This window comes from Opisthocomus hoazin, chromosome 13, assembly GCF_030867145.1.
Source record: "Opisthocomus hoazin isolate bOpiHoa1 chromosome 13, bOpiHoa1.hap1, whole genome shotgun sequence".
Taxonomy (NCBI): Eukaryota; Metazoa; Chordata; class Aves; order Opisthocomiformes; family Opisthocomidae; genus Opisthocomus; species Opisthocomus hoazin.
The window spans coordinates 14,142,107-14,267,716 of NC_134426.1; the positions used below are offsets into that span (position 1 = coordinate 14,142,107).

General features: G+C 45.2%; 9 protein-coding genes and 2 pseudogenes across 10 annotated transcripts in view; all 11 read left to right on the forward strand.

Moving 5' to 3' along the window:
* SLC2A11 (solute carrier family 2 member 11) overlaps positions 1-1,974 on the forward strand; it is a 9,231-nt gene extending 7,257 nt beyond the window's left edge. The window contains 5 exon segments of the mRNA XM_009933217.2: positions 119-189; positions 1,158-1,290; positions 1,771-1,830; positions 1,833-1,937; positions 1,939-1,974. Of these exon segments, the coding sequence (XP_009931519.2) occupies positions 119-189; positions 1,158-1,290; positions 1,771-1,830; positions 1,833-1,937; positions 1,939-1,974 (405 nt within the window).
* Positions 1,975-6,532: 4,558 nt separating this feature from the next.
* LOC104328239 (solute carrier family 2, facilitated glucose transporter member 11-like) lies at positions 6,533-15,518 on the forward strand (annotated as a pseudogene).
* Positions 15,519-21,231: 5,713 nt separating this feature from the next.
* LOC104328224 (solute carrier family 2, facilitated glucose transporter member 11-like) lies at positions 21,232-30,612 on the forward strand. The gene is made up of 12 exons (XM_009933215.2): positions 21,232-21,312; positions 22,256-22,354; positions 23,101-23,261; positions 24,155-24,279; positions 24,622-24,751; positions 25,364-25,512; positions 25,886-26,073; positions 27,122-27,232; positions 27,795-27,896; positions 28,802-28,877; positions 29,876-30,003; positions 30,337-30,612. Exons 1-12 carry the CDS (start codon positions 21,289-21,291, stop codon positions 30,541-30,543), a joined length of 1,500 nt encoding a protein of 499 aa, XP_009931517.1. The 5' UTR covers positions 21,232-21,288; the 3' UTR covers positions 30,544-30,612.
* A 13,186-nt stretch (positions 30,613-43,798) lies between these two features.
* On the forward strand, positions 43,799-54,232 carry LOC104328223 (solute carrier family 2, facilitated glucose transporter member 11-like). Its single transcript, XM_009933214.2, has 12 exons — positions 43,799-43,822; positions 45,349-45,447; positions 46,002-46,162; positions 46,712-46,836; positions 48,151-48,280; positions 48,424-48,572; positions 49,174-49,361; positions 50,416-50,526; positions 50,604-50,705; positions 52,565-52,640; positions 53,569-53,696; positions 54,026-54,232. The coding sequence occupies exons 1-12, from the start codon at positions 43,799-43,801 to the stop codon at positions 54,230-54,232; spliced, it is 1,500 nt and encodes a 499-aa protein (XP_009931516.2).
* A 3,934-nt stretch (positions 54,233-58,166) lies between these two features.
* Positions 58,167-66,794, forward strand: LOC104328222 (solute carrier family 2, facilitated glucose transporter member 11). Its single transcript, XM_009933213.2, has 12 exons — positions 58,167-58,190; positions 60,125-60,223; positions 60,665-60,825; positions 62,383-62,507; positions 62,764-62,893; positions 63,473-63,621; positions 64,148-64,335; positions 64,483-64,593; positions 65,097-65,198; positions 65,361-65,436; positions 66,123-66,250; positions 66,588-66,794. The coding sequence occupies exons 1-12, from the start codon at positions 58,167-58,169 to the stop codon at positions 66,792-66,794; spliced, it is 1,500 nt and encodes a 499-aa protein (XP_009931515.2).
* A 2,545-nt stretch (positions 66,795-69,339) lies between these two features.
* On the forward strand, positions 69,340-80,225 carry LOC142363019 (macrophage migration inhibitory factor-like; annotated as a pseudogene).
* Positions 80,226-83,426: 3,201 nt separating this feature from the next.
* Positions 83,427-85,894, forward strand: LOC104328220 (macrophage migration inhibitory factor). The gene is made up of 3 exons (XM_075434674.1): positions 83,427-83,652; positions 84,627-84,799; positions 85,629-85,894. The coding sequence occupies exons 1-3, from the start codon at positions 83,545-83,547 to the stop codon at positions 85,693-85,695; spliced, it is 348 nt and encodes a 115-aa protein (XP_075290789.1). The 5' UTR covers positions 83,427-83,544; the 3' UTR covers positions 85,696-85,894.
* A 737-nt stretch (positions 85,895-86,631) lies between these two features.
* Positions 86,632-97,002, forward strand: DDX51 (DEAD-box helicase 51). The gene is made up of 16 exons (XM_075434860.1): positions 86,632-86,693; positions 86,782-87,176; positions 87,584-87,825; positions 87,952-88,102; positions 89,594-89,739; positions 90,078-90,149; positions 90,332-90,438; positions 90,959-91,067; positions 91,640-91,785; positions 92,463-92,661; positions 93,275-93,390; positions 93,481-93,597; positions 94,540-94,641; positions 95,154-95,217; positions 95,434-95,568; positions 96,417-97,002. The coding sequence occupies exons 1-16, from the start codon at positions 86,671-86,673 to the stop codon at positions 96,441-96,443; spliced, it is 2,151 nt and encodes a 716-aa protein (XP_075290975.1). The 5' UTR covers positions 86,632-86,670; the 3' UTR covers positions 96,444-97,002.
* A 786-nt stretch (positions 97,003-97,788) lies between these two features.
* Positions 97,789-103,555, forward strand: LOC104328237 (glutathione S-transferase theta-1). Of its 2 annotated transcripts, none has more exons than XM_075434586.1 (5): positions 97,789-97,964; positions 101,097-101,184; positions 101,862-102,012; positions 102,586-102,762; positions 103,311-103,555. In XM_075434586.1, the coding sequence occupies exons 1-5, from the start codon at positions 97,853-97,855 to the stop codon at positions 103,515-103,517; spliced, it is 735 nt and encodes a 244-aa protein (XP_075290701.1). In that variant the 5' UTR covers positions 97,789-97,852; the 3' UTR covers positions 103,518-103,555. The 2 variants fall into 2 exon arrangements, with proteins under 2 accessions (XP_075290701.1, XP_009931531.1); XM_009933229.2 differs by lacking the exon at positions 97,789-97,964 and adding an exon at positions 98,229-98,363.
* Positions 103,556-108,586: 5,031 nt separating this feature from the next.
* On the forward strand, positions 108,587-119,485 carry LOC104328236 (glutathione S-transferase theta-1). Its single transcript, XM_075434497.1, has 6 exons — positions 108,587-108,755; positions 108,875-108,931; positions 112,679-112,766; positions 113,882-114,032; positions 116,971-117,147; positions 118,185-119,485. The coding sequence occupies exons 1-6, from the start codon at positions 108,644-108,646 to the stop codon at positions 118,383-118,385; spliced, it is 786 nt and encodes a 261-aa protein (XP_075290612.1). The 5' UTR covers positions 108,587-108,643; the 3' UTR covers positions 118,386-119,485.
* A 3,259-nt stretch (positions 119,486-122,744) lies between these two features.
* The window catches only part of LOC142363036 (D-dopachrome decarboxylase), a 3,191-nt gene continuing 325 nt past the window's right edge, over positions 122,745-125,610 (forward strand). Inside the window, exons 1-3 of the mRNA XM_075434882.1 lie at positions 122,745-122,919; positions 123,006-123,181; positions 124,498-125,610. The exon at positions 124,498-125,610 is cut by the window's right edge and continues 325 nt beyond it. Of these exons, the coding sequence (XP_075290997.1) occupies positions 122,812-122,919; positions 123,006-123,181; positions 124,498-124,570 (357 nt within the window). The 5' untranslated portion in view covers positions 122,745-122,811 and the 3' untranslated portion in view covers positions 124,571-125,610. The remainder of the gene's footprint in view (positions 122,920-123,005; positions 123,182-124,497) is intronic.

Sequence of the window (125,610 nt, forward strand, 5' to 3'; positions counted from 1 at the left end):
ACTTAGTTATTTAAGTAGAATGGAGCTGGGCCTTACTTTTTATAGGGCTGGGATGTTTAGTGGTGGCAAATAAGTGTAAGCTCCGTCACTTGTTTTCCATTGGTCTCTGTGGCTGTAGACTCAGATTAGCTGGATGCCTTATCTCAGCATGGCCTGCATTTTCGCCTACATTCTGAGCTTTGGAATCGGACCAGCTCAGTTCCCTCAGTGCTTTCACTGAAACTTTTGGGTACTGCAGCGGCTTGGTGATGTGTTCAAGCAGCTTATGGAACCTCTCAGACCTTCTTTAGCCACAGCACATTCAAAGGAATGAGGCAATTTCTGCCAGCAGTTTTCAGCTCTTTCATGGAGGCTTGCATGCCCGTGGTAAGTCAGTGCTGTGCAGGGACAGTCCGTGCCATTCTCTGTGTTGTTTCTCCTTACAGCCATCTTGTGGTGGCACTTGGAGGTGATTTTTGTCTTAAGAGTACAACAAAGTTTTGATTTGCACCCAATCCTTTAGGACTGTAGACCAGCATTTCTAATGCTTCACTTCAACACTAGAGATTGACAGCTATGTCATCTGATTATTTGCTTGCACATAGCTGGAAGCACAATTTCCACATCTACTTGTTAGCCTGCTAACATGCATTTTCTTGGCAGAATCCATTAGCTTCTGTGCTTGGAGGGGCAGTACATAGGCTGTGTGTGTGCAGATGTTTGCGCAGTGCGTAAGTAGATTCAAGGCTCTGTTCGTTTACGTGAGTTTGAAGAAAGGCAGGTAAGAAAAGAATCAAGCTGCCAGTGTCACATGCTACATGAGTTGGCAGAAATTTCTTGTCCTAGTCCCTACAGTGCCATAGGGTTGAATTAATTATAAACCATTCTCCCAGTTGGGTCCTGTTAAGAATAATGTGGATTACAAAACCTTTGCTGGGAGCCATTCTAACATGAGACAGTTTGAATAATTAACAAGTCCTTAATATTTAACCTAAAACTTCCCCATTGCAGTTAATCCCTATTACTACTTCTTCTGGCATTGTTGACTAGTGAGAATAATTTACTGAATAATAATTTACTGTTCTCATATACTTCATGTTGGGTTTACTAGTTAACATGTGTTCTCTTGTTTTTAATATAATGTCAACAGTATTACAAATTTTCTTGCCGTTTCTTTTTCCAGCTGGTGTAACAGGAATTCTGCACACACAGGTTTTTGATCAAATGTCCCGGCCAGCTACTTACATGATTTGTGGCTCTGTGCTCTGGTTCAACCTATTTCTTGTTGGAACAGCCTTTCCATTCATTGTGGTAGGTTCACAAGGCAAAACACTCACCCGCATCTTTGTAGTATTTTATGCAAGAAAGAGGCTCTGATAGTGACCATGAAAAGAGACAGGGCCTGGAATATTGCAAGCTGCAGGCACACAACAAGATAGCACTACCATGAGTAGGACCTTTATGAATAAGGTTGTCATAACTCCTCTAAACCAAACTTCCTCCATGTTGCCTACGGTAATTTCTGATGTGAGGCTGGAACGAAACTAATCTGGGACATGGATGACTGATATTCCTCCTCTGTCCTCAGCTGAGAACAGCTGGGACTAAAGATGTGATGTAATTCCCCTTAGCCAGACTCTGGCATCATTCCCTAAGGCGATTCCTGAAGCGAAAGCGAGCAGAACGTCACAGTATTCAGTCCTGTCTTATTTTCTGCTGTGGATCCCCGTTCTATACAATTATATATAGAGAGAAAGACAGAAAAATACATTTTGAGATACTCCTCCTCAGAAAAGTCTAGCACATTTCTGCTATGTCCCATTGCTTGTGGTCTGTGTCTGCACTGCACTGCACGCTACATTGTTTTCATTCCTCCGGAGACAAAAGGAAAGTCCTTCCTGGAAATCTCAGAGTTCAAGGAAAGGAACTTCAAAGCTCAGACCCATGTGTGTTTTTTAAAAAGGTCCTGAAGAGATCTAATCCACCATGCTGTAGCAGAAGAAAGGAGCATGGTATCTGGGTGAAATTCAGCAGTGGCTATGTTGTTTTGCAGGGACACAAAGAGAGAAGTAGGGATAGGGACAATATATTACTCTTCGGTTCTTAAGTTCACCTGGAAAGATATACTTGAACTGATAAGTCCCAACAAAAGTTTAATGATCTGTTTTCCATTTTTAGTGCTAATACATACATATTTTAGAATCCATATTAGAGAGTGACAGAATGATGCTGTTTGTCCAGGCAAGGCTGTCAGCACACTCCCATCTGGGTAGCCAAAACTGTTGTCCCAAAAGTGGGTTCATTTACCTGGTGTGAGATACACCAATATAGATACAGAGCAGAGGTATTTTCTTTATTGCATATTTGTGCAGAAATAGGTGCTAGGTGATAATTCTACAAAGCTGGCACACTGCTTAGCAGAATCACAAGGACTGTATACTCTTACAAAACCAAATAAATCACTCATAACATTCTGGTTGGTTCATTGCGTTACACGCTTTTCTTAAAGGTATACTTCTTCCTTACTTAACTACGCATACTCGCAAGCTTTGGGGGTGCAGTCTTTTTGGTTCTGAATGGGGTCAGTGGTCGTGATTTCCCCCTGCTGCCTTTACCTTTTTGCTAGTTACCCTCGATCTTTGTTAACTTCATACTTCTTCAGCAGTCATCCAGCTTTTGGCACCTTCTGGGCTGGATGTTCCCCTTTTATCAATCTGTTAACTCCTCTTCAAGGGCATAATTGTTAGTAAGGCATGCATTATTTATACAAAGTAGTGAGGCCTAAAATTAAACAATGTCACTAAGACCTAAGCATTTCTGCCCTATATCATTAACACTTAAGCATTATTGTGCCCTAAATATTTCTGCCCAATGTCAATGCCTTATTCTCTTATCATCAAACACCACCATGCAATGCTTTAGCAAATTTCTTCTGAATTTCTTCTATATTTCTCTTCCACCCAAACCGTAACTTCCATCTTAAAAGCCTTTCTTTCCTTGCCCCTGAATCTGGTCTCTCTAATACAGAAATTAGGACAATTAAGTTCTGTTTTCAGACACCAGATGAAATTGTCAGTATCTTGTCTTCTGTTATTAAGTGATTTCAAATAAACCCCTACTTGTTGAGCAATAGTGAGCAGTTAATTATTTTCAGCTATGAAAACATGTGACAGATGGATTAGGAAGAAAGCTTCTAGTACTTGCTAAGTGGTTTATTATGCAACTGACTTTTGGGCATTGTTTTGCAGACTATTTGTTCTGGACTTGTTTTCTTCATGGCTTGTTTGTTGTCTTCCAGTCTTATGTTGTAAAGCACAAGTAATTCTCTAGTCCAGTTTGTACTGCTCTCGCAGGCACTGCTGGTGCATCTCATAGGGTTTTACACCTGTGCCCTGCTAAGATTAGAGTGTACTCAGGAGCTCTTATGGCAGCAGCTTATTTTGGATGTGGGCATTTAGATCACAGCAGAAGATTCTGTGCAGCATGTTCTTCTTGTCTCCATAGAGCGTGTTTTAAAAGACCCAGATGTGATACTGATTCTTTTTGGCTAGCCTGGTACAGGACAGGGCAACACTCCTCATTTAATCTTGCATTTCACAGGTATTGGGTTAATTGGTGAAGTTTCTTCTCAAAATTATAATCAAGCAATCTCTTTTCTTTTGGCTTTGTTTGCGTGAAAGTCACAGCACTGCTGATGACTGCAGCAAGGAATAACACGTACATTTCAAAACAAGTAGTAAAAGTTTCTTTCAGTACATTTTTAGTAAAAGTTTCTTTCAGTACATTTTTAATCTACATCTAAAATAATACAGCATTTTTGAACTACAAGATTGTAAATATTTCTGGAGTGTGTTAGTGTCATGCTAGGCATGAGTGGAACAGCAGATCTGTTTCTCAGAAGAGGAGTCTGCAAGAACTATCTTTCACTACCTAGGGTTTATAACATAGGAAAAGTAAAACTAAACTTTTGTTCACTTGTGGTTGCTGCTATTTTAAAAGTAATTCCTATACAGACATGGGCAAAAGCAAGTATCTCTGCTCTTGGACAACACTGAGATTTTGAAATATGCAGGATTTTGATACAAGACAATCAAGAACAGGACTCCATGGAGCTGGGAACTGCAGAGATACTTCTCATTTCTATAGTTTGGAGAGAGCAGCGAGGGGCAGATGAAAAGAGTAAAACACAGAGTCAAAGCAAAAAGTGCTGGTGCCATGATGATGGTATCAAAATATTCTGTCATTCCTTTGGTGAGGATCAGAGAAAGGACAGGAGACAGAAGTGAAGCAAAGAAGACAAGGCAATAGAGGAGATGCAGGCTAGGAAGCAGGGGACGGACTGAAAAGACTGCCTGGATGGAGGGAGGGGCCTGGCACACACTGCTGGGACGTGCAGGTACAAGAATCGGTTAAAACCTGCTGAAGTCCTCCAGTGTCCAGAGGTCCTCACCTTGGCCAACTTTGTGGCTACTCCCATGACTCAGTATTGTTGTGCCTTTCCTCAGAGCCCTGGAAGGATGGAGGTTGTCTGCATCTGACAGTATGAAACAGTCCTGCTCAGAAATGATGCACATTTACTTGACTTCCTGAGTTTCAGAGCCAGTCCTGCGAGTGCATTTGTCAGAAAACACTAATTCCAACTTCCAGCATTTTTTCTGACTGCGGCCTGAAATGAGGTGTCTTTAGACTGATTAAGCAAAGACAAACAGTGGTTACATTTTAATTGGTTTAATTGGTTACATTTTAATTGAAGAATTTAACAAATTGGTTAATTGTTACTGAACTAAAACACCTTCAACTGAAAAACTATATAACACTTGTTCGGGTCAATTTTCTTATCATGTGAGGTGTTAGTCACAAATACATCATGATCCTCAGAGACTCATAGTTCATATCATCATTTCCAAATCAAATCATTGTGCACTGTTAGATTGATTAATAACCGCCAACACCAGAGAAAAATTGTTAGTGATCCTGTCCTCAAGAAATAGTCCTCTAGACAAGCCATCTCTCACTTCCAACTCAGCTCAGTCCCCATCTGTCCAGTGGGGATTCTTTCAGACACCAAAGACACGAAGCATCCTAGGCCAGAGAACTGCCAAATGCAGCCACTCACCAGGAGAAGGAAAAGCTGTTTGAACAATTTGTAAAAGCCTTTTAACAGAACCATCTTGGAGACTGCTAGATAAAGAGGCCCTTTGAGAATTATGGATTAAAGTAAAGAAGTAATTTATTTATTTTACAGTCAGGAATTAAAACTGACATTCAACTTTCCTAGCATTTACCATAAATTATAGGGACACAGACTTGTCAGGCAATAGCCATTACTCTAAAAGTGTCAACTGACCCCCATAATTCAAGAGCTGAATGCACAGGCTTAGCCAGGCTTGGTCAAGTCAGGCTTCAGCAGGCTTTGCTATGTATAGGCTCAAAGTAGCAGTCAGGGACTTATCCTTTAAATGTGGTAAATGATTACCCAACCTATGACTTGGGGAGTCCAAGCCAGTCCAGTCTAGTCGGTGTCAGTTCCTGGACTTTGGCTTCCATCAATGCCTTTTTTATTTACATTTACTTATCTGCTGCAGCTCTTACTGTCTGTCAGTTGCTGCTGGAGTTTCTCTTCACTAGTGACCTGGCATGAATGCACAGCTTGCCAAAATTATCCACAGTTTTATCAGTAACCAACACAATAATGGCAAACCAAGTAGCAATAACTTCATGGCAAAGCAAAGCGATTGTAAACACTGAGAAAGATGGAAATGACATGTTGAAATATTATCACAGGCTCCTCTTTCTCTATATATAGAGTGACTTTTTCCAAAGTAACCAAAGAAAGCATCAGGAAAGACCTAGCCTGCAAGCTGAGATGACTGCCTTTGCATGCAAGTTGGTACATGTTTCTCTTTTTTTCCCCAAACAGAATTTTTGCACTACATATTTTTTTTTCCTTTCTGCTATTCTAAAAGGCCTGTTGCATAAATTAAGTACAGAAAGAAAAATAAATTTGAATTAGATATGGTTAAAACAGTAGTATGAGGCCGTATCTGAGAGCTATGAAAAATCTTGCAAGGAATTACTTCTAAAAAGAAAAGAAAATGGGATTTAAGAGCACATTTATATTTAATGTCTGATACATAATAGAGGAAGACAAAACAAAGGAGTTCAGAGCAGAGCAACAAAAAAAAAGCTGCATGATTTAATAGCTGGAGAAGGGCTGGAAGACTGAAAAAGTCCTCCACAATAAAGGAGCTATAAATAAAAAAGTATCTGAAAGATGTAAACACCAAAGTATAGTAAACAATCTTTTCCAGTCAAGGAACAGATACTGAGAAAATATAAAGACGTTCTTAAAAAGCAATTTAAGGATTAATATTAAGTTAAAAAAAGATCTTCCTGAATTTAAAGTCTATTAGACTGGAAAAGTGAACCCAAAGATGCAACAGAAAAATCAAGCAATGGTGTTCTAGTACAGAACGGAGATGAGAATAAGAAATTTGCTGCAGGTGCGATATACAATTTGCACTTAGCATAGGGCTTACTGATTTTCTTGCCGATGGGGACTTTCATGCAGGTCTCCATTATCAGTTCTTCTGCTGAGGTAAGCATGGACAGCTCAAAAAATTAAGCTACAAGCATGGATTTCAATGTTCTCATGCATTCCTGCCTCTATTTGCAACTGCTAACTTTTTCGCTTCTGCCTTCAAAACTAGACTTGTGGTTTCTTGGTTCTATGAGTAGCTCCTGTTGCTCCTGTGTTTCACTGGATTTTAATTTGTCTGGTGTGACAGAACTGGAAAAGGGGAGGATGAGTGATATCTATAAAGCCAGCCATTTTTCCCTTACTGAGTTGGATTGCTCACAGGACATTCTCCTCTTTGCAGTGCTCAGGGAGTCCTTTGAACCATGTCCTTTGCCACGCACACTAGGTCTAAGTGACTGTCTGTAAGGTGAGATATGACAGGGAAGGACTGTAGCACTAGAGCCAAGGTCAGGACTGACACCTGCAGCTGGAAAAGGAAAATTAGGGGAGATGTTTTTCATCCTGAATGGTGCCAAGGACATTGAGCTCATACTATCACCACATTGGAAACCCTCATCAAGAATGAGGGTGCCATGGAGTTTATGAACAGTAGGCCAGAGAGACCCCACCATAGGCCACATCAAGGGACAAATCCTGATCTCACTGAAGCCTGTTGAAGTCAAACATGGATTTTACCCAAGTCATGAGACAGGATGCAGCAGGTGAACAAGAGAGACAGACAGACAGCTGGGAATGGAGGTGAAGATCGTGTAGCAAAACAATCAGGGATTTAGCACATAAACAAAAGACCAATGTGCCACCCTTTGAGTGCCACTCACTTTTGATTTTTAATATCAATATATTTATTCATTGATTTATTCATTGCATCTTCCTGATAAAACATTAGCACCAGGGACATTAGTGGCAAAATTCTCTTTGATTTCACTGGATCTAAGTTTTTAACCAAGCTGTCAATAGACATGTATCAAAAAGAGCAGTAAGCAGGTAAGAGAAGTTAAAAAGAAGTGCAATTATGCAAAATTATGTTGACTGAGTCCATTGGTTTCTGTTTTTCTTTCAAAGTACGTAAAAAATTTCATCTGTGAGACCTGGATGAAGAGATAATTACTTTGATTACTCTTTACCCAGTGAAGAGATGATTACTTTGATGTGGTCCTTTGTTGTGTTGATTTACAGCATCGGTGGGCTTCTGTGGTCTTTATCTGCTGGATATTTGTCTGTTAGATTTGGAAGGCAGGAATAATGATGACATTAGACTTTCTGTTTACACCCACAAATGCAAAAATAAGTGATTGAGAAACACTGCTTGTAAAGTGGCACTGTGAGCAGCCCAGAGCTGCTTCAGATGAAGGATCAGTTCAGTGAAGAAACAGAAAGGCAAAATCTGCCAATGATCACAAAATCATACCCTCTCTCTTATAAATTCCAAAGCAAATCCATTCCAGAGAAATCACGAGGAGCGCATGCATTTTAAAGTGAATTTTACAAACAACCAGTCTCAAAGCTTGTTCTTCAGTGTAGATATTGACTCCATAAAGGCATCAAAAGCTTCAACTAGCTTATCAGTCCATGACAAAGTTTTCCCATTCCCATTTGCCATTTACTTCTCTGCAGCTGATTTCAGAAGCCAGCACAGAGTGTTTATGGTGCAATTCATCACACTTCTGTCAGGCTGTGGGTGACACATGGGCAATGTTTATACTCACATTAATTTAAATGAATTCCAGGAAGAAGGCTACGCTGTTTGTCAATATCCCTGCTCTGCTGAGTGCAACACTGTGGGACTCAGCTGGCTGTGTCGATCCTTTGAGATGATCATCTCTGGCAGATTATTTTCTGGAGTATGTGGAGGTAAACTAGCATTCCTACCTATGGTATTAAATAGTTGGGAGAGCAGTGACTGAGTGTCACAAGGATTTACCAGCTTGAATATATGGATCACAGATTTTTATTAAACTCTGCAGAGGGCCTGATTGCTGAGTGCATTTTTGTCTAAATTAGAAAACACAAGCATAATTAAATTAACCATGTATGACATCTCCATTTCTCATTCTTTTATCTTTACATCCAATCTGTATAAAAAGTACTGCCAACTTGTGAAAAAGCCAAACTATGCAATATTTCAGGGGAGCATTGCTGACCTCTGTTGTTTCTGTTGCTGCTCATTGTGGCTGATGCTGCCTTCCATATTACAGACAAGGGAATGGTTTTCATGCTGGAGAATTCTAATTTCTAGATGCTTCAGAAGGTTGCATTCTGCCAGTGTTTTCGATCCCTGAGCAGTTTGATAAAGATAGTACTAACAAGCAAAAAAAGTTGAAAGGATAAATATTAATTAATTCACTGAATAAATGGAATATATAGCATTTGTTAACTTGTTGGCTTCAAGCACAAAATAAGGCATATAGCATCCTCAGTAGACACTGAGATGTATAATCTGAGATTAACGGAAGCAACTTCAATCCTGTATATGTGGCTGTAGGAAACATTGTAAGAGAAGGCCAGCCTGATGATTTCCCAGGGGAACATAGCTGCTTAGTGAAATATTTAGCAACGAAGCAAGGCCACAGTACTGGGAATACGCTTCATGTCAGGCAGACACATACCCAGCATGGTTAAAGAAGTATCTCAGAGCCTAACCCTATATGCTTTGCCCGTAACTGTGCTCTCCAAAACACCAGACCCATGGAAGTTTGAATTGCCTGTCATTGCAGGTTCAGCTCTGAATATCCATCTCGTGTATACTGGAGAATCTGCCCAACGGAAGCTCTGCAGGCGGATTGCTAGAACAGCTTCTACTGCCATTGCTGTTGGAAGGTTTGTAGGATTTGCTCTGGGTTTCAGGTAAGGGGGTCTGAGACCTATTTAATTTATTCTGTTATTAAAATATATGCATATGTCAATGCAAGCCTGCTGATACACAAATCAGCAACTATTTTTAGACATGTTTTCAGGGTACTCTAGGCAGCTAGGCTGAATTAGCTCAGACCAAATTCTAGACTTAAGTGAATGGGAAACAGAAATCATACAAAATATTTAATCCTGAAAAACAAAGTTGCTTCCTAGCAAAGACAGATCAAAATACGGGTAATAAAAACCTTTAACAGATTTCAATGGGGTTGAAAGAAATCTGTCTTTTGTAAGAACTGATTTTGTAAGAGCACACAAATCGGCACAACCCACTCATCAAACACACATGCAAAACCAGAAACCTATGGTGGATTCATTCCCCGCTGCACAGGCTCCTTCTGCCTGTCTTGTGCCAAGGATTGTCCATCCTGTTCCCAGGCCTGTGTCGTTCTGGCCGCAGTAGTCTCAAAGCTGCAGGAAACCCAGCAGCTGCTATTTGGGACAGTTAGCACCAGGCTGATAAGCTGTGTATCCTGTCTTAATTGTAACTTGAGGGGCTTTGGATCAGAAGTAGAGGGATCAGCCACCGCAGGTTCTTTTGTCTGTGCTTGTGCCCTTGTGCAGTGCGGGACACTGTTCATGCCCACGAGCGCTCAGCTGCTGCAGGAGGGTGCAGTCGCCTTGCTGCGCTCACCACAGAGCAACAGGTGGCAACGTTGTGTAGTTTCTGTGCAACAGAGGACGGCGTGCTGCTGTCCCTTCTGCCTTCCACTGAGAATTTAATTTCTCTGGGATGAGAAGTTCTGGAGACTCCTGGGTGAGAGCTGCCAGGACAGGTGTAGCAGGGCTGAGGGACCACCCTGTGTCTGCCTATGCTCTCATGGCCAGTGCACACGGTTGCTCAGCTTCTCTCGCTCTGCTGGAGTTGTTTAAGACAAGTTCTCGGTGTAGATGCCTATTCTCATGGCAGCCAACGCACTTCCAGCCATCTGTTCAGCTTCTCACCCTTTGCTTCTTCCCAGACTCTCCCCACTACCTGCTCATTGACAAAAAGGACAAGGAGGAATGCATCAAAGGTAAGGAAATGGGCCACAAAGTATTCATTTTAGCAAAAAGTGAAACTACACTAAAGCCCGACATGAGCCTGGAAGAGAGGTGCAGTTGGGAATAAGACTCTTGGTCTTCTGGCTCTGAAACTACCTTCAGCTTTAATGAAAGACAGCCTCTTCTGTTTTGATATTAGTGCTCTCTTTGCACTGATATTTCCCTTACCCTCTGCCAGGATCCTCTGAGTGACGTGGTCACACAGAGCTGGTATTTCTACCAGTACAGATTCTGCCCTGAACAATCAGAGTGTGGATACAGTACCTCTGGCTCTGTGTGAGAAAGGGGTGCTTTTTACTGTCACACCATATCTGTGAGCATTCCAGTTCTTCAATAACCCTAACAGCAACTACTGGCATAAACAGCCAGTGTGGATTTTTAACTCTCAAAAGAGAGAATTCTTTAGATGTAGACTTATTTTTTTAATGTAGGAGTAATTTTGCCTTGTCTGTGTTTTGGTGTGTGCACTAGAACTGCACCTTTAGCAGGAGGGTATTTGGGGAACAATTGGTAAGAGTTTAGGTGTGATTTACATTGAAACACTGTAAGCAGCTATTGGCCAAAGGTAAGGTTGTGATTAAGATTTATGGGTAAAAATAGATAGCAATGAACTGGATCTGTGTCTAATCTGAACCCAGATCTCTAGCAGGTTCACACAAGCAAGGAGCATGGAGCTCAAATAAAACGCTTTGCTAAGCAGGAAGTAATCCTCTGTGTTCATATCTGTGCTGGTTAGCTGGGACCGGAAGTCATCTTCTCTCTGTCTCTCCTTCCAGCTGTGAAGCAGCCTTGGGGAGATGGTGACCATATGGCCGAACAGATGACATGAAGGCAGAGCAAGAAGCCATCTGTGGGGAGAAGGCTAAGAGCATTTGTGATTTTTTGTGACAAAGCTGTCCATTGGCAGCTCATCACTCTCTTCCTTGTCTCCTCATGCATGCAGTTAATTGCTGTCAATGTGGCACATATGCTACTTTCCTCTGCTTTCTAGATTACATACTGTTTCCTGGCAAAAAGTAAAAGCTCTGCAACGAGTAGTAAAATGCTGACTGCAACAGTGGCTGTAAGTAAGGGATCTGTTGTTACTGTTTATTATCTTTTCCCATGGAAATTTGGAGAAGTTGAGAACTGTGTTTCAGCAAGTATCATCTGAAGGCTACGGATTACCCTGTTACGATAAGAGAATTGAAAAGGATAAAATAAAATCTCAAATGCAGAAGAAGTAAAGAACAACATAACCTCCTCTGGGTCTCTGAACTCCAGAATGCACTGCCCAAAATTATTCAGCCATTTCAGTACAAAGTGAGTCAGGTTTGTAACGTACACTGACAGTGCACTTCCATACTCTTTGGTTTTTTTTCTGAATCCTTTTACTTTGCACTTTCTCAGATTGTAGACAATTACAACATCCCAGTAATATATGTGACAGTTACTGATATATACTCTCTAATGTATCTTTTCTCTTGAAATATGTCTATTTATGTGTAGCAGATACACATAATAGTAGGTAGTAGATACACATGTAGTAGGTACTATCAGTAGATAGTATTGAGTATTGGAATAGTTATTGTATAAAACAACCTTATAGTTTAAGCATAAAAGTTTCAAAATCCAGATTAATTTTGCGAATTCAGAAAGACTTCAAGATTCATAAGACTCCTTTCTACCCCTCCTAGTGCAGCAGTAACTATATCACAAAGGACAGGTAGAAACTGAGCATATCAACAGTGGAATTTCTTATGCTTTAGGAGGGCTTACATCTGGAAAAGCAGTGATTATCAAAATCACTGCAAAGGCTTAAAGATGACAAAGAAAGATATTCTAAACTATTTGCTCAGTATATACTGTCCACATTTCTGTATGCTTCTCATCCAAAGTACATGAGACACTAAAACATGTGAAAGATGTCAGATAGAATTATAACAAGTAACACAAGGCAAAAGCAGTGCTAAAAGCAAGGAAAAAAGAAAAAGGCTGTTTTTGTCACTGAGTTCAAGACAGAGCTGCTAGTAAAATAGGCTGCCCAGGGAAGTGGTGGAGTCACCATCCCTGGAGGTGTTCAATGGCACTTCAGGGCATAGTTTAACAGGTGTGGTGGTGTTGGGTTGACACTTGCACTTGATGATCTTAGACGTCTTTTCCAACCTTAATGATTCAATGATTCTATGATTCTATGATTCTATAAGCTGTTCTGCACAAATAAGCCTTGTGAAAACATTGAGGATTAGTTACTGAAATCAAGAAGTTTTCCTCTTTTGTTAAGGCCTGATTAGGTATTCTCTGTCAAATAAGACAGAAGCTAGTGTAAACTAGACCACATGGGTATAGCCTTCACACATTTCTGTTCTTTGCAGGTTTACTTTTATGCATACAATGTCTTTATAAAGGCTGGAATCCCCCCCTGCTCAAACACACTATGACTCCCTGGGAGTTGGGATCACTGAGATCCTCATGACAGTTCTGTGTGTAAGTGTCTCTTCAGCTGAATTTCCTTCTGCTGTAATGCATGGTTCATTTCAGTCTTTAGAACTACTGTAAATGGAGCTTCGGGAATCAAACTTTTGCAACACATCAACTGTAGTACTTTGCACTAATCACACAAAATCATCTCCACACACTCTGCAAATATGGGAATTTATACTCAGTTTATGGGAGGACGGGAGAGTCTTTCCCTCAAACTCAGACCCAGCCTGAACCAGCCTTGGGAGCCCCAGTTCCCCCCTGTAGGAAGGGCAGATGACAGTCCCTGTGTCCACTTGTCAGTAGGACTCACAGCCGTGGGATTCATGGCAATCAACAGTGCAAGCATTTCCACTTTGCTGTCCTCCCTGGCTACCGTTTTCCTACAGAGTGCCACCTCAGGCCTGCTCTGCCCCAGCAATGCTCCCTGCAGCCCTGCACCTCCCCAGCCTCCCTCCCCTCTCTGCAGCTTCTGGTCCTGCTTAGTGGCCCCAGATGCCATTGCGCTCCCTCCTGGAGGAGGCGCCACAGGGATGTGTTGGACTCTTCAGGGATCCCCTGCCTGGCCGGTGAAGGCAGATACTGAAGCAGCTCACCAGTGTCTGCCTTTAAGGTGTGTCCTTTGGAGCTGACAGCATGTCCTCCTGGTTGCAGGGTTTCCTAACTGAGCATGCAGGGAGGAAGACACTGCTGTGGAAAAGCTACACTGTTATGGCCTTGGCTTTAGGGCTCCTCACAGTCACCCTTTCACTACGGATAAGACCCCACTTATGCATTAGAGCTGTGTCCCATCTTCATGTTTTATTGTATGGCAGATATAATTGCTATTTTCCTCCCCCCCAAGTCACTTTTTAGTGGGAGCAGAAGAGTATTTTGGGGGCTAACGATCATACTAACAGACGTCTGTTCCCAGCCATGTACATGCAGATTAAAGCCAATAACTTTATATAGCCATGATCCCTGCCAAGATTATATCCTTGTGAAGTTTCTGGAAGTAAACAAATGTGTGTTTGACATTCTTAGCAGTGAGGAATGTTTCTAATGGAGCTGAATAAATAAAATTTTGGTTTCTTATTTTATTTGCCTTTTCTTTCCTACCATAGGATTCCTCTTCATGGGTACCATACTGCTCTGCTGCACTCATCTTTATTTTCATCATGAGCTTTGGCACTGGGCCAGGTAGGTATTTTCCACTGGAATGGTTTCAAATAGTCATTCTTTCCTCACTGGAGCCTTTAGGAGAGGTCCCAGGCATAGCTGTTCTACAGTTAACGTGAATCCCTACTTCTGATTGAGCGCAGGGCTAGATGCTCCCAGTCCTAGACTTCTCCATACTGTGGTAGGAGCCAAAACTTCGTTTCATGGTGCATTCTTACATGCCTTCATCCTGAAGAGCCAAGATACTTCCAGGTCAGTTAAAACCATTAACTTCTATGGCAATATGAAGTGTGAATCTTGCAAAATTTCTAAACTTCCTTTTTTCTCCAAAACTTTTTTCAGCTGGAGTATTATGCCCATTGCCCACAGAAATATTTATTCAGTCATACAGACCAGCTGTCTAAGTTTTTAATGGTGCTACAAACTGGACCAAACTCTTCATCCTTGGACTTTTGTTCCCGTTCATTGTGGTAAGCAAAGCAGAGTGTTTTGTTTCGGTTCAGAGGAGGATGTTAGACTCTTCTTGAACCCAGAGCATACTTCTCCTTTTCAGCACATTATGGACAGAGCCCAAATGAATTGCAGTTCTGATGGCTTCTTTCTTTTTACCCAGGTACCTAGTGAAAGTGTAGCAAAACCACAAAATTCTGCTAACTCTACGCATGTTTATAGTGTGACACGAGCAAACATGGAAGGGGTGATGGAAGCACCAACGCTGTCAGATATCATTTGTATGTCATGAGGGGCTCCCTTCTTTTCCCCCCTTGTCCTGTACATGCACCTCCTTTGGGGTTAATGTGGAAAATGAGCAGTCCCAGAGATCTTACCCAGCACTAGTAAGTAGCAGGAAACGGAAGCCTTTGCGGTTTTGTACTGTGCAAGGAGGGACAGAGCTGACATGCTATGTACCTTCCCCAGTCTAGCACTGACTGAGAAGGACAGAGCAGAACGAAATAGTAATTGAAACTCAGCACTTCTTAATTGTCAAGGAATGATGTTCATGTCCGCTGAACATGCAACTTTCCTCCTGAAAACAGGAAAGGAGAATTACTTCATCTACCACTCGGTGCCATTTCCCAGATGGCAGCAAGCAGGATTTACATCAGCTGAGTCCCTGACCAAATGTTTTAGTGAATACAAAACAAGAAACTCCATATCATAAGAGAAAGAAATCCAGATCAATTTATATGAACAAATTTTGTCTCTTTCATTTCTATATAGGAAAGTCTTGGTAGTTTCTGTTTCATCATTTAGCTGACATACTGCCTGTCCATGGCTATCTTTGTCTTCCTGGTGATGCCAGAGACCGAAGGAAAGAACTATGCTGCACATGGAGGAGTTCAACTGCCTGAACTGCCATGGAAAGAAGAAGCAGACAGCCCTACAGCAGAGTAACTGCTCAGTGATGATTGTGACTAGACTTTAATAACACTCTCCACTTCATAATTTGCTCTTTGATTACTGTAATGCCCAGAAGCCTCGCTAAGCAAGAGTGGCTCCATTGCTCCACAAACTGGAAATATGTGTTTTAAAAATACTCACCTGCAGTGCAGGGTGCAGGACGAACTTGGTTCTCTCCAACTGCTGAAATATGAGCTAAATTAAATTATCTGCAGAAAAAAATTAAGCACAGTTTATAAAGAAATAAAGTATTTGTCAGTCCATGCATGTTAGCAGCAGAGTAAACTGAAAACACAGGATCTGCTATTTTTCTTACCAAAACCAGGACTCCACAGTTATTGAAAGAAGTGACTGTGGAAGGTTCAGATGTGCAGCATAATTCTGAAGATGAGAGAAAAAGAAGACAGAGTTTTCACATTGAAATTATCTGCTCCTATTAACAAGTCAGTGCTGCTGAGCTTTCCCAAAGAAGGAGCTTCAGTCTGAATGAAAAGAAGTGTTTATCTCTTTAATCTGGTAGAAGAAGAATACCTTGCCTATCAGTGCGCAGAACTGATAGGCGCTGTTTCCCCAGCTTACAATTAGACTTGTGTCCTGGGTTTGGCCAGGACAGCGTTAATTTTCACCAGAAGCAAGGAGGGGACACAGCCGGGCAGGCTGACCCAACATGGCCAAACAGAACAGGGTGTTCGATACCATGTGCCGCCATGCTGAGTTCCGGTGGGGGGAGCTGGGCGGGGGAAAGTGAGTTGCAGCTCGGGAGCACGCGGGGTGGGAGGCAGTGAGAGTTGCTTTGTGCTATTTGCTGTTTGTTTTGTGTATTCTCCCTATCAGTATTGTTGTTACTGTTTGCTTCATTTGTTGTTCTGTTAAACTGTCCTGATCCAGACCCACGAGTTTATTGCCTTTTTCTTTCCATTCTCTTTCCCACCACAGCGGGGGGAGGGGCAATAAAGTAACCATGTGGCCCTTTTGTTGCCGGCCATAGCCAAACTACAACATAGGCTGTGGTAGTCTGATGAAGTTCCCACTGACTAGAAAAGAGGAAACATAACCCCCATTTTTAAAAAGGGGAAAAAAGAAAGACCTGGGGAACTACAGGCCAGTCAGTCTCATCTCTGTGCCTGGCAAAATCATGAAGCAGATTCTCCTGGAAACTATACTAAGGCATATGGAAAATAAAGAGGTGACTGGTGATAGCCGGCATGGCTTCACTAAGGCCAAATTGTGCCTGACATATTTGGTGGCCTTCTACAGCGGGGTTACTGCATTGGTGGATAAGGGCAAAGCAACTGATGTCATCTACCTGGACTTGTGCAAAGCATTTGACACTGTGGCACACGACATCCTTGTCTCTAAATTGGAGAGACATGGATGTGACAGATGGACCACTCAGTGCATCTGGAATTGGCTGGATGGTCACACTCAAAGACTTGTGGTCAATGGCTCGGTGCCCAGTTGGAGACCAGTGATGAGTGGCATTCCTGAGGGGTCGGTATTGGGACTGACGCTGTTTAATATCTTTGTTGGCGACATGGACAGTAGGATTGAGTGCACTGTCAGCAAGTTTGCTGATGACACCAACCTGTGTGGTGCAGTCAACATGCTGGAGGGAAGGGATGCTGTCCAGAGGGACCTTGAGAAGGTCCTTCATAAAGTGAGGGAAGCGAGCCTCATGAAGTTCAACAAGGCCAAGTGCAAGGTCCTGCACATGGGTCGGGGCAATCCCAAGCACAAATACAGGCTGGGCGGAGAATGGATTGAGAGCAGCCCTGAGGAGAAGGACTTGGGGGTGATGATTGATGAGAAGCTCAACATGACCCAGCAATGTGCACTCGCAGCCCAGAAGGGCAACTGTATCCTGGGCTGCAGCAAAAGCAGTGTGGACAGCATGATGAGGGAGGTGATTCTGCCCCTCTACTCCGCTCTGGTGAGACCCCACCTGGAGTCCTGTGTCCAGCTCTGGAGTCCCCAGCACAGGAAAGACCTGGACCTGTTGGAGCAGGCAAAGAGGAGGGCCACAAAAATGATCAGAGGGCTTTTGTATGAGGAAAGGCTGAGAGACTAGGGGTTGTTCATGCTGCAGAAGAGAAGGCTGCGGGGAGACCTTATAGCAGCCTTCCAGTACCTGAAGGGGCCTACAAGAAAGCTGGAGAGAGACTTTTTATAAGGGCATGTAGTGATAGGACAAGGGGCAGTGGCTTTAAACTGAAAGAAGGTAGATTTAGTATATATATTAGAAAGAAATTCTTTACTGTGAGGGTGGTGAGGTGCTGGAGAACTTGTGGATGCACCCTTCCTGGAAGTATTCAAGGCCAGGTTGGATGGGGCTTTGAGCAACCTTGTCTAGTGAAAGGTGTCCCTGCCCATGGCAGGGGGGGTTGGAGCTACCTGATTTATAATGTACCTTCAAACCCAAACCATTCTATGATTCTATGATTTTCAACCTGGGGTTATTTCATGTCAAAGAGAAGGAACACTGGGTTTCAATGGGAAAGAATTCCCAAGAGTAACAGGTACCGATGAGACAAAAAGAGTCCCGGAGAACCCAATCTGTATGTCTGAGTGTTTGCTCCTCTCTCCAGGTCTCTGGATACTCCACATTCGCATTACAGAACATGGTAAAAAGGGCTTCACTTTTTGTATTCATTGCTATACGACGTGACACAGTCTTGCTTTTCTTCATGCTTTCCTGTTTACTGATAAGGAAATAAAAAAGCAGTGACTAAGATATCCTACTGATCGTGCCTGGATTTGATTTCATTGATTGAAGACTCAGGGACAGAGGAGAGCCTGTCTTCTGGGAGTGTGTTGTTGGAGTGAAGGAATATTATGTCTGTCTTGTTCTGGAAATGGCATCTTCAGTACTGACTGTTGCAGATGCTGCACAATGAAACTTGCAAAAGGACTTGAATATTCAAGCAACAGTTTCCTTCATAGCCCTAGGGCTCCTGCTGTGTTATCTTCACACTGTCCTCTAACAATATTTCTAGCAGTGCCAAGAGCTAATACCAAGAGCAGTGGACTCCTCAACACAGCCGTGCTTCCTATAACAATCATCATATTGCAAAAAAAAGAACTAGACAAAGTTTATAGTTTCAAGGCCAGAGGTCATGTATTGCAGAACACCACAGTAAGAACCAACATATATTCCTTCTTCTGATCAAAAATGTGGGAAAGAACGAAGAAGCATTTAAAGTATTTTGAAAAGAAAGCATTAGGTAAGACCTTTTTGATTTTAAAAGTCTTTATTTGGTCTAGTCTTTCTCAACCTTACTGATTCCCTGTAAGGAAGTTTAGTGTCTTACAAGACACTAAAATCTCATTTCCTTATACATGTCTTTCTACAGCATGGTCTTGTCCAGCCTGCCTGACTTCTTCCCTTCTTCCTTCCTACTAGTAAATACTGTCTTCAACAGGGAAAGCATGGTAGATCATTAACATGCCCATAAACTAGCATGGGTTTGGAATAAAGGTTAAAGAAGTACTTGTGAATTTGCAGTGTATCTATTTCATTTCCAGGATCACCAAGCGCAACATATGGCATCTTTGAAAACAAAATCCCTTCAAGCTAAGAGTATTGCATGGCAAAGTGTTTAAAAACCTCTCCAGAAAGACCCGGAGCCATCATGAGTGTCCTGCCTTCCAGCAACCAAGCTTCCCATCCTCAGCTCAAAGAACAAATCCTGCTTTCCCCTCTAGTCCATTCAGGCTCATCTGCTCCCGGCCCATGGCCCAGCTCTAAGGTACCTGAACCCTGCTTTAGCAAAATTATTTGCTGTTGGTCTGCAGAACCCCTTTGAGAGGGAAAAGAAAAATAAAAACAAGCTTGCAAGGGACAATACAGCATGAAAAGGTCTGGAAACAGAGCTATGACACTGAAATTTGATACAGGAAACAGAAGAAGTTAAAAGGAAAGTAAAGGTAAAATGAGAGAAACAGCAAAAGAGAGGGGTAATTATTTAAAAAGTAGCTCTTAGTGTGTCCTGACAGAAAGCAAGATGTAACACTGGGTTGTTCAATTATCTCATTAGACATTTCCACCACAGGAGCTGGGAAGAACAAAAGTTTACAAGAGTTCAAAGGATCTCGGTAAATGTGTGGGAGGAGCAAACCTAAAGACACCGTTAGGACTGACAAAGTCCCAGGGTGGCACATCACTGGGGCTTGGAAGGCTCACAGGGAAAGCATTATTGCACACTTGCTCCATTCTTATGCTTTTGCCTACAACTGCTATTTGCAGCTAACAGCTCTGGGATACTCTGCTGGACCCAGTTCTGATCTGATCCTAGAACATAAAGTTGGGTGCTGGTGGTAAGAGAAAACGGGGGACAGTTGGACAATCTGACTGCAGTCAGTCATCTCTGTGACAGCAAAACCTTTGGCTGAGGGGAGGGTAGTGCCCAGTGTTGAAGTGGCTGGAGATTGAGAGGGGGCATTTGTAAGAAGCAAGAGAAAACCTACATAAAGACAGGAATTTTTTTAGCAGTTATTGAAGAGGATGATGCTTTGGTGTTTCAGAAGAGGAAGTTAGAACATTTGAGAGGTATTTGCTGAGAGGGGAAGGAATGAAATGCACCACAACAGCTGATATGAAGATGAAAATTTCTGGGAGAATGAAAATGGAGTGGGTAGAAAGAAGAATTCAGCTTGAATTATTTCACTGTACTGATGTGCAACAAGACACTCAGGCAGAGGGTTTGGAGAGTGTTACTGGGACATGTAGCAGGATAAAGGTCAAGGAGTGACTCAGCAAGCTTGCTCTGTGCTGTAGGGCACGCAGCCCGGGGCACAGCATGGGGCTGAGTTGTCAGTTGCTGCAACGTGAAAAGCAAACTGTAGGAGGAATGGCAGTGCTTCCACTATGCTCCTGAGCAAAACTTCTGTTGCCTTCGGAACCGTAACTCCGCCTTCCCACCTCCTCTTTTGGCACTAACCGTAAACAGCTAAATCTTTATAGTATAGGGTGAACTATGCTGTATTTAATGTAGTACAAAATTTTATATTTAATAAATATAAGCCTGAAGGAAGCCAGAACTAACTTACACTCCTTGTAAATAGTCAAGTCTTTACTTCATTCAAAATGAAGTTTTTTAAGGTGAAAAATACCTCTTAAAATCAGCCCTCAAGCCAGAACAGAATGAGCATCCTGTTCTGGCACACATTAGGCCATCTCCGTTGTTACAGAGATGTAAGAGTGAGGCTTCTGAGTGGTTCTGGAAACAGTGGGACCTCTCTAAAGAACTAGATGTTAGCAAGGACGCAAGATGCCAATATTCAAGTACTTCGTGTCCTGCAACTGGGAAATTGTTCAAATCACTTCAAGCAACTGAAAATCTTATAGCATGCAAGAAAAGAGGTGTTACAGCTCAGCCACAAGATGAAGTGGCTTATCTCTGTAGTTGACTGGAGAGGAGGAAATCATACTCTGCCTAAGCCGCTTGTCAGAGAGGTGAAGAGGGACTCTTGGTAGATGAAGATGGTAGCACCATCTGAGCCCCCCACAACAGGAACATGCAGTTGTTTTAGGAGTGCAAGTAAGGGGGACTGCTCCCAATACAAGGAGGATAAACATTTACCAATGTTGTAATTAGCTTGGCATATCTGGATCTTAGAATAATTAAACCAGCAAGAAGAGTCCCTGGCCAGTGTTGGAGGACACAGCTCACTAAAAGCCACATAGTTAGAATTTAACTTCTGTGCTATGATCCCAACTTCTTACAATCTAAGCGTAGAAAACAGATCTCTGGCAGACTTGACAAGGGCTCTCGGAGCAGTCAGATTTTCAAGGGGAAATGGATGGTTTCCTCTCCGACCTGGTGAGTATCCAACTTCTTGTCTTTTAGCCCTAGTCACTAACAGCGGCATGATCTTTAAAGATTACAGCAAAGGCACTCAAACAGTCCTTCTTGTTACAAAAATGAGCAACAGAGCACATGCTGGGAACAACGATTCAGCAATAAGACTGACTACATGACGTCTCCAGAAAACATATTAGAAATACAACAGAGTGAGAGGGTCAAAAGAGGACCTGGGAAACAAGGAAGGAATAAGCATTTTGAGGAAGATAGAGAAAATAGTAGCAATGAAAAAGACAAAACAGAAAAAACCCTCCCACTCTACTGCCCTGTGCTCTCAAGAGTATTTGACCGTTCTCATCTGTTTAGAGTGTGACCTGATTAAATGCCTGAAAACATAAGTACTGGTGAAGAGTGCTCTAAAATCCAGTACACGTCATGGAAACACAGCATTTCAATTAGGAGTCATTTAAGTAGGGGCTCTAAAGGTGCAGTTTTCTATGGGGGTAATAAAAATGAAATGTAAAAAAAAAAAGTTTTAAGAGGACAGACTTGATAAATCTTTGGAAACTGGTGAATAATGTCTTTGAGGAGTCAAAGTTGAAAGAAAGAAAGGGTTCAAGAAAGCTGTAGCTTCTCACTAGTACAAAAGCAAACACAAACTATCTGAACAAGGCTTTTATGATTTTTTTTTTAAATTTCTGTGGCGAGCTAATAGAATAAGAGAGTGCATCTTTTCAGGCTTTTAATAACCAGGAGAGGAACATAAAGGAATGTGCAGATTTGCATTTCAATAATTTCCCAGCAATTTTGCTTGGTTATTGAAAAATTCAAAATGGATTTTTGCATTTTAAAGGCTTCTTAATTATAGAAGTATGAAGATACAAGATCCCATAAATTATCTCATGGTCTGAAAGCCGTGCTGGTATCAGGAACTTAAGATGTGTTTCATCATCTTTGACAGGTTCAATACCGGAAGCTATTGCTAATGATTATGGTACTAGGAATTGGTGGAACCCACCTATCTGGTTTTCAAATGTCTGTGATCAATTATACTTCTCCGGTAAGCAAAGCCTTCATAAAATCACATCTGTTAGTGCTCTTCATGGGACTAGGCCTTATACACTGAAGATGCTTTAAAAATCTTTAGGTGTTGCTACACGAGTTTATTCCCAGCTCTTTCCAGTCCCATAATGTCCACTGTCAGAGGAGTTTACATTACTGTTAGGAGCTGTGCTCCGAAGAGAACTTCCCACAGAGTATCAGAAAGGCTGAAAAAAATGGAAAAACAACACTATTCCTGCTGTCGTCTGTGGGTGAACGGAGGGACAGTGGAAGTTTCAGTGGCTCCATAAACTTCTTTTTCTTTTATAAAACCCCTCTAACACCTCTAAAATGAAAATGAACAACATGTGGAAACAACATATTGAAGCACCCTTCTTAAAGATTATGCCATGGAGAAAAAGGTTAAAAACAGCTAATTGAGTCTCAACCTTCAGTTCAGCCCTTTTCTCTTTCTGTCCTCTACTTGCACTCAAGAACATATGCACTTTGCAAGAATCAATAAAAGATCCCAATATTTTAGTGTAGTGAATCAGGATTCAACACGCAGAAGTGTGTAATTAATTTCTGAAATATTCTCTTACACTATTAGGCTGTACGAGAGGAAATACCAATCCTAATGTGCAAACAAGTCCCATAGCCATGCTTTTGGTAATGACTATTAAGCTAAATTGTAAGCTCTAAACACAATGAAGAACTGCTGTAATCAGTGCCTCAGTGAAATGAAAATCTCTTTCTTTGTCCCAGTACATTCAGAAGTTTATAAACGAAACCTGGCTGGAGCGATATGGTTCTGTGCTGCACCAGGAGACACTCACATTATTGTGGTCCTTCATCGTGTCTATGTACTGTGTGGGTGGAATGATAGGGTGTCTGTGTAGTGGGTACCTGACTGCAAAATATGGCAAGTAAGTATATTTCCCAACAGTTCACTAATCAGGGCTGCAACAAGGGAAGAAATTAAATATTACACACCTGTTATAATGGATGTCAGAATTCTCACTGCCCTGTTCTGGTGCAGAATTTACTCTACTTAGCATATATAACTACACCTAGGTACATTATAGAGACAAGAATATGCAACTATTTCTGATTCCCTTGTCAACGAAATTCCTGTATTTTTGCTGAAATTTTAGTAAAAAATAAATCTCTTAAATTTCTTTATTTGGGCAGTAATGCCCTAGGGAGCCAAACAACACTGCAGTAGTGCAGAAGGGGATAGATATTCTGTAGGCAAAGGATTTTTTAAAATTTTTTTCTTTTTTGAATTAATTGCAGCCTTTTAAAAAATCATGCTGGTTTATTGCTCTGTCAGAATAATCAGAGTGTCAGTAAAGATAAGCAGAAGTCTCTCAAGCCACATTCAGAACCCTCTCTTTGAGGGTGGCCATAAAGGAAAAAACCAGAACTCTCTAGCTTAATGTGGGCAATGAAGCAAGTCCTCAGTGAAGGTGGATTTGCGTTGTTCTGGGAACATGTGCAGTGTTTGAGATGGGAGCCTTGCCCACAGGAAAGAAGTGAAAAAGACCATTCCTTATCAGTATTTATCCTGCAGGAATTTCCTTCAGCCTCATGGTGTGCTCACATAGTGTTAGTGTGGAAAAGAGGAATCTAGCTTCTCCCTTTCCACTCCCCTTCAAAGACATCCTTCCTTTTCATATTCGGATAAGGTTGCCCTATAAGCAAAGGATTTAAACATGGCCATGGTTTGTTCTGTAAATCTAGAGGAGAAAAGGCACATGTTAGTCAAAGAGGAAGAAATACGACGTGGATCATATCCACATGTTGTTTGCTGTTGCAGGAAGAAATGTCTGCTGTTCAATGACGTGGTCCTAATAATAGCCACGCTGCATACTGGCTTCAGTAGAAGAGCCAGATCCTTTGAGATGATCCTGATTGGGCGCTTCCTTGAGGGCATCGGTGCTGGTAGGAGTCCCCACTACTCCATGTTAATGTGACTGCTTTTGGCTGGATACAGAAATCTTCCTGGTGGGTGTACCTGGGCATGCACAGTACAGGAACAGATTGGGAAAAGATAAGATGAGCTGTCCTTAGCCTTCAAGAGGTCTTGGTGGGACAGAGATCTGATGGGTTAAGCCAAATATTTTACTTAAAGTTACATTTTCAGCCTGCTTATTGTGGAGGATATATAGGAAACAATTCAGAAGAGAGAGGAGAGAGCTACCTTTGGCTGAAGGTGAAATGAACAGGGACCATCTCTCTTGCTTTCTACAGCTTTAGCTCTCTCTCCTATCTTTTTCACTTTAGGAATACATATGAATGCCCATATTCAGTATGCTGGAGAGATCTCACCTAAGAAGTTGCGTGGATTTGTAAATGTGACCTCCTCTGTGTTTCTTGCACTAGGAAAAGCTGTAGCAAGAATTCTTGGATTACGGTACTTGTGCTACTCCTTCTCATCCTATTTTCTGTTTATTTGTCTTCTGCATGGCAGGGAAGTATTGTCCTCCCAGTCCTAGAAATGGACATATAGTAAGGGTGGGGTTTTACTTTGCTTAACTACATCTGTCAAAAAGGATGCATCTACCCCATACCAGTCACTTTCCATGTCATTCACTGGGCAGAGAACGGCCATTCTCTTGAGAAAGGATGAATCCATTGCTGGAAGTACAGTCTCTCTGCTGAAGTTAATAAGACAAGCTTGTATGTAAACATACTTAGTAAACTTTTGAGATCTGAAGTCTCTGCTAATTTCTTGATAAACTCATGCAGAATTGCAGTATTTGTTCCAAGAGCTGTTGCGGCAATATTCTAACTCACTGATCTTTAGAAAATATTCCAATTATGAGAAAAATCTCAGTCTTGCAGTAGAACTGAAGTATTGGTCTGTTTCCCTTCTCCTGGCCTAAGGATATTCTATTTCAATTTATCTTCTCAAGGTCTCTGTGTATATTCTGTCTATTTAGCTAGTCTAGGATCTAGAAAATACCGTACTACCTATGGACTGTAATTGTACTGGACTATAAATACACTCTAACGTCTTTTATAGAGATCTTTTAGGAACTGAAGACATGTGGAATGTGCTGTTGTCATTCTCTGGGTTGGTGGCATTGATTCAACTGCTCTTTTTGCCATTCTTTCCTGAGTCGCCTCCCTATCTCTTGCTGCAAAAAGGAGACAAGGCTGGTTGCTTCAAAGGTAAAACAAAACTTTAGATCCTTACTTTGTTAAACCATAATTTTTGGGAAAGTGAGGCTGATAGAGGGAATCAGTTTTCTATTAGCCAGGTACAGATTTCTTGATAATTACATGACTAAAGTCCTCCAGACTAAGCGGACTCATCAGAAATATTTAAGACCTACCCCTAAATACTGCAGCAAGTTGAAAGCCATTTTCTAGGGAAGTCCCAGCATGTTCCAGTAAGTGATGTTCTAGTTCTTTGCTCAGTGACTGATGAATCAAACCAAGGAAACTAAACTGCAAATGTTTAATGTCTTTATAAGTTGAATAATACAGAACTCCAAGTGGATCAGATGATGGAAGAGCATACTTCATTCTGTCTCTTCTGCAGCCATGAAGCAACTCTGGGGAGAAGGGAATTATCAAACAGAATTTGATGACATGATGAAGGAAAAGGCAGTGACAAAAGGCACCAAAATCATGAACATCCTAGAGGTGCTGAAAGAACCATCCGTGTATCCACAGCTGAGTGCCATGCTCCTCCTTTTACTGAGTCTACAGCTCTGTGGCCTGAGTGCAGTTGAGTACACCCTATTTCCACTCTTAAGTCTACTATTAAGTAACTGAAGCACTACAACTCCAACATGTCATTTTCCTCTGGATCTACATTATTCCTCCTCACACAAAGCCCACTGCCTGTGAAGATCTGTGGTATCATTGCTAGTATTCTTCATACCTTTAAGTGAGCTTCTCGGGTGGAAATACGAGAGATCCAATTCTGCATAAGTTCCTGCAAGGGCACTGTTGCATTCTTTCTAAAGACTCTGTAGGAGAAAGGGTTATAAATACCCTAAGGGTTTCTACAGCCCAGAGACCAATTTATCTAGACTTCCAGCTCACTTTGTTTGACTTCTGCATTGGCAGATGGCCAGCTATTGCCACCCAATTTTCGTTCCATTTGATAAAAGAGATTTATCCATTAAGTAATTACCTTTCAGTTGTTTCAGCATAAAGGTAGTTCAGTCCAATACAGCCAAGCTAATAGTCATTCCTCTGGGCATCATTTTTACAACTTGCCTATGGGTCTTTCTCCATAAGCCTTGCTTAAGCATGTACGCTCTGCTGGAGCTAGTTCATTACAGTTGCCAGCGATATGGGCAGAGCAGGCACCTCTGTGCTCTGCTGACAGGGAAATGGTGCCCAGTCCATCAGGGACTTTGCAAATGAACAGCCTCTGCTTAGCAGGTGGAAAAGAGCAACAGAACCAACAGTTTGTATGACAGTGTATGATCTGCTAAGACTGAGATCTGCATTTCTTTTTCTCCACTCCTTGTCTTGTCCCTTTCCTTTTCCTCTTGGCCAAAACAACATCTTTTTCCCATGTCTTACAGGCAGTATGCTTTTTTTCAAGTCGCTTTCTACCCTATTGGACTTTCAAATATCTCTTCTTTATCTCTATTAACCTTTTGATTTTTCACGTCTCAAGGAGGTATGTCACATCCACTAAGCCCAAATACAGTACTGCTCCTTTTGCAGTGATGATATATCTAGTTGTAAGTGATGGTGGATGAGAACATATCACATCTGCTGACTATGCTTCATTTTGAAAATGTTTCTTGTTTCCCAGATCACCTTTTACACCTCAGAAATTTTTCAGACGGCCAACCTGCAGGAAAGCATAATCCCCTATGTATCTCTAGGAGTTGCGATCTCTGAGCTCATTTCCATCATCTTCTGTGTAAGTCAGACCTTTCTGGGGCTTTAAGAGTTAAAGTACATTTGATCTGAGTCTATTCTTCCTTAAAGAAAGTGAATCTTCTCCTCATGAACTAAAGAATTCTTCTGTGGTACTAGATAAATCTGTAAAGTTATTGTTACCATCCACTCCAAAGTTTGTCCCACCTTTTACGTTTTTCTTCCCATTTCTTATAAATATCCCTCTCTTCTTCATACAGACATAAATCGAGAGTCATTCAGGTGTAAATATGTATACTTATTTCCATATATTGTGTATATCTATGCATGTGAATGGAGTCATAACATTTTTCCATTGATTACGGTGTTGACGAATAAGTAGCTGCAATACTGGGCAGTGATGGTAATTCATAGCATTAGAGAGGCTAGCAGAAATTAAATAAAATAACAAAATAAATTAAATAAAATAAATAACTAAATTAAATAAAATTAAGTAATATAACAAACTTGGTACCAATAAGATTTGTGTAGCCTAAAGTAAAAAGAACTCAGGAAGAATGCTTGATTTGTTTCAGGTGATATGCTTTTTTTTTTCTGCTCTGCAGAGCTCCATTATTGATCGTTTTGGACGCCGAATACTACTGTGGGGTGGTTATTTGCTGATGGCACTGATACTGGTGTTGCTTGAAACAAGTCTTCTACTAAGCGTAAGCAAATGTCTCTGTGGGCACGGACCTGCATCAGAGTTCTTTGTGCAGGACGGCAGACAGTCAGCCTTAGCTTTCATGTCCAAAATGTTCTGAATACAAATTCATAGCAAGGCTCTTTTTGTACTGCCTTGTAGTTCATATTTTTTAATCAGACTGTCAAACAGCCAGTGAAAAACATTTTGTAAAATCATTGGCCTGGCATACCTTTCCTCCAGCTCTCTGCCTGCCTGACCTCTCCAGACCTCACCTGTGTCTTGCTCTGCTGTCCTTCGAATACCTAGATGAGCATCCTTGCTGTCACCTTTCCCATTTGCGATCTCATGCCTCCTGCAACAGAAGTGGTGTGTACTGACCCGTCCAACAACCACCAGTTTCCACCCTTGGTACAAGTGAACCAGCTACATAATGCAACTCTCTAGCTACTTCTAGTCAGGATGGTGGAAAATAGTGAGGAACCCAGTGTTGCATCTTCAGTAGTGCCAGTGTTTTGCACTGCATTGCAGTCTTGGCCTCAGCCCATAAACTTTCAGTTTCTTTCTGTTTCACAAATATCTTCTCATTCATAAGAGGTTTAAACATTTCTCTGAATTTGTCTAATTCAATTAGATAAGTACGTTAAATCAATAACAATTTTCCCCATGCTATAATTACCTTGGAATTTGTTACTTGTTTTTCAGACCGGGGTGCAATTCAGCTCACCCCTGTAGATATGACACTGCAGGGTACTTTTGCCTTTCCACTGTATTCAGTATAGAGAGATCAGTAGTTCTAGTGAGCATCTACTACAGAGCCCAGTGTAATGGGCTTTTTCATAAATATTGCTTCTGCTATATGTTTTGATCAGCTGTGCTACAGCTATAGAATTAAATTTCATTCTCTTGCCTCCTTTTGCCTTTGTCTAGGATCAGTTCCTCTGGATGCGTTATTGCAGTGTTATTCTCATCTTTTTATTCATTATTGCCTATGGAATAGGACCAGGTGAGTATGACAATAAAAGAAACAACAGGAAACCTTGGACCACATGGATAAGCACAGGCCATGAATGTATGGAAGTAGAACTAGACTGTGTAAATATATCTTTGAAAACCAACAGATAAGTTTGGACTGAAATTGGGGGAGTCCCAATTTTTGATGAATTAATTACCCAAGAAACAACTTCTTTAACAAATTATTTGATATGATACAGACCCTGATGAAACGGGACCCTGTTTCCTCTCATTGGATTACAGATTCAAGCCAAAAAAATACTTGTTAATCAATTCACTAATACTTGTTTAGTGAGTGTTGTTCATTGCATAAAGGCTCAACAGGTCCATCTCTGGTTTTGCCTAAGGGCAGAGGTAGCCTCTTCTAAAATATCAGTTTTCTCAATTCATCTGTGAAATACTACTCTACTAAAGAATGATACCTGTTAGGACGCGCAGTTTGTCTCTTACCATTGCTCTGTACTTTCTCATCCTCTCTTGATGACACTCTGAATCACCTATGTCAGCAATGCCAAAACCAAAATTACAGGTCTCTGTTAGGACCTCACTTGTCTAAGACCAATATTTACTCTGAAAGTTCCCTGACTAAACACTACTTTTAGTTATTACAGTCTCCAAATTCAAATGGCAGCCTTTATGATTGTAAGGGCTCTATGTGAGGACCATGAATGTCTTGAAAACGTGACAGAATTCCCACAGTACCAGAACCCAGGTATCTCCTACGGGCAATGCAGAGAAATAGGCCATTAGGGCCATTCATCTCTGTATTTTGTACATCTTAGGTGCAGAGAAACTGCAGGGGTATCTCTCTCTCTCCATGGACCATAAGAGAAGTCTGTAGAGGAATTCAGATAGAGACTGCTGTACTGCCCAAATTAGATTTGTAGCCTGACTTACTGGGGCTGTGTTTGACCCATGACATTAGTTCACTCACTTTGATGAATATGGTTAACTACAACAATGTTTCTACTTTTTATGGTTTTTCCTCAGCTGGTGCCGTTGCATCTGTCATGAATGAAATCTTCACCCTCTCAACAAGGTCCTCCGCTTTTGTAATTGGTGGAATTGTCATTTGGCTAGGCCTCACTTTCACCGGAATGATTTTCCCCTTTGCTGTTGTACGTAATTTGGTTCAAATCTTCTCTTTGACTCTATCAGTTTAAGCTGGTTTTCTAGGCTGGTCTGGACAGTGAGTAGGATTAAATGCTTTGCAGATGATCAAAGCTGTGAATTCCTTATTGCTACTGGCATATGGAGGCCATTTATGTAACACAATTCCCTAGACTTCAGACATCATCTGCTGCCTCAAGAATAGATTAAAAAGATAAATAAATATTCCTCCTGTAAAATAAACTTATTCCTCATTTCCAGGGACAAATCAACAATTTTCAAGAATTTATAGGGTCAAGTGTTGTCAGGGAAATCACTCATTGTATTCTTTTTACCTTCAGATGCTTCTTGGTCCTTTTTGCTTCCTCATCTTTATTGCTGTCCTGGTCATTTCAGCGGTTCTCATCTACCTGTTCCTCCCAGAAACTAAAGGGAAGTCAACCTCCGAAATCACAGAAGAATTCAGAACACACAAATTCAAGAAGAAACCTCATCAAACTGTGGAGAAAAAGGCTGCTGAAGAAAAGACATTCTGTACCAAGCTCTGATAGGCCACCATAAGCAACTTCCACTGACAAAAAACCCTGTCACAAAATCGAACTGAAAGCTAAACCTTAACATGGACTTTTCTCAATAAAATGTAATCCAAAAAGTAATCCACAAATAGCTTAATCCAAGCAGTCCTATTTTATATTTGTCTTTGCTTTTCATGGTGAGAGACAATAGCTTCTTCCTAGAACAGCTCTGTAGAAGGAAGACATTAGTAACTACAGACACTTCCCAGAACTGGCACATGGAAAACATTTTCAGACATAATACATCAATTTTCTCTCCTTTGCTATAATTCTAAAGAAACAGGATTTGTCTCTATGTTTGTTACTTTGTAGAGAAAGCAGAGTTCAGGATTAAGAGCAGGATGAAGAGAGGGTGAAAAATAACCACGGTTCTTGCAAAATATTTTCATGTCATGTCTTTATGATATCACACTGTAAAGTATCTAGTACTGAACATGAACACTGCACATGAACAAATGTCGGGTAGAACAACAAAGAGAACTCAATTTCATTCTATTTTCATGAGCTGACATCAAATATCTGTATGTCCCGATTGTCTCTATAATGACTGTCAGGCATCAGCCCCGATCCTTGGGCATTTGGTACAGAAGAACTCTCACCTGCATCCACTGGAGCAAAGCGACTGCACCCTCCAGCCATATCAGCAGTATCAAAATCTGGAGCAAGTTTTTGTAGTGTAAGCAGTGCTCTCACACTTATTCTGGGTAACTCACGGATGGCACAAAGGTTGACAAACATATACACAGTGCTGAGAGCTAGAGGACAAGAGCCCTGGAGTGAGACAGGGAGTAAGACACTTTGAGAGATTACTGAGAGAGCAGAAAATTTGAAAATTCAGCCCATTTTATAAATAATTAACTATTCAAGCAAAATAGCAGAAGCCATCACAGAAGAAGTCTGCTAGCAATGTACTGAGGACACGTGTCGCTCTACTAGTGCACATCAGGATACAATATTACACTTTCCCACTGCAGTGCTCTACAGCACATGTGTACTGCTGCTATTCAGGAGCTCTTAATCCTGCTGACCATGGAAGCATATAGTCAGTTCCCTACTAAAACTCTTTGATATTCGTACAGGATGATCAATTATTTTTCCATATACTGTCACAGTTACAAAAGGTACAGTATGCCTCCTGTTTAGCAGGACCAAAAAGTGCTGTCTTTCTGCAGTTTAACCACTTAAATTGATTATCATTGTGCGGAACCACCAAACCAATGCCTGACAGAGCTAAGCTCAAAAACAGCTAATGATCACAGATAGTTCCCACACAGAAGCTGCTAGCCTTGAAAGCTGTTGCTGGCCCTCATCTGCACTTGGCACTGCTTGCACACAGCCGCAAAGACTGGGCCTCCGCTCTTGCCTTACAAAATCAAAATTCAAACACAGGTGCTGGGTCACTCCTGGACGCCTGCTGAAGACCAGCTCCCAGAGTGAACACGTTTCCAGATAGATCCCACACAGAAGGTGCTAACCGTGAATGCTCTTACTGGCCCGCATCTGCACTCAGCACTGCTTTCACAGTTCAAAAAAAGACTGGGCCTCCGTTCTTGCCTTGCCACCTCAAAGTTCTAACATAGGATCTAGATCTCAACCTGACAATTGTTGAAGCACAGCTCTGAAAGTGCAAATGTCACAAGATAGCTGACACAGAAGGTGCTAGCATTGAAATACATGGCTGGCTCTAGTCAGTCTACCTTTCACACTGCGTTCACAGAGGCGCAAAGACTGGGCCTACACGCTTGCCTTGCCACCTCCAAGTTCAAACATAGCATCTGGGTCTCTCCTGGAGGACTGCTGAAGCCAAGCTCCCAAAGTGCAAACATATTGTGATAGCTAACACACAGAAGGTGCTAGCCTAGAATGGTCCTGCTGACCTTAATCTGCCCATGGTGCTGCATTCACAGACAGACAACGTCCGCTGAAACCCAGCTATGAAAGTGGAAACTTCTCCATATGGCTCCCACACAGAAGGTGATAACCTTGAAAGCTGTTGCTGGTCCTCATCTGTCCATGGTACTGCTGGCACAGAGAAAAAAAGTCTGGCATCCATGCTTGCCTTGCCACCTCTAAGGTCAAACAGGTGAGATGGGTCTCTCACCAACACTTCCAAAGCCCAGCTCCCAAAGTTTAAACGTATCCAGATAGTTCCCACACAGAAGGTGTTGACCTTGAAAGCTGTTGCTGGCCTTCATCTGGCCTTTGTACTGCTTCCACAGAGCCACAAAGACTGGGCCACCACGCCTGCGTTGCTACCTCAAATTTCAAGCACGGGACCTGGTTCTCTACTGGACGCCTGCAGAAGTCCAGATCCCAAAGTGCAAAAGTCTCCATATAGCTCCCACACAGAAGGTGCGAGCCTTGAAAGCTGTTGCTGGCCCTCATCTGCCGTTGCTACTGTTTGCACAGAGCCACAAAGGCTGGGCCTCCATGCTTGCCTTGCAACTTCAAAGGTCAATCATAAGGTATTGGTCTCTCGGAAAACCTACAAAGCCAAGCTCCTAAAGTGCAAACATCTCCACATAGATCCCATGCAGAAGGTGCTAGCCTTGAAAGCTGTTGCTGGCCCTCATCTGCCCTTCCTACTGCTTGCACAGAGCCACAAAGACTGGACCTCCACACTTCCCTTGCTACCTCCAACTTCTAACATTGGAGCTGTGTCTCTCCCACATTCCTGCCAAAGCCCAGCTCCCAAAGTGCAAATGTCTCCAGATAGCTTGCATACAGAAGGTGCTTGCCTTGAATGCTGTTGCTGGCCCTGGTCTGCCCTTCTTACTGCTTCCACAGAGCCACAAACAGTTGGCCTCTGAACTTGCCCTTAAACTTTCAACTTGAAACATAGATGCTGGGTGTCTCCCGGATGCCTGCTGAAGCCCAGCTCCCAAAGTGCAAATGTCTCCAGATAGCTCCCACACAGAAGGTGCAAGCCTTGAAAGCTGTTGCTGGCCCTCATCTGCCCTTGGTACTGCTTGCACCGAGCCGCAAAGACTGCGTCTCCATGCTTGCCTTGCCACCTCAAAGGTAAAACATATCTTATTGGTCTCTCAAAGGACCTGCAAAGCCCAGCTCCCAAAGAGTAATTGTCTCCAGATACCTCCCACACAGAAGATGCTAGCCTTGAAAGCTGTTGCTGGCCCTCATCTGTCCTTGATACTGCTTCCCCAGAGCCATGAAGACTGGGGCTCTGCGCTTTCCTTTACACGTCCAAGTTTAAACATAGGAGCTGGGTTGCTTCCAGAAGCCTGCCGAAGCCCAGTTCCCAAAGTGCAAACGTCTCCACATGGCTCCCACACAGAAGGTGCTAGCCTTGAATCATTTTGCTACACTCATCTGCCCTTGGCTCTCTTTCCAAAGACTCTGAATGACTGGGCCTCCATGCTTGCCTTGCCACCTGAAAGGTAAAACATATGTTATTGGTCTCTCGGATGACCTACGAGGCCATGATGCCAAAGTGCAATTGTCTCCAGATAGCTTGCACACAGAAGGTGCTAGCTGGAAAGCTGTTCCTGGCCCTAATCTGCCCTTGCTACTGCTTGCACAGAGCCATAAATACCAGGGCTCTGTGCTTCGCTTTACACCTCGATGTTCAGACAGAGGAGCTGGGTCTTTCCCAGACGCCTGCTGAAGCCCAGATCCCAAAGTGCAAATGTCTCCGGAACAGTCCCACGCAGAATGTTCTAGCCTTGAATTGTTTTACCACCCTCATCTGCCCTTGGCACTCTTTCCAAAGACTCAAAAGGACTGGGACTCCACACTTGTCTTGCCACCTCAGAGATCAAACATATGCATTGGTCTCTTGAATGACCTACGAAGCCCATCTCCCAAAGTCTAATTGTCTTGAGATAGCTCCGAAACATAATAAGCTAGCCTTGAAATCTGTTGCTGGCCTTCATCTGCCCTTGCTACTCCTTGCACAGAGACACAAAGACTGGGCCTCCGCGCTTGCCTTTCCACCTCAAAGGTCAAACGTATGGTATTGGTCTCTCAAATGACCTATGAAGCCCAGCTCTCAAAGAGTAATTCTCTTCAGATAGCTGCCACACAGAATGTGCTAGCCTTGAAAGCTGTTGCTGGCCTTCATGTGCCCTTGGAACTGCTTGCACAGAGCCACAGAGACTGGACCTCCACGCTTGCCTTGCCACCTCCAAGTATAAACATAGGAGCTGGGTCTCTCACGGACTCCTGCAGAAGCCTAGCTCCCAAAGTGCAAATATCTCCAGACATCTCCCACACAGAAAGTTCTAGCCTTTCGTAATCGATGGCCTTGCTGGACTTGTCAAATGCAAGACAAAAAACATGCTTGGACTCAGGCGCCAAGAGCCAAAGTGTTATCAAAGGGAGCAATTGACTTGTGCTTATCATCAGACAGAAGTAAGGGTGAGTAGCCCATTACTGTAAAGGAAGTGATCTCTGGGCCATGCTTCAGATAAAGAACAGATGGCCCCCGGCAGCACATACCAAGATGCCCGCTCCATAGCTGTGTCAAACTGCTGAGTCCCGCTTCTGACAACACGACATTCCATGCCAAGAGCCAATAGATACACAATAATTGACTTACGTCCCACCTAGCAAAAAGATTTGCAAACATATAATAATTGGTACTTGAAAACTTTCTTTGGGAGGAGGAGCCAAGCAAGAACCTTAACTGACGGTCAGGTCGACGGGCCTGAACCTCTCTTCCCCCCTGAAGAAGGGACGCCTTTTTGGTAAGAGTCGCTCCTCTGACTTTGTCAGATGTATCCCCGGGAACACATTGTTAACTAAAGCACTAAACCATTACCTTGAGCTCAACTTTTGTAGACAGTGCATTTATCAACGGCAATCCCGAATCTGTGATAGCTGTCACTTGAATAAACTACCTATTGTATCATTTTTGCTAAACTGTTTCGGTGAAAGTCCTTGGAAGGGCTCTGACAGGCAAGTTGAGTCTGATAAGTGGCTACACAACCCTTTACACATAAACCGCTGGCCAAGTCTGGGACTACGAGTAGATCCAGCCACACATGCAGTCTTCTCTGAGAGAGAGTTTAGAACGCAAGGGGGTCTGCTCTGAACCTCGTGACTCAACAGGAGGGCTCTCCTTTTGCCAGTTATCAGACTCCCTTACTCCTTTTAACACGACACCTTGAAAGCTCTTGCTGACCCTCATCTGCCTTTCGAACTGCTGGCACACAGCGAAACAACTGGGCCTCCACGCTTCCCTTGCTGTCTCAAAGATAAAACGTAGGATCTGGTTGTCTCATGGACGCCTTCCGAAGTCCAGCTCCTGAACTGCAAACAGCCCCAGGTAGTTACCACACAGAAGGTGCTAACCTTGAAAGCTGTTGCTGGCCCTCATATGCCCTTGCTACTGCTTGCACAGAGCCACAAAGGCTGGGCCTCTGTGCTTGCCTTGCCACGTCAAAGGACAAATATATGGTATTGTTTTCTTGGAGGACCTATGAAGCCCAGCCCCCAAAGCACAAACGTCTCCAGATAGCTCCCACAAAGAAGGTGCTAGCATTGAAAGCTATTGCTGGACCTCATCGGCCCTTGCTACTGCTTGCACAGAGCCAAAAATACTGGGGCTCTCTGTGTTTCTTTCCACATCCAAGAACAAACATTGGAGCTGCATGTTTCATGGACGTCTGCCGAAGCCCAGCTCCCAAATTGCAAATGTCTCCAGATAGCTCCCACACAGAAGGTGCTTGTCTTGAAAGCTATTGCTGGCCCTCTTCTGTCCTTGATACTGCTTACACAGAGCCACAAAGACTGTGCCACTGTGCTTGCCTTGCCACCTGAAGGGTAAAACATATGGTATTGGTCTTGTGGACCGCTCACGAAGACCAGCTCCCTAAAGTGCACGTGCCACATAGCTCCCACACTGAAGGTCCTACCCTTGGTAGCTATTTCTGGCCCTCATCTGTTCTTGGTACCGCTTGCACAGAGACACAAAGACTGGGGCCTCTGCGCTTGCATTGCTACTGCAAAGTTAAAATACAGGATCTGGGTCTCTCCTGGACGCCTGCCAAAAGGCAGCTTGCAAAGTGAAATGTCTCCAGATAGCTCCCACACAGAAGGTGCTAGCCTTGAAAGCTGTTGCTGGCCCTCATCTGCCCTTGCTACTGCCTTCCCATCTCCAAGACCACCTCCCAAAGTGCAAACTCTTGCCCAGCCCTGTCAGCTGGCTAGCTCCTGCTGACTAGTTGGCACTGCACCTCTTGCCTAAACCAGCTGTCCTGCGGTAGTGAACATGACTAGACAGTGTGCACACATGCATGTGTGGAGAGCTGTTAAAGAGCTGACACTAGGAGAAACCTCTGTGTTACGCAGAAATACCAGCACTTAGTCTGGAGCAGTGCTATGCAGTAACTTTTTGGACTGAGGCATTTCAAAATGAAAGTGATGATTCTTGGTATGTTACAATCCTTTGACAGAGTCCAGAAAGATGGTTTCATAACTTTGGCTCACTTTGTGTCTCCTCCAGGACACCCGTTCCCCTGTCAGTAAGCTGCAGCACGCGCTGGCCGAGTCTCAACAGATGGTTGCTGATCTGGAGCTTAGCACCCTCCATGCAAGCCCTCGCTGCAGTCCAAACAGCAGCAGCATTAATACAGTACGTATTGCTCTCCCGTGCCTAGGTGCAGGTGGCCGGGAAGAGTGACTGCGAACATCCGTTCCCTTGTGCTGGACTTGTGCTGCGACATGATCATCAATATCCTGCTCATACTTCCCTAAAGAGAAAAGGCCTGCATGCCTTAGCATGGAGTATTTGAATGTTTTGGTAGGATTCTTTATGGCTCCTTCAGGTCACGACAAGCTTTGACTTTTCCATGTGTCTAAACAGATGGAAGGAAGCAGTCATTTCGGAGCAAGCTGTAGGAGGTCTAGAAAAAAGGAAACGCAAGTATGACTTAGGTTCAGAACTGGTTTATTACGCTAGGCATGTTTGTGGAAAGGAGGAGAGTGGAGGAAATAGGTGATGTATAGAATAGTTTTGTGTATGAATTTAAATGAGACTCTCAAATAACTTTAGAGTTTTTGTGGGTTAGTTTTAGTTCCTTCGTTGCAGAGTCAGAGATCATACTCAATAACCTGTAGATAGCTGTCATGGCAATTTGTTTTATGAGTGTGAATGGTGATGGGGAGTTTCTGCCTGGAGTATGTGGGCAATAGGAATCATTGGGGAAGGGGGCACTTGCTTGTTTTCCTAAACATCCTTAAGAATTTCCACCTTGTCTGACAAGGAGATTGTACCACTCATTGCTAGAGTGTAAAGGTTGTAAGCCAGCATTTGCGTGAACTGAAAGGGTATTTTGTTCAGAAGTTCATCTGCGGGATTTCATTCAGCGAGAAAGACAGGAGCAGTGTAGCCTTTTGCAAAGACTGTCTTGTAGGAGGGATTCCTGAAAAGCTCTATGCAGAATGGTGGCTGCTTGTGGCTCTCGACCAGCCCCGTCAGCTGGTTGGCTCCTGCTGACTGGTTGGCACCGCAACGCTCGGCTAAACCGGCTGTCCTGTTGTAGCAAGCATGACTCGACTTTAGAACCTGATGCTGCGTTTTTGAGCTTGGAAGTTGGCTTCTCGTTCAGAACGGTCACTTTAATGGATGGAAGATAAAGCAGGCTGGTGTTTACTGGCGGGGTGGCTTCTGAACCACATCTGTAGAACTTTGGTCTACTTTCAGAGCGGTTCTGGGCAAAAACTTGTCAAGCATGTTTCAGTTCATCTATGCAGGCCAACTAATCTATGAGTAAAACCAGGCTTACCTGAGGCTGTTTTAAACTGCACTTTAGAACATTATCAAATAGAACCCTTAGAATTTAATCAGGAAGAATTTGTGCCTGTTGGATTCCATGTCCTGCTTGGAGGAGGGATGAGAAGAGGGAGTCAAGAAGAGTGTCCGTGCTGCTCGTCAGGTGGAACTGGCAGCTCTATCATTTTCATTGTCTGAGTTCTTTGATTTCCACGTAGTGTTTTTGCATCACAATACAGACAACAGAACTTGCCGAAGCTCTTCCCAGAACCTGCCAGAGCTCTTCCCAGAACCCAGTTATCTGCTGCAGAAGAAAAGGATGCTGGCTGGCTCCTGCTGACTGGTTGGCACTGCACCGCTCGACTAGTTGGCTTGCCTGAATTCATGCAGGATATTAAGACCCTTCTTCACCAGCAAGTTTAGTTGTAATGAATAGGGGAACATTTGTTATTCCAGTCCTCTTTTGTCCAGAGCCTCACAGCTCAGAATCCCATGTTGCCATTTGTGATGTTTAATTAAAGTTGTTTGTACATGAACTGGAAAAATAGTACCTCTGAATCCTTGAAATTGTAGCTGACACTCTTATTTCTGTTCACTAGGAGAAAAATCAAAGTCTCCACTGCTCAGTTTTGGAACTGTCTGCTATAACAGGCCAGCTGCAAGCGAGGGAACAGGAGCTGCTTGCTATGCTGAAGCTTGTTTGGGTTTCGGCTGCAGCCGGCAACAAAAGCACCACGCGGCCGCCCCTCCCCCCGCCGCGGTGCGGAGGAGAATGGAAAGAAACAGGCAGAAACTGGTGGGTCGGGATAAGGGCAGTTTAACTGAACAGCAAACAAAGGGAACAGGAACAACAACGATACAGAAAAGGGGAATACACAGAACAAACCGCACGACCCCACAGAGCCATTCTCCCAGACAGGACTGGCGCCGCACGCTCCTGAGCCGCGAGTGAGTTCCCGCCCCCCAGCTCCCCCCCCACCGAAACCCAGCGTGACGGCACATGGTATGGAATACCCAGCTCTGTTTGGCCAGCTGGGGTCAGCAGCCCCCCCCCCCGCGCCCTGGTGAAAATTAACCCTGTCCTGGCCAAAACCAGGACACTGCTGATTTGGGTTTGGATGGTTTTGCCCATCCATCTACCACTAGTTATTTGGAACACTGGCATTCCCCATCTATCTACGTAACAGAAAAAGAGAGAGCTTCACTGAGCTGGCAAAGTGTTATGTAAATGCGTCCTGTTATTTAAGAAAACAAGTTTTGAATTATGGACATTTATTCTGCAGTTACATTGGGAGCAAACTGGCTTGTGCATATTAACCTGCCCACAACAGCTCCTGTGCTCCCATGGTTCCAAAAAAACTAACGAGGTGCTACCTTCATCCAGGATGAAATCTTATGCTTCTTTTTGCCACCATGCCCTCTTCCCCCATCACCTCTGTGGCAGTGCTTCTATATAGCTCACAGCTTCCCTAACAATGTTGTGAAGAGAAATTTCTAATGCCCGAGTCGCCTGTTTGAAAACAAGAACAGCATGAAACCAAATGGAACACAAATACAACGTTTACCTTCTCCCGTGCTGTTCTTTTCCCAGTTTGCGCACATTTCACAATGTGGTGCAATTCCAAGTGGTAGTACTTCTGAACAGATGTTAAAGTCATGGAGTAGCTAACTAAAGAGACATATAGAAAAATACATGTTAGGATCAGTGTTCACTATTGGCACTGTACCAGCTCAATAGTGTATTCTGCTGTGGTAACTTCCACTTTCTTTTGTCAGTTCCTTCCTGCTGGTTTTACTCTTCACTTTCTCTTTTTCACATCTTGAAGTCCCAACCTTCCTGCACATAGAGAAGAGAGTATTTTCTGTTGTAATCTTGGTCAGTGTCACTTTGTCTTTGCTGATCGTTTTGCAGGAACCAGTGTCAGCAGAAGCACAGCTGGAACATTGCAGAGGGACTGTTCATCCCTGTCACACAGCACCATGTCAGGTTTAAAAGCACAAGCTTTGGATCCCTCTGTCCCTCTTTTATGAAGTCCAGCCATGCTTACTCTGATATAGCTCCAGTTCCTCCTGCAAGAAGTCAGTCCTTCATAGGTAGTCTTGCTGGACACCTTCACTATTTCATGACTGAAGGAAACTTTCCATCTCAAGCACTCATCTTCCCAGGCTGCAGAAATAAAATGTGCCAAACCTCAGGAAGCCTGTTCTCCCAAATGCGTACTATTGTTGCATCTCTTGCAGTTACTGATAAACCAGACATTATATGATTAACCCACCACTGTTAATGTTTGCATGTTGTTTTAACCCCATGCCAAGGCGTCTTTCTCATACTTTTGCAAGCAACATCTCAAATTATTTTGACTACTCACCCTGCCAATCTTTTACTCAAAAGGAGAGATAAAACAAGTAAGCTAGCCTTTTTCATTTTCGCTTTCTCATCTTTTTATTACTGTAGTGACTAAGACCTTCAAGAAGCTAGCAGTTAAGATGCCATCCACCCTTACTTATTTCAGTACAGGCCCATGCATCAGGGCTAAAATCACTGTCAAGAGGCTGAAGGTGGAATCCAACAGAACTGGATACCAGCAGTGGCAGCGCCATTGGTGTGTCAGAGTTATGCTTGCATGTCTTCAAACGAGGTTATATTCTGTAAATATTATGGTGTCAGTAGCTGTTGCTGTTATTGTTGTGAGGAGAGCTAATAAAACTGGCTAGAAGGTAGAGCGCAGCCTCTTCAAGTTACTGCCTGCTAGAGCCTTCTCGTTCCATATTTTTGACTCTTTTCTTGGGCCTTGCTTGGACATAGTGCGGCTATAATTGCAGTAGTAATAGTGAAAAGAGAAAAGAAAGAGCTTCATGTGAATTCCCTGATCTTCCTCAGGAAATTCACCCGTCATTACCACCTCTATTTTCGCTTCTGTAGGTCCAGCGCTAAAGGATGATGATACGTGTATCTCATGTTTTTCTGGACCACAGCTGACATGCATCAGATGATGACCAGGACTGAAACTACAATGATAGCAGTTTCTTTCTGTTAAAAGCACGTGAACAGCTTTTAAAAAGACACTTTCTATTTCTAACCCATTCTTGAAAGAGCTATTTTCTCATCAACCAGCAAAAAGGACAGATCACTGGTGGAAATATACCCGATTTGCTTGCTTACTGGTCCTAACATTAGAGGAGATATCACACATGCAATCCATAGTTTCCAATACAACTCTCCTTCCGTTGTATTTTCTAGGTCTATTTCTGCACTTTTGAGGTGCTGTACACAGTTGTGTTTGAAAAAGGCCCCTATTCTGTATGTATCACTAGGATTTGTCTCTGCATGTTCCTTCCTACTCTGCTGTGTGTAAGGTGCACTGTATCAGGCTGTTACTCAGGCTTTAGCTGTGCTTACAGTGAAATGAGTGCTTTTCTTGCCCTTCCAGACCTTCCCCATTGAGGAGTTTGGCAGGAAGACACTGCTGTGCAAGGGCTATGCTTTAATAGCCTTGGCACTGTCTGTCCTCATAGTCACCCTCTCCCTTCAGGTCAGAAGATATTTTTAACTATGTTATTCCCATTGCTGTTTCACACCTAAAGACTGGGGCGTTTCATGTCACAGCAACAAAACAAACTGTATGTAGACAGCTATAAAGTGAAACTTTGCCATTATTGTCGTCATTTTGTTAGCATGTTCAAGGTGCCATAAAAGGAGAAGCAAAAGAAAAAAAAAATATGTCTCCAGTTTATTTCCAGGAAAAGCTTGTCTCTTTCTGATTCCTTACGTTACTGCGTTACTCATCAGCTCAGGCATCTTCACCTACATCTTCCTTCCAGAGACAAAGGGGAACTTAGTTATGGAAATAACCAAAGAATTTGGCACTTTACATTTTAGGAAGAGTCCTCATTCCTTTACCGGTGATACTTCTCTTGAGGAATGTATCACCTACACTAGCTTATAGCTGGTCAGCAGAAGGACTGTATATTAAGCTCCTAAAGGACCTTGATGCTTGCAGACTGCAAAACAGGAGCAAATTATATTTGTTTTCTATTATTGGAAAAAATACAAATATTCCTTCATAGACACAAGTGGAATCTTCATGAATGAACGTCACTCTTACATCACCTTAAAAACCTGAAAGCAGTCAATAATCAATGTCATCATAAGATAAAATACATGTTATGCTAAACTTACAGACTTCACTTTGGAGCTATTTTGTAACGAAATGTCTTGTTAAGTCCCAGTCTCTGTGATTTTGCTATTCAGAATTTCATTCAGAGCTATGGATCGTAACAAACCCAAAGTCTCAAATCAACCTAGAAGAAACCACTGAATTCTTGTCAGTGTGAAATTAAACTGCAGATGGCTTCAGTCATCCACAAAAAGCAATATAGTCTAGATCAAGCTGGCTTAGAACCAAGCCCAGCTTTCAGCTCTTTAGATGAATTTATATGACACACCTCATGAAAATCAGTTTCATGTGCATGTCCATTTCACATCAAGAATTTCTTACAGCTCTTTGTAGAACAAATTAAAAGATCTCCTTTACTCTGTAATAATTCCTTAAACAAAAACCATGCACAACATTACAGTGTAACAGAGCTTTTTCTAGAATATAGGTGAAATTTTTAACAGAAATGGTGAATTCCATCAACTTGACAAAAATAAAGAGGTTAGCTCCTAGAGTAAAATCCTAAAATTCCTGATAAGGTGAAACAGTAGCATGCTATACAGTCATATGCACCTCAGAATCGCCAGAAATCCAAAAAATGTGAGAGAAATTTCACTGTGAGCTGGTGCAATTTGCTGCTCCTTGAGATCCTCAGTAATTATTTTCAAGGAGTGTAGAAATCCTTATGACATACCCCCTCATGCTTGATACAATTTGAGAAAAATTATGTAATAAAAAGGAAACATAAACATTTTGAAAAAATAGTCAATTTATTTTCTCAGTACAGTCTGATACATAAAGCCAGAACAGAAGATTTAGGCTTTGAAATTTGCCTTTTCTTTAATTTAGTAAACAGTGTTTACTATACCAATGAATCTGAAACAGAACACCACACATTTTACTTAATAATAAATAACAGTACCTAAACCTTGTATCAGCTTTTTTTACTTTGTGCAGATTACAGCAGATACACTTGTCGGTGTGTATCACAGAAGTATTTTACTGTTCCTGGAAAACTGTTTAGATTTTTTTGCCTGAACTGTTCTCCTTTCCCTTTCCAAAGCCCTCACTACCCCCCAGATGCAAACTTTCTATGCTTTGAAACTGTCCCCCTGTGGACTGGTCTTGATACAATTATTTCCTGAAATATTTAATCCAGCAGTGTTAACTTTGGCCAGTTGAAGTAAATAAAAGTTAGTGAAGATGAAATAGTAAAAATTTAACTGGTCCGTGAATCCAAATGCCCACTGCCATAGCAGCAGGCAGGAGACAGAGACACAGACACCTGTGATGACAAGGACACATCACACACTGGACAACAAGTCCCCAGCCAGAGATGACCGGCTTCCTATCAGACCTGGTAAGTACTTGGTGGGGTATTTACAGCTGTGATATTTTTGTATGTTACTAGTGTTTCAAAGAAAACAAAATCAGTATCTCGGTAAAAACAAGGTTCCTATTCACTAAAAGCATCTTGGAAGTGGTTCTGCCCACCATTTTGAGGTATTACAGATGTTTGCACTTCATGTGCTCTGCCATCTATCTTTGTCATATTTTTATCAATATGATAATGTTTCTTAAATGTTTCCATTATCTGTAAAGTATTTGCTTATCTTCAAACATAATTTGCTTTGCTTACCTGAGGAAAAAAGAGTTTTGTTAAATAATTCAGTGCAAGAGATGGCAGGCAGGGGTTTTTGAAGGGCAGGGAACAGGACTGGATGTTTGCAGCTGTGGCATCTGACAGGGAAGTTTGTGGGAGCCTGCAGCATTTATATCCTGGCTATGGCTGAGTCTTAAACCCAAAGATGCTGCCCTATAAACCAGTGAGGCACCTCCAGTTAGGACAAAACCTCTTTGAGAAAGAGCTGTCAGGTCCTGCTGGGCACACTTAAACTCTTGTCTAGGAAAGAGGAATATGGCGGGGCATCTCTGAAAGGCTGTCGGTTTCACGGTGTATTTGCTATGTCCTGCTGCAAAGGCTGCTGTAGAGTAAACCGAAGTACACTGCTGGTTGTGTATTTTCAAATCTGTAATCAACCAGAAGAAAAGTCAGAAAAGATGTCAAAGCGGGATGCCTGTTCTCAAAGCTCCCAAGACTAGGGTGACCATGCTGCTTGAGACAGTCAGGTGGGGCAAGAGTTCAGAACTAATGGTGGTAGTAAGAGCTAGAAACAACACTTTCCTCCTACAGCACAGCTTGAGCAGAACAGTTGCAGAAGGGAACTTCTGCCCCAGAACCTTTCCTTGCTGCTCCCTCCATCCAGGTAAAAAACTATGGATTTCCAAGGGCTGCCACACTGACAGGAATCTGAGTGGGAAAACATGCTACAAGCAACACCAGTCTGAAGGGGTCCCATTTCAGACTTCTTTTGCAGATTTTTATATGCGGTGGGTGATTTCAGGAAGCTTTGCCACAAAACTTGAGTTGAAGGATCACTGCCCACTATTCAAGGGCCTGAAGGGTAGCTAGCACAGCAGCTGCTCTCTCAGATAAGACAGGAAAGTTCAGAGGGCCTAGTCACTCCTGTAGGCACCAGTCTGAGCTGCAGGTAGCCTGGCCACTGTCCAGACAGCAGACAGGAAAGTAAGACCTCCCTCCCCAAAATCACTCTCACATGTTTTAGCCCTGGAGTGTCGAATGACTTTCAGCTTGCTGCTCTGTTGACTAATTATCAAGAAAGGGAGGTAAATGTAATGGTTTCCGTAGCTAGAGGCTGCTTTTCCTTGAGCTGGATGTAGGGAAATTACAGGTGGACGTACACTTCATAGTGGGACAAGCAGAGGGAACACACCTGTCTGCAAATCCCTTGAACAAATGAGACATTTCCAGAGAACAGCCAGATGTGGCTACAAGCTTAAGAAGATTTTGTTCTACCTCTGCAGGTGCAGTACCAGGGGCTTTTTCAAATGCTCGTTGTCCTGGGGATTGGTGGAACATTCCAAGTTGGCTTTCAAACTTCTACAATCACCTACATGTCTCAGGTAAGCAAAGAAGCACATGGCACACTGGTCAACAGTGGCACCAAGTTTACATTCCTGCTTGAGGATGCTCCTCCCTGACAGTCAGCAAGGGTTTAATCACAATATTCTCCTCTCACAATTCTTTCCCATTACTATGCTATCATGTAAAGCAGAACATGTCAAAGTGTTGAAAACAGAAGAAAAGAGACCTTCAAGTTGTTGTTTATAGAACTGTTTCTTAGAAGATGCACATTGACTGGGGCAGCGTCTGTCTCCCCTATAAACCTACAGCACATGTGCCTACTTCAGTGGTCTCATTTGACACTGTTCTTCACTACAGGTCTGTGCCTCAGTTCCTCAGGTTTCAAGGACAAAACAACATAGAATGAACTACTTTTAACAGCAAAGCAGACACACCATACTCTGTTACCCTATGTGGTAATGTACTGCTAATGTACACTTTTAGAGTCTTTATGAAATAGTGACTTTAGCTGAACTAACAAAATTATTTTCTAAATATAACAAACTACATGCACTGGAGTCACAGTTAATGAAAATTCTTTTTTCTCTCTCAGCATGTTAAGGCTTTCATTAATGAAACTTGGCTGGAGCGATACGGCTACCCCATTCAGCAGGATAACCTCTTGTTCCTATGGTCTATCACCGTGTCCATCTTTGGTATAGGAGGTCTCTTGGGTTCTTCAGGAAGTAGATATCTGACTATCAAGTATGGCAAGTATGTATGTTTAAAGACATTTTGTCAACTGAATCTTATCTTAAGGAAATGACAATTGAGGATTTAAATGTGAGACAGAATTTTAGGCTTAACCATGACTGTAATATGGCCAGCTTAGCAGTGGTGCCAACAGATTTTGCTGCTTCTTGCCCTTGTCCTATGGCACAGGCTAATCAACTGTGCTGCCAGCCTGTCATGCCAGACACAGCTACTCAGGTTGGGTTAGTCAGCATTGAAGATGCTCCTAAGTGCTACATCAATGTGTTTCATGATGGATTTTCAAGTGCAGAAAAGCTTTAAAACTTTTCTCTGCTACAAAACCCAGAAGTGTTCCCAAACTCCCAGTTCTAGCTGTGTGCCAAGGCACACTGTGAGTCCAGAGTATCCAGTGACAATAGTGTGGAAGGGCTTACTTTTTCCTGCACCACAAATGTATAATTCCACAAAACTAGCAAGACCATTTCACCCAAGACATCCTACATGCCATGAGCTTAAGTGCAGTTTCCCTTCTGATTTACAAAAATTCTTTTTGCTTTCTTGCACTTGCAGAAAGAAATGCCTCTTGTGCAACAATCTGCTCATGCTGGTGGCAGCATCTATCATGGGCTGCAGTAAAATAGCCAGGTCCTTTGAGATGATTCTAATTGGACGCTTCATGTGTGGAATAAGTGCAGGTAAGCAATTTCTCCCACAGATCAGCAGGCTCTCCCAAAATTTTACATCTTGATTCGTAGCAAATATAACCTTCCACTAAGAAAATAAAAAATTGAAGTCAGTGACCCCTTGTCAGAAGATCTGATAACAAATGAAATTCAGCTTTGCCAAGTGTATAAATATTCAGAGCTGTCAGGAACGTTTCGATACAATATGAAGCAAGGTTTTTTCTGATGGAAAAATATGTATACAATTATCTTAATTTTGGTTAACAGTACTGAAAATTCTATGGTATACGGTTTAAAGCTACTATTCTCATAAGGCTGCAGAGAACCAGGCTGTTCAAAGCCATAGCCTTCTATTTTTGACTTTGAACGTATTTCAGGAATGTTCTACAAGGGTATTCAGTCTGCTTTAAAGCAGTATGTCCTTGGGGTTAGTACAAAGAGATGGGCATAATCAAGCAATATCACTCCTGGCAGGTAGACCACATGCAGCGAAAACATCCTGTGCTGGTATCAGTATGCCTTGTATTTGTCTCCTACACAAAAAGTTGCTTTTCCATTCAGTTTGGATATTCACAGGGAAGCCTATTTTAACTTTTTTCATTAAAAATAATGTCTGTTTTTCAAATAACCAGGTTTTGTACATTGCTTCTCTAACATAAAGTTGTATTGAAGAACTACAGTTGTATTTTGAGAACCACTCACCCACAGGGGCCCTGCTATGGCCTAAAACCCGTATCATGCCTCATGCAAAGATCTAATTTTTGTTAAAGAGATTGCATATTTGCATTGCTTTGCCATCACATAAAGCCAAGAGAAGAACATATTGCTTTCAAAAGAGATAAAAGGGGCTGAGACCACCATATCAGGAAATAGCTCTTGTTCCCAGACTAATTTTCAGCATGTCTGAGGTCTTAAGTACTTCACATATAGCTGGAAACATCAAGTCTGCCTGAAATCATCAAAATTATTGCTGGACGGTGGAAAAGAAATACTTGTGTCTCCGTCTAAATCATGTACAAATCAACATTGAATATAGGACTGTATATTTCAATCTGATCTGGATCTACCTTACAGCTCTTCTATAGTATTATGTCAGAAAAGGTTGAGATTATTAAACTGCACTACACAAAGAGGACCAAATACTTTTGTAGAAAGGGCTAGAAAATCTAGTACTGAAAAATCTTGTATGTGAGTTGAGGTATGAGCAACAATTCTGTCCATGAGGCAGTTATATTCTGCAATGCTTAATTATTTCCATGCAATTTTATTTCCAATGGTTATGAATGTCTTCCTTCTTCTTTCCCATAATTCTCTCCTCACCTCAAGGTCTTTGTGTTCCTCTACATCATCAATATGTTGGAGAAATTTCCCCTAGGAAGCTACGTGGATTTGTAAACTCCACTTCCTCTTTCTTTTGGTCACTGGGAAAAGCCATAGGGCAAATTTCAGGACAAAGGTATAATACAATTAATTTCCCACCCAATTAATTCCTGGATCCTCTCTACCTTTTCATTCTTCCTCTGCTTTTACATCCATCCCTTTGTCTCCTCAAAACCAACGCAGTGAATTTTTATTCTACAAACATTTTATTCCCAACAGAGAGCTGCTGGGCAGCCAGTCCCTGTGGCCCATGCTGATGGCTTCCTGTGGACTTCCAGCACTGGTCCAGCTGGTAACTCTGCCCTTCTTCCCTGAGTCCCCACCACATCTCCTCATGCATAAAGAAGACCAAGAAGGATGCAAAAAAGGTAACTGAGGCCTCCAGGTTCCTGTTCCTCACTTGGCTTTCAGTTAGTTTGTGATGTTTTCTCTCCCAGTGTGGAAAAAAATAAACAGAACAAAGTCTCTCCTTGGTCATTTCTAAGATGACTCTGTGAATACCTACTAAGTATATTTTTGTTGTAGTCACCATATAAAGCATGAAACTACTTCTCTCTACAGTTTTGTATTACAAAACCTTTCGCATTCAGCTGATGTCACCTGAGTGGTCAGTCTGGTGGTAAATGATAAATATTAAATAATAAACGGCTCCGTAGGGCCATAGGGCTTAGGGTTGTTGGCTGTGTACCCTGCTCATACCCTGAGAGAAAGAGGGAGAAAAGCAGACTCATGGGCAGGGAAGGAGTCATTGTGCACCTCACTAGGCCCCTCTATCAGAACAAGTCCCTCTGTGCAGGAGGGGACCAGGGCTCTGGAACACACTGTGGGATATCTCTGCCTCACACCACAGCCACATTGCATGCATGCTGTGCTGCCAGCCACTTGCATCACCTACTCAACAAACTTCTTAGGCAACATATAACAGAGACGAATTAACATGGCAGGTTTCGCTCTCCTTCTCCTCTACAGCCATAAGGCAGCTTTGGGGTGAAGGCCATCACCAAGCAGAGATTGATGACATCATGAAAGAGAAGGCAACAATGAAAAACACCAAGATCTTGAGTGTCCTGGAGCTAATGAAAGAACCAGCTTTCCGTTGGCAGCTGTACATGATAGTTATTCTGACTGCCACAGTTCAGCTGTGTGGCATCAATGCAGTTGAGTGTATTTCCCTCTTAAAGTTTCAAAACACTTATTGACAATCTTAAAGGAGACATCGTGGCTTCCAGGAGCTCCCTCCATTTTTCTCAGGCTTCTCAGGCCACAACTTGCTGTCTGTCAGCCTTCCTACAGGAGCAGCAGCAGCAGTCTGCAGAGCTTGGCCAGGCTTATCACATGACATCCCTTTGCCTAGCTCTTCGTCCTTCCTGGCGTTACCTTCCTCCATAGTTAGGTTTATTTAAGAGCCATTTTTGGAAGCCGTTACAAGGCCACAGAATGCACTTTTACAAGCAAGCCCACTCTACGCTGGCAAAATCTGCAGTGCAGTTTTACATTGCTGTTCTCTGCAACTGCTGCTATTTGGCCCCCAGCTCTTATCACCCTAAGATGTTGGGATGGCAGTGTTCTCACTCTGCTTTCAACGCTAATCAATGAGTACGCTCATTGTTCTGGCAGCTTCCACAGTCCTTCACCTCTTCCACAAGCAACACTTTTCTGGGATCATTTTGAAGCCACAGCTTTGTAATTACCTGCATGATTTTTCTACCACTTAACATCACAACGCAGCAACATCAGTAAAGGAAATACACAGCTGAATCTAACACAGCTTAAATGGGAATTTTATTATCTCAGCATATCTCCAAACAGTGGCAGAGATACTTGAAAAGATGCTTGCTTTACCCCCTCACGACTCCATAATCCATGGTCTTCTTTCTCAAGAGAGAAGAGTACATCCTACAATGATCTTTTTGGATGGGCTCCAGAAGTGATGATATACCTGTCTGTTTCTGAAAGCACCTAAATCAGGACTTTGCAAACCTAATTACATTGCAGCAGCTGGAGGTCCTTTTATCCCAGCATTTTATCTTTTATTGAATTAATTAATTAATTACACTTTACAATGCTTTTGTCTGCCAATAAAGTGTACAAAGCTCACTCCAAAGCTCAGCTGCATCTCCTTGGTTAGCAGCTCCCATCCAGGACAGTGTCACACAGGTATGGGTAAGAAATTATTTTCTTCTCTTACTGTTTTATGGGTATTTTTTCCAGATTTACTTTTATACTTTTGAAGTCCTTCAGGCAGCCGGCTTTGATGAAAGAATGATCTCCTATATGACCCTCTCTGTTGGACTCTCTGAACTTGCAGCTACTGTAGTCTGTGTAAGTTAACTTTGCTATGGGAATGGGTCACAGTTTGCTGTTCTGGCACAGATACCAGTGTGATTTCTGTCCTTCAGAGCTCCATCATTGAGCAACTGGGCAGGAAAGTGCTCCTAAGAGGAGGCTGTTGGATCATGGGTTCACTGCTAGCTGGTATTACTGTGACTCTCTCCCTGCAGGTAAAGAAACTCTTTTCATGGCAGATTTCTCAGTCTATTCTATTGATAACCTCTGCTCACAGGCAGGCCCATGCTGCTGAGAAAGGAAAGTGAGGCTTAGAAGCGCCAAAATAACTTCTGTGTTAACAGCTTACCCTCCAGGAGGGGAATATCCTAACGATCAAGCTTGTCTTTACGTAGAATTAAACCCTCTCTCTGCAAGTACTGTCTTGTACTCCTCCCTTCCTTTCAACAGGATCCCATGAGCTCAGCAAGCAGCACATAAAACACTGGGAGACTAGCACTGATTCCTGATTTCATCAGACTGCAAGCACCAAACACTAGCCAACATCGATCAAAAGACAGTCCTAGGAAAATAGCCCTTTCTATTCATGCAATTTTTAACAAGCAACAAAACCCCAGACTCTTTGCATCAGTTAATATGAAATCTAATTTTGCTGCAGAAGATACTGGAAATGCACGTATCTGTTCATATCTCAGCAACAAGTGGTGCCCCTCAGGGGTCTGTACTGGGACCAGTGCTGTTTAATATTTTCATCGATGACATAGACAGCATGATTGAGTGCACCCTCAACAAGTTTGCAGATGACACCAAGCTGAGTGGTGCAGTTGACATGCAGACAGATGGGACATCATCCAAAGAGACCTGGACAGGCTGGAGAGGTAGGCCTGTGTGAACCTCATGAGGTTCAACAAGGCCAAGTACAAGGTCCTGCAGCTGGGTCAGGGAAATCCTCGGTATCAATACAGGATGGGGGATGCAGGGACTGAGAGCAGCCCTGAGGAGAAGGACTTGGGGGTACTGGTGGACGAAAAGCTGGACATGAGAGACCAATGCGCGCTTGCAGCTCAGAAGGCCAACCGTATCCTGGGCTGTATCAAAAAAAGCATAGCCAGCAGGTCGAGGAGGGTGGCTCTGCCACTCTACTCTGCTCTGGTTGAGACCTCACTTGGAATCCTGGGTCCAGCTCTGGAGCCCTCAGCACAGGACAGACATGGACTTGTTGAAGAGGGTCCAGAGGAGGCCATAAGAATGATCAGAGGGCTGAAAAACATCTCCTATGAGGACAGGCTTTTCAGCAAAGGCTGTTGTGACAGGACAAGGAGTAAATGTTTTAAACTAAACGGGGGTAGATTTAGACTGGATATAATGAAGAAATGTTTTACAATGAGTGTGGAGAAACACTGGAACTGGTTGCCCAGAGGGGCAGTGGAGGCCCCATCCCTAGAAACTTTCCAGGCCTAGGTGGATGGGGCTCTGAGCAACCTGATCAAGTTAAAGATGTCCCTGCTCACTGCAAGGGCATTGGGCTAGATGACCTCTAAAAGTCCTTTCCAAGCCAAAGCATTCTATGAGTCTACATTCACACACTGTACACCAGTTCACCTCTGTAATTCTGTGTCGTTGCTGTAGTTCCTTCAGAAGCAAGTCTCCTGGTTTACCAGTATTCATCCAAGACCTACTCTACAGATGGTACTGTAAAATCAGCCTTGAAGGAAGGTGGCAGCAGAATTCCATTTTTGTTTCATTCATGAAAGATCTCATGAGAGAGAAACCTTTTTTCCAAAAGCATCGAGTCTCATATCTTCTTGACTAAGACCTAGGAAAGTTCCTTTTCAGTACCAGTTATTGAATCTATCACTTAACAAAAGTGAAGAAAGATATGATTTGGCCTACCGATAAGCACTGTGGAGTCAAAAAGGGAAGAAGGAAAGACAGGGTAGAAAAGTACTATTCAAATTTCCTTTAATTGAAGGCTTCCCAGCTTGACAGCTGCTCTACACTAACAAATCTGCTTCTCTGCTCACCTAACAAAAACCTTACTGCTCCATCCACAGGAGTTATTTTTTTTCCCCAGGACTGGTACTTCTGGATGCCATACTGCAGCCTGTGTCTGATTATCTTGTTTGCAGTTGTCTTTGGACTTGGGCCAGGTAAGTACTCATTCAAAAGAAATAAAGGAATCAAGTCATGAGCTTATTAATATGGTTAGAAAAATACTGCATAATATTGCATAATGTTTAGCATAAATAAATTTATTTAACCTAATCCTGTAGTCATTTAAACATCATGGGTCCAGTCATTGGCCATAAACTTCAATGCCACCAGGTTTTGGTTCTGATAACAAGAGCAAAGGAACACAGGAGAAAGTATTCACTGGAAAAATACAGCAAAAATAGAGCAAAAGCAGATGGGTAAAACTTTTTTTAAAAAAATACTAAGAAAAACAAAAGAGAAAAAGAAAAGCCAGCTTTCTTTTAAATTCGGTGTTGTATAATGTTACATCTTATGCCACATAGACAGCAGTGCAAAAGACCTACTTCAGAGTAATTCTTTTCCTAGCATATACCACTTGCTCCTCTTTAATTTTTTTTCAAAGCCTATTCATTTTTAATATATTTGACTTCCCATATGACAGGGATGAAATGTTTTCCTAACTCAAAGCTGTCAAAGATCTGTGACTTCAAAACATAACTGAAATGCCCAGGAAGTGAATCCAGGAAGACCAGTCATTGGTGATCTAGCAGTATCATGCTACGAATTCTTATTAGTAATAATGATTGTTACTCCATCCTTAAACAGCTTCTTTCATGAGATGTGAGACTTTTTCAAGTGTTAACTACTTAACTTTTAATTGCCCCTATAAATGTATTTGAATAATTTACTTTTTTAATAAGTTGATGTCTAGCAGTTTATAAGATGCAAAAAACACTTTTTTTTTCTAAAAAACAGTGACATATTCATGTCTTTTGAATGCCAGTCCATGATAGTAGCATCTGTTTGCTGACTGTGGTAATGGTACTACTCAATCCAAACTAAAACTAAACATGTCAACAAGTAATAATTCTTCTTTCCTTTCAGCTGGTGCCACAGTTTCCGTTAGGGTTGAAATTTTCAAGCTCTCATGCAGACCACCTGCCTTTGTGATCAGCGGAGTTCTCAACTGGCTGGGCGTCTTTGTGATTGGAACAACTTTCCCATTCATTGTGGTGAGTGACTTTCCCTGGGGCAATCCCCAAGGGCACTAAGCTTAAGGTGGCCATGGGAGCAGGAAGAAAAGCAGCAGGAGATGACAATGCCATGTCAGTCTAGTGTGGCCTTGGCACCTCCTGTCCCCAGTTCACTTTTGCAACTGAAGGGCCCTGATTTACCAAAGATACTTATTCAGACTGAAATATTTGTCAAAGGGCAAAACGCAAGGAAGTCCTTATTAAATTCAAAGTACTTTGGGACACAAATACAAAAACTGTGCCAAGAAAGTGACAAAAGAAAAGATATGCTCATCTTGCTCTCTTTCTCACTTTTCTCTTCCCTGCAGGAAAGACTCAAGCACTTCTGCTTCCTCATCTTTATGGGGGTACTTTTCACTTCAGGGATAATTATCCACCTGTTCCTTCCAGAAACAAAAGGAAAATCAATAATAGAAATCACAGAAGAATTCAATAAGCTAAACTTTAAAAAGAAGCATATTCCAACAACTCAAAATCATGTCACAGAGGATTACACCTTCTGCACCAGGCTTTGATCAGCCATTAGGAGGAGTCAGGCTTTCTTAAAAGGAAGGAAAAAAAAGACATTTGTCATTTTCTGACTAGCAAGTCGGACCAAATGGACTGTCAGCTTTCATATCTGTCACTTAGAAGGTTCTCATTTTGCCAAACCAGCACATTTCTCAAGCACTTCACTCTGGGCAGTTTAGAAAAGGGACGATGGCTGATATGGACAGCATAGACTCATGTGAATAGTAAGCATTTTGGCTTAACTTGCTGATGTGTAAATCTCTTCTTAACAGAGCAACTAATACACACTGAATCTACACGTAGAATTTATAAACACTCTGCTGACCACAGAGAAAGAGAAGACCTGTGATCCCCACTCTCTGTGATTTCTGAGTGTGTTTTTACAACCCTGAAATAGGAAGAGTGAAGTTCTTGGCTTGATCTCTCTGGCTAGGATTCAATCCATAAAAGACTGAAGAAAAAAAATTAGTGGAACGGAAGAGTAATGCTTTGTTTCTTTAGACTCAGCTGAACAACCAAACCTTGTCAGGTTCCCATGCATAATGCCGTGTTGTTCTTGTGTTGTATCTAGTTTGACAAACTTCAGCCCTTTGGACTGAAGTTTTCCATGTCAGCAGCCATACTTACCTTGACTTAAATTTAATTTTTTGCTAAAAAATATCAGCCATTTTATTCTAAGCTTAGACTTCTTTGTGAAAAAGTATGGGGAAAAAGTTCCTATACAACTTTTCTCAAGAAATAGTGCCTTTCAGTGGCAATAGGGATAAAGGTCTCATGGGTAGAATTCAGTCACCATAAAACACAAGCACCTAGAGTTATTTTAGATACTCTGTGCTACCTTGTCCATCACCGTTGTTATCTCAAGTCTGTAGCTCTTCTGCCAGGATCAGAGTTCCCACAGATATCTCACAGGCTGTGAAGCCCGTAGCAATTTAGCTACTACTTTCCTTTGTGTGACTTTCAGCTACATGGACACAATTTACCCCAGAAGAACCGCCCCAGACTGGAACTCGTGCCTGTAACAGAATACCTGTTGCTTTGCAGTTTCTCTCAGAGACATCTGTACAGTACCTTCCTGTGTGTAAAGCAGACTGTCAGAGAAAGTTCAGTCATGTCCTCCAGCTCTTGGATACAGGCACAGCTCCTGCCTAGGGTGTATTTCTCTATCAAGACTAAGAAGTGATCACATATACTCATATTTCAGGGACATGCAATCAGTATGGACTCTTCAGTTATTGTTCACTGCACAAGTAGATGCTGATTAACAGCATGTATTGCGCACATAGATAAGGAAACAAAGTGAGACAATATGTTAAAACATGTCATATGCAAGTTTTCTAACTTCCAGATTGAGTGTGACATACCATTCTCAATGACCTCTGTAGTAGGATACAATTTTCTACACTGATCTACAATCAGCGTCTGTACTTGAGTTCATATACTGCAGGCTTTCAAACCGCGAATGATGTTCAAGGCAATCTGATATCGAGTTCTTCATTCTTCCTGGTATACATAGTTACAGGTAAAAAGAGTTTCTGAGTCTTATAGGATAGTGTGATACTGTAAAGTACCACAGAGATTAATTTCACCATAAACCTTTTTAAAATATGCAAACTCACGGGACTTATCTATTCTTTAGAATGTGTCTAATATTTTTAACATTTTCCTCTACTAATGAGGGACTCACACAGTCCTAGTAGCAAAGCAATGCTATTAGGAAGAACATGAACAAAGCTAAGGCTCCGTGGAGCACACTATACAAATTAAAATTCAAACTCTAGACTTACACAGTAAAGTAAGCGGTTTTATCTCTGATATTGCTTTGACTGGCATATGTACTTCAACTCAATAAGGCTATTCAAACTATGAATTCAATTGTTCATCTTAACTGCTGCTTATATTTAATTGGAAATGTTAAACATAATAAAAATGACAGGTTGCCTTATAATAAAACTTCTGGCCTCCACAAATGCTTTTTCACGACATCAGGATTTCCCTTAGGGACAGCTGACTAGAAAAAAGTTGTTTGTGTGCATACCCTTCCATGATTGTGGTTTTTCATTATTCCTGTCTTTAGTACTGAGGAACACTTAAGATTTCCCACTAAAAGATGATCTATGATACATGAAGTGTCCTTAAAGTCAGAAAAGCTCAATTATTTTGTAGTGTTCCATATACTTGTAACATGATTTAAGACTACCAGTCATTTGAAGACAACTACCAATATAGAAAGGAAATCTCAGCAATTTGCAAAACAGAATTCTCTTTTCCTAACCAGTCATTCTGAAAATATCCTTCATTCCACTACAACAATACCTAAGCCTTTAGAAACATAAGCAGATTGGCATTGTGCAGCATTGCTGGAGTGACTCTCTAGTGAGCCACTTCTCTGATCTCAGTTATTCATTAGATGTTATTAGGAAAGCCTTCCCCACAAGATCCTCACCAGGAAGCAAGCAAATGCCCTATGGAACATTAACATGACAACGAAGCGGGACAGCTATTTGGAGCACAGGTCAAACTTTGCCTGTGCTCAGTAGAGCAAGAGCTGTATTTTGGTAACAGTTTGGTCAAGGGATTAAACAGCAAAAAGGTATGGTACAAATATATATGGGAGGTGACAGAGACAAAGAGCACAGTCATTCAGAAGTTTCAGAAACACTACATGTACATTTTCTTCCAGAGACATCAACTGATAGGCAAGATATGTCTCAAATACTGACTCTAACTGAGGCAGACATTAACACTTTAAAACTGGATCAGTGAACTGCTGTCAGCTAGAAGGAAAATACATAAATCTAGTCTAATTGGCCTGTATTCAGGAAGACTTCGCACAGCTTGGTGTACGTGTGTCATGCATGAGTATAAATTACTAAATGATCTGATGTTGTGAGATTTACTGTTGTGGTCACCATTATAACTAAAGATACCTGCCAGCTACTTGTTAGCACTAATTATGAAACTGCACGTCTGATAAAGAGGCCCTCGAAACAGTGTAAGTAATAAGAGCACAGAAGCAGTACAGTAACTGCTTGCATCCAATCAGCCCTTTATGATTTCTTCATCCTCATCTTCTTTAACTGAAGTGTAAATAGCAAATGCTAACTAAGCCAGTTACCAACTTAATATGTACAAATCCCTCTTAATTATGAAATAAATTAAATTAAAGTCTGAGAATTTTCTGTCTGAAGGAAGAGACATCAATCCAGCTATGGAGGTTACAGGGCAGTTTCAAAGCAACCTTTTTTCATCACAGAGACAAAAAGATATACTGACGGGTGGAATTCCAGATAAAATTGTGCATGATATTGAATCTTCCTCTCCCAGCAAAGGAAAATCAGCCACTATTAAACATTTAGCCAGTCAAGCCTGGTGTGCCACTGTAGAACTGTTAAGTTTGCCCCCCATTCAAAAATGATGGAGCATTTTGATTCCTTTAAGTAATGATTAAGTTACGGTCTGTTCCAGTTGCCGTCACATGAAAAGAGAATAGCTCTTTCCTATTACATGTCAAAGTCCTATGGTTCACTGTCCAAGTCCCCTCAAAGATTCATAGCAGATAACTTTGTCTTCATGTTTCTCAGCTCATACTGAAGACTAAGCAAGTTATGATTTTTGGAATTCTGTTTAAAATTGATGTCTTGGTTCCCTATCCACCTTGCACAAGACACAGTTCATAAAGTACGCAGGTTCCCTGCAACGGAGACCATCTTGTTTATTTAGGCTAGACACAACCATTGGTTGAAATATTTAATCCAACAATTCTAAACTTTGTACAACAGCTGAAATATGCGTAATTAACTCAAAAACATTTGAAGTAAAATTTAACTTCAATAACATGGGACTAGTCCACTGACACTGCTATTGCATAATGCGAGCATTTGGTTCTTTTGGCAGGTACTAGTCAGTAAGCAGCAGGAATCAGCTCTTTCATAGGAGATGGCTACATTTTTCTCCAGCCTGGTGAGTATCTGGTCATTTTTTCTCAGGGCTCTGACTTATAAAGGATGAAGCTAACATAATAATAAAGATCCAGATTCCTTAAAGATTGTAAGCTCTTTTGGGACAAAGACCATCTTTCTCTTCTGCATTTAAACATCACCAAGAAAAATGGGGCTTGGGGCCATGAAAATCAGGTTGCAAGGAAAAGACCATAGAATATAATAAATATATAAAATAAAATATAATAAAATAAAATCTAACAAAAGCCCTGGCAGTTCCACCACTGACAATGCTACTGTACTTTTTTCTTCTGAATTACTGAAAATAATACTAATTATTAAGCACTATGTTTACTTCCAAAAGCAATGCATAGATTAACTGCACTGCAAAAGGCTAAGAAATTCACGACATAAGCTTTAAAATAAATGACTTTCCTCGTTTCGTCCAAAGATAATTAATGTAATCCATCAAGAGTTTCCATAGTCTTAAACAGGGAAGAAGTGGTAATTCTATTTCTCAACTGCCAGCAAGAAGCTATTTTGCTTTCCTTAAAATTGTTAATTTGTAAGTCTAGCACAAAAAAAGAAGACGAGTAAGAAAGTTAGTTCTTAATTTGTTTGAATGCTTTGGCCAATTAACCAATCCACTGAATTTGAGAGGATTTTTAAGGAAATTTAGTCTTCTGGTCCATAGCTTCCTGGTTCTTGTCATTTGATAACTTTCAAAATCCACCTGTGCATTAGTTAAATAACAAGCTCTTGAAAGATGGACCCAAGAACCCTAAAAAGGAGCGCTCCTGTAAGTATCTCCCAGTCCATCATTAATCACACTTCGCATTGTTTTGTTCCTCCCTGACTGCATTTTCTACCAGCTTTGCTTTATCCAGGCACTGACCTCCAAAAAGCTGTGAGCTCATGACGTTCATATCTGGCACGAAAAGAACTCAGAGCAGAGTGTCATCTGTGCAGAGATGATGTTACTGTCCTGGTCTGTGATGTGCTGAATAAAAAGGGACAGGCAGTTAAACCCCAAAAGAACCCTGAACAGATCCAGATGGGGCTAAAATCACAATTGTCCTAGGTTTGGTCCGCTAGGTACAGTCTAAGCTGTTTGAGGATAACTCTGTCTAGCCTTGCAGGCACTTGGAAACAGGAAGGATGATGAGTGGTATCACGTACCTGAAAAAGGTCTAAGTGGTTACATGTTATGTTTTTCACTTACAGTTAAAATTATTTCATTCATCAAAGGAGCCAGCTTATCTCAGTCCCTAATCCTTGACCAAGGATATTTCAGACAGATAGTACTTCCCTAGCCTGGGAAAGGCCAAGCTGTTGAATAAGCAAGCACATACTTTCATGGTTAAACAAGCAGACAAAAATAAAATATTGAGAAAGAAGAAATGAAATCCTAAGTTACTGAGGAAGATTTTTACTTCAGTGAAATTACAGAGGCTATTCCAAATCATTCTCTTTGCAGTCCCTACCTTTCTGAAAAAGCTGAATGTTAAAAGGATCTTTTCTTTGTTATGCTTAAAGATATGACACAGTCAGAAATGAAAGTAGAGACTACAATAAAATATTGATTTTTAATGCTCTGTGTTTGTGGTGTAACATTACTGTTTGATATACACAGGTTACTGCAGATTGCAGACAGGGAAGCTTATTCCATCTTCCCCACATCTAGGACATCTTTTAAAACTCTTTCTCCTTCTTGCAAGCAAAATGGTGGATTATCACTCTTACACTAGCACTTCGTCTTGCTATGGCACTGTAGCTGATGATTGCACTTTGGCAGTAGGTTAGAGGGATTTTGGAAAAATATTTATATCCAAGAGGATTTGGAGTGGACAATGCAGGTTTACAGAGGGGAAGGGCAAGTGTGGCTACAAAGACTCTGCCCCTGCACACATCCAGACTAACGAAAAGGTGATGGAGCATTTTATTCTTGCTTTGCAGGTTCAGTTCCAGGGATTATTTCAAATGATCGTAGTGCTGGGAATTGGTGGTAGTTTCCCATATGGATTCCACATTTCTGTCATCAACTATCCTTCTGTGGTAAGTAACCGTCTCTCTGAGGTTGAAAACAGAAAATGGCAAGGCTGAGCTCTCCATTCTCTCACAAACCTCAAATTTACTGAGCATTCAGCTCATACATCTATGTCTTGTTTGGCTAACTCTAACGTTAAATGTGTAGATAAATTCGCCTTGAAAGAACAGGATGATACTTCCTGTTTTAAATAAATTTTTACCATATAGTGTACAGACTTCCAAAGGAAGTAAGAAAAATGTGCATTTAGCATGCTTCATCAGAAAGCTTACTGACTGATACAAACTTGAAGATTTTGAAATGTCATCTCAGCTAACTTGTTTACTAAGAAAGTTAGTCTCAAAAGAAGCCTGATATTAAAACCACAGGCTAGATCTGAAGTACAACAGCCAAATAATATGAAGGGATGTTATACCCATTGTCTTGTCAAATCACATATTATTTTTCAGCACATCAGGAAGTTTATTAATGAAACCTGGATAGAGCGACATGGCTCTCCCCTCCATCCAGAGACAATCATGCTGTTGTGGTCCTTCATTGTGTCTGTTTATGGGATAGGAGGATTCCTGGGGAGCCTCTGCTGTGGTTACCTAACTACAAAATACAGAAAGTAAGTGTTTCCTGTAATAGCTCAATAGCCAGAAAGTACAGGGAAATACCAAGGTGCTTCTTGGTTGAAGCAGTCTTATTGAAGATTAAACGGATTTGGTTTGCTAGCACATCCACCTCTTTCAAGTAACAAGCAGTCTTTTACCTTGCTTATTTGCCCTCCCCAGCGAACTGTATTTCTGTAAAGGATGCATTCATCAACACATCACCAGATCAGTGGCTCTGAGAGTAACAGCATACACCTTGTGTTCTCTTCAAGATCCCCTATGACTCTCATAAAAATCTCCCAAGCCCTACAAACCCCAAAAAAGGAGCTGTGTGTCTTGGGTTGTAACATGTTACATGCAGTTACGCCAACCACCTGGAAAGATATCCTTCAGTGTCAAAGAAGAGTCAGATTTCCAATTAAATACGCTCATTCTGGGGTGATGGCATTATATTAAATATTCATATCTACTCTACTGAAAATGTGAACTGAACAGAAAAAAATAAGTTGCCTGTAACGACCCTGTAAAGATACAATCAGTGCCAAAACAAATTATCCAAGAGACATCTCTGTTCTTGGCAATCAGTTTCACTGAAAGTCAGTTTCAAACTATCTTTCCCACTGGATGGAGAAAGGATTCCTCACCAGTCTAGTCTGTTCTTAGTGCCTTGTGTGTAACTACACTAATTTCATTTGCAGAGAAATTGGCAAACATATCTACTTGGTGTGACCCACTTAAAGATCTGCTCCACAACCCACTGATCCAGAGGCCCCTCATATGGGTCTCAACAAATCATCTTAGCCTGCCTGCAATTGTGTTCTTTCCTCTCAGGTAAGTGCCCCCAAGAATTTTCTTGTGGGACACTGCCTCATCCCACACTCAGAGGGTCTCCCAAGACTGAAAACAAGATCATGCACTTCTCCCATGGGTTATTTAACACACGATAACCTAATTGCTGAATCACAGCCTTCTAAATAGAGGATCTCTGTGAATCCCTAATATGTGCAAGGGGACTCTTGTCTAACAAGCATCATGGAAAAACGACTGAGTGCAAAAGATTTTGATTTGAGCCTCAGACATCAGGCTTGTGAACATACCAGCCCACGACTGGCACAGAGTATCTTTTGAAATATGCCTCTAAAACCTCTTCCTGCCATCTCAGATCACATCAATTTAGCCATGAGTGTCTTTAACATGAGCCACTCTAGAGCAGGAGCCATGGACTTAGATCATTTCTGGGAAACAACCTGACATTTTATGAGGAGTTCTAGACATTTAAAAATCTTTGTGACAAATTGGGACTGTTCTTTCATCTCTTTCCTCACTTGAAAATGCTGATGAAATGTTCCAATTGTTTAAATTCTAAGCTAAGAAATACTAATAAATTTAAATCTAAAGGATGCTAAAATTTTAAAGAATCACTTTGACTAGCCAAAGTCAAAATTATTTCCTCAAAACAGCAGAAATGGCTGTACCATGCTTCCTGTCACAGCAAGATTAGTCAAAAGAGTAGAAGTTCTGATTTCACACTGAATTCTCATGGGCTTTTTTTTTTTTCTTTTTTTTTTCAGAAAAAAGTGCCAAATGTACACCAACCTGATCATGCTGGCAGCTGCACTTTTCATGGCCTTCAGTAAAACAGCCAAATCCTTCGAGATGATTCTGGTTGGACGCTTTCTCTATGGCATTGGTGCAGGTATGTGCTCACGCCTCTGTAGAGCGCAAGCAACCTTGCTGTCCCATGATTGTCCCTGTAGGTGTTGCCATTCTTGGAGAATGATTTTTAAAGTAAATATACTAGGCACTTCATAAAAGTGAAAGATATCATCCCTTTGGCAAGAGATTGTAATCCAAATACCAGAGTGAATGGAAACAATATAAGAGAGGAGGAAGTCAAAAGATTAATCTTTTCTCCGTATTTTAACAGTCATTTATCCTCTTCTATGTTACAGGTTTTTCTCTCACTATACATCCTCAGTATGTAGGAGAGATTTCACCCAAGAAGCTGCGTGGATTTGCCAACTCCACAGTTTCTGTTTTTCTGACACTGGGAAAACTTACAGGACAGGTTGCTGGTCTACGGTAAATACTTCAATCTTTCTACCAGGTTACACTAAAAGTAGTAGAATTCTTTCTATAACCTTACCCTCTCATCTAGTCAGTGACTGAGTAACACTCTCACCTTCCCCAAAACAGCCCTTAGCCTATGCCAGAATAAAAGTTTTTATCATATTTGAGGCAACCATATAGTTCTAAATATAGGAGACAGAAAATTAATTGCTCATAACCTGATCTCTTCTTATTTCCAAGGCCTTTCTACTAGGGAACTTCCCCTTCAAAATTCACTATACTTGCATGTAAAGTCTTAGCAAGATGTTTTGGTCCTGTGGTCAAACAGTGGTCAAATCAGTCCCATCAGCTCTCTAGACATTATATTGGATCATAATGATATTTAGAAAGTTTTCCAACATGCCAAATAATTTCTTTAAAACTGTCAGAAATAAAAATAGCCAAATTTGCGAAATTTGCCAAATTATCAATTCAGGTTTTTGCTCCACTGCACCCTTGAATGGAATTTGAAAAATCTTCATCACTCAGAAATACCTGCTGAACATACATTCCAATATTTCAGCACAATTTTGTTTCACATACACTTTCCAGGGAGATTTTAGGAAGTGAAGCTCTGTGGCCATGGTTGTTAGCATCTAGTGGACTTTCAGCATTGGTTCAACTGGTTACCCTTCCATTTTTCCCTGATTCACCATCCTACCTCCTGATACAGAAGGGTAATGAGGAAGCCTGCAGAAAAGGTAGAGTGTGTACTTTCCTCACTTACTTCACTTCATTTGTTCTGTTAGAGTGACAGCCTCTGTAGAAGACAAGAAAGCAGGGCAGAGCTGTACAGCACAGTGCAGTGCCATGCAGTAGTAGCAGAGACAGTTCTACATAAAACAGTTGAGATACTTATGGCAACACATCTGTATTAACCTGGGGCCTCACTCAGTCTAATTTAATCAGTTAAGACAAGAAAGACAGATGCATATTAGCATGTCTAACATTTTCCACTTTACTGGGCACTACTTTATTTCTTTAAAAGAAATGGTTTACGAGCTCTTTTTTATTAATTAAAATGTACTTAAATGTTTACTTTATTTACAATTAAGTCAATTCAACATTAGGGAGACATGCTATACTGAAAACCTGTGAGACAAAATTCTTATGTTTGCCTGCTGCCCCAGAAGCAACCAGATGGCAGAAGCCGACATCCCCACCTACACCAACGGACATGCAGACTATGCTGGTAGGATAATCCACTCTCCTCTTTCTCCCCAACAGCCATCAGAAAGCTCTGGGGGGAAGGAGACCATCAAGCAGAAATTGATGACATTATGAAGGAGAAAGCTGCAATGACAAGCACAAAAAACTTGCGTGTCCTTGAAGTAATAAAAGAGCGATCTTTGCGCTGGCAACTTTACGTTTTGATGACTGTCATGACCACCTTGCAGCTCTGTGGAATCAATGCAGTTGAGTGCTCTCTTTATCCCCAGAACAAGAGACAACATTAGGCAGCATTACAAACCCCTCTAAGTAAATGTTATCACACCAGCTTAGAGCTGCATCACAGTTGCAACATTTTTTTCACAGGTGCATTTCCTCTCTGCATTTTTCAGATATACTTCTATTCTTTTGAAGTATTCCACACAGCCAAGTTTGAAGAATTCCTTATCCCATACATGTCCCTGGGAGTTGGGTTGTGTGAATGCTTATCTTCTATACTGTGTGTAAGTCTTTTCAGACTTGAATCTGAAGGAAAAAACTTAATATGGTCAACAATTATACATTTCCTTACTTCTAACTGGGCTTGGGGAAGATTTGCATAACCTAAGACACATCTTCCTGCTTCTGCAAAACCAGATGCACGATAAAAGGCAGCTCTTTCCTCAAGTTATTTGCAATGCTGTATGTCTTTAGTCTCATTTTTATTCTGTAAAAGAATTTTCTAATGTTCTGGATTACATGTGTGTACGTATGTGTGCATAATTCAATGTATACCAGCACGCAAGAAAGGGAACTGTCTAACAACAGCCTAGGGTTGACTAATAAACACAGCTTAATTAATAGTGAATTAGCTTTGAAGAAGCTAATCAAATTCATTAGGAATTAAGAGACTCTCAAATGACATTTATTTCTGGCTGTTATTCAGATGCCTTCAGTGAAGATCACGTGGAGAGGGGAGAAATTATGTGAGAACTGGTATTTATGGCCCATGATTTCTGCTTTTCAGAGCACACTTATAGACCGATTTGGGAGGAAGGTGCTGCTTTGGAAAGGATACACACTGATGTGTTCTGTGCTGGCGCTCCTTACCATGACCCTGTCACTGCAGGTAAAGAGGCAGCAGCCCTCTGGTTACTTACTCAGCATCAGCCCACCTTTCTGGTCTTGCCTCACAGGATATGTATAAAAACTTCAGTCAGTGGCAGAAAATACAGAGCTCTGCTATTGCCATGTATCTAATGGTTTGATATCACTGGTTTCTCACTTTCAGCATCAATTTTTCTGGATGCATTACTTCAGTGTTATCTTGATCTTCCTATTTGTGATCTTCTATGGAGTTGGACCATGTGAGTACATCAACAGCAATGCTGGGAGGAAATTTTGTATCATATTGGTTGTTAGCACAACTGGCAGAGGGTCCCATGGTAAAAAGCTCTGGAAAATATGGAGGGAAGGGTAGATATGCACAAGTGAGAGACAGGAAAAGGATCCAGACACCTCAAATTTTATTGCTGATCACAGGATCTAAATAACTTAAAATACAGTATCATCTTCTCCAGAGGGTTTGAGACAGAAATTTCAGAACAATTTTTAAAATACTCAGCTATAAACAGGATTCTAGGCATTGCCAGGTGTATTACAGTAATCACCCTCATTTACTTTGCAAGTTAAGCTTTATACCTACCAGTGCGCTTCAGGTGGAACTGACCACAGGGGCCAAAAGGGGAGCTGTTTTTATAAATTACTGTACTAATAATGGCTACCTGTGCAATATGGAACTGCACAGATCCACTGACACCAGAAAAAAGATTCCACTATGTATGAGAGAAACCTAAATTGACAGCTGAAGTCCTAAATCAACAGCTGCAGTCCCCTTCTGTAATCTAGGTCTTTCACACTCATAGCAGAGGCTACTGGCCAACAGGCCATCTATTCTGCCTGCCTGTCATTTTCTAGCACTGCCTTTGCAAGGATCTTCGGCAGGAGCAAGGAAACAAGTGTACCTGGTTTGTGTTTTGCTTTTCTTTTTCAGCTGGAGCCACTATAACTGTCGTGGTTGAAATCTTCAGCCAGTCATTCAGACCATCAGCTTTTCTGATTGTTGGCTGCATCAGCTGGATGGGACTGTTTGTTCTTGGGATGATTTTTCCATTGATTGTTGTAAGTGACTCTAACTGGGTCCCTCTCTCCAGGCTAATCCACTTCTGAATGTTGCCAGGGAGCAAAATAACAGCAATAAATTGCAATGACATGCAAAGCCTAGAGCTCTGTCCAAATACCAAACCTGCTCAGGAATCCCCCAGGCCTGTCAGAGGAGCAGCAATTGGACTCAGGTCAAACATCGCCAGTGGAAACTCCTGGTTTGGTACCCGTCCTGGTTTGTGTATTGAGCAGACCTTTGAATTTTAATTACTAAGACAGAGGCTTGCTCCCAAGAGCAAGGAAATAGAAATTAGATTCTTCTTTTCCTTACAGTGTCTCCCATTTCTGCTTGCAGGATAACCTTGGACCCTTCTGCTTCCTCATCTTTTTGGGAATCCTTGCTTTATCAGCAATTTTCGTCTACCTATATCTCCCTGAGACCAATGGAAAGTCAATCATGGAAATAAAAGCAGAGTTCAACAAGCTGAACTTCGGGAAAAAAGAAACCTCAGCCACTGAAAACAACTTTCCTAAGGAGCTGTCGTTCTGCACCAAACTCTGAATGTTCAAAGGAGATATTTGCATCTCTTAGAAAAGACAGGAAACAATGTTGCAATAGAACTAAAAGGAAACATTAAAAACAGACTGCAAGCTCTTCTGTGTGTTGCTCCTTTTTTCTATTTTTTTTAATATAGTTACAAAATTCATTGTGCCAGCTTTATTTCTTAATGATATCCAAACATTTTCACAGAAATTTCACCACTCAGTTTTAAGATCTGCTGGATATAATGAGACTTTTTTCCATTAAAAAAACTCTTTTATGCTAGTCTACCTTATGAAGTTTAAAACATTTTATTAACAGTCTGTAAGGCCCAAATACTGCTAGAAGAGCATACATACAGCCTCTGCTCACAGCCCTGGACCCACAGCCCTGGGCCTCAGTTGGTCTCCCCTGTCCCCAGGAGTCCTGCCCAATGCCACAGGTACCTGAACAGTTTGTCACTGAGCTTTCCTAAATAAGACCTCACTAGCTCTAAGCACCTCATAATCAGGAAACTGCTGACAAACAGCTCAGAGTGCCAGAAATATGAAGGACCAAGCCAAATAATTTAAGAAGACAAACCAAGGGAAGGAGTGATTAATAAGGCTAAATAATTATCAGTCATGAGGCTGGGGAAACAGAGAAGTCTAAAATATTTGACTAGCAGCCCAATAAAGAAGCTAGATGCGTACTTTCAGGTGACCAGAGCAGATAGGGATTCAAAAGTTAGCACAATAAATTAGGGAAAAATGTTCCAGCCATGATAACAGAAAAAAATATTGAAAGTGAAATTGCACTGCGCAATCATCCTTCTGGATATGTAATGGAAATCTCAGTGGAGAACTTCCTAGTAACTCTAAGCAGGGAGAAGGACCTGCCAAACAGAGATATTATGGTATGTAAAAGAAGTAAAATGGCTGCTATAAAATAAAGCACACTCCCAAGAGCGTCTGTGGTGCCGAAGGATCTGATTTCCAGCCTGGTACATCAGCTTCTGGGAATTACATCAGATGTTTTCAGAGAAGATAGAGTTTGTTCTGGAAATGTTTTTCTTGTTATGTAAGCAAGCTGCAAATAACTAGTGACTATTGTACCCAGCAGAAAAAATAGGTTGTGAAGTTCATTGGAAACACAGTCTAAGTTTTTCCAGGTGACCACTAACAAGTATAGTATGATTTTTGGCAGGATCATGCCACCTGCTTTCAACTAATCACTGAAGAAAAGATTCATTAATATTACAAACAGCAGTTCCTCTTCTTACGCATGGGGCTGTCACTTGAGTTAGTTTTTAATGCTTTGACATAGGAAACCTGCCCTGAAAAGGCTGTTTGTACAAACAGGTTTTATCTCTGGACTCTTTTTCAGGATTTTCATTATGTTCAGAATGCTTTGGATACAGGAAACACAACCCACTAACACAGGCTGTAGATGAACACTGGCACATACTAACTCATTTCCTGACTTTTTATTTGCTGGCTTTTTACAGAAAGGGTGCTATAGTGAAGAAACCGACTTAAAATCAACATACACCACACAATCAACTTCAACATGTTCATACAGAGGATTTCACCATTTAAAAGTATTTTTTTAAATCACGCCATCACAGTACAAGCATTTAGCGCAAGCTATAGAAAGCTCTCCCTCTTTTCACCAGGCTGGAGAATGATTAGATAAGCCTTAAACTCACAGAAACTACTGGGCATAAAGACACTCATCACCTTTAACACAGAGAGACTAACAAACCATTTATTTTATCCTCATCTGCATTTTCAACCTGCTTTCCACACACATCTCACTGCGAATACCCCCTACCAAATGCCATATGACCGCTCTGAATCACTTCTCTCATGTAAGACTCTACAAGGTAGCCAAGAGAACTGATCCCATTTCTGTCATGTACTCCACTCTGGATAAAACCCTCTCATTTTAGAAAGCCTGTGGATTTCCTGTCTCTCAGGAGATCCTGTTGACTGTTATGGGGCTATTTGCACAACAAAGGAGCAAGCTGAAAACAAACCTCTCCTGAGTATGTAGAATCCAGCACTTACCACAGCAGAAAATCAAGACCCTGATTTTAAGGCATCTTTGTCATGACTTAGTCACAGTTCAGGAAAGGTCTCCACAACATGTGCTACGGGAGTTTTTCTGTTACAGTCTGTTCCACAGGAAGAGTTCCAGACCTCACAACTGAGGCTTCCATCTAAATGTATTAAATAATTATAAGACTTGCATAAAGAAGTACATCATAACTCCCCCACTCTCGGTCTCTGATACACTTGCTTTTTCTATGGTTTTCACGATCAGACTGTATCCAAATATGAAGTTTCATTTTGGATGCCTTGATTTCCAGAGTGTAGAAAGCCAGCTTTCCCTCCTACGAAAGCTGCACATTGACCATCTGCATTAGCAGTCTGCAGCTGGCACATACACCTGAGGAAAGTGCCACAGGCTATTTAAAGGCTCCCAAAGTGCTTACTAGCACAGTGGGGTAAGTTACATTGCAGGTGAGTTAGAAACAAAGCTGTGAACAAGGTGAGCTGAAAGAAAACCCTCTTGCAATTCAAAGATGCCTAAATTAGTTGTTAACACAAATCTAAGCAAGGATAAACTTCCAGAGACTTTCACGAGGGAGCTCACCTAGTAGTTATCAAAAGCAATGGGCAAACCAGCACAGGAAAGTCCAGATGCTCAAATGTTTCCTTTATTTACTCAGCTGTGCTTATATGCAATGAGCTATTTCTCAGTGATAGCCTCTATGAACTAATATACCTAATATATTGAGGGTATTTAGCATTTAGGGTCTTCTCTCTGTACAAATATCAAATACTCGTTTGCATAACTTAGCTCTGTTGAAGTCTCAAAACTCTTGAAGTATTTAAAATAGCCTTGTGTATGATGGTATTCCATGTAGTTCTCCATATAAGTCAGGATGCTGGGGGTGTGTGGGCCGCTATACACGAGTAGCTCTGCCAACAGCTCTCGAGAACCTAGCTGACTGAAAGCAGTCTCACCCTCTAACTTCCTTGCTGAGTCCTGCTGAATACGTCCTTGTTATCTGCCACCAAACTGCCTGTAGCCTGGTGGTTACAGCGGAAGAAAAAAATAACGTATTTGGCTTGCTTGGGCATTAGCAAAAATACCCATGTGACATCCCGTTACTTGTAGTCAAAATACCAAAGTAAAATCTGTCTGCTACTTTCATTACCAAACTGAGGGATATTTACCTGCCAAAACCCACATCAATCTGGTCCTGAGATGAAGTACTGAAATAATCTCATTAAGGGTCTTAAAAGGTTTTATAAGGCAGTTATTTCCTTATTAATCCTGAAAGATAGCTAGACATTGTATCAATTGTTTACTGAAGACTGTTGATGAACATGGCAAAGGGAAAGCTTCTCTATAGAGCTGTAAGCTTAATAACGTGAGCTACCCCTCAGCTGCTGTAGCAGCAGTAACTTATGTGAATCAGTTATAGATCTTTTTTTTAGCAGCTTGGTGAAGTACCCTTTCTATGTATTCAGCACTAAATGAGCGTTTTCAGAAAATGTTTCTTATTTTACTTTGGGAGTGATGCTTTGAAACTGTAGAAAGAATGAGTTTCTGGTGCCTACAGAAATGATTCTGAGGGCTTGCCAGCAAACCTTTCTCTGTAAACTGGGACATCTCAAGTTCTTGAGCAGATCTTTGCTCTTCATGGAAACAAAGTGCTCCGAAATGGTAGTCACCTCGAACTACTTGAGACAGCAACAGAGATCTTTGAAACAATTGTTTGATAACTGCCGCAGGTGGAAGTGTCCTGAGCAGGGAAGAAGAGGGAAAAATGAATCGAAAATTAAACACCAAGTGGGATAACTGAAAATTTTAGAACCTTCTACCTTCGAAGCCACTGAAGGCAAAGGGCTCTGGAGCAGAGGCTCGCGCCGAGGGAGCCTTTCTGAAGTGGCAAAACCGCAGTGCCCCCGCGAGTGGGAAAGAGGGAGGTGCCAACGAGCGGCAGCTCTGACTCAGCGGGGGCGGGGTCGAGTGTGACAGCGGCCAAACCCCCTCACGAACAAGAGCAGCCCCTGGTGAGTGCAAGCGACCAGGAGCGCAGCGAACAGAGCCGGCAAACAGAGGCGGCGCAGCAGCCCGGGAGCGGCGCAGCGGTTTGCGCGGCAGTTCGTGCAGGCAGGGCGTGCGGGGAAGGCGTGTGGGCAGGGTGCAGTCACCCCTCCTGGCAACTCAAGTAGTGGACATCGCCCTTCCAGGAGATATTCTAGCCATGGTTTCCCTCTGCGGGAAAACCGTTACTAGAAGGAGTGTGGGGACCCAGACGGAGGTCCCGCGCAAACACACGGCTGTCCAGGTCTCTGGCTGCAGGAGGTGCCTGAGCCTGGTGCTTGTACCAGAGGGCAGCAGAGACAACGGCTGTGTTCGGTGCGAGCAGGTGAATGACCTGCTCAGCCTGGTGGCAGAGCTGAAAGAGGAAGTGGAGAGGTTAAGAAGCATCAGGGAGTGTGAGAGGAAGATTGACTGGTGGAGCTGCACCCTGCCCCTCCCTGAGGCCAAGGCAGTGGGAGGCGGCTCCACAAGAAGCAGAGGACCCTCTACCCTCTTGCCACCAAGCAGAAAGAGGGGACCTAAGATACAGCGGGGAATGGAAATGGGTCTCTGCTCGGGGCGGCAAGCGAGTCCCCTCCCAGCCTCCCTCACCTGCCCAGTTGTCCTTAAGCAACAGATACGGGGCTCTGGAATGTGACGGCCCGGCAAATGAGGATGCGGGTGAAGGTCCATCAAGGGGTTTGCCTAAGACGAGTTGGTCAGCCTCACATATTACAACTGCCTCGGCTAAGAAAAAAAGGAGGATAATTGTCACAGGCGATTCCCCTCTGAGGGGAACAGAGGGCCCGATCTGCCAACCAGATCCATCCCACAGGGAAGTCTGCTGCCTCCCTGGGGCCCGGGTTAGGGATGTTGTGAAGAAACTCCCTGGTGCAGCCCTCTGATTATTACCCCCGCTTGGTAATGCAGGTTGGCGGGGACGAGATCGCAGAGAGAAGTCCCAAGCCCATCAAAAGGGACTTCAGGGCACTGGGATGACTGGTAGAAGGATCAGGGGTACAGGTGGTGTTTTCCTGAATCCCATCAGTGGCAGGGGACAGCACTGAAAGGGGCAGGAAGACTCACCTGGTTAACAGGTGGCTCAGAGACTGGTGCTGTCAGTGGAGTTCTCGTTTCTTTGATCACGGGGAGGTGCACACAGCACCGGGCCTGCTGGCGACAGGCAGATCGCAGCTGTCTCAAAGGGGAAAAAGGATTCTTGGCCACGAGCTGGTGGGGCTCATTGAGAGGGCTTTAAACTAGGTTCGAAGGGGGAAGGGGACATCGTCCAGCTCAGTAGGGATGAACCCAGGCGTGGCATGCCAGGGGTGAGATCGACAGCCCAGCTCCAGTGCATCTACACCAATGCACGTAGCATGGGCAATAAACAGGAGGAGCTGGAAGCCATTGCACAGCAGGACAGCTACGACTTGGTCGCCATCACAGAAATGTGGTGGGACAGCTCACATGACTGGCAGGCTGTCATGGATGGCTACAGGCTCTTTAGGAAAGACAGGCCAACAAGCAAGTGGAAGAAAAGCAGGTTATCAGGAGTAGTCAGCATGGATTCACCAAGGGGAAATCATGCCTGACCAATCTGATAGCTTTCTACGATGACATGACTGGCTGGGTAGACGAAGGGAGAGCCGTGGATGTTGTCTACCTTGACTTCAGCAAGGCTTTCAACACAGTCTCCCATGATATCCTCCTAGGGAAGCTGAGGAAGTGTGGGCTGGATGAGTGGTCGGTGAGCAGGACTGAGAACTGGCTGAATGGCAGAACTCAGAGGGTTGTCATCAGCGGCGCTGAGTCTAGTTGGAGGCTGGTAACAAGTGGTGTCCCCCAGGGGTCAGTACTGGGCCCAGTCTTGTTTAACTTCTTCATCAATGTCCTGGATGAAGAGTTAGAATGTACCCTCAGCAAGTTTGCTGATGACACCAAACTGGGAGGTGTGGTAGACACACCGGAAGGCTGTGCTGCCATTCAGCGTGACCTGGACAGGCTGGAAAGTTGGGCAGAGAGGAACCTGATGAGGTTCAACAAAGCCAAATGCAGGGTCCTGCACCTGGGGAGGAACAACCCCATGCACCAGTACAGGCTTGGGGTAGACCTGCTGGAGAGCAGTGCTGCGGAGAGGGACCTGGGTGTCCTGGTGGGACGACAGGTTGACCATGAGCCAGCAGTGTGCCCTGGCTGCCAAGAAGGCCAATGGGATCCTGGGGTGCATTAGGAGGAGTGTGGCCAGTAGATTGAGGGAGGTTCTCCTTCCCCTCTACACTGCCCTGGTGAGGCCTCATCTGGAGTACTGTGTCCAGTTCTGGGCTCCCCAGTTCAAGAAAGATGAAGAGCTAATGGAGAGAGTCCAGTGGAGGGCTACGAGTATGATGAGGGGACTGGAGCATCTCTCCTACGAGGAGAGGCTGAGGGAGCTGGGCTTGTTCAGCCTGAAGAAGAGAAGGCTGCAAGGGGACCTAATTTATGCTTACAAATATCTTAAGGGTGGGTGTCAGGAGGATGGGGACAAACTCTTTTCAGTGATGCCCAGTGACAGGACAAGGGGCAACGGGCACAAACTGAGGCACAGGAAGTTCCGTCTGAACATGAGGAAGAACTTCTTCCCTCTGAGGGTGACGGAGCACAGGAACAGGCTGCCCAGGGAGGTTGTGGAGTCTCCTTCTCTGGAGATATTCAAGACCCACCTGGACAAGGTCCTGTGCAGCCTGCTGTAGGAGACCCTGCTTCGGCAGGAGGGTTGGACTAGATGACCCACAGAGGTCCCTTCCAACCCCTACTATTCTGTGATTCTGTGAGAGGTGGTGGAGTTGCTGTGCAACTGGAGCACTGGAATGCATTGAGCTTTGCCTGGAGGCAGAAGAAGAACGAGTGGAGAGCTTATGGGTTAGAATTAAGGGACAGCCTCATATGAGTGATGTTATTGTGGGTGTGTACTACAGGCCACCTGACCAGGAGGAGGAAGATGCTGTGACCTTCTACAAGCAGCTGAAAGCAGCCTCACAGTCACAGGCCCTGGTTCTGGTGGGGGACTTCAACCACCCTGACATCAGCTGGGAAGGCCACACAGCTAGGCATGCGTAATCCAGGAGGTTCCTGCAGAGCATTGACAGCAACTTTCTGATGCAAGTGGTGGAGGAACCACAAGGAAAGTTGCTCTGCTGGACCTTGTACTAACAAACAAGGAGGGACTGGTAGATGATGTGAAGGTTGGAGGTAGACTCGGCTGCAGCGACCATGAAATGGTGGAGTTCAGGATCCTGCGTGGAGGAAGCAGGGCTATAAGTAGGATCAAAATCTTGGACTTCAGGAGAGCTAACTTCGGCCTCTTCAAGGAGCTACTTGGAGGAATCCCATGGGTCAGGGCTCTCGAAGGCAGGGGTGTCCAAGAGTGCTGGTCGCTGTTTAAACATCGCTTCCTCCATGCTCAGGATCAGTGCATCCCCCTGAGAAAGAAATCTAGAAAAAGAGGCAGGAGACCTGCATGAATGAGCAAGGAGCTTCTAGCAGAGCTCAGGTGGAAGAGAAAGGTCCATGGAATGTGGAAAGAGGGACAGGCCACTTGGGAAGAGTACAGGAATGTGGTCAGAGCATGCAGGGATGCGACGAGGAAGGCCAAGGCCCACCTGGAATTGAATCTGGCATGGGATGTCAAAAACAGCAAGAAGGGCTTCTTCAACTACATCAGCAGCAAAAGGAAGGCTAGGGACAATGTGGGGCCGCTGCTGAATGAGGCGGGTGTCCTGGTGACGGAGGATGCAGAGAAGGCAGAGCTACTGAATGCCTTCTTTGCTTCAGTCTCCAGTGCTAAGGCAGGCCCTCAGGAATCCCAGGCCCTGGAGGTAAGAGAAGAAGCCTACAGAGAGGATGACTTTCCCTTGGTCAAGGAGGACTGCGCGAGGGATCGCTTAAGCGATCTGAACGCCCACAAATCCATGGGCCCCAATGGAATGCATCCATGAGTGCTGAGGGACCTGGCGGATGTCATTGCTGAGCCACTCTCCATCATCTCTGAGAGGTCCTGGAGGACAGGAGAGGTGCCCGAGGACTGGAGAAAGGCCAATGTCACTCCAATCTTCAAAAAGGGCAAGAAGGAGGACCCAGGGAACTACAGGCCGGTCAGCCTCACCTCCATCCCGGGAAAGGTGATGGAGCAGCTTATCCTGGAAGTCATCATCAAGCAAGTGGAGGAAAAGAAGGTTGTCAGGAGTAGTCAGCATGGATTCACCAAGGGGAAATCATGCCTGACCAATCTGATAGCTTTCTACGATGGCATGACTGTCTGGGTAGATGAGGGGAGAGCAGTGGATGTTGCCTACCTAGACTTCAGCAAGGCTTTTGACACGGTCTCCTATAACACCCTCCTAGGGAAGCTGAGGAAGTGTGGGCTGGATGAGTGGTCGGTGAGGAGGATTGAGAACTGGCTGAATGGCCGAACTCAGAGGGTTGTCATCAGTGGCGCTGAGTCTAGTTGGAGGCCAGTAACTAGTGGTGTCCCCCAGGGGTCAGTACTGGGCCCGGTCTTGTTTAACATCTTCATCAATGACCTGGATGAAGAGTTAGAATGTACCCTCAGCAAGTTTGCTGATGACACAAAACTGGGAGGAGTGGTGGATACACCAGAAGGCTGTGCTGTGATTCAGCATGACCTGGACAGGCTGGAAAGTTGGGCAGAGAGGAACCTGATGAGGTTCAACAAGGGCAAGTGGAGGGTCCTGCACCTGGGGAGGAACAACCCCATGCATCAGTACAGGCTTGGGGCGGACCTGCTGGAGAGCAGCTCTGTGGAAAGGAACCTGGGTGTCCTGGTGAACGACAGGTTGACCATGAGCCAGCAGTGTGCCCTGGCTGCCAAGAAGGCCAATGGGATCCTGGGGTGCATTAGGAGGAGTGTGGCCAGTAGATTGAGGGAGGTTCTCCTTCCCCTCTACACTGCCCTGGTGAGGCCCCACCTGGAGTACTGTGTCCAGTTCTGGGCTCCCCAGTTCAAGAAAGATAAAGAGCTAATGGAGAGAGTCCAGTGGAGGGCTACGAGTATGATGAGGGGACTGGAGCATCTCTCCTACGAGGAGAGGCTGAGGGAGCTGGGCTTGTTCAGCCTGAAGAAGAGAAGGCTGCGAGGGGACCTAACAAATGTTTATAAATATGTTAAGGGTGGGTGTCAGGAGGATGGAGCCAGACTCTTTTCAGTGGTACCCAGCAACAGGACCAACAGGACAAGTGGCAACAGGCACAAACTGAAGCAGAGGAAGTTCCATCTGAACATGAGGAAGAACTTCTTCCCTCTGAGGGTGACGGAGCCCTGGCCCAGGCTGCTCAGGGAGGTTGTGGAGTCTCCTTCTCCGGAGATATTCAAGACCCGCCTGGACAATGTCCTGTGCAGCGTGCTGTAGGAGACCCTGCTTTGGCACGGGGGTTGGACTAGATGACCCACAGAGGTCCCTTCCAACCCCTAACATTCTGTGATTCTGTGAAAGTCTTAAAAATAGTAAGAAGAAAACTGTGAGTAGCTGTCATTTTTTTTGTCAAAATCAGGAACACTTTAAATAGCCCCACAGTAGCGTCTTGTGCTCAAATCTAGTCAACACTTCCAGTAGTGATGTGGTAGACTGAGATGCGCCAGTTGTGGGATGGCTAATAGTATTGATGTTTCTTTGACCAATTAGAAATTCTCAGTTTAGCTGAGATAATTAGAATTCACTGATAATTCAGAACTATCATTATTTTAATTATCATTATCTAATCTTGAATTCTCTAAGCATCAGTGAATTCTCAGTTCACTGATAATTAGAATATTTCTATTTGTTGTTGTATGGCTGTAGACTGTAAAAGACAGTTGTATGTGGTTTGATGTTCTCATCAAGTTGATTTGATGTCGAGTTAAAAAGCCAACTTACCTGTAGAAGCCTGGTTCTATTATGTCTCTTCCAGGCAGATTGTTTGTCTGATAAAGGGGCCCTCTTTCCTAGGGACGGTAAAGAAGGTCTATGCAATCAATCAGTCTCATTAAACATGTAGGAAATCAATGTCTGCCAAACTTGACTGAAGTCAGTTGTCTCAGGGGATAGTCAGAAGCATGGTTTAGGCTTATATAACCCTTGTTCTCCACAAAAAGCAGGTTTAACTATAAATGGGAGTAAGATTTTTTTTTTCCCTCCCTCAACACATGCAGTAATATAATGAAATTCTTATGTAAAACTGATGTCTTCTATCCTTCTTAAAAAAAAAAAGGTTTTTTTATCAGTCTAGCAAACATGTACTTGCTGTTGGGGGAGGGATGTGGGGTGGGGTCAGCTGGTGGTTCTTGCATAACAGCTCCTGAATATAAAGCAAGAGGCCAGGGCTGGGATGCAGCTGGAACAGGTTTGTGCAGCCGTGTGGAAGGGATATGTAGTGGGACTTAGAAATATAATGGAACAACAAAGAGATTTTTTTTGAAGAGGACATGCAAGCTCTTCGTGACAAAAGAGGCAATAGGAAAGGGAGAGTCTCTTGGTTATAACACAGAAAGAAGAAAAGAATTAGGTTGGGCTGGAATGCAGAGCTTTCCTCTCGCAGGAAATCATATCACATAAAAAAATACTGATTTCTATTTTTAATCAAATATTTTTTTCTACTAGAAAAACTGTTTCAAGCATTTTCAAACTGCTCTAAGAAGAAAATAATGCTGATTAACACTTCAGCTTGATTTTTTTTTTAACAATTATCTGCTTCTAGGGTAGATGTTAAAGGCATGCATATATTTGGCATAAAGTTGAGAGCACCGTGTGTCCAAGAACAAGGCCAAGCAAGTAGTACCTCAGCAGGATCTCTTTGGCTTATCCTGTACTGCTGTAGTCTGACGCACCTTGCATGAAACAACCTGTAAATGACAGCCAAGACTAATTACTCACACAAAGCCTGGTACTCAGGCTAGCTTGTTTTACCAAGAGGGTTAATTGCTGCTGAATTCCAATGAGGTGCTGCTAATAACATGGGTAAGAACAGAATGGAAGCCAGATGGATGCCAAAGGAATTGATCCCTGGATTCCCCAGCCTGTGGATCTGACACTGTGTATTAGCCGCAGGGAAAATTGCAGACTGGTCATTAATATTAACATAGATACTTTCTTCTGTTTTTCCTGGTATCAAGAACAAAAGTGGGATTAGGCTGTATTTTGTTTAATGAGGGGGATGTTGATTTAGACCTCTACTGTGTCAGTTCACATTTACCTCAGCAGGAAAGGCTGCAGCAGGAGCCAGTGAGGTGCAAAATCTCTCTGGAACGTAGGGTGGCAGCAATGCAATTGCACACCCCCACTTGCACCCGGCCTTCCCACACAGGTAGGGAGAGCCGAGTGCCTCGGAGGAGGTTCTGGAGGTATTGCAGGTCACTGAGTTCCTGGAGCACCTGAACTTGCTACCCAAAATTCAAAGTCAGTGAAGACGTTACTGCGGGGTCTTGCTTCCAACAGCGTACCTGAGCTGAGTATCCAGAACACATCTTTCAGTAGGTAATTGGGCACACTGGGGTTGAAGGCTGCAATTATGTATAGTGCATGATGTTCACTGCAAGTCCAGCAGTGTTTGTCAGGCACTGAGCTTTTCTGTGATTCCTTCCTCCAGAGCAATACCCATGCATGCCTGTTGCCCTGTTTTGAATGCTTCACCAGAGTCTGCTTACGTGGTGGACTCCAGACCACCCATCCATTTTTGTCCTAGGCTTCACACATGTTTGGGTGAAAACGGAGTGTAGCTGCTGCCGGTTGGCCAGAGGCAGTTGCTCAAGGCTGGAGGTGGGCAGCCCAGCACACAAGGTGCAGTTGTTTCCCCTGTGGCTGTCCTTACCCAGCCAGAACAATTATTAGGAACCAAGACTCACAAGCCTAAATAGTATGATGTCTTTGTATCAGCCCTTGACACAGCAGTGAAAGTCTCAGAGTAGAACACAGTAGAATACAGTAAGATGTCAACACATGAAAGCCTTGCACATGGCAAGCACGGTGTGGAGGAAAGTCTTCGAGGAGAAGACAGCGGGCATGGAAGGACCTGTGCTGCAGGGTAACTTAAGAAGAACAAGAGTGAAAGTCTTTGTGTTTCAGTGAAAAACATCTCTGAGTGCCTGGGACTGCTTTTTTATTATTTTATATGCTGCTAGTGCTTTTAGTTACGCATACAGCCAGTCTGCAACAGATGAAAGAATTGTGGTGGCAGTGCCTGTTACCAAATGCTATGCCACGGGGATGTGGTTGTATTTCATGCCTTCTCATCTTTGTGACTTGCAGGAAAATATTTAGGAAGCCTGGAAGTGCAATGAAGTACATGCAGGAGAATTTCAAAAGCATAGCTGATAGGCATTCGCCTATTTTTACCGCAGTTTCAGTACACAGATACCATCCTGGATTTTCAAAACTTTTCTTAATACGGCAAGGGAAAATAATATTCCCTTTCTTCTTCCAACAGTATCTAGCAATACAGATCTCTCCTGATCAGGTGATGTCCTTTGGTGGCTCCACAGACCTCTGTGGTCTGTGCTTTCTCTACAGTATTGGCAAGATAGGGGAGCAGAAGAACAAGGTCTACTCCAAATTGCTTTGTGACCTGCTGAACAAACAGCTGAAAATACCATCTGACAGGTGAGCTTATACAGTAACTTGTCTGACATGACTTTGCACAGATTGTTAAAACTACTAATCCCAAACTTGTCCCTTGGCATTTTTCTATTAACATGCTGCTTGAAGACGCTAAATACCAAGTCAGTAGAGCAACTCTCCAATTAAAAAGAGGAAAGGATCAATTGGATGAGCTGCAATGCCAATGTCCAGAAGCTGTAAAATTTCTTAGATGAAATGGTGGAGGCTTGGGTACTGCATGCACCCACAGATCTCACAAGTGCAAAAGCCCAAGTACAGACACAATAATTTGATGTTACTAAATTGATAACTTGAGTAACTTGTACCAACACTTCTCTACTGCCTGTGGATTACAAGAGGAGGTCTCTTGCAAAAGCTTCCACTTACATAAAAGCCTTTCTAGTCCTTTTCCTGAAGGTACACCAATTTGCTCCAGAAATGACTGTAAACAAAATACAGCATCCTCAAAACAAGAAGTAGAAAAACACTAGGAGCTCCGGAATGCAAGTAGGCAAAGCATTAAGGAGGGGGAGGGCAGGCAGAAGTGAATGCAAAGCCTGAGGAGTGTAAAGCCATGGGGGACAGTCTACAGCAGGGCTGCGTGTGTCCTGTTGCAGGAACACCCTGGCCAGCCTGCAGCACTCTGATCTCAGCATCTCATGTGTTTGTCTTCACTTTCAGAATTTAAGTCGGCTTCTTCGACATCAGTGCTGGCAATGTAGGCTGGAACAACACCACCTTCTCTTGAGGTGCCCTCAGGTGATAAGAGCTTAGTCCTGAACCCTCGCTGTGGTTTTTGAGCACTGCAGTTCTAGTCATGTAACCAGTATGTGGTACAAATGCAAAAGGCAGAGGTACCTTAGTTGCTTCTACCCACTGCTCATTTAACGTCTTGTCTGCTGCTTAAATGAAAGTAAAATTTGAGTAGGAGACTTATGACTGAGACTCCTTGTTATTCTGGAAAGCCCTGTGGTTGAGATGGAAGGTGTCTTCTCAAAATACTCTTAACAGGAGCTTTTCTTTTTTAATAACAGTTTAGCCTGTTGGGTTTGGACACGCCCTTGTCCTGTTTTGTGCTCAACAGCCTGGCCAAATTTAAATAGAACTATCTTGACCTGATTTCAAAATATATTGAAGTCAATAGATGTGGCTATCAACGCAGCAGACAGACCTCCCTTCAAAAGGATGAAAGGTATGATTGCCTCTTATTTAAAAGGGATGGACTGCAGTCCAGATCCTCCTTAGATCTAACACTGCATGGGCATCTGACTGCTTAGCAGAAAAACTTGTGCTGTGAGTCTCCCAGGGCTCAGCATCAGTAGAGGGAGCAGTAAGTGGAAAACCCCACTGTTCACTGCTCCGCCCTCCCCTTTTCATCCATTGAACAATTTGCAGTGACAGTGAAGATTAGAGCACGGCTCAAAATGAGACAGAAGCACAGTGAGCCATTCCCAGAGGCCAAAGTGGAGAATTAATTATACAGGGAAGACTTATATATAAATATTTATTATTCATTCCCTGGGTCGGACAAGATCATTTGCTGCCAAATCACAATAAAAATATCGAGTACTGATATGTTTCCTGAATCTCTGAAGTTAGGTGTATTTTGACTTTTTTTTGCTGGACAGACAAACCCTCTCTCAACCCTGCTCTGAGCTCTATTGTGAACATCCCATTTTGTCCCTATCGCAGCTTTGCTTTGCAGCCACAGTGTTTAGATATGAGCCTGCACCTCAGCCTGCAGAAATGCTTTGTTGGGAGAACAAAAGAAATCTGCTTTGGTGAATTAAAGCAGCACAGCAAATAAAGCGATGCACTACTTGGCACCTAAATACAGTATATCTTATTAAATATTTTCCACTCCACTTTAAAGCCTTGCAGAGCTGCCTATTGAGGAAGGAAGACATGCCATGAGGCAGGTATTCTTTTAGCAGAATGGCTATGAAGCCCTTAAACACAACAGCGCCTTCCATGGGGAGGCAGTTTCCTTCTCCAGAAATCAATCTGCTGCCTTTATGGAGCCACCTGCTCAAAGCAGGCTGCCTCTGCCTGTTCTTGGAGCCACGGCACCAGCATTCTCTGACCTTCTCCTAGCTCATCCTCTCTGGGCCAGCTGCTCTGCACTCGGGTTTTGACTGTGATGCAGGTGGGTACATACAGCTGCAACACGTGAATGCCACAGCCCTGTTATTTGCAGTCAGTTGCCAGGAAAGGCTTCAGCCTGCCCCACATCTCTTTTGAAGCCTTTCTACACTAGATACTTTCAGAGTTATTCTCAGAGCATCCAAACCCTGAAATGTGTGTTTGTAAGGTACCTCATGGCACGAGTACAATTAAGACCACCTCTACTGCTAACAACCCTCATACTCTCTAATAGGGAATGTAAAAGCTTGCTTTGTCTCTGGCACATCATGAGAATGCTCTTTGGTGTATTTCTGTAAAATGTTTCACCTTTCAGTTTTTTGCTCTTAGACACGTTTCTTCACTGTTCTTCTATTAATCACAGGTAACCTCCCCAGCTCAAGAAAGATGAGGAACCACTGGAGAGAGTCCAGTGGAGGGCTACAAGGATGATGAGGGGACTGGGGCATCTCTCCTACGAGGAAAGGCTGAGGGAGCTGGGCTTGTTCAGCCTGAAGAAGAGAAGGCTGCAAGGGGACCTAATTTATGCTTACAAATATCTTAAGGGTGGGTGTCAGGAGGATGGGGACAAACTCTTTTCAGTGATGCCCAGTGACAGGACAAGGGGCAATGGGCACAAACTGAAGCAGAGGAAGTTCCGTCTGAACATGAGGAAGAACTTCTTCACTTTGAGGGTGATGGAGCACTGGAACAGGCTGCCCAGGGAGGTTGTGGAGTCTCCTTCTCTGGAGATATTCAAGACCTGCCTGGACAAGGTCCACCTTGGAGGTGGGAGGAACAAGTGGCACTATGCAGTGGAAGGGACCCGAGGATATCAAAGGAAGGAAATGTATCTTCAGCTCTTAATAGCATTATCAATCACTAAAAAAATACATGCTCCAGTTCTGAGCATTACAGCCTGTGCCACTCCAAAGTGTTCCCATATAATACCATCCTTTATCTTTCATTTAGGTCCATGTGTGTTCACACGTATAACATGTACATACGGCAAGCTTTCTAGCAGCAGCAGTGCTGGGACTTTGGTAAATATTAGCACTTGCTCAATTGCTGTGTGTAAAATGTCTGTGTGGAGAGGGCTCTGGGCCTGATCCTCTTCAGTCTGCCCATGAGTTATTTCAAGCCACGCAGCACAGCAGGGTGGGGAGCTGTGCCCTCTGCAGCCTACGTGCACCGCATCACACAGCCCGGCGGAAGGCTCACCGCAGGCTGCCGCTTGCCTCCCAACAGACGAGCACCATTTCATATCTAAGCAAAAAAAAGATCACATCTGCCTTTTTCCAGGAGAAAAGTATGATGTGAAAATGAGGATGCTGGGGAGTAATACATCACTTTCAATTTGACTGGAAAAAGTCAGAGAGTAATTAACATGCCAGCAAGTCTGATGTTTCTGCTTTCATCGTGTTAAAGCTATACACACAGTTAAATCAAAAAACGTACAAATGCCCCTTTATTTTGCAAAAGAAAAAAATGCCCTTTGGAGCCAGGGCTAGTATCCCTTTTGGCAACTGCCAGGCTAGGGCCTGTAGCCCTTTTTGGCCCTGATCCTGCAAAAGCTAGCGGGAGTGCCACAGCGGCAGCACCCCATGCGCTAGTCCCAGGTGATGTCCCAGCTGCCCAGAGCGGCAGGACTCGGCTCCAGGGAGGACCCTACAATTCACCCCAAAAAAATGCTCAGTAGCCGTAACAAAGCAAATGAATAGCGGCGCACGGGGGGAGCGCGTCCCGGGACGCCGTCAGCCGCTGCCGGGGCAGGCAGCCTGTGTCCCTTCCCCCCCCCCCCCCGCCCCGCCGGGCGCGGCCCCTTTAAGGCCGGCGCGGCCCCACGCACTAAAACCGCCGCGCCGCCGCCGCCGCCTTCCACTCCGCTACGGCCCCCGGTCCCGCCGCGCCGCTCTGCTCCCGCCATCGGCCCTGCTCCCGCCGCCATGCCCATATTCGCCATTCAGACCAACGTCTGCAAGGACGCCGTGCCCGACAGCCTGCTGGGCGACCTCACCCAGCAGCTGGCCAAGGCCACCGGGAAGCCCGCGCAGGTGAGGGCGGGTGGGGGGCCGGGGACCGCCCCGGGATGAGGCCAGGCTGGGAGCGGGGCGAGCACGTGCGCAGCGCCCGGCGGGGGGGGGGCGGTGCGGGGCCCCGTCCGCTCTCTCGCCCACCCGGGGCGTGGAGAGGGGGGTGGGAAGCGGGCGCGACGTGACTGCTGGCCTTGCCGCTCCGGGTGAGGCGGCTTATGCCCGTGTCCCTCCCCCGCCCGCCAGCCTCCCGCGGGGCTGGGCGCTCCCGCCGCCTCGGCCTGCACCGCTGCCCGTCCCTAGGCCGTGCGGCTCCCGCAGGCCGTCGGCCTGGCCGCCCGGAGCAGGAGCCTGACCCGCGGGAAACGCGGTGCTGGAACGGCTGCGTCGCCGGCGGTCTGTGGGCGCTTGTGCCCGGGAGCCGGGATTTCAGCCGCCGAGCTGTGCCAGCGGCGCACCTGGGGAAGGGGCTGGCATCTGCCAGGCCAGTGGGTCTGGCAAAGCGCAGTAACAGACACGGGAGCTCCGCTCCTGGCTGCCTTCCCCCTCCCGGCTGCTCCCGGTTATCCCGGGATCGGGTACGGCCCCGCTGCAGCCCGAGAGGTCGAAGCCTGGTAAGGCTGGCTTGCAGGCAGGCTCTTAGGCCCAGTGGCTCTGTGATTTAAGGGTGTGAATTCTGGCATGCAGACGCGTCTTTAAGGCCTTTATCTCCAGTCACGCACGCTCTGCGCTGCGCAGCGGCAGTGCTGCGGCGGGCAAGGGTGCCCGTCTTGCCTGCGGCCTGGCAAGACACGGCCTGCGTTCGTAAAGCTGAGGGCCAGGCTGGGGGTCCCCATGGCACGTGCTGCCAGGGTGCCTGTGTGGGCTGCAGTGCCAGAGCCTCAGGAGGGCACAGAGGGCACACGACTGCGCTGTTTGAAGTTGATACCGAAAGCAGGTTTCTGTCAGGAGAGGGAAGGTGAGATGCACTGTGACTGTCTGTTCTCTTACCGCAGTACATCGCTGTGCACATCATACCTGACCAGATGATGTCTTTCGGGGGCTCCACTGACCCTTGCGCGCTCTGCAGCCTTTACAGCATTGGCAAAATCGGAGGGCAGCAGAACAAGACTTACACCAAGCTCCTGTGTGATCTGATCTCTAAGCACTTGCATGTATCTGCAGACAGGTAAGGCCAGGACATGATGTTATTAACCTTGTTTATCTGGCTTTCTGAAACTGCTTTGAAAAGTTTATTTAAAAATACAGAAAGCCAGGAATAAGTCCATGTGTTTGTGAAAAGATAGTGATTATTTGCAGTGTTTCCATGTCCAGTTAAGAGTTTGATGCCTGCCTCTCTCCCTTGAGAGTCTCTGTTAAATGGCTTCCTGTTCTCAGAGTAGGAAAAAAGTCCCAGAGGACCGACAAAGTTGTACAGCGTGTCTTTTGCCTGGGAGGTGTGATGTCTTGTCCTCTGGTGATGGGAGGCTGAAAGCACAAGGCAGGAGCAGTAACAGGCTGGCACTGACAGGCAAAGCTGAAACCAGCAGGCTGCGGAGCCTTGGGAGAGTACCTGCATGCAGTGGCGAAGGAGATAACAAATCTGGCTGACACACTGAGCTTGGAAGGGAGAAGTGCAGAGCCATTCCCGAGGGCCTGCTTGGCTTTCGTAAGGCTGCCGGTCTGTTTGACACGTGTGAAGGAGTGCAGCGCTCAAACAAAAAGGTTTTGATCTGTGGAAATTGTTGACAGGCTGCTAACCAAGAACTGTCTGGTGTCTGGACAGTCCCTGACTGAAGAAGAGTTTGTATTTTAAGAAAGGAAAAAAGTGTAATTCCAGGGACTCTGAGGCATACTGACTGATTGGAGGCTCTGCTAGAGAAGTTAGCTAGATTTCAGTAAAAATGAAGCTTGAAATGAGAAGCACTGTCCTTTGTCCTGTTGTCCTGTCTTACTCATTATTCACATAAATGAGTTAGTAAGGTCATTGTTTGTATCTTCCTGTGCCTCTTCTGCAGGGTGTACATCAACTACTTTGACATGAACGCTGCCAATGTGGGCTGGAATGGCTCCACCTTTGCGTAGAGCTCTCCTGCGTCTGAAGAAGCTGCTCCTGGGCCTGCCCTCACCCTGCCCCTTCCAAGAGACCACCGCACAAACGGCCCTGCGTTGCGTTTTGTGCACTCTCACAAACGGAGGGCTCCCTGCTAGTGTGTTTAAATACTGCTGCTTCAACATTCCTCTGTTTTCTCTGTATGGAAAACAAATAAAGATTTAGAAGTAAGCTGTCTGGTGTAGGCTTTGTCAGGTTGGGGATGGAGTTGAGCAATCAGCAGCGTATCTCATTTGCTGATTGCTGAAGTAAACGAAAGGAATGCTTTGGGTTTGTTTCTGTTTCTCAGACATGATGTTTCACAGTATGGTTGTACTGAGTGGCAGGTGCCTGACAGTGCTCCAAGGTGATTGTTACCTTGCTGGGCTCCAAAGGCTGCAGGTGCATTCAGGGCTTACTATTGCTCTGGGTTTGTTTTTGGTTTTTTAGTTGTTTTTTTTTTGGCTGTGTCCTCTTCTGCTGCAGCAGAAGCCATCCTTGGGCCAGCCCTGTGCCTGCTGCTTCAAGGAGGCTTTCCCCTAACAATGTGGCAGCCGTGTGGGGCCAAGCAAGGAAGGAGTCAAAATGCTGCTTTCCACATGGCTGAGGCGGGCTCCCTTCGGGCAGCTGGCGGTGGCTCTCAGTGCTGTGGGAGCTGCGCCGGGCCCTGCGGTGCTGAGGGAAGCCTCGGTGCCGGCCTGTCCCCGCAGCGATGCTGTGCTCTCCGGCAGCTCTGCGTCCTCCTGCCGTGCGGGGCTGGGGGGCCGCGGCCAGGCGCTCTCCTCCCCTCAGCACAGCCCCACGGCCGCCTTCCCGCCTCAGCCGCCCTCCCTTCGGGCCGTGCGCGGCCAGACCCCTTCCTCCCCCGCCGCCTGGCGGCGCGCGCCCTCCCCCGCGCCTTCTGCAGCCTTCCGCCGCCGCCACGCGGCCGCCGGGACGTCATCTCCGTGCGCTCGCGCGGCGCGGCCATGGCGCTGTTCCGCATCGACAGGTAACCCCGGGCTGGCGGTGGGGGCTAGGCCTCGGCGTCCCACCGCGGGCGGCTGGTGCCTGAGGAGGGTTTGTCGGGTCTGTTCCAGGTACGGCGGCGAGGAGGAGCAGCAGGAGGCGGCGGCGGAGCGGGCTCGGGTGCTGCTGGAGCGGCTGCGGCAGCAGGCGAGGGCCCGGCAGCTGAAGAAACGGCCGGAGGCGCGGGGCGAGGGAGGGGAAGGCGAGCGGTGCGGGGGAGCCGGCCCGGGAGCCGCGGGGCCGAGCCCCGGGGGCGAGCCGAGGGAAGGAAGAAGGAAGAGGAGGGCGGACAGTGGCGAGCGGCCCCCTGCGCAAGGGCAGGCGCAGCTAGAGAGGAAGCAGCAGTCTCGCAGCTCTGCTGGAGAAAGGGCGGGTGCTGAGGGGGCAGCAGATGGCAGCACTCCGTCGAAAAAGAAGAAAGAAAACAGAAGAACATCGGAAGTGCCGCAAGAGAGGGCTGGAGCAGGTAAGGATAAACTGAGGCTGTAGGATTTCGGTTCATTGTGGTCCACAGTTCTCAACGGAGAAACGGATACAAGTTGCCCTTTGAGTAACTTGCTGAATTTACCTGATAGTAAATTTTTTTTTCCTCTGCTTAATATGTTGCTAAAGTAATTATTTTTCTAGGGGAAGAACCCCATACTGTACACTGAGAGGATCGGTTTAGTGTAAGGGAAGGAGGGAAGCATGTCACTTCAGTCTTCAGTTGCCTCCATGCCAACGAAGAAATACTTGGCTTTTGCACTTGGATTTAGGAGGAAAGAGGAGCTTGCAAGTTACTGCTTCAGTCCTGTGTTGTAAAATGTTCCCTGCATCCCTTTTCTGCAGCACATTCTGACCTGTAGCTTTGTATTCCTCTTACCCAAATTCCAGATTCTGAAGACATCAAGCAACAGGAAGACAGAAGCAACCTTAACAATAAGCCTTCTAAAAGAAAGGAGAGGGATGAGGAAGCAGAGGGAGCTGAAACAAGGAAGAAGGAGAACAGTGGAAGAGCTGAAGGAAAGCAAAGCACAAAGGAGGAGCTGTCCTTAGCAGCCTCGGAGGAAGAGGCAAATCCTCCACTCTGCAGTTTGGTGGGTCTTGGAGACTACAACAGAAAGCCAGTGCAGAAGGTAACTACCTTGACTGAGTTTTTATGATGGTCAAGGAGGAACTTGCATCTTACTAGCTTATTTTATGTATGGCATTGCCTGTTTGACAGCAGCAGCACTTTGTTTTTCTCCTTTCCCGTACCTCAGGTTCAGCCCTTCTTACCACGGTGGCTTGCTCAACCCAAACTAGTGCAAAAACGTATCAAGGATAATCTAGTTCCAATTGGAGATGTCCCAGGAATTCATCCCAGACTCTTGAAAAAGCTGCAAATGAATGGGATAGAGTCCTTTTTTCCAGGTACCTTGACAGTACTCTTGTGTCGTTCTGAACTGACTTATGTAGTTTCTGCAGTCTGTTGCTGTATATTTTACGTAATCAGCGAAGTAAAATACAGAACGAAAACAAGTTTAATGCATCTAAGTGATCATATCAGTTTTGACCCTTCACTTTCAGAGCTTTATCTAAGCTGAGTAATTGAAGTCTGTTATCTAGTCATAAGTGCAGCTCCATAAAATATGGTGGCTTGAAGGAATAGCTCACAGCTGCCCAAAGAGGGAGGCCTTACTTGTGTCCTCGTGTTTTCCCCCCTTATGCCAGACAAGTGCTTTAGTTCCTTACCTTCTACCATCTCTGCTTCTAATCATATCTCTCTGGGAACCTGTTCGACTCATTACAGCAATAGAAAGCTGTTCAAGCAAAAAAAAAAAACCTGTTGGTTTTCCATTATTTTACCAGTTTTGCAGACAAAAGTACAATAAATGCTGGCTCCTAAGTAGAAAGCACAGCTGGAAGCAGGGATAAGGAGAGGGAGAGAAGGGAAGAAGGTGGGATCTCTGACCTTCAGCGCTTTACTTGGTCCAGCTGAGCCTGGAGGCTTAGACGGTATCAGAGACTCGTCAAGGTTATATTGGAAAGCCAGCATGCGTCTTCTCTTTTTAAGTATACTATTAGATGATGTTTTAATGTAAATGCTGTTGCTGATTTTGTTCTGGGAGATCTTAACAGGTTGCTGATAGCAACTTCTTGTGTTTTATTGTAAATCAAGTCCAGGTGATGGCACTTTGTAGTAGGTAAATCAAGCAGTGTCATCCTATCTGGCAGTGATGGTGTCCACTGAAGTCATACATTGTATGTGTCACTGAGTATGGTCTTGTCATGGAGGTAGATCCTCTGGCTGCTAAACGTCTTGGATAAACCAAAGTTGGCCAGTTTGTCAGGGCTTCTCATGGGGCAAGGGAAGAAGAGAGTTCGTGCATGACAGGCAAAGCTGTTGCCTGTACAGGACTGTTTGCTTCAGTCCTTGTGTGCTCTCCTGCAGTGAGCTTGACTTACTCCAAAGCCTATAGGAGTTGTGCATTTTGCTCCTTGGCAGATAAGGCTGCATGTTGCATATTCTGTGTTTATGTAAGAGTAGTTTGTACTTCAAAGAAAGGATGCTTACAGACAAATATTCATAGCTTTTAAATCTGCCCAGTGCCATCCTAACGTGAGAACAAAAAGACAGATATGAGTTGAAACCAATATTTAACACAGTAATATCTTAGCTGAGCACTAGAAATAGCTGAATTTTTGGAGAGGGAAATCTCTGTGTTCAGTGCTAAGCTTCGATGAGACGAGAATTGGGTGAAGTCAGACACCATCTCTGTTAGCAACTGTTTTTGATTTCTTCCTCTCTTAGATCTGTAGCAACAATAGCAGAGATGTGGAAATAGATCGACTGCTTCTCTGGATACACTGGTTTTAGCCTGGTTAACTCTGTAGTTAATGTTTGTTTCCATTTTTGTTCAGTTCAGGCACAGGTGATTCCTGCTATTCTTCAGAGTGCATCCAATGGGTATTTGATGGGGCAGGGAGGTTACCGCCCCAAAGACATCTGCGTCTCGGCACCTACTGGCAGTGGTAAAACCCTGTCTTTTGTCATACCCATAGTACAGGTGAGTTTGGCCCCAGGGGAGTATATGTAAGCTGGGGTTGCTTTTGTTCAAGCAAAACCTGAACTTAGAAGCAGGTCAAAAAGCCAATGAATTTGTGGCTGAAAAGCAGCAGATTTTTGTCTCGGAGCTGTCTGAGGGAGCTGTATGACTCCCCTTCATCTCAGCATCCCACTCCTCAGACAAGAGGCCTAGCATGTGGAGCTGGGAGGGTGGAGGGGAGTAAAATGGAAACATAGGACTCCATGAGGACCTGTCAAGCCCATCTCTTCTCACTAGGTTAGATACAAGAACCCTCTTCTCACTGCAGTTAGGGACATATTTGGCCTTTGTTTTGGCAGGTTCTGCTAGATCGAGTAGTTTGCCAAGTACGAGCTCTGGTTGTTCTGCCCACCAAAGAACTGGCACAACAGGTACGTGGCTCTTTCTCTCAGCGCAGAGCTGGACCAAGACAGAGGCTGGTGCAGTCAGTACTTTGCTTGACTGTTCTGTGAAGCAGGTGGAAGACCTGTCAGGTGATTTGATGTTGTTAGCGTAATGGACAGTATTATTTTAACTGATTTCGTTGCGGCTAACAAAGCCCGTCTCTTTGCAGGTGAGTAAAGTGTTCAACATTTACACTGACGGGACAGGTCTGAAGGTCATTTTGATTACTGGCCAGAAATCTTTTGCAAAGGAGCAGGAGATGCTTGTTCAGAAAAAGTAGGTTAAAAAGTCTTTTGATAAGGTTTATAGAGATTGTAAACTATTTAATCTCAGTAAGCAGAGGTCAAAGCATAGGCTGTTGCATCACACCATCGTGCAGTAATGATTTTGGGTGGTGGGTTTATATTCTAGACACTGGTGGTTCTGTCTTTGTCAAAGTGCCTGCTACTACCCCTTTTTCAGGATTGTTATGTTTTACTAGATTTTTTGGGGCTTCTTCACCTGAGTAGAATGCAAATGTTTAGCTTATACCCACAGGTACAAATGATTGTTACAGGATTTTGCTGCGACTAAGCTTTTTTTTTAAGAGCAGTGAAGAATGACATTTTTTGTTTAAATGGAGAGTTTAGTGTCCAGCACTGCCTTTGCGTGCTTTCCAAACTAAAGTGCATATTTGAATTTTATTGTTTCTAAGTTAAGTGAATAGTAGGAATCTTAAGGTCTGCTGACCAAGGATCTCTGTTGGATGCTTTATGGTGTAGGGAGAAACGTACTCATGGGCTGCTTGTTCTTTCAGAGTGATGGGCTACTGCAGCCTGGCTGATATTGTTGTGGCTACACCAGGGCGGCTCACGGATCACATTAGCCAGACCCCGGGGTTCAGCCTGACACAGCTTCGCTTCCTGGTGAGTCAAATCCCCAGGTCTCCCATCTTAGTGCAGTGTCCATTACAGCTGTAATTTCTGCTTAGTTCTTGCATGGTACATAAATACATCTCTGTTGGAACTGTTGTGTGGGCCTGGTCTAGACTTCAGATTGCTCAGGCAGCAGTCTCAAGATCAGATGTTTTGTTTCAACTCGTGACACCTAAGTATCCACCCACTTCTCCTTCTCTTGTAGCCTCTTGCAGACACAAACTCAGAGTAAAGCCTTGTTGGTCAAGGTCAGGGTAAATTAGCAGACTCCAGTAGCTTCCACCACATGGGAGTTTGTGCAGAGACATAGCTGTGATCTTATTTAGGATATAGAGATTTTTATCTCTTATTCGGAGACGTGGATTCGATTTATGTGCAAGTGAACATGTGTGTAGTTTGAATGTCGGGCTGGCTACTGAGTCACTGAAATAAAAGCAAAATTCAGTTTTTGGGTAGAAACTTCTGCCTTCATTTGGTAATGATAATATTACAAAAGGAAAATTAAAGCTGCCTAATGCTAGACGGTATTTAACAAGTAGTGGTTTTGGTCCTTGTGAATTCAGATCGTAGATGAAGCTGACCGTATGATCGATGACATGCACCAGAACTGTCTGAACCAAATTGTCAAAGCTGCATTCTGCGTAGAAGGTGACTCTGGCTCCAACATGCTTTTTCAGAGGACCAAACCAGGGCCTATAACAGCAGCCAGGTAAGTTACCAAATGCATTTATTTGAACTGGTAGCACAGACACAGGCACCTAGATGCCACTGCCCTGCTTCACAGTACTCCCTTACAGGCACTTCCAAAGCTTGCTTACTCTGAGGAAGGTCTGCCAAAGTAAGGCAGCTGCTTTTTCGAAGCTTGAAAAAGCAGGCAGTGAACTGCTGATAGTAGAGGATGTCTTTTAGACTAAAGCCTAAGTATTGTGCTCTCCCAGCTTGCCTTAAGTAGACTAAAGGAGCATCAAAAGAATGCACACATATTGCAAATCTGTGATTCATTTGCACAGTACTTACAGTAATGCCCTCCGGCAAGCTGAGTAATGGATTTGAAGGAAAACTCTTGGAATCGTCTGTCTGTAGCTGCTGTTTTCATCATACAGCATGGTAGAGATGTGTCAGAAACTGAGATCAGTGACCAAGGAAGGAAGCAACTAGAATGAGGACACGGGTAACTAGGATGCAAGGATGTGTGCAGGGGCAGCAGATGTGGGTTGTGCAGTTGGTTGAGAGCGTGGATCTTGTTCTGTCTGTGAACACCACCATAAAACAAGGGTGGAAATGTAGCTGCAGGAACAGAGCCTTGTAACATCATCTGAAGGCACTTGTGGAGGACCTCCTTTGCCCCAGCCTCAAAGCTCAGTTTCTGTGTGCTATTTATTTCAGCTCCTGCTGTCTGCAGATACCCTTACAGAAACTGCTGTTTTCAGCCACGCTGACCCAGGACCCAGAGAAACTGCAGCAGCTGGACTTATTCCAGCCTCGCCTCTTCACGTCTGTCTATTCCGAGAAAAAAACTCTCGGAGATGGAGGAGAGACTGAACATGATACTGATAAGAAATACACACTCCCTGAGGGACTATCGGTATGATATTAATTCTCTTTAAACAAATTGTCAGGTATAATTTATTCTGCACTGGAGTATTTAGTTATGTTTTTACCCTATAAACAAATAAGTCGTCTTTATGATTCTTTGCATTACAGAGGTGCTGGGCAAAAGTGGCTTTGGGAGCATTTATGACATTATAAACATTTGGTTTCTCATTACTTTGTGTTCATTTGGTTAAGATAGGATTTTTTTTTTCTTCTATCATGCAAAGTTAAGTTTACCAGCAATGGGAAGTGGAGGTATGAAGTAATGTAGTAGCACTTGTTAGCTGTCCATATGTGTAACATACATTTCAAGGCATGTAGATACAGGTCACCCTGTAGACAAGAAGGCAGCACATGTTGTTACTTGCTGTGAAGTGAGAACATCAGAACAGCACAGGTTTGCTGTCTCCACCTTGTGTCGTGTCCTCCCAGCCTGTGACTGTGACTTTGTTCTAAAGGGGGCAGCGTTGTGGGGTCTGGTTTTGCTGCTATTAGTTGTACAACATCCAAGTCTATGTAAGTCATGGACACCTAGTGGGTTTCAGAGACGATAGCATTGGCGAGAACTAATTTTTGTCTCTGAAATTCTTCCCTGTCAACTGCAGCAGTGTTACGTCCCTTGTGACCTGAATTCCAAGCCCTTGCTCCTCTTACATTTCATGCTGACAATGGAATTTACTCGTGTGTTGTGCTTTACCAACTCCAGGGAGGCTTCTCACAGGTGACTATATTGATGAGACCACTGTAGTAGGTGTCTGTCAAGTAATGTTATAGAGATAACAAAGTGACTTTCTGTCCTGTTTACCTACAGATTGTTCCTGCTGGTTCAAGCCTTCGGTGGAGTCACTGTGGCTGAATTTTCTTCTCGGTTACCTCCAAATGAGAGACAGAGAACCATGAAGGAATTTGAACAAGGAAAAATACAACTGTGAGCATCCTAAATGAGTTTCCTGCATGTCTTCCAACATAGGCTATTTCCAGTGTGAAAAGCTAGGTAGAACCAAGAACACAGTTAAATGAGGTCCACTGTAAAACAGAGCATGAAAGAACCAACTTAGAGAACGGATGTGAGACTTGGGCTTGTGACTTTTGAATTGTTTACCCTGCATCTAACTTGGTATGTTCTAATCTAGCTGTAATGTGAATGTCATTGTGGTGTTTTATAACAAGCAGTAAATTCAACTGCTTGTTTATATAGTTACCCAACACATACAGTTCTGAAAATTGAATGTGTGTGCTTGGGGTCTGAGAGAAAATGGATCTTGGTGCTAGAACTGTATATAGTATTAGTGCTTCCTACCGAAGAAATTCCTGATGAGACTGGTGTACAGATTTACTTCTATCCATGTGTGTGGTTTGATTTGCTTTGTGATTTCAGTAGCTATATGGGATTGCATCTGTGAAATATCTCTGAGAGGGAGGCAAATACTTGCTTTCTGGATTTTCTTTTTATCCAAACCCTGTGTTTAAATTCATCCTTGACTACTGGAATTTCATACCTTGCTATCTGCATTCAGTGCCTTTATGGAATATTCAGATAGCTCACAGGTTTGTAAACTCCAGTGTGGTGCAAGCAGTCTGCCTTAATGTCACATGCTTGGTGAACCGGGAAACACCCAATAACTTTTCATGTACAACGGTAGGTGACAAGCCTGTAGTGATGCTTGGAGGTCTGTAGACAGCGAATAATGCTGGTAACAGTAAGGAATGACTTACAGTGCTGCTGTTGTGCTCAGAGGCTGGCTGCCCACTTTGAACAGAGCTTAGCAAGATTTGTGCTGTTCATTTGTGTTCATTCATTTGTGTTCCACTTGTGTGCGTAGTGCAAGAGATTTTACCTGAAAATGACTATATATACATTTTAAACCAGGTTAATCAGCACAGATGCCACTGCACGAGGGATTGACATTAAAGGAGTGAATTATGTAATAAACTATGACGCGCCGCAGTTCATCAGGACATATATTCACCGGTAAGGCAACCAGGAACAAAAGGAAGATGTCTGAGCTTGGTTTACTCTGAAATATGTAGCAAAGGTGACATGCACTTAGAAGGGTTTTTGGCTTTGAAGTTTTTTTTGTATGTTGTATGCACATAGCTTTCTAATCAAAATTAAGCCCATAGTATCACCAGAGTAACACAGCATTGAAACAGAGAACTAGCACCCTGTTACAGAAAATGTATTTTACAGGAGCTAGAAATACCATCCTGGACAGCATTGAGTATTGGGTTTCTAGATGTTCAGAAAGCTGCAGCAGCTCAGCAGCTCTGAACAAGCCCTGGAAATGTTCATTCTTTGTAACATAGGACTAGTCTTGCTGTGCTAACCTCAAAAAACTCGGAATCAGCTTTTCTTAAATCTGGAGAATCTCAGCATCAGAATCAGGCGCTCGGAGCTGACAATGGCAGTGACTGTGTGGCTAAACTGACTTGACAGTGCTTTTTCTGGCTAAACTGACTTGACACTATGTTTTTTGTTTTCAGAGTTGGAAGGACGGCTCGTGCAGGAGAAGTGGGTGTCGCTTTCAGCTTGGTCCTTAGAATTCAGGTATGTCGTTGGTATGAGATTCATCTGATAACGATGCATGGAGAGGCATACGGAAGATAAGGCTCGTGCTACTTCCACCTTTTACAGTCAGCTGAGCTTTGTACTTGGAAACTTCCATTATTGCCTGACTAGTAGGCAGCATGTTCCTAAATGTGCTCATTTTCTAGCTGATAGGCAGTGGGGTGTCTCATCTCCTGTGTCTGTTTTGTTATGCAGGAACGTAGGTTTCTGCGGATGTTGAAGGACGCTGGCATCCAAGACATAAAGAAGCAGCCAGTGAAGGGCAAGTCATTAAAGCCATTGGTACAGCGATATGAGGAAGCTCTCCATAAGCTTGAGAGGACAGTCAAGGTAATGGAAATGGGGAAGAAAATAAAAAATCAGACCACAATGTGCACAGTTTATTGCAACTCGTGACTAGCACAAGCATTAGTGTCCAGCATCCTTTCCTTTAACTGAGAAATTTCCATTTTGGTGTGAAGGCAGCATTTGTGGGTGCATCATTATGAAATACTCAGAAAGGGTCGGGAAGGGTGAAAGAGGTTTTCTGTTAAAAGAGAGGTAGGCAGCATCCCTGGAGGTATTTAAAAGACGTGTAGACGTGGCACTTAGGGAATGGTTTAGTGGTGGACTTGACAGTGTTATGTTTGTGGTTGGACTTCATGATCTTAAGGGTCTTTTCCAACCTAAATGATTACATGATTTGTGATGTTTCCTTTTCTGTTCTGCCTTTCTCTTTACCTGGGATTTTGGCAACTACCCAGAGGAAGGCAAACAAAATGCAGAGATTAAACCTTTTGTCATTACAGTTCTAAAACTGTAATTTACAGTTATGCTGACTAGAAGTTGGATATTTCAAGCCAGGAAAGCATTTTCTGCAGGCCCTTCCATTATACACCAGTGGAAAGGCTGAGAGCTTTCAGATAAAAGCAGGGTAGCATTCAGCTTGCCAGACGGGTAGACTAGGGATCCAGAATAGACTTTTTGCTGTGTGATTTGGGCAAGTGTTCTGCTCTCCAATTGGAGTACTCCTGCTAAACATCTGTCCTTTGAAAAATTATGATTTTGAGTTGCAGACTAGCAATGTTTGAGAACTGGGGCAGAAAGGATTATTGTCCCATTGCTCCCTGCAGTCCTTTCCCTGTGACTCTGAGACAAGGGCATCTTCAGTTACCTTCTCAACTTTTAATTTTGAACAGAACGAGCGAGCACAGAGACGAGCCTAATAGAGTGGAAGCTGAGGAGGTCATGTTTTGTGGCACTGAAGCTGCTGAGTGGGCTAGGTCATGGACTACTACCCAGCACGGTAATGAGACATGGTCCCTGAGTGGAGCCGAGTGGTTGGCTCCTCAACCTTATCATGTCTGAAGTCAGCTATAGGCCTCATTCCCCTTTCAAGGTCACTGTGAACAGAATTCAGTTACTGGGTTAAAAGAAAAAAAATCTAAAGATACAGTTGTCTTGAAGAGGACTTTGCATAATACCCCACTGGCATATGTAAAACCAACACCAGTGAAAAGAGCCATTACACAGCTCTTGATGGGACTGCTGGTCTCCAGAGGTGAGGGCTGGGTCCTTCTTGCTTCTGACCTGGGACAGCTCATGGCTCTGTGTCACGTGCAAGCAGCTGCATCCACAAATGCATAAACACCTCTACAGTGCCTGTAGCAGAAGTGTGTTTGAAGAGCTTCTCTAGGCTGAAGTGGCTGCAACTTTTGACTAAATATTGTATACATTTTTAAAACTGTCTAATAAAGATTCCTGGGTACAGGGATGGAGACAGTCTTGTGCCTTCCTTGTCATTTTCTTGCCTTCCACCGTTCAGTACTAGTGGTAACAGCAGGTATTAGAGTTAGGCTGGTGTTAATGTGGACTAAAATGTCTGGTGTTTAATATGAATATACTGGAGTCAACTAGTGTCACTGCAAGCCATAAATCTGTATTTAACACATGCCACTGCTATTTTTAGCTACCCCTGGCAGACAGCTTAGAGCTGCTCCCTACCTGCAGCCTGCAACCTCCCCCCAGGACCTTCAGCAGGAGACGCCCCAGCTCTGGCTTCTTGTCTTGTCAGACACAATTGATGTGCACCAGCACTGGCAGCGTGTTTGTGGTGGAAAATGAAGGCCTGGGCAGCTTGGAGGGTGCCAGGAGGGGTGGTTGCATCTTGGGGAGACAGGAGTGACGCGGGGTTGTTGTCCAGCAGCGGAGCAGCGCGCGTTCCTGCTGTGCGGCTGCGAGCCGCCTCCCGAGTCGTCTGTGCGCAGCGCGGGGGCCCGGGCTGGGGTCAGCAGCGGACGGGGAAGGTCCCGGGCGAGAGCCGGGGGCTTCCAGGGGCGCGGCGAGGCCACGCCCTCCTGGCCCACGTCCCGCCCGCCCGGCGCTGGGCTGCTGCGGGCGGCTCCTCAGCCGGGCCCCCGCTCGGCGTGGCTGGGCCGGGCCATGTCCTGGGGAGCTGCCCCCAGCCCGCCCGCAGACCCCCGCGCCGAGCCCGCTGCAACGGCGAGGGCGGGAGGGGCGGGGCCGACCCGTGCGGGGGCGGTGCGGCCCCGCCCCCGAGGGAGGCCCCGCCCCGCCCCGCCCGGGGAGCGCGGGGCTGCGGGACCGGACGGGCCGGGCTGGGGCGGGCGGCGGGATGGGGCTGGAGCTGTACCTGGACCTGCTCTCGCAGCCCTGCCGGGCGCTCTACATCTTCGCCCGCAGCAACAGCATCCCCTTCGAGTTCAAGCACGTGGAGCTGATGAAGGGTGAGCGGGGCCGGGGGGCGGGGGATGTCGGCCAGCCCCGGGGTCAGCAGGGCCCCGCGCCGCTCACCCCGCGCCGCTCGGCACCGGGCCGCCCCTCGCAGGACCGCGCCGCGGGTGGGACCTGGTGACTCAGCCCGCCGTGTCTCCCGTCGGTGGGAGACGCTGCAAGAGGGTGGGGTGGGGTGCCAGCTGCAGAGGGCTCCTGACGTCAAGGTGAAAACAAAGCATAATTTTCTAAAACCCTGATTTTTCAGTGGCAGTTTCAGTGCCTGCGCTCCTCTGTGACAAATACGGCTCTGCAAAGGTCCGTGATGTCTTCTGTATCGGCCCCGCCCCAGATGAAAGTGGGTCTCCAGAGCGAGGACTGCTTTTCTGAGAAGCAGCGCCCAGCTGTGCCAGGTCTGAGGCTATTCCCCATTTAGACAGACTCATAGAATCATAGCATGGTTTGGGTTGGAAGGGACCTTAAAGATCATCCAGTTCCAACCCCCCTGCCATGAGCAGGGACATCTTCCACCAGCCCAGGATGCTCAGAGCTCCATCCAGCCTGGCCTTGGACACTGCCAGGGAGGGGGCAGCCACAGCTTTTCTGGGCAACCTGTGCCAGTGTTTCACCACCCTCATGGTGAAGAATTTCTTCCTAATCTCTAATCTCAATCTGCCCTCTTTTAGTTTACAGCCATTCCCCCTTGTCCCGTCACTGCACACCCTTGTAGTGGTCCTTGTAGTGGCCCACCTTGTAGATGGGCAACAAAAAGCAGCCAAGATAGGACGTTCAGGCATGGGCGAGGGCAGCCGAGCTCTGTGGTTCTTGCTCTCTAATTCAACTTCCTTAGAAAACTTTGCGCTCTGGTGAGCAGCAGCGCTTGCTGCAGAGCAGCTTCTCTCCTCCTCTTAACAGGCGTTAAGAGCCCCTTGGGAAGGGTCCTGATGCATGGCTTGCTGATGTCCCCCTGCGCAGGCAGGGCCGGACAGGCAGCCACCCCTGTGGGGGATTCACCCAGGCAAGTTGTTCGTGGTCCGGTTGTTTTGAGAGGGTTGCGGACAGGCTTGCAAAGGCAGCGGAGCAAGACAGCGCAGTCACTGGGGATCTGAATGCTGAGAAACGAAGAACGGAAAGTGGTTTAGTTTGTATCGAAACCAACAGATAATGGGTAGGACCCTGCCCAAGAAGTGTCATGTGTTTTCAGCAAAGGATGTCCAAAGACCTGTATCTCCTTTCTTTGCAACTAAAGCTGGTAAAAACTATCCTTCAACCTTCGCAGAACTCTGCTGGATTTGATATTAAGATAAAGTGTTGGGCATAAAAATGCCTCGGTAAGTAAAAAAACTTAAAAACAATGAAAGGTGAGAAGGCTCCTGGGGCTGAAATTGCTGAAGGAACAGCTCCAGCTTGTGACTTAAAGAAACCTCAGGCACGTTGTGGTTTAGTCTCTGGGTGTTCCCCTGCACACCTTACTGTGGCTTTCCTCGACCTGTCTTGGCAGAAAAAAAATGTTGCTATTGTTTGTAACTGGGGGCAGGCCCATCCAGTGTCCTTCCCCTTCTTTCCCAATAAACTGTTGTGGTGAGACACTGGTGCAAGGGAGAGGAGGCTGGCAGGCAAGCAGTGAGAGCATCGAGGAGAACGGAACAACTGAAACACAGGTATTGGGGAACTGAGAGGAAGCAAAGTGACTCAAATCACAGTTTCCCAGTGATCTGTGCCCCGCGGCACCAGTGTTCACTTTTGGTCAGTGGATTTAAGAAGGGTAATTTGGCTTATGGGAATGCTAGAGGTGGGTCCCATTTCTGCAGCATGTTCCCACCTCGCACGCTGTGGGGAAGCCCTCCTGGTGCCTGCAGCTGGGTTAGCTCAGCATCCAGCTGCTGGGCAGATGGGTACGAGCACACCGGCCCCGAATGAGCACTCATGCAGGGATGCGGTCTGAGGGCCCATCACTGCACAAAATGTAACGGCCAGGTGAGGGAACGTATACTCGCATCTGAGCTGGTGGGTTGAACGTGTGCCCCCTAAAAAGCTCTTGGGCCCCTGGTAGGGCAGGTCTTGGGCGAATGGTTGGACAGAGTGAGAAGGGAGAGAAACCGCACAACACTCCAGCAACGCCCAAGGCCCTGGAATCTGCACACATTGTGCAGGGAAATCCCAGTGTCTTCTTGAAAGGGGGTGGAGGAGACGGGCTCTGAGCCAAGTGACAGGGGAATAGTCATAAATCAGGTTTGCCAAGTACTGGGAAAACTAAAACCACTTCCAAAGCATCTCCTCAGGCAGAGAGATTCTCAGGTGACTCACATGGCAGCTCACGGCACAGGGTTAGATGTTAAAGAAACTTAAATACAGAGGTACACACATATGACTGAAGCCAGGGGCTGGAAAGGGCTGGCACAAATGAGTCACATAAAACAAGGCTCCGGGGACTGGGTTCAACTGTAAGGGAGCATGCTGAGACCTCAGACAAACAAAGCATCTTCTCCTGTCAGGTTCATTCTGCCTGCCTTTCAGGTGGGGCTGCAAGGCAGCTTAAAAGCAAACTCAAATCCATATTTGCTCTGATAAAGGATATGCAAAACCCACATAAAGAGATGATTGATAGATCTGTAATAAAGTACCCATGGCTTTATGTGGAATCACAAAAATTGATTTTCATTTGAGGACTAAAAGGAGAGTTGAGTATAAATTACATTATCTCCCAGCAAAAAGAAAAAAAAAAAATCCCTTGCTTTCTCACTGTCCTTGTGGTTCATGTTTCTGATACAGAGATCCCCTTCCTCCAAGGCGCTCAGGGTTCACTCTGGGTCTGTACAGGACAGGTACCTCTAGGCACAAACACAGAGCTGATGGAGCCCTGAGTTGACAAGCACTGTTGGTGTGAAGGGACTCTTAGCCATTCTGACCCTTGTCGAGAGGTTGTTCTGGTATGCAGGCAATAAACAAGTAAGCTGATGTCGTAGTGCAGTCTGTGCGTATTCACGCTGTGTCACTTTTTGATTGCTTATAAACTTAAACAAGAGTGTACTTGTGCAATCAAAACCAGGAACTTGGGACCAGATGGTCCCCGCAGACTCCTTGGGTGTTGGCAGACAAGTCCTCAGTGGCACTGCTAAGTAAAAACTTCTCATTTCCTTCCTCAGGGCAGCACAGGACGGAGGAGTTCCGGAAGGTGAACGTCCTGATGAAGGTGCCTGCGCTAAGGGACGGTTCTTTCACCCTGGCAGAGAGGTGAGGCTCAAGCAAGCTCAAATCCGTGCTGCAGTATTGTTTAGCCTAACACTTGGATTCTGCCAGTGCACTGTTTGGTCTCTGCTGGGACTCCAGCTCCAGTACTTGTCTGCCTCCTTCCTCTCTGTTCCACTTGTACATAAACACTTGTACCTGTGTTTTGCGAGAAGTGTTCTCATGTAAGCAACTCAGACAGCACTGACCGTGGAAAAATCTGGGAGCTGCTGCTTGGAGCTAGCTTGCGTGTAGGCAGTGTTTCTAAGCCAAAATACCCATCCATGTGTCCTCCCACAGCTGGAGGCTGTAGTTCAGTGCCATAAATCTGACGCAAGGCACCCTGGCTGGCCAGGCAGTACAAAGTTCGGGTTTGGTGTAAACTCATTCTGTGGCTCTTATTTGCTCAAAGATATTGGTGGGGTAACTGTACCAGCAGGCCACGTCTGGCTGGCTGGGCTGATGCCCCCGGTAACTGCTGTCCACAGGCAGCTGGTCAAGCCCGCACAAACTCTCTCCTGTGCTGTGCCTCACTGGCAATTGTGTGTCCTGCGCTGACACCTGGCGCAGATCAGGTTTGTGTTGCTGCTGGTGCAGCAGTGCAAAATCCAGGAGAAGGAGAAAGGATGAGGTGCTTTAATCTCAGATGATCAGCTCACCAGTCTGCCTTGCTCCCTGGGCAGCATTGCCATCCTCCTGTACCTGGCACGGAAATTCAAGACTCCTGATCACTGGTACCCGTCTGACCTACAGAAAAAGGCGAGGGTTGATGAGTACCTGTCATGGCAGCACGTCAACATTCGCGGGAAGGGGAGCAAGCTGTTCTTAACTAAGGTAAGACCATTATATACCAAAAACCAAGTGCTAAGAGCTGTGAGTGCAGTGGCCCTGTGAGTCCCTCCCATGTGCACGGCCTTTCTAAGCAAATGTACAAGCCAGGTGACGGATAGGAACAAACCTAGATCTGGAATTGACCTGGCTGCTCAGCCGAGCCTAACTGAAGTGGCCCGAATATTTCACGCTGCAGCCACAGCTCTGTGCATGCGCTGAGATCCAGAGCAAATTTGTCCTGGGTGAGCAGCTAACACCAGGCAGAGCTCACTGCCTCCTGCCCAGCTCCGTGGAAAGAACAAACCTCCTGTTGCAAAACAAAAAGCAGTTGCTTGCAGATGATGCAGCCTTCCCTTGAGGGGAGACTCTCGTGGTTGAAATTTCAGACTTTCTAGCAAGAAGATGAGGACAGGCAGGAATTAATGACTGACATTAATGTTAATCTGCCGAAGGAGATTAGCAGTACGAGTTGTTCTCGTGCATGGCTGGTGAGCAATCCTTAGAAGAAGGCAGCGGGATGGCGTGGACTAAATTTGGAGGGAAATCTGTAAAAAGCAACTTGTTTCTTCTTGCCAGGTGCTGCTGCCTCTCCTCACAGGCCAGCCACTTCCTCCAGAGAAACTGGAAGGTGTTACTGAAGAGCTGAACGTTGTCCTGAAGCAGTTTGAGGAGAAGTTCTTGCAGGACAAGCCCTTCATCGCAGGCAGCGAGATCTCCCTGGCAGACCTTGTAGCGCTGGTGGAGCTCATGCAGGTGAGCATCAACCCCAACGCTGATGGATCAGCAAGCTGGGTTGCGGGCAGGCCAGGCCACGGTGTGGCTGCAGCACCGCTGCCTCTCTAATAGCAGATCCTTCTCCCTGCAGTTAACTCCTTAGCAGAGTTAAATCTTGTTCCTCTTTGACCGTAATGGAGTTTGCCAGGGAACACCTACTTTAAGACAGTTCTCTCTATAGAAGTATAGATATAATTTCTCAGAAAAAAAGATAAATTACAGTTTAGGCGGAGAAAGTACAGATATTTGGAAGAGATGTGCTGGTGTGCACGGACCTCTGTGTTCTGCATTCCACAGTTCTTGGGTTAGCTGTGGCAGTGCTCTTTCGCTGCATGTCCCAGGGGACAGCAGCTGCTGAGGATGACCACACTTGCTTCCCACTGGTTAAGAACCAGAGATGGACTCCACCTAATGTGATGACTGCCTGCTGCCTTGAGCCAAAAGCGTAGCCATGCTTTATTCTGATCCCATCCCTGGTAAACGCGTTGTGCGACTCACTCCTGGGTTCTCTTGCTCTCTCTCCGCAGCCTGTCGGTGCTGGCTATGACCTCTTCGAGGAGAGGCCAAAGCTAGCGGAGTGGCGCAGGCGGGTGGAGGAAGCGGTGGGGAAGCAGCTCTTCCAGGAAGCCCACGAAGGGATCTTGAACATCAAGACCTTGACCGCTGATAAGATTGCACCCGAACTGCTGGAGCATTTCAAGCACCAGCTCCTAAAGCAGGCCAGCCAGAATTAGGGGGTTATACTCTAAGTAAAATGGATTATTTTATGCAGGCTTTTTGTAGTGTTTCAGCATTTCTTCTAAAAATCATACAGAAACACCATTTCACAAAATGCATGGCCTCTCTGCAACTTAGAAGGGAAGGAAACTACATCTTAGACTGCAGTGAGCTGCTTTCTCCTCTTGTCCACTACAGGTATGTGAGCTGTAGCTCTGTAAGCTTTTCTTTCTTGCTCCAACACCACTGGATCTGCTTGAGGGCAGAGGCGATTTGATCCGTGTGGAAACTGGGGCCAGTCAGAACTGCCCTTTCCATCCATAGTCTGAGTTCTCTGGGTCACAGCACCATAGGAGGGGCAAAGGTCTCCCGAGGGTATGGCAGAGCAGATCTGTCTGAAAGAGTGAAAGCCATTTTCAATGATTTTTCCTTTTGCAACACACTCACTTGGAAGATTTTTGCTCTTAAGTAAAGAGACGGGTCAGGACGCAGCCCTTGGTGGGGACCCTGCCAGGGCTCCTGGCGCACCAGAGGCTGCTGTGTCACAGCTGGAGCAAAGGCACCCAGCGCCTCGGGGCAGGGGGCTGCACAGGCACCCAAGTGAGATCCCCCGCTCCTGGGATGGATGGGGTTAGTCCCATTAATAAAGATCCTCAACCGTAGGCTCATGCTGTACTTTACGAAGAACAGCCTGCACAGCTGAGAAAAGCTGCTTTTCTAGGTGAAGGCACTGCCGACCACACGGTCTCCCTCTGCAGACTGCATCGGTGCTCTTGTCCTTTCCCCAGAGTGGCTTTGTCAGCTCGGTGGAAGCCGTTCGAGCCAGGCTCTCTCCACTGATGAGTGCTGCCATGGCTGGGCCAGCACTGGTGGCGGAGGGAGCTGTGCTGGCCAGCCCTGGCGCGAGCGCACAGCGTGCAAGCTGAGTAATGCCTCAAACACAGCAAAAGTTCCACTACTCTTCTGTGGCATCAGATTCTCCAGTAAAGTTAATGGTTACACTTGCCACGTGTTGTAGCTCTGTTTGGATTTGTAAACAGGATTTGGAAGGAAGTGGCCACTGATTCCTCCTCCCCATCTGTGCAGCACCCTTCGCAGCCTCTCGCCTGTGTCCCTTTGTACCCCTCCTGCCTTCCCATCCTCCCGTCCCTGTGACCTTCCATTTCCAGGTACGCGCCATAAGGAGGGTTCCAGTTTGCAGAACTATTTTTTTCCCTCTGGTTGTATCTGGAAGTCTGTTTGTCTCTGCTGGCTGCCGATACCAGCCACAGAGAGGGCTGCATAGTATGCTGGGTGTGAGATGTCAGTCAGCTTAACGCAAGTCAAGTTACTACAGTGCTCAGAAAAGGTGAAAGCAGCTGCTCAAACCAGTCAGTCTCACACATCCTTTCAGCTGGACCTGCTGCTTTTGGGGAATGAGGCAGAAGCCTCATCTGTGTGTGTTTCCTGAGTAAACCTGCCCTTTAGTTGAAAAGGGCACCATGAACTGCAGCTTGCAACGCATGTCCCTGCGGGCTGACCTAAAGCAGCCAAGCAGGCCGGTCCCTTTTACTTTTCATTGTTCCAACCTGCAGGAAATCCTAAATGTCACCGCTGAAAAAGCAGATTTGCCCCAAAACTCTTTCAGTTTCAGTGCTGACACAGGCAGAGGATATTTGTCTTCTTACCTGATCTTTTTATTGTTAAATTTGCTGAGGAGAGCCTAGTGCACTCGAGTCGGTGATGGCAGCTTTCTTGTCGCCCTGAGAGCACTTGCATGGTTGGTGCCTGAGCGCAAGCCCTGCAGGTGCTGCATGGCTGCTCTGCTGTAGCAGCTTGCCTGCGGTGCTAAGCCTAAAGAAAATGGCCTGTTTACACGGTACTGCCAACCACTTCCTTTGCTCTGTAACCTGCAGCTTACCGCAGCCGCCAGCGGGGCTTCTGCGCACCACTGGAACAAACCTGGTCCTTCTCTGCTGCCTCATGGAAGCTGCCCAGTCTTGCTGCACGCTCTCCCGGTAGCACGCTTGTACTTTGCCTAACTTCCAGATTCCTGACCTCCAACTTCTCCCTTTTTTGTAGAGAGCAAATCTCTTTCTACCAGCACAATAAATTCCTCACGCAGTTTCTGTTCAAGTAGAAGCAGAGCAGAGCAACAATCAAAACCAAGAGCCTAATCTGTAGACTGCTAATCATGGCAGACCTCAAGCTGGGCTTGGTAGCAGAGCCCTTCTCGATACACATCTCCCTGCAGAATCTCGAGATAGGGCTGCTGTGCATGCAAAACCGTTGCCTGAGCCAAAACAAACAAAGTGCCTTTTTTTTCTTATTTACAATACTTGCAGCACAAGAGCTCCATGTAAGAGAGTCTTAAGCCAATTTTCTGCTTTGAGTAAGGCACAATTTCATTAAACATCACCCATTGTGTGCTCTTGCAAAGACAGCTGCCTTCAACAAGAAGTTGGAACTTTGTTCAGAGCTCCTTGCCTGCTGGTCCTCTGCTGCTGGTGTCACAGAGGATAAACACACTACTCATCAGCTACCGCCTCGCTCCAGCACGGTCGTGGTGACGGGAGGAGATTCTAAATTGTTTTCCCCACAGTCTTCTCTGCTGTAAGCCCACCTTGAATTGTAGGTCCACTCTCCCAGTGAAGTTGTGTGTGCAGTGAGCAGTGGCATTTTGGGCCCTTCTGTGCATGCAGGATGGAACACTCCAGAGCAACTCCTTGAATGGCAATAGAGTTGTACGACAGATAAATCTGCCTTGCTTGCTTTTTCACTCTAAATAGTGGAGATAAGGCATCTTGTCCTTGTACTTTGTCTTTTGCTGTCCCTTAACCTCCTCCATTTTGTTAATTTGTGCAGTTTGATCTTGGCTGGTTCCAGCTTCTACGTTGAGAGCCCCACGAGCTGCCTGCCAAAGCCCAACAGGTTGTGCAAGAGTTTTGCCTGCCTCAGTGCAAGGTCTGTTTGGTGTCCACTCCCCTTTCACCTGAATACGGAGAGCGGTTGCACCTCCAGGGACAGTTTAATGCGCTGTTCTGGTTCAGTTTCCTCAATTCTTGCCAGGGGCTATTTGGAAATAGGCAAGAGCCTGTGATCGCTAGAATAAAATGAAGCTGGAATACACAAAATGGGAGGAACGTTTAAAAAACATATACATATCATGAGACCTTTTCTAAACAATTAAGAAATAAACTTCAAAACTTACTGCGTTTTTCTCTGTGTTGTTCCTGTTTTCAAAAAGCTGATGGAGAAAGTACAGGGAGGAAAAACGACCTTTGGGCGACGGAGCCAAGTGAAATACAGCGCTAGAAGCACTAGCCTAGAGCCAGGAGTAACGCAATCAAATGCCACGTAACACAACCAGATAAAAAGATCACTTTGGTTGTGTGGCCTGTGTAGTGCAGTCAGCAAACTGGAGAAAAACTGAAGGAAGGAACATTTCCAGGAGACCAGTGAACAGACCTTTGAAGTCCAGGTAGGACTTATGGATCAACTGAGCCATAAATAAAGGAACAAAGCGAACTCACGCTGCTAATCTTGCTGCCCTCTTGCTGCTGAGATCAATGAACTCTTCTCAGTGATATCTCAGAGTAAGGATGTGGAACCATTTTAAAGCACAAACATCTCTCGGGGCATTACCTGTGCAGAACCACATTCAGGCTCCTGTTCCCCACTCCCTTAACATTTAAGATTTCATTGCCCTGAAGGAGTTTGACAGGAACTCAAGCACCTGCCACAGTACTCTATGAGCCTTCATCTCTGGCATGCTGGTGCTGTGTGCAGGTGCCGTAGAGGCTAAACTGTACTGCCGGGGAGCTGAAGCGTGTGTGTACTCAGCCCCTCTCCCTATGCTGGCCAAGAAACCTGAAAAAACCTTGTCATGCTGTTTCTAAATCTGAACAGTGACTCTGAAAATAGGTGCGTGGTGCAGCGAACTCAATACTTCATGCTCAGATGCAGCTTGCTCACCAGAATCTGGCAGACTGACCAGTCCAACAGTAAGCCCCATTCCTAAGGAGTTCTCAGAGCTGAAGTCTTGGCGAAGTGGCATAAAGGGAAGCACCTGAAAGTGTTCCAGTTTGTAATTCATCCAGTCAACGAGGTCCCGGCTCAGTATCCAAGCCTTTCACCACCCTTTATAATGATCTTTTACACAAGTAAAAGAGCAACTGACCCTCCAGTTCCCTCTCCCCGATGTTCCTGCGGCTCTTTCCAAGGATTTGTGTGTGACATACGAGCTCTCAGGCACAGCACTGACAAAAAGGTGTCAGATGAGCCAAGGTGGGTTTGACTGGGGGTGACTTTGCTCTGAGGGGTTCAGCCTCTCTATCTTCCAGAGTCCCAGAAGTCTCCATCCTCAACCAGCACGTCACCTTCCCCGAATCACACAGCTGTGGAATGCGGCGGGCTCTGTGCGAGGGCCTGAATTCAGTCTGAACTTCCTTAGTTCTCCTCTGCTTGTGTGGAAATCTGAAATGACAAGTACCAGGCAGTGAGGAAAGGCATCTGAGCGTGAGCATGCAGAGGTGACGCCCGCAGAGGAGTCCTCCACGCTTCCCTGCCATTCAGGCGTCACCTCGCAGCGCCGGGCAGAGACCGCCTGACCAAAGAACTATCTTCTGAACTGAAAACCGGACTCGGATCTAGTGCTGCAAGGTAAATGCTGCCTTAGTGGTGTGGTGCGAGGGCCCCACTTGCAGCGTGGCGTGTCCGGGCGGGGACGAAGCCGTGGCGGGACGCTGCAGGTGAGCGCTGGTGGCCAAGCCAGCCACGGCTGTGGAGGGGAGCACAGCCCTGCTCCCTCGGGCCCCGCGCCGCCTGGCCTTCGCGGGTGCTGATCGACCGCGGCTCGGCGGTCACCTGTGTTCAGAGCCCCGTCCCCACCGGGCTCCGGCTGCGCCCCGCTGCCGAGGAAGGCTCTGCCGGGGTCCCCCGGCCTTTTCCCGCCCCCGCCCCGCAGGACACCCTCGCCCCGCGGCCCTCCCCGCTCCCCGCCTGCCCCTCGCACCAGGGGAGGCCGCAGCCCCTCTCCGAGCCCCCCCCCGCCACCCGGCGCGGCCCGGGGGCGGGCACCTCCCGCCGCGCACGGCTCGGCCCCCGCGCGGGGCGGCTCCGGGCGGCCGCGGCAGGCGCCCCGCGGGCTGGGGCGGGCGGCGGGATGGGGCTGGAGCTGTACCTGGACCTGCTCTCGCAGCCCTGCCGCTCCATCTACATCTTCGCCCGCAGCAACAACATCCCCTTCGAGTTCAAGCACGTGGAGCTCTTCAAAGGTGGGACGGGCACGGCCGCCCGCCGAGCTGCCCCGCAGGCGGTGGCGGGCGGCGGGGCCGGGGCGGGCCGCAGCCCACCGGGGCCGCGGGCTCACCGCCCCTCTTTTGGCTCTTGGCAGACTCGGTGCTGGGGAAGAAGCCGGCGGCGGGGAGCGGCGCGGAGCAGCCCCGCGCAGGTGAGGGGAGGGAGGGAGGGAGGGGAGCGACGGTCCCCCGCGGCGGGCGCCGGCCACCCCCCGTCCTGTGGGGCTGGGCCCGCTCCGGACGGCACACGGCGCTACAACGCGATCGGCGGGCGGGGGCCGGGCTGAGCCCCCGGGCGCCGCGCTGGGCCCGGGCCCGCAGCTCTGGGCGGAGGGGCTCGTCGCTCCGGGGCGGCATCGCGCAGCCGGCGGGGTTGGTAGTGGGAGATCACCGGTTGTGAGAGGTGCGGAGCGCGGAGCCGGCCTGTGTGCGGTCTCACACGGGTGTCCCCCCGCGGCGGGGTCCGGAGCGGGACACAGCGCCCGCCTGCCCAGACTGGCACTGGGGAGCTGACTCCGCTCCCAGCCCCTGGAAGCTGTGCGTGGCCGTTGGGAGGGAAGGACTGGCTGCTCGGTAACCGGGGTGAGTTTAAACACGCGCTCTGCCGAGGGGCCTGAGTACAGTGGTCTGGCCGTGCAGCTCTTATTCCCAGAGAGGTCTCATAGCTGTGCTGCATCTATTTTTGTGGACCCCCAAGGAATGTTCCTCCAGCCATTTCTAGCAGGTTAGTCACAGTGACAGCCGAGGAGCTGCTGGGAGTGGTGTACGTAGCAGAAACACTCAGCTGCTCAGACTTGTCCAACGGTAGAAGGTGACTATTGTCAATTTTCATATTGCGTTTTCCTAGTTAATTGTTACATTTGCCTCAGGCAAAGCATGGTACTTGGAAATCCTTGGCTGAGGAGACGATTAGGCAGGGACATGATTGGCAAATAGACTGGTTGTTTTTTTTTTTCCTCCTGTAAAATCTTGTCCACCGTTCTTTTTACCCACCGGTATATCTCCTTCCCTACACTATGACTTACACGTAAGAATTGCTCCTGTGTACAGCCTACCCTGCTTTTTGAAAGTGTGTACTCCTCTTATTAAAGTTACTCCTCAAAGCCCACCGATACATACAGTGTGTGTGCATATATATCCTTGGGGGACAACAAGAACTAATTACACCAAATGCAACTGATGTTAAACAGCACAGTAACTCAAGTCAACGTCACAGGAATGATAAAGATGGGCCACCTAATACCTCTAAACAAAAGGGCTGGCTCTGCTGGCTGGAAGAGAGGCACAGGCTTAAACTCTGCTAAATGGCAAATACAAATATTGGTCTCTAATACAATAAGCAGTCGGTCACAGTGAAGCAGCCTGGAGTTAGTGTTCACACCAAGGCTTTTACCAGTTTGCAGTGCAGTGGCAGGGTCTTGGCACAGGCCTTTTATGTCTGTACGTGCCAAAGCACATAAGGTGCACTCCCTGGGCTGCGTAATAGACACTGACCTACTGTCCAGCCTGTTGTAATGACACGTTCGTCCCATCAGGGGACTAGTAAGGTCAGTATTCCTGCTAGGACTCCTGCACGGTGAAAGCAGGCTGAAATCTGGTTGAGGCTGCCCTCACCCACTGCTTTCTTCTCATATTGTTGTTTCTCGGTTGCCTTGGACAGTAAAGACAGACAGCAGAACAACCAGACAGCTAGGTCTGAGAATTGACTGCTCATTAGTTGTAAGTGCTATTGACTTGAAACTTTTCTGCTGTCTTTCCAAGGACCGCCTGAACTCTGCAGGTCTCACCAGGTCTGAATGTATGATGACCGCTGGCCTTTGGAGTCCTTCTAAAAGCACAGAACCAAGCACCTTCCCAGAGCAACTCCTTGCATGACAGGAGATTTACACAAATTTGCCTCACTGTTTTTATTATATAAACCATGGGCGTAAGGCACCTTGTCCTTGTACTTTGCCTGCTGGCTTGATTTTTGGGGATTTTTTATTTTTATATTCAAGTTTCTCAATTATTAGGCTTAATTTGCACTTTCTGTCTGGCTCTTACTCTTAAGAAGCCCTTTCTTCCTGCCTCTCCTGACAATGCTGCCTGGTTCTGCTGTGCATGTGGAACCGCTTGCCCAGCTAATCTGGAGGCCACCATCACCGCAGGCAGCAAGAGACATTTCCCAGGGAGATGGGAGACGTGGGTTGGAATCCCTTCAGACGGCAGATGGATGTGAATCTTAGTCTCCAATGGAGATACTTACACCGGAATTTTAAAAAAGCACTTGTCAAAGAAAAAATAAGGTAGAGGCTGGTCAGCTAGGAAGGAGAACAGGGTGGTCTGCTCGATTTGTCTTGTGTGAAATGAATATTGGGAAAGTAGTCTGTAATCTGTAATGCAGCAACCTTCCTTTCTCCCACTCCTTCCCAAAGCCAACTGCAAATAAACTTGATAGTCCAAAGGCCGTTTTTTTTTTTTCTTGGAAACTGTTTCCTGCTGCAATTTTGTCTGGTAAAGCAGACACTGCGGCTGCCTCCTGAATGGGGGCAAATAGTTCTTGGGGGTGTAGATCACTGTCTGTTAGTTAACGGCCCTCATTTTTTTTTTAACAAAGGGATTTTTGTACAAGACCTCGTGCTGGTCATGCTGATTTGATCAGGATTTGCACCCTAAATGTCATGTCTCGTTCTAGAGAACACTTATAACAAGCAAAGCGAACAAACTCCTCGCACCTTTTCTTACATAGGTGTTCCCGGACTTTTCTACAATTCCTTGGCATTTAACTGCTGACTGGCAATCGCACTGCCTGCAGTGGGAAACCAAAAACCAGATTAGATAGTCAGCCATTAATGCCTCCAAACTCCAAGGGACTGTGGAGTTTAAACTCTTGTGGGATGGTGGCTTCCTCCTACATTTTCTTGACAGAGGTAGGTTGACATACAGAGCCAGGAGTCACACAGGGCAGAGGTGTTGGAGCTTCCCTGCCCCTAGCCAATTCCCACTGTGGCAGAGAGAGTTGTTTTGTGGGCCTGCTGTTGTATTGCTGGCATTCACGTTTTTCCTGTCCCAGCAAAAACTCTGGAAACATCTTCATCTGCGTGTCTTCTGAGGCATCAGCTCTGTTGACAGCATTTGCTTTCTTTGTAAATGCTCAATTTCCTCTGCTCTTCAGAGACAAACAAACAGGAAAAAGGTTTTGCTCCGTGTGTCTGTAAGCCAGCCGGGTTCTCTTTGATTAATTAGCCACTGCAGTGATCTCTGTGAGCACAAGGCTTTTCAGTTGTTTTCCATCATGACTCCATCCTAGTTAGTCAGCCGCATTTACAAACTTCAGGAAAATGACTTTGTTTTGGTGTTGCCTGTGGGAACGGGAGCAGGAGTAGCAACCATCTGCCCTCCATAGGATGCTATGCTTGCAAACTCAACTTTTCCAGACCCTGCTTCCTTGGCAGATATCAAGTATTTTTTAGGTGCTCAGTTGTCTTCATCGTAACTTCTGTCTTTTCCCCGCACTGTCTCTAAAGCTGTAGGACACACTGTTCTCAAGTCAGTTAGCTGTTCCTAGTTACCTGCAATAGTGTTTTCAACACCAGCACCTTCAGCCTGGTATCTAAATGCCTCCTGTGGAGTGATTTTCAGTAAGTTTTTGTAAGTATTGCTGGTATCTGAGTCAAGCTACAGAATTCCTGTACAGAAATACGAACTGCTCTGTGCCACATGCCAGGGCTGAGCCAACTGCCCTCTTCAGATAGCTTTTACACCAACTCTTGAATTTCATTACCTTTTAATTGTGAAATATGACCATATAGGGAACACCTAACACAGTTCACTGATTGTCCAGTTGGCTCCAAGTATTTAATTTATGATTCACTGGCAGATACACTTCTAAACTCTGACTTGTCTGTTCATGTTCTTAGGGCCATCAAATAGTGAAGGAGCTGGTAAAGTCAGCCTCTTGAAGAAAGTACCAGCACTAAAGGACGGAGATTTCACCCTAGCAGAATGGTAAGAACTCAGTGCTTAGACTTCCGTGGGTACCAGTAATCTGCGCAGCATTTAGGAGATGTCATTCTCGCTGAATAATTAAGGATCACAAAATTTATGAACATGTTGGTTGTTTTTAATAGTATAACCTCATTTGCTCTGTTTCCATTTTCTGTTCGATTATCTTTCAGAATGTAAACAAATCAGCTGACTTAACTTCTTGATGTTACCCTGAATGCACTTACCTCAAAATGGGATTACAAACGTTTCTGGGAAATGTGTAAAGCTTAGAAAAGTCCCTTTTACCCTAGGGAATAAAAAGTCTCTTTTACCTTAGCAAAAAATTCTGTTTATCTGAATTAATCATAAAGGCCAAGTGAACACCAATAGAGATAAAATTCAGGGTTTACATTATAAGATTAATATGGAGACTGGTTAATGGTACTGAAATAATTGAGCTATAATAGTATCAGCATAGCAGGAGGGTCTGCATTTTCCTCCATTTTGTCAGCACAGGATTTTCTGTGGCATCTCTTTTTGTAGTAACAGCCTACATATTGTTGCAGATGACTAAGATGTTTTTCCAGCTGACTTCTGCTGCCAGTTAGTGAAAGGATAAACAACTGGATGAACACAAAAAGATTCTGTAGGCTCTCCTTGCTGGGATTTCCACTGACTTCAGTGGAAGCTGCAGGCTAGAGAGAGATCTGATGAAAAGGCAACATACCCCATTAGAGGGTTTAATTTAGTATACAAGCACATAAACATGCATATATCTCAGAGAGGTGGGTCAGAACGCTTGAAAAATAGGTGGGGTTAACATTGCTGATAGGTGATTATGGAAGTTTATTGTTTACCCCAGTGCTGTCCAGCAGTACTCTGCACAGTGCAACAGTGCTGTGATTTTCTAGCATGTTAAAGTTTTCATGGGAACTAAGGTGATTAAGTGCCATCTCTGATGTCAGCATGAATTAGATGCCTGTATAAGGTCCCTAGACACCATCAGAAACCCTGATCTGAATGCTTTTTAGTGGAAGCAGCGAGTTCAGAAGGGGCAGGAGGAGGAGCTTAGGTGAAAGCACTCTGCATCGTAACTCCCTGTTCACTTTCTTGTCTCCCTCTTAATGTCTGAGCAGCACTGCCATTCTGCTGTATCTGAGTCGAAAGTACAACACTCCCGACCACTGGTACCCATCAGACATACAGAAACGGGCCCAGGTAGACGAATACCTCTCATGGCATCATGCTAATATCCGGGCTAATGCTCCCAAGACCATGTGGATCAAGGTAAGGAGACTGAATATTAAATTGCGAGGAAAGTGATGTTTTCCTGGCAGAATACTGAACATCTGAACAGCCTCAATTTGGAAATGATTTGTCACTCCGAAAGAACAAACCTAGGCCATTCCTAGCAGAGAGGAGCTGTCAGAGAGAGAGCTGTTCCTAACTGCTCAACGTCAGGATCTGGCAAAAGCAGCTTTGGTCATTTTGTTTTTTTCCTTAAAGTAGGTCTGGTACAGAAGGTCTCAAAGCCCAACAGACTTCTGTTGCCTGGATTTGCGAATCAATATGTAACAGATTGGATATCGCCTCCAAGGGCCTCCCATGACTGCACAGCTGTGCAGAGTGTGCACACAGGCAGAAATTTTGCTTCTTTGGCAAGCGTGTGCTGCGTTGCTGGAAGCAGAGAGGCTTAAATTCTTCATACAAGTCCCTGCAGCCCCATCAGGGTGGAAATCCAGAAGGAGCCTTCTGCTTCCAGCACACTTCGGTATTTCTCTGAAATGGGCTCAGGGACAGGCAGAACAGAGACACAGGGAGAATGGCAGAATTTCTTTACTGAGGAGAAAATATCAATTTACATTTAAGCAAAATGAACAGAATCACCCCGAGGCAGAAGATCATTTAGTATCAGATGATTCTGCTGGACACCCATTCCCAGCCAACTCACCAGACAGTTAATGCAACTATCCTTAGAGAGGCCCAGGTGCAAATACAGCCCTGCAAATACAACTGTGGTATGGAATTTCAGATTAAAACAGGGTTGCCAGTAAACAGGTAAGAACTTCTCTCTTGCTGTGTAAAGTTTGCCCTTGTTTGTGCCTAACAAAACGTATCAGGACTCAATTAGCTGTTTAATTTATTGACATTTGAATTTTGGCTAGAGAATACAGAGAAGCAACTCAAATATGAGTCAGATTCATGCAAGAAGCAGTTCCTTCCAGTCTCTGCAGGCTGTTATTGCAGTGCTCCAAGGGAAAGAAATCCAACTAACTGCTGCTGCTGATTAGATAACCTAGATACAGAAAAGGTCCTCAGAATAATTGAAAAAAGGGAAACATATAAAGCCACCATGTAACAGAAGGCGTATTAGCTAGGCATGGGAGAAGATAGACTGCCCCAATATACAGAAAAGGACGAAGATCCGGTTTCAAGTGGTTGCACCCAGAGATCCCATCATGCATAATTGGAACCACTTAGGAAGAGAACTGGCCATGAATTTTCTGATGAAATAGATTCCACATGTATTTGACAAAAATCCTGGCTTTGATTAAGCAATCCCAGCTTGAATAGTTGAATATACTAGCAGTAAGTAGAAATTCAGTCCACTCCCACCAATGGAAATTTGTATCTCGAATTTTGCTTCTCTAATTAAACTGTGTTTCTGTAGCTGTGGTAGATGGAGGCACCATGGTTGTGAAATACTGCAGGCTCCAACAGTGCGTACACCTCTCTGAATGGTGACAAATCTCATGGAAAGGCAGCTACTCCCTGTGACGACAAGTCCGCAGAGACAAGGACTGCACTTACATGATTGCTCTGGAAAAATTTCTAAAGAATGATGCTTGGGAGGCCACAGAAAGGCTGGTGTAGAAGTGGCACTTGCCCACTCCCAGCCTCGCAGGCTGCTGCCACACAGAGGAAGCCATTTCATGCCTCTCCAGCCCGTGCTGATGCATTCCAGGCCCTCCTACACTCTCTGCCACAGCCACCAGCGTGCCCTCCTTTCCATCACGCTGCAGGACAGGCAGCTGCCTGCCTGCCTGCCTCCAGCACCCGGTTACACAACAGGCTGGGTGGCAGGGGTGGCTGTTGGGCAGGCAGCCTGCTGACCTGCCTTGGCAGGTTGTTGAAAAGCAGGACACAGGAGGAGTGACTCACAGAATCACAGAATGTTCGGGGTTGGAAGGGACCTCTGTGGGTCATCTAGTCCAACCCCCCTGCCAAAGCAGGGTCTCCTACAGCAGGTTGCACAGGGCCTCATCCAGGTGGGTCTTGAATATCTCCAGAGAAGGAGACTCCACAACCTCCCTGGGCAACCTGTTCCAGTGCTCCATCACCCTCAGAGTGAAGAAGTTCTTCCTCATGTTCAGACGGAACTTCCTTTGCTTCAGTTTGTGCCCGTTGCCCCTTGTCCTGTTGCTGGGCACCACTGAAAAGAGTTTGGCCCCGTCCTCCTGACACCCACCCTTAAGATATTTGTAGGCATTTAGAAGGTCCTCTCTCAGCCTTCTCCAGGCTAAACAAGCCCAGTTCCCTCAGCCTCTCCTCATAGGAGAGATGTTCCAGTCCCCTCATCATCCTCGTAGCCCTCCATTGGACTCTCTCCAGTAGCTCCTCATCTTTCTTGAACTGGGGAGCCCAGAACTGGACACAGCACTGCAGATGAGGCCTCACTAGGGCAGAGTAAAGGGGGAGGAGAACCTCCCTCGACCTGCTGGCCACACTCTTCCTAGTGCACCTCACGATCCCATTGGCCTTCTTGGCAACCAGGGCACATTGCTGGCTCATGGTCAACTTGTCATCCACCAGGACACCCAGGTCCCTCTCCACAGAGCTGCTCTCCAGCAGGTCCGCCCTAAGCCTGTACTGGTGCATGGGAGAGATCTGTCTTCCTTGGAGCTGTTGCCTGTTTTGTAACCTACCGAGGTGGAGTGGGAGGGCACAACTGCCAGGCACAGAACAAGCTGAATCCTTGGCTTCGTTCTGTGCGTTGCTGCCCATTGGCTAGCATGGCAGATCAGCTGCTTAGGACTGCTTGTGTGCTCTCTGCCCATGAGCTACATTGAGCTGCAGCAGGCCATGAAGCTTTAGCATCATCCACTGCTGTGGCTTTGCTGCAGGATCACTGATGATCATGAGTAGTTCATAGGGTGTAACTTAAATGACTACTACCAGATCTGTGAGAAATGGCCGACTGTACTCTGAAGTCCCTTCTCTCCAGGTGCTGATTCCCCTCTTCACAGGGCAGCCACTGCCCTCCGAGAAGCTCCAGGAGGTTATGGAAGGGCTATCCACTTCCCTGAAGCAATTTGAGGAGAGGTTTCTGAAGGACAAGGCTTTTATCGTCGGGAGTGAGATCTCTCTGGCAGATCTTGTGGCCATTGTGGAGCTGATGCAAGTGAGTGCTGGAGTGTGGTAAGGAAGTCCCAGCACAGGGGGAAAACAGATGCTGCTGGGCATGGAGGGGTGCAGCGTGTGGTAACACTTCACTAGAAAGAGGAGTGAGTGAGGGCGTATCTCAGCAGAGCTGGTCTAAGACAATGAGTAGAATATGGGAGTAGGTTCAGAAAACCAGTTAAAGAACAAAAAGCTGGCTGCAACAGATCTGTTTTGTTTCTCTTCTCTAACAATACTTCTTTTTCTCTTCATCCTTTATTGTGACTTTATTTTTAACCTCCAGAGAGGGAGGTAGTGTAATTGAGAGGCGATAGCAGACAGATCTGATGAAATAAGAAAATCCTATAGAAATATTTTTATCATACAAGAATATTCTTCTTCAGATGGTACTTGCCCATGTGCCACATCTGGAAGTTGCAAGACTGAATCACAGACAGGGGCAATCAAATTAAGAGTGTTACAAACTGGTTGTTCTCTGCCAGACCATCAGGGCCTGGATCCTGCAGCCCAGAAGTGATTCTTTGTCCCAGTTTTGTATCCCAGAGACTGAAAAACAGCAGTTCAACTTCTCTGCAGCATTGTTTTCCAGAGAATGGCACAGGCAGAAAGTAGAAGGGGGTATATAATGTTAACTAAGAGATCAGTTCAGTTAAACGCTTAGCGTTTTGTGCTCTATAACATTTTTGTGCTATAGAACATTTTTGCTATATAACATCACACTCCGTACTGCGGGCTGTGCAGTTGTCCCTGGAACTGTCAGCCCATAACGTCTTCAATGCTGTAGCTGAAAATCACTCACAGTAAGTGGTAGTCAGCTCTGCTGCTCATAACAGCTGTTCTGTTACTCAGGAGTTGACTTGAAAATAAAGGCTAGCTTCTGTGTCCCCCAGACAAACACACCCAACCAGTCCTAGTGCTCCTCTATGAGCTCTTCATATTTTTCCCCTCTCTGTACCTGCAGCTACACTTGGTGCCTGCTGTCTTGGTGAAGAAGTGACTGCCTAATGCCTCACTGTTGCTCTCTCCCCTTTTCTGCAGCCTGTTGGTGTTGGTTGTGATGTCTTTGAAGACAGACCTAGGCTGATGGAGTGGCGCAGGCGGGTGGAGGATGCGGTGGGGAAAGAGCTTTTCTTCCAAGCCCATGAGATGATCCTCAATATCAAAGAACTAAGCAACATTCAAATTGATCCACAGCTGAAAGAGCATCTGGCACCTGTGTTGATGAAGATGCTGAAATGAGTTAACCTATCTTACCATTTTTCCTGCCCTTTGTTTTTTAACTTCTTCTCTGACCTCCAGTTCTACATGTAACTGGAAAGAGCACTGTAATTCTAACACAGAAATTGCAGAGTGTTCCACCCCCTCCCCCAGAACCAGGCCTTTCCTGTATCTTTGGGGGCGGAAGCTGGGGAAGGTTTAAGATCTGAAACTAGTATTAAATTTATACAGAAGGCTGAGGCCCTACACATCACTTAACGTGTGCATCTGGGTTTTATTTCAGTGTCAGTCTTCTCAAAGATGGTAGAGACACAAACAGTATTTCCTGACGAAATCTGAGCCAGCCTACACACTGGGAACATTAAAAAACTGTATAGGATGAGCATTGTTTTCATGTGTTTTTAACATTTGCAGCTCCTTCTCAAGTGGCAAGCACTGCAAAGTGTGCCTGATCCTCACCTTCCCAGCACATGTCTATGCAAACAAGTACAGCACAAAACTGCAGGCAGTCACAAAAGTGAAAAAAAGACACTGAAATTTTTTTTTTAAGTTTCTTACTGCTGAGGCATCTTGCTTGGTTGTCCAGGTACATTCCACACTTCTTCTGTTTGCCTTTAGGTTCCTGGGAGAAGTTTCTTCGTATTCGTCTACAACTGAGAATCTTCTTAATTCTTCAGTTTAACCACTACTCTTGATTTCTGAAAGCCTGGGTTTTGTTGGAGCTTGGTGAGCTGGTACACAGGTGGCAGGGGCTGTTCTTGGAGTTTCGTGCAGTAAAGACCAAGCCACTTCAAAAAGCTGAGGGTGGCCATAGCTTTCAAATAATCACCTGCCTAAAATACTCTGTTGATATTATATAGGGAATACACTGAAAGAATGCATTCGCAGTGATTTCTTGAAAGAGAACGTAATAGCAATCATTTTTTTCTGTGGTGATACTGTAATAGCAATCCACGTTTCTCTTAGAAAATGCAGAGGGGGAATAAATCTAGACATGCTCTTCTGAGACTATTTTGCATGGAATTTCACCAAGTAAGTCACCCTGTGCAGCTGAAGTAATGAGAGATTTTGTGGCATTGAGCAACATATGCATCACAATAAAAGGGCAGAGTTGTTTTGGAGCTTTTGGGCTCTTTTTCTTGGCTGTGTCTATTTCTGGTTAGCTGTAGCTCAAAATACAAAACCCTTTTGTACTGCAGCACAATTTATGAGAGAATCCAACCATTTTTTCAGCTGGTGGAATATAAATCTCTGCATAGTTCATTCACGAGTAGTTGTTTCCTTTGAACCTTACCCTGAAATCCTTGCCCAAGAACTCTTCCTGTAAGGAGTAAGAGAAAATGAGTAAATAATTCAGGAATTGCTTCTCTTGCTAGTCCAGTAGCTTCTTTTCTTTCCAGTACTACCACGTCTTGGCTCGTGATGTTTCTGCTGGTAAGTTCTATAAAACTTGATGTGTTCTGGTGATGTTTTTCACTAAGGTTTCAGTTCTAGGTACTACTGATTTAGTCCAGAGCCTAGGGAGATCTTTAAATTTCCTGTCTGGAAAGAGAACTCTGTTACGTACTTCAGCTTGCATTAGTAGGAAATTTTGTTTTGTTATTATGTTCTCTATAAAGACAAGAGACCTGACTGAAGGCATTCTCTTTTCTTGAACCAAAAATACTAGAAATACACATGTTTATTCCCACCCTTGCTTTCTTTTCTTCCCAAACAGTATCTGAATAACATGGGTTTTATTGACGTTTTATTCACAAAATATTGTCTACAACCAAGTTAAATTTTAAATGGGAAGTGGTTGATTTTTTGATAATTTTGAGAGTGGAATTGCTAAGTGGATGATGACACGTCCAAATGTCTGCAGGAGGGAAAAAAACTACGAAGATTTTCCAACGGCTGAACATGTTTGAGAGTGCTGTGCTGTCCTCTCTTGTTTGTATGCTCATCCCCCTACAAGCATTTTAATTGCCCTCTCCAAGGCAGAAACAATGAAACAAATGTCTTTAATAAAAACTCTGGGAGATGGTGAACAATCTGCCATTCACATGGTGAACCATCAAGAGCAAAGGACAGCACATGTCATTAAAGATGTTTGTGACAGCTCCATGTCCTGTTTTAATTGCTGACACCTGGTACTTGAATCTTTTCTCCTTTTGGAGGCCCTCTGATATGCTGGTTTCTTGTCATGTGGAGTTTTTTGACCTTGAAATTGGAAGAAATTTTTTATATTTGAAGGAATGAGAAATAGAAAAATGGATCCTAAATGGCATCTTACCTGGAGGCAATGACTCCCAGCAATCAGGCAGCGATGGACTTGCACCAGGGGTTTGCTACGTGGCTGAGTACCCCCCCGGCCTTCGCTTTGGCAAACTCAGGATCGTATCTTCTATTTACAAGATTTTATTTTTCTGTAAATTTATCCTGAGATCTAACAGTTTTCCTGGGTTATTTCTTCTGCTGTTTTTCTGGATTTGAAGGGAGTGTATGTATCACCACCGCAAGCAGCCACCCCCTGCCAGCCTGCCATGCCCCGTCTCCTCTCCAGTTGGGTCTGTCTCCTCACAATCTCTCTCCTAGAAATCTGTTTCCAGCCTCTTCACTGGCTGGTTTATACACACAGCTCCTCGTGCCAGTATTGTCTTCACTAGCAGTAAAGGCCAAGCAATTCCACCAGCAAAAAAATGAGCAATTCCATCAGTTTTCATTAGGGTTGTCTAGAACTGTAGAAAACCAAAAAGTCACATTATACAGGGCCAGTTTTCACAACAGTGCTGTGCCTGGAACAAGATGACCTTTTAATCTAGCTGGTTCATAACGTTTTGCTGTAAATGAGCACATGTCGCCCTCACTGGACAGCAGCTCGGCTTCCGAGAGACCTCTGATCTGTAGATTAGAATGTCCCTGAGACCCCAGCCTGCTGAGGTCACTTCTATCAACTTTGGAGCTCAAAGTCCTGATTGCAGAAGCTGGTTTGGTGATTATATATTTTGGATAAAACAATGAGCCTCTGTGCTTGCCTTTTAATTTCTTGTAGTGCTGGTGGTTCTGAGAAACCGCTGGTCTTCCATTTTTAACCCTGCCTGCACAGATAGACATGGAGGTGTCTGTTGCGGTGACCAGAAATTACTTCCTACAGCAGTAAGGACCATAGAATCATCGAACAGTTTGGGTTGGAAGGGACCCTTAAATGTCTTCTAGCCCAACCTCCCTGCAATGAGCAAGGACATCTTCACCTCGATCAGGTTGCTCAGAGCCCAGTCCAACCTGGCCTTGAACCGTTTCCAGGGATGGGGCAACTCCCACATCTCTGGGCAGTGTTTCACCATCCTCATTGTAAAAAATTTCTTAGAATCATAGCATGGTTTGGGTTGGAAGGGACCTTAAAGATCATCCAGTGTCAACCCCCCCTGCCATGAGCAGGGACATCTTCCACCAGACCATGTTGCTCAGAGCTCCATGCAACCTGGCCTTGGACACTGCCAGGGAGGAGGCAGCCACAGCTTCCCTGGGCAACGTGTTCCAGTCTTTGACCAATTTCTTCCTACTGTCTAATCTAAATCTGCTCTCTTTTAGTTTACAGCCATTCCCCCTTGTCCTATCACTACACACCCTTGTGAAAAGCCCCTCTCCATCCTTCCTGTCGGCCCCTTCAGGTACTGGAAGGCTGCTCTAAGGTCACCCCAGAGCCTTCTCTTCTCCAGGCTGAACAGCCCCAACTCCCTTAGCCTGTCCTCATAGGAGAGGTGCTCCAGCCCTCTGATCATCTTCGTGGCCCTCCTCTGGACCTGCTCCAACACATCCATGTCCTGCTTATGTTGGGGGCTCCAGAGCTGGATGCAGTACTCTAGGTGGGGTCTCACGAGAGCAGAGTAAAGGGGCAGATTCACCTCCCTCGCCCTGCTGGCCATGCTGCTCTTGATGCAGTCCAGGGTACGGTTGGCTTTCTGGGCTGCAAGCGCACATTGCCGGCTCATGTTGAGCTTCTCATCCACCCGTACCCCCAAGTTCTTCTCCTCAGGGCTGCGATACGTGTTTTCCTTGTACCCAGTCTAAATCCACCCTCTTTGAGTTTAAAGCCATTACCCCAAGCACCATCACAAAGCTCGTCCCACCCTGCTGTCGGTGAGATGTGACTTTCCGCTCTCACAGCCTGGGATACGCACCCCAGCCGTGCCCGTCGCAAGAAGCAGAAGGCCCGAGACCCAGCTGCTGCGACTGGGGTAAATCGGTGAGGACGCCTAGCCCTGCCCGGGGCGGGCATGGAGCGGGGAGCGGCGGGGAGGGGACCCCGCTCCCCGCGCCGCTGCAGGCAGCCCCGCCGCCCGCGGGCGTGGTGCGGGGCCGCAGCTGCTGGCTCCAGCCCTGCAGGCGCTCCGCGGCCCGGGCCGCCCCGGGGCGGAGCGGGGGCCGGGCCGAGCCGGGCCGGGCGGCGGGGGACAGCGTCGCCATGCCGTTCGTGGAGCTGGAGACCAGCCTGCCGGCCGGCCGGCTGCCACCGGGGCTGGCCCTGGAGCTGTGCGCCGCCGCCGCCGCCATCTTGGGCAAGCCGGCGGAGGTGAGCGCGGGGCCGGGCGGCGGGGCCGGGGCGGCGGGACGGGGCCGGGGCGGCGGTGGCTGACGGCGCCCGCGTTGTGCCGGCAGCGGGTGAACGTGACGGTGCGGAGCGGGGTGCCCATGGTGCTGTCGGGCTCGGCCGAGCCCTGCGCCCAGCTGCTCGTCTCCTCCATCGGCGTGGTGGGCTCGGCGGAGCAGAACCAGCGGCACAGCGCCCGCTTCTTCGACTTCCTGACGGCGCAGCTGGGCCTCGGCGCCGAGCGGTGAGTGCAGCCCGGCCCGGGGGCTCCGGGCCTGCTCCCGGGGCCAGGGAGCGGGCGAGCGCCTGGCGGTGCGGTGTGTGAGTGTGTGAAACACAGCAGGCAGACGTGCAGGAAGGTGCTCAAAGAGACGATGGTGATGAAGTAGGTTCCCATGTCCTCCCTGGGATTACACAGAGTCGCAGCATGGCAGCGGTCGGAAGGGGATCACCCAGTCCAGCCCCTCTGCTGAAGCAGGGTGACCCAGAGCAGGCTGCACAGCCTTTTTTTTTCCAAACACCTAAAGCGATCCCTCAGTTATAAGCAAATGATAAATCAAGGGCTAAATATTCTTTTGAGGGTCCCTTCCTGTAAAGTTTCCTGTTATTTCACAGAATCACAGAATGGTAGGGGTTGGAAGGGACCTCTGGGGGTCACCCAGCCCAACCCCCTGCCAAAGCAGGGTCACCCAGAGCAGGCTGCACAGGACCTTATCCAGGTGGGTCTTGAATATCTCCAGAGAAGGAGAATCCACGACCCCTCTGGGCAGCCTGTTCCAGGGCTCCGTCACCCTCAAAGTTCTTCCTCATGTTCAGCTGGAACATCCTCTGCTTCAGTTTGTGCCCGTTGCCCCTTGTCCTGTCGCTGGGCACCATTGAAAAGAGTCTGGCCCCATCCTCCTGACACCCACCCTGCAGATATTTACAAGATCCCCTCTCATTATGGTCTAATAAAGATCCAAGACTAGATTGCAAACATTAAGTGCTCTTTGGTGCTGAATCCCAGACACATGGTTAGGTCCAGGTAAAACCACAGGCTGGTTTGCACTCATTGAACAGTCTGGGAAATACTGATCTCTGAAGATGAGTAGTTCCAGTTGGTGGAATTGGTGGAAAACGCAGTAGGAATTGGTAGAGCTTCGCAGTGGGGTTGCCATGCCAAATGCTGGAACAAGGCTGTTCCTGCAGGTAAGCCATGTCTCTCTCTGCCCCTCTTCCCTGTCTCCCCGTAGAGAGTAACAGCATTTCCCTGTGTCTTGTGTGCTGTCAGGGTAAATACCCAACAACGTTATGAGCTGCTTGGGTCCTTCTGAAATGGACAAGAATCTCTTACAACCAGTGCTGAAGTTCCGTCTGCTTTTCAGTTTGTGTGGATGAAGTCTGGCACCTGTTTGTACCCTGCCTGTACACAGCTTATTTTTGCTTCCATTAAATTAACACTGTGAAGTGTGAGCCAGCAAGAGCTTAGTGCAGATTTTCTACCATGTTGCAAACTAGGCGGGGATAATACTTAAAATAATATTTCCTGTCCACTGCATTTTTGCTCTTTTACCCAAAAAGGATTGTCATCCGCTTTTATCCACTGGAGCCCTGGCAGATCGGCAAGAACAGAACAGTCATGACGTTCCTGTGATCCCCTGAGTGGCTGGTTGGAACAAAGCAATGATGACAACCCAGAAATGACCAGCTCCATCTGCTTGTTCCCTCTTAGGATTAAATCTGTGTAGCTCTGCACCTTCACCTGTGTGATTCGCTTTTGTCTTTGCATCCTGTGCGTGCAAAACTCAAGAGTGGGGTAATCAGCTGTCCTGATTGTACTAAAATGCTTCAAGGTCTTTGTCTCAAGCCTGTCTCGTAGCCCAAAGGCTCTCCCGGTGCTTACGGCTAAGCCATTGCAGTCTGGTGATGGCCATGTGTGGGCCTAGAAAAAGCTCTCTTGTAGCAGCAAAACATTTAATTCCAGAATGCATTTGGCTTTACTGATGACCAGAGAAGTTCTTGGGTTCATCCAGATTTCCTCGTACTTTCCAAGGCAGAAAAATCCTTTCTGTTTTTCTGTGGCAGCAGAAGGGTCCCAGGCTGGCTAAGAAGACCTGGGAGTCATATTCTCTTTTCAGGCTCCCTGAAAGCCCTTTCTGGAAAGGGATATGATTATTGGAAGAGAAGTTTATGCATTTATTTTATTGTTTATGTAAGACTCATGTCAGATCTTGTGCTCTGTGCTCTACCGTTGCCGCCCCTGGTGGCTGCTCCTACAAAGTTTTATTTGTCCGCAAAATTTTCATGGCTGAATGTTTGTGTGCTGATGGCAGCGTGTAGAGGAGGGAGTCACTTGTGAAGAATTGCACTGTGCCACACCAAAATATTTTGAAGGTTCTGCTACTGCCAGCTTAAATTCCTGTCGTTCACCCAGCTGTTCAAAATACTTTTCTGCACACCACTGTTAAAGGGAGTTTTGGGGTGATACAACATCTTGCTGTGTTCTGTGGCTCATGTTTTCAGCTCACAGTCCCTGATGTGTTTTGGTTTTTTAGGACTCATATGCTCCCTCACTTTAGAACTGGAATACACGTGGCATTTTATTAAAACAAAAGCACAGTACTTTTATGTATAGTGTTATCTCTGCCTTCCTCTGATAATGAAAACATTTATCAGCTTCCTATCCCCTTTGTG

Excerpts from the sequence above, each read along its gene's own strand:
- LOC104328224 (XM_009933215.2), top strand. The coding sequence starts at position 21,289 with ATGGATGGTTTCCTCTCCGACCTG. Across the intron at positions 22,355-23,100 it reads TGATCAATTATACTTCTCCG|TACATTCAGAAGTTTATAAA; the intron begins GTAAGCAAAGCC and ends TCTTTGTCCCAG. Across the intron at positions 27,233-27,794 it reads TCATTTCCATCATCTTCTGT|AGCTCCATTATTGATCGTTT; the intron begins GTAAGTCAGACC and ends TCTGCTCTGCAG.
- LOC104328223 (XM_009933214.2), top strand. The coding sequence starts at position 43,799 with ATGACCGGCTTCCTATCAGACCTG. Across the intron at positions 46,837-48,150 it reads CATGTGTGGAATAAGTGCAG|GTCTTTGTGTTCCTCTACAT; the intron begins GTAAGCAATTTC and ends CCTCACCTCAAG. Across the intron at positions 48,281-48,423 it reads GGGCAAATTTCAGGACAAAG|AGAGCTGCTGGGCAGCCAGT; the intron begins GTATAATACAAT and ends TATTCCCAACAG.
- LOC104328222 (XM_009933213.2), top strand. The coding sequence starts at position 58,167 with ATGGCTACATTTTTCTCCAGCCTG. Across the intron at positions 62,508-62,763 it reads TCTCTATGGCATTGGTGCAG|GTTTTTCTCTCACTATACAT; the intron begins GTATGTGCTCAC and ends TCTATGTTACAG. Across the intron at positions 64,336-64,482 it reads AGCTCTGTGGAATCAATGCA|ATATACTTCTATTCTTTTGA; the intron begins GTTGAGTGCTCT and ends TGCATTTTTCAG.
- LOC104328220 (XM_075434674.1), top strand. The coding sequence starts at position 83,545 with ATGCCCATATTCGCCATTCAGACCAACGTCTGCAAGGACGCCGTGCCC. Across the intron at positions 83,653-84,626 it reads CCACCGGGAAGCCCGCGCAG|TACATCGCTGTGCACATCAT; the intron begins GTGAGGGCGGGT and ends CTCTTACCGCAG. Across the intron at positions 84,800-85,628 it reads TTGCATGTATCTGCAGACAG|GGTGTACATCAACTACTTTG; the intron begins GTAAGGCCAGGA and ends CCTCTTCTGCAG.
- DDX51 (XM_075434860.1), top strand. The coding sequence starts at position 86,671 with ATGGCGCTGTTCCGCATCGACAG. Across the intron at positions 90,150-90,331 it reads CCAAAGAACTGGCACAACAG|GTGAGTAAAGTGTTCAACAT; the intron begins GTACGTGGCTCT and ends GTCTCTTTGCAG. Across the intron at positions 90,439-90,958 it reads GAGATGCTTGTTCAGAAAAA|AGTGATGGGCTACTGCAGCC; the intron begins GTAGGTTAAAAA and ends TTGTTCTTTCAG.
- LOC104328237 (XM_075434586.1), top strand. The coding sequence starts at position 97,853 with ATGGGGCTGGAGCTGTACCTGGACCTGCTCTCGCAGCCCTGCCGGGCG. Across the intron at positions 97,965-101,096 it reads GCACGTGGAGCTGATGAAGG|GGCAGCACAGGACGGAGGAG; the intron begins GTGAGCGGGGCC and ends TTCCTTCCTCAG. Across the intron at positions 102,763-103,310 it reads CGCTGGTGGAGCTCATGCAG|CCTGTCGGTGCTGGCTATGA; the intron begins GTGAGCATCAAC and ends CTCTCTCCGCAG.
- LOC104328236 (XM_075434497.1), top strand. The coding sequence starts at position 108,644 with ATGGGGCTGGAGCTGTACCTGGACCTGCTCTCGCAGCCCTGCCGCTCC. Across the intron at positions 112,767-113,881 it reads GATTTCACCCTAGCAGAATG|CACTGCCATTCTGCTGTATC; the intron begins GTAAGAACTCAG and ends ATGTCTGAGCAG. Across the intron at positions 114,033-116,970 it reads CCAAGACCATGTGGATCAAG|GTGCTGATTCCCCTCTTCAC; the intron begins GTAAGGAGACTG and ends CCTTCTCTCCAG.